At 32.1% G+C, this 131,960-nt stretch overlaps 4 protein-coding genes across 4 annotated transcripts; 2 read left to right on the forward strand and 2 right to left on the reverse strand.

Annotated features, from left to right (window-relative positions):
- The first annotated feature begins 211 nt into the window (after positions 1-211).
- Positions 212-3,676, forward strand: LOC129229627 (nuclear pore complex protein Nup133-like). Its single transcript, XM_054863981.1, has one exon. The coding sequence runs from the start codon at positions 270-272 to the stop codon at positions 3,621-3,623; it is 3,354 nt and encodes a 1,117-aa protein (XP_054719956.1). The 5' UTR covers positions 212-269; the 3' UTR covers positions 3,624-3,676.
- Positions 3,677-12,996: 9,320 nt separating this feature from the next.
- LOC129230063 (piRNA biogenesis protein EXD1-like) lies at positions 12,997-13,861 on the reverse strand. Its single transcript, XM_054864452.1, has one exon. It carries the CDS (start codon positions 13,842-13,844, stop codon positions 13,035-13,037), a length of 810 nt encoding a protein of 269 aa, XP_054720427.1. The 5' UTR covers positions 13,845-13,861; the 3' UTR covers positions 12,997-13,034.
- Positions 13,862-14,108: 247 nt separating this feature from the next.
- On the forward strand, positions 14,109-100,517 carry LOC129229328 (Golgi-specific brefeldin A-resistance guanine nucleotide exchange factor 1-like). The gene is made up of 34 exons (XM_054863620.1): positions 14,109-14,283; positions 16,291-16,410; positions 24,425-24,624; positions 27,855-28,082; positions 28,408-28,514; positions 37,262-37,651; positions 38,892-38,978; positions 41,755-41,899; positions 46,733-46,953; positions 49,230-49,328; positions 49,422-49,616; positions 49,930-50,080; positions 51,907-52,121; positions 53,937-54,139; positions 55,988-56,111; positions 57,005-57,130; positions 58,739-58,821; positions 59,798-59,861; positions 60,341-60,613; positions 62,889-63,065; positions 65,323-65,583; positions 67,415-67,530; positions 68,339-68,498; positions 73,426-73,663; positions 75,278-75,465; positions 77,077-77,296; positions 77,547-77,737; positions 78,115-78,247; positions 81,391-81,521; positions 81,615-81,716; positions 85,658-85,771; positions 90,426-90,663; positions 92,140-92,450; positions 99,486-100,517. Exons 3-34 carry the CDS (start codon positions 24,474-24,476, stop codon positions 99,516-99,518), a joined length of 5,475 nt encoding a protein of 1,824 aa, XP_054719595.1. The 5' UTR covers positions 14,109-14,283; positions 16,291-16,410; positions 24,425-24,473; the 3' UTR covers positions 99,519-100,517.
- An 11,126-nt stretch (positions 100,518-111,643) lies between these two features.
- LOC129230462 (nucleic acid dioxygenase ALKBH1-like) lies at positions 111,644-112,621 on the reverse strand. The gene has a single exon (XM_054864862.1). The coding sequence runs from the start codon at positions 112,562-112,564 to the stop codon at positions 111,644-111,646; it is 921 nt and encodes a 306-aa protein (XP_054720837.1). The 5' UTR covers positions 112,565-112,621.
- Positions 112,622-131,960: the final 19,339 nt, after the last annotated feature.

The raw sequence follows: 131,960 nt of genomic DNA on the forward strand, positions 1-131,960 counted from the left end.
TTGCCAAGCTGTATCTGGCTTATGTGTTACTTTATTTCAAAATTTGTGTGTTAAAGCGACACGTAATTTGAATCATGACCTCCATAGAAATTGAGACAAGCCTTGGTTAAATATAACTTATTTCTGTACCGAATTTAATGTTCAACTGGCAACAAGCCCACGGTTCGAATTTTTTGTTTACTTGTTGCGCGGGCGACGAGCGAAATTTGTGTTGGAACAATTTTGATATTGATCTATTTATATTGTTTTTCTTGATGATATCTTGAAACATGTTTTCTCCATTTTCTAAAACACCTAACTCCCTCAAAGGAGTAAGACATATAAAGCCAGTTTTCACACCGTCGCCAAAATCTATCGGCAATACTCCTAAGCATAAAAGTTGTTCTTTTATGAGTCGAGGCTTTAATGAATCTGTTATGCAAGGCATACCAAGTTATGAAATGGAATTTTATGGCTCACAATTACCAGTATTAGTAACAGAAGCAATGACTCTTGCTGAAAGACCGGCTGATATCAGTGTGAAACTTGAACCTTTTGGATTTGCCAGTTTAGTATGTGGCCGTCAACTTTTGATCTGGAAATATAAGATAGATAACCAAGAGAAAAACGTTGTGTATTGTAGAGAGCTGACACTTCCGCCAAGCGATCTTGCTCACAAAGCTGAGCTTGTTCATTTGTTTCAAACTGAAGATTCAAAGCTGCCATCTGCTCTCGCTGTTTCTCCCGAAGGACATGTGCGTTATTGGCCTAATATTAACCATGAAAGTTGCTCTGTAGATACAGTAATTGATCTTCAAGGTGAAGAATGTTATTCGTTAGTGTCGGTGTTTCCATTGGGATGTATATTATCAACCACCACGAGCACTCTAGTCTTGATAACTTCATCCTCTGGTGAAGGACAACCTAATTTAATATGCCGACCCTTAACCCTGCCACTTAGTGTTTTAGCTGGAATAGGCAGACGTGTGTCATCGTTCATCTTTGGTGTGGTTCCGACTCAAACTTCAGAGGCTAAGCAGTTAAACAGAGTCCTCTCTGTGAAGGGTGATGATGATGATTATTTTCTCTACGTGTTAAGCAGCAATGTGCTTCAAAAATGGCACATTTCCAAAAAAGATAAAAAAGACAATTTAGACCAACTTGTTTTTGAAATGGAACTTGATTGTGCATTGAAACAAAGCTATGGTGAAGATGTGTTCAAAAAGGACTCCAGCTCTCTTGGTGGCATGAAAACATGGTGTTTGGATATGCAAATATCTTCATCTGGGGTGATGATCTTGACCGCAGGAACTTTTTCTGGAACTGATTTAAATATTCATTATGCCTTAGGTAAATTAGAAACATCATCCGATCAAATTCCTGCAAAATTCTCAGCCTTCCATGTCCTAGATTACAGAGAGCAATATGAGGAGGAACATGAAGACAGGCATATGAATTTCAAATTTATTCTGCCTTCTCCAACCAGCCAGTGTGCATTCATTTTTAATTCTGAAAAAGTTCTCTGTGCTCAGCTTGGATCCAATGCAGAAACTGCAGAAATGAATGTTAGAACCACAGGAAGTTTTATTTTGGGTTCTGGAACATGTGACGGATTGCCTCTGTTCTTTATTACCGAATATGGAATCGTTTCATTTGCTTCCAGTCAGAAAGCGGTTGGTGATTCTAGGTTTCTTTCGTCCATGAAAGAAGTGTCTCCCCAGCAAAATGATGAACTTGAATCTCATGAAAGTTTGTCCAAGGATTTGAAAAAAGCTTTATATTGCTTCTGCGATGGAAGTATAGAAAATTGTGAAAAGATAATGAATGAATTACAGGCAAGGGCTTCTTATAAAGAAGGTGCAGATTTGGATGAAGCAGTTACAACCCTCAGTCTTGGCATCATTGACGATTATCCAATGCGTGATCCCCGTTGGTGTAAAACTGTTCCAGGAGGCTCTATTTCATCATCACTTATCATTACTTATCAATTAGATGATAAGTTAACTGCACATGATTACTTGTACAGTTTTCTAAAGACATATAAAATACTTGAAAAGCTTTCTGTGTCCAAAATTGATGATGCAATAATATCGACTCGGCTCCTATTTTGTGAACATACAGAGAAACTGATTGCTGCCAAAACCATGCGTCTTTATCTTGTTGATCATTTTGATGCAATTGAAAGTGCTATCCAGTTGGCATTGACTAAGCGAGGAATTGAATCAAATGATGATCTTACTGCTCAAGATGTGTTTTTTAGAGAGGTTTCGGCATTCCATTTTATATTTCCTTCATTTATTGAGTGGGAATCGGAAATACTCTCAGAAGATGAAAGTGTGCCAAAAATTTTGAATGTTGTTATGACCGTAAATAAAATTTTTGTTGGTGTATTTGAAGCTATTATAAATTATCGCATCAGTGCATGGGAACGATATACTGCTAATACTACTGATTATGACAGCCCGTTTTTGCCATGGACATCAAGAGAAGGCAACGCTGGAATTCGAAGTCAAATTAAAGAACAGCTGAACATCAATATCAATCATGTTTTGAGAATAACTGACAATGTCCAGATCCAAGGAATCCTATACCAACAGTATGTTGATATTCTGGACTTTTATCTGGATAGTTTTAAAAAGCAATTAGAAACATCAAAGAAGGAAAAGATGATGCCTGTACAGAAAGAATATGAGAAAGAACGAAGCCATTACATCAAATATTTATTGGTGCTTGGGCAATATGAAAGAGCTGCAGCCATTGCAGAAAAATATCTGGATTTTGATATGCTTATTCAAATATGTGAAGAAACTCAGAATTCAGATCGATTGCAAAGATATATGCTTCAGTTTGCTGAAAAGAAGTTTTCAGAGCATGTGTTTAAGTGGTATTTGAATAAAGGTCAAAGAGGCAAGATATTTAATAAAGATCTTGGGCAGAAAGAAGTTCTTGGTAATTTTCTCAAAGAACACGAAAGCTTAAAGTGGTTACATTTTGTCCAAGAGCGACAGTACGAAGCTGCTTCAGCAACACTGAAACAATTAGCATTAAAAGAGGTACAATTTCTTAATCGTAGAAAAACTTTACTGAGTCTAAGCAAATTGACTGCTATGGTAAGCAGTATTTCTCCTGAGCAGAAGAGAAACATAATTGAGGCTATCAATTTTGAACAGGACCTCATAACACATCAAGAAACTCTTCCTATCTCTACTGTTGAAGCGTTGGGTATTGATCCAAAGAACATGAGAGTGTTTCAGCCTGCAGAGCTTATTGAAATGTATATCGCAGATGAAAATCCATCAGCAAATGCATTCGATTTTAAAATTGCTCTTGATTTATTGCATTTTATGAAAAAACCTTTATCTGATCCAGACCTTAATAATTTAAGAATCCATATTTGGTCAAAAGCTATTCTTAAAGATAACTGGGAAGAACTGGACATAAACAATCCATTAGTTGCTATTAAAGACACTATTTTCTTCCAAGTTGTTGAAATAGCTTTTAATCAAGGTATTGAAATGCACGAGTTTATTCCTTCACTTGATGATTTACTTCAAGCTTCAGAACTGCAAAACCTAGTTGAAAATTCTAGTGTTAGATTTTTACTTCAAGCAGGATATGAACATATTTTTAAAATCATCGACTAAAATGCATCGTTTTACAGTTAATTATTATTTTGTAAAATTTTGAATAAATTTACTTATTCTTATTTCCTAAAAAAAGGTTTCAGTAATTATTGAGAAACTTCCAACATCTGTTCTTTAAGAATTTGCTGTCAGAGTGGAATATTTTTCATATTCAGATAATTCTAGTGTTAGATTTTCCTGCTTCACTTTCAAAGATAAAAACCATGATTATACAATTCATTGTGATCATCTTCCTTTTCAGAATAAAAATATCTAACCTCATTAATTAAGATTACATTTGAATTTTGCTGCAAGTACTATGTTTTACTTATGAAGAGATTTAAATACAAGTCTGCCAAATAATGAAACTAATGTTTCTGTTGTGATCTGTGTTTGTTTCCTATACTAATGTTCAGAGCTATTTAGTTTTAACTGTCCTGATTTAAACATTTTTTTTTAAAGAAATGATGCTGATTTTTTTTTTAAATTTATATTTCTTTCTTTCTTTGAAAAGATTTCATATTCATTGTATGTTGGAAAAGGCAAAATCCTGTCTATGCAGAAGTTACTGGCAAAACTTAAGATAAATTATAAATTAATCACTTAAACTTTTTAGTATCTACCGGGGTGATTGAGTTCTGGTTATAAAATAGACTTCTGGTATGTTAAAGCTGGAAATCCGACATTGTCCGTTGTGCTAAATTATCTCTCCACCCAGAGCCGTGCCTTTCCTATGTGCTAGTTCGTGCAGAGTTGATGACACCAGAGTCAAAAAGGCACCGAGATCTTCCGATCAAAAGTGCTGCAATTATAGGGAAAAAATCTCCAACAAAAAAGATAAAATTGAATTTTTCATTAGGTGGGAAAGAACTTATACTGCTCCATTGAAACAAGCAATCCGTCTCACTGCCTACATCTAAAAGGATAAATCATGACCTTGTTCTGTCTAAATATGCTTTTTAAAGAACAGTTCAACATATTATTGGTTAATTTCTAATGATTTGGGCTTCACAGCCTGTAAAATGTTTTGAAATTTTATTATTACAGGGTGGTAACAGATCAGGGAAAAGTCAGGGAACTTTATCACTCAGGGAATTTTGAAAAAATAACTAATTCAGGAAAAATTGATCAAATGAAGAAAAAAAAATTTTCCTTGCAAAATGAAGTACTTTGATTCCCTACGAATTTTCCGCCAATTATTTGTTTTAAAAAGTTAAAATTAATAAGGTGCGATTATATAATGCCACATATTTGTGCATCTTTTTTCCTCAAGGCCAAAGTATTCAATCTTAGGATGAGCTTCCTAAGATTGCTTCTGTGTCTGTAAACGTTGTTTATTTTACCGTACTTGAATTTTCCTTCCAAGCTATGTACAAGAAACAACCCTACAGGCAAAGAGGAAGCCCGTCATTAATGACTTTTCTCCCTTGCCTTTATTCATCGTCTTGAAGTAATTGGCATATTGTTATCATGATTTCAAGAAAAAATCTTAGTTTTTTAAAATTAATGCTGAAGAGTGTTCTTAAAAGTTATCACTTGGCTTTTTTAATTTAATTGCTAAAATTGAATTTTGACTGAAAATCATTTTTTTTTTTTTTTTTTGCCATGGTATTATTCACTGTCACTTCAGATTACACAAAGGGGGTTTTTTTTTCAGACTTTAAAATTCTTTTATTTTTAAACCATATATATATATATATATATATATATATATATATATATATATATATATATATATATATATATATATATATATATATATATATATATACATTTTGAAATTAATAATTGTTTTTGGATTTCAATGTTTGTTACTAAAGTAATCTAAGATTTTTTTTCCATAACTAATGAAATCATTTGAAATTGAGTTGTGTACATAAGTAAATATTTTTATTATTTTTTAATAGTTAAAATGCTGTATTCATTCATTAAAACCTAAGTTCTTGATTAGAGAATAGCTCAATGTGACTGGTTGTTGAAAGATTTCAACTTGTTTTACATAAATATGTCTATTCTGCCGGTTGCAAATAAAGGGCAGTAACTGCACATTTTTCTTTTTTTTTTTTGTATTTTCATCATCTATTGTACGTTATCTTTATTGTACATACTCGTTTATTTGGTTTCCGCTAAAAAGAGCCAAAAAAATGTCTAATTCCAACATTTTCCTATTGTTAGTACTGAGTCCACCACATTTCTTCAATTATCTTGAAAACTTATTTCTGTAGATACTGCCTTTTACCTGCACACGGCAGTATTATTTGCGTACGTAAAACTACATAACTGTCACTTGTTATTCTTGCAGCAACAATTATATTGCTTGAAAATTCAGTTGAAGATTATTTACATTTAAATTTTTTAGTTTTATCATGATTAGATATGTCTTTAAAAGTGGTTTTAATAATTTCTTAGAATTCTTATTTTAACTAGTTCCTGGAAGTAAAGTATCTGTTTTAGATTTCCTACAATATTTCTCTGTTGATAATTTAATATACTATTTTTACCAAAAAAAAAAAGAAGGAGCATCTTTTCAAAATATATTTTTAATTAACAGGTTTAACCTTTCTAGACACTGCATTTTATTTAATATGCAATGCTTTTCAGGCAGTGCAAAGAAAGGAAACCATTATAACATTGTAACGTAAATCAGGGAAATTTAGTGAACTTAATCAGGGGAAAGTCAGGGAACTTTTTTTTCCAGTTCCTATCACCACCCTGCATTAAATGAGCCAACTTCACGTTTTAAACCAAATTTTGTGTTCCAATGCTAGGAAAAAGGATGACCAATTATTTGCTTTTCACTCTGTTGTAAAATTTCACTTTACACACAAACCTAACTTTAAATTTTTCAATACCTTAAATTCAAATGTTTTTACACTTTAAAAAATATATTTTTCTCTAAAGAATATGAAAAATTGATATTATTGAGTGATGCAGCCAGTTTTGAACTTTGGCTCCCTCAATCCTGTATTCGAGGACTTGGGAGCTAAAAATTGCTACCTCTCTTTCAAAATTTAAATTATGTAGAAAAAAACTTGCAAGAAATGGTGCAATGCAGCAAATTTGTACAAAATGGGATGTTAGTACCAATAACAAATGAAAAGCAATAAAAACCAAGCCATAGTTTGAATATCTTGAAGAAAAGAGATTTTAGTTCTTTTCCTTCAATTTGCCTCTCCCTCCAATAATGTATGATAAAAAAAACTAAAAATATAATACTTAATGTACAAATTATTTTCTCTACAGTTATCCCCATTTTCCTGATCTTTTTTTAAGAATTGAAATTTGAGAAATAAATATTATGTTTTAAAAATAATATGTGCCATGTAATGTATTAATTACTACCCAATTATTTCAAACGTAATTAATAGGGGGAAAATTTCGTATTATATTTGAAACTGAAATTAACCATTTTTTGCTGACTTTTGCAATGTCATGGACTCTAGGGGCTGTTTTGATCACATCCGTTTTCTGCATGATTTTAAAAATTCTTTTTTTTTTTTTAGTTTCCTTTTTTTTGCTCTCTGACTACTCTCACCCCTGTGATGTATGGAATTTTAAAATATATTTCACTAATAATATGGCATTGCAGTTAATTGCCCCTCTCCCTGCATTTTGGGAACAATGTTATGCATTTGTGTATGTGTATGTATCAGAAGTTCTCAAATTTTTTCAACTTTGAAGAGTTTGAATTTTCTCACGGCACCCTAGTTCATCTCTAAAACAACTAATAAGTCGTTATTTTCAGGGTTTGTTTTCCCCACACCTGAGCCCAGTTCATGCAGGCACATATGTGCAGCATAGGATCATATACTCCTCCCAATACTCCGGTATTATATAAAAGGACAAGTGGTGATAAGAAGAACCATGGTCCTATCGTACTACAATACTTTTCTATGTTATCAAACCTTGGGGGAAAAATGACGGCACACAACAACATTTTTCTTTTTGAATTAGTCAACTACATAATTTAGGTTTCAAGAACAGAATGCAACTTTTTTTCCAATTTAGTTACATGGAATCATGTAGAAACAAAATTTACCCTAAAAGAAAATCGGTTGGTTTTGACATCACTCTTCTGCAACAAGTTTTGTTAGACTTTTGCACTGTTGTCTGGTAGTTAAAAATGGCTTGCTGATAACGCTTTATTATCAGTCAGGTTTTTTGATGACAATGAAAGAGGATTTAGTGAATTTTTGTTATACTATATCAAAAAATGGAAGATTTCCTATCTGATCTACCGTGCATTATTTAGCGCACTTGCCTTACATATATATTGATTCCACAGACACTTGTTGGAGAACCCCTGGTATATATAAAATGTGTCAAGTTCTTTGCCCCCTGGAAAATTTAGAAATGGTGTACCTAAAGCTATCTAATTATTTCCGATCAGTCCTTAAAATTTTTTGAGAATCATTAAAAAGTCCTTAATTTTCACTTTTAAAAATGAGTATGAACCCTGTTAATGCATACATTTGCATTTTTTATTCATAATGTGGAGCCGTGAAGACTTTTTCGATATGTCTATAGTACACAAGGTTGAGCATACGAGGAGGCGCAAGAACTATGCTGTTATTAATTACAAAAAAACTAATTCGAATTTTAGAAAATAAAACCCCAGGTGTACATACCCCAGGGCTCGAAGTAATTTCATTCAAAATTTCAAAGCTGTAGGTGCTATGGGGTCTCCTGAATGCAGGCCCGCCACAGACTTCCTTCCAGAATTTCTTTGAAACCTTACTTTTATCTATACTAATATTATAAAGAGAGAGGACAAATTTTTGTGTGTTTATATGTTCAAGGTAATCTCCGGAACTATTGCAACTATTTGAAAAATTCTTTCACAGTATGAAAGGTGCCTTCTAACTGAGTAACATAGGCTATAATTTGAAAAAAAATCCGATAAATAGTTCTTTTTTTATTCCAATTTAGGCCGAAATTTCACGAAAATTGCCTATTATTGGCTATTAAAGGGGTGAAAAATTACTTTCACATATTAATATTATATATCGTTGAAAAGAAATAAAACAGAAAAATTGTCAAGTTTACCTGCAGAGCATGCAGTGATCAAGTGCGTGTCAAGTCTTGCACTGAAAAGGAAAAATTATTTGGAGGAAGGGGAGCAAAAAAATAATTGCAGATTCATACATAATTCCATTTTTAAAAATTTTGATCCTTATCTTGTCCTAGTTTTTACCATACATTCTCTCTCCGTTAAGTTTGAATGCAATCAACTTATACAGTTGACCTATACATGCATATATGTACGGTAATAAAGACTAGAAATGAATAATTATTTTGGCTTCATCATTTTAATTCATTATAAAGTAAATAATTACATTAGAACTCCAATTACCCAAATCAATTGGGACTGGATCCAATTTGGAGTATTGGATTTTGTTTAAAAAAGAGTTGATACTGTTAATATTTGTTTTAAAAGAAAATAGCTATTAATCAATTAAATGAAAGGCAACTTTGTTAACATTTCAAGCCTTTTTACAAGGGTTGCACATTAGAAGCCAATGATAGGACTGCCCTATGAAATGGTGACTCATCATTCCAGTAATTTTCACTGCACCAACACTAGCTTTGCAGAGCAAATTAAAGTAAACAATAGCGCATGTAGACAAAATCATTATTTTGTAAATCGCAATACTTTTCCATCTTATCATTTTTTTCTGAAATTTTGAAAGCAATTTTGATAGTTGGAGTTCTATTGTAATTTATTAGGAAAAGAGGAGAATATATTGGGTTTAAGTTATCTACAAAAACTCTTGACAACTATTCTGAGCAGGGAAAGTTGAGGTGGGCTCTTTGAGTTTGGTCGCCGGGCCCCCTCCTCTCAGAACCTGACTAAAAATAAGACCCTAGGCTCACGTTAATTTGAGGCTCCTTGAAGACTATGCAGTGGTTGACTTACATGTTTAGGGCCCATTGTAATGAACTTTTAGGGCCCCTCATAATTGTGACAAAGTAAATTCGTTACGGGCAGAATGAATAAAAATTCCCTTTCAAGGAAGATTTTTTTTTTTTACAATTAAAAGGTCATAATCATTCATTATTATTTTAAAAATCAGGTATTTTTCATATAGTTTCAAGGCTATGCATAGTTCTTTAAGTAATTTAGGCCCCTGAGAAAGAAGGAGCCCCAGGTCCAGTGGGCCTGTGCCGTAATCAGGCCCTGTTCCGACTTAGCTGACAAGGCCTCTCATCGGCCCTGATTCTGGGATAATCCAACTGGTGTCAATGCAAGTGAGTAGGCAATAATATGCAGTTCATGATTTAAGATGCAACAAAAACAAAACAATAGAAGAAAAAAAAATCTTTCAAATTTTTAAAATTAATTTGAATTCTGAAATTTTGAATTCAAATTATGTTTTTCACAATCACAAGTTGCGATAGGACCCTACTCATTGGTTACTATCCCACTCACATGTTTCTAGAAATGGTTCCTGATGTCCTCCAAGCCTGCTCCTCTTATTGGGTGGTTACGTGTGCATAGTTGTGTATGTGTAGGCTTGTGTCTGTGTGTAGTGTATATGTATGATTGTGTGTGTAGGACATGGATGCCACCAACCAGAATTGGCTACTGAGGAGTTGTGCCGGGGCCGCACCTGCAGAGGACGGTCTGGTTGAAAAAGGAACTACAACGCCAAGGATGGTCAAATGAAAACAACTAACAATTGTGATTAATCAAATAAAATAATAGTTTAAAAAACTAAAAAAACACGCTTTCGTAGCAAAATGAACTAAAAAGTGAAAAATAATCTTTGGATGATAGTAGTTGACCAATCACTTAATTTTAATGTAATACAAAAAAGCGTGGGGTGCTGTCTATTTACATTTTTGCTTGGACAACAAATGGAAGAAATTCAAGACAACTGATAAGAAGCCCCCCACGCTTTTTTGTATTACATTAAAATTAAGTGATTGGTCAACTACTATCATCCAAAGATTATTTTTCACTTTTTAGTTCATTTTGCTACGAAAGCGTGTTCTTTTAGTTTTTTAAACTATTATTTTATTTTTCTGCTTTTTAGTCTTATGTTGGAGAATTATCAAGCGACGAAATTATTTATAAAACGAGTGCAAGGTAATATATCATAAAGTTAAGACAAGGGTCCCCCGATGGGAAGCTACTGTGAGTCATCGATGTATGTTTGCAGAAATCACATTTATATTACTTTGAAAATTTGAGATGCATTTGAATAAAAGTTTTGTTCAACAATGGTCTGATCAGCAATAAATTTCCAATTGTAGGCTCACCTAAATTTTGGCATGAAATTAGTTAAAAACAATTATATTTCATGTTCTAATTACCTTGGAACATTGGAACAAATTTTGTCTGATGCAGAAAAATTAAAGGTTTTTGTAGATATTTTTAAATAATTTTTGCGAGCATTTTTTGATGTATTTTTGTTAATTTTTCCTTTTTCACATTGTTGGATTTATGCCAAAATATTGATTAAAATTGGAGGAAACTAACAATTAAAAGGGTTAATTAATTAATTTGATTATAGAATATTGCATTGTCATCGGGTCTGAGATCGCGTGCCAAATTTCAAAAGAATCCAATCGCAGGAAGTGGGCGAAATTTGAGCTGCAAGATTCCATTACAAGATACATACATACATACAGGTGAAGCTAATAAAAGCGTGTTAAATATATACATATATATATATAAATCTCTATAGTTTGGTACAATAATTATCAACTGTAGACAAAAAAAAGCTAAAATATTTATGTAAAGCGCAGCTGATTTTAAAGAAACCGGAAAAATGCTCATTTTTAATTGATTGCTTGCTTGTTCATTGGATTTTATTGATTGGATGTGATCAATTGCACATTCAAAATAAATCTGAAAAACTGGCATTCTTGTATACCAAGTTTAGCACACTAGCTTCTTTTGTTAATGTTTTTTTTTTATTGTGTACTCAAATAAAAAATTTACTACAGTTGAACCTGGTTAACGTGAAATTTAGGGGACCATGATAATATTTAATTTTAACTGCATCACATGCTTTTTAATACATTATTAACAGGGTTGGCCAGAATGGACCCAATTGGGTTGGACCCAATGGGTTTTTTCGAAAAAACCCATTTAAAAAAACCCATTATTTAGCCCACTTTTGGGTTTTTTTAAATTTCCTGAGAAGTTTTTAAAAAATTAATTTATATACTTTCACAATTTAAACTTCTTTTTTATTTGTTCTTCACCACAGACAATGGACATAAAAAATGAATTTTTAACTTTAATAATAGTATTTCTTAACGGCATTAAAAAAATACTTCAAAGATTTTAAATAAATATATTTAACTTTTTTCTTTAACTGGTCTATAAATAACTCAAATTATCTTGACTAAGTCCTGTCATGTCTGATTTTCTCAATATTTGTAGATTGTACAGGAGAAACTACTCTTTACTCTAGCTAAAAGGCTTTCATGTGAATTATTTTCTGCAAACCTACACATCACAAATCTTGAATAAACAAAGTATATTTTTTAGAAATTAACAGGTTTTAAACGGTCGGACAGAAAACAAAATAGGATCTACAGTATTTTCATTATCTTTCGAAGAAGTTTAATATTTCTTATTCTGTACACAGAAATAGAAAAACAGGCAAAATAAAATTCAAAAAAATGTCTTGATTAAGCTTGAATTCAGTAAAAAGGGATTTAAACTACTTGAGGTTCTACAGTAGTTTTGCATAACAAAATGAAATACAATAAAGTAAAATGCAAAAAAAAAAAAAAAAAATGTAGTAATTGAAAACGAACAAACGAACAATAGATTTTATCACTCGAGAAGTAACTTTGCCCTAACTGTTGGTAATCACGGAAACTAAAAAATCTGAAACTTCACCATTCTTGGGTTTTGTCATCTTTTACACTTTTCTTCAGAAAATGCTGAATTTCCAGCTTTTTTACCCCAAGACAATTTTTGTGCTTTGGTCATATACTTACGCTACAATATGCTACAAGCACCCCACATTTTCCCTAAAAAAAACAAAAAAACCCACATTTCTTTTAAAAAAACCCAGCTTTAGTTGGGTTTTTTTGGGTTTTATTTTAAAAAACCCAAAAAACCCTGGGTCCATGGGCTTTTTTAAAAAAACCCGGGTTTTTGCCAACCCTGATTATTAAGTAATTAACTCATTGGACTGAGCAACTCTTTCATGTATAAAGCAATATTTCACGCTAACAGTTTCATTTGTATTGGTCAAACTTTAAATATTAGAGTTTAGAAGCAAACACTATAGAAGCAAAATGATTATATTTCAGCTTGCATGTATCCCTCAAGATCATGATGAAATGCTATAATTTACAGCAATAGTAAAAACTCGCAGCAGATATTAATCTTAAGATTTTATTTTAGTAAGGTGTATTCAAATAAATATATCACAGACAGTAATCACTTGTCTTTTGTTAATGAACTCATTCACTGCCAAGAATAAAGGTTTCAAACATTCCTAACAATTCTGGTGGAGGAGCATCATCATCAACTGCACGCAAAACAACTTCCTCCGCAGGTAATGGTGCAACTGCATTTAAGTACAATTGCACAGCAGATCTGTAAGGTCCATACATGAGGTTTGATAATTCTTGTCTTAGAAGTCTAAGATAAATCGTATTTTTAATGGAAAAGTTTTTTAAAGCTTCATCCAGAGGGCGCAAAGCAATGTACGCATCGTCAATGTCCTCTTCCTCGTATTTTTTTCGATTAAATAAAAACTCCTTGGACACATTTAAATAGTGCTCAATGCACTCATCTAATGTGCAAACATTGTCCGAAGTTTCAGTCTCAGTAGAGTTTAGACTTCGGACAATGTAGTCCGCAACTTGGGTGTCGAAAACATTTTCCATTTCTGTATCATACCGATGAAATAACGCATCTGACGCTTCTCTGCAGTCGTGAATTATTTTCTCAATAGTAACACTTTCAAGAATGTCTTTTATACCATTTTCAAAAGCTTCTTTTCCGAAATAACAAATATCAAAAATAAAGTTACAGGTTGATGTTGACATACAAATCAAATTAAAATCTTGGTAGCGCCCAATATTGTTTCCTTGAAATGACACACCGATTGAATTTTGCTTTTTAAGAATTTCTATGGATTTTTCAAAAACAGAATCAATGCTATCCAGAAAAACAACATTTCCACTCAATTTATCACTGTATTCACACGGTATAAAATCATATTTTACAGGATCATAATGCTCAAACATACTATCTGCTTGAAACATGTTGTCATTTGTTTACATCATCACCATCATCAAGATGATGAAAGCAATTTACTTCACTTCTTATTTATTATTTTCTGAAGTTTACCAACCATGGAAAAAACATAACACGGAATGAAAACTGGTGCTCCTTAAATGCTTATATTGACTTTTAAAGAAATAGATATGCTACTTTCAAACATTTGAACTTTTTGTATCGGTGAGAAATAGCGAAACTACGGAACCCTTTTAATTTAGTAAATAATGTTTGGCAACTCTTTTGAATAAGTCGTGTCGAGTTGAATGTTATGGTTTCAAGAGTGACAAGTCGTAACTTAAATTTTTCATAAATTTGTCTTTTAAAATGTATTTTAAGTCTGCTTGTATAACAAATATAGTTTCCTCCACTTCTGAAGAGTTAAATTTCTACTCATTGTTTTAGCGAAATCTTTAAAACTTTAAAGTAAGCTCACAGTCTGTTACTATCATACAAAAATCTTTAAATCTGCAGCAGTAAAAAGTAAACTTATAGCAATGTTTTTTTTTTTCTTTTCCTTTCCGATCTATGATAAGCTATCGCCTTTCCCGATACATAAGAAACAATTTATCAAGCAGTTTTCAAAAATTTATTTTTGCTAATTTAATTTATCAGATATGTTTGCTAATTTTTGTACTTGTCAATTTGAAATTCAAACGTTTATTCTACAACTTTTGAGATCACTTTTTTATCAAGAAAAATGCATGCCTGCTTCAAAATATATTGTCAGATTTTCAAAGAAAACTGATGAACAAATGCTTAATTGGAAAAGGGAAGGATGTTGTGGGGTACGGATGTGGACGGCAGAGTGAGCAATGTGTCTGTGGCGAGGTTTGATCCTTGGACCTCTGTGATGGTAACTCAGTACCTAACCTCTAACCCCTAAGGACGTCATGGCTCAGGCACATAACTCAGGAGCAAAGTTGAGTTATGTGCAGGCTGAATAACACCACCTAACCCCAACCAAGTGCAGAGTGGAGAAGTGAGAGAATGATATTTTAATCTTATAGATTATCGAGAAGCTCTGCATTTTGACTTGAGCAATGAGACTCCAGCTGCAGTTTTGTTGTTGCTGTTGTCCTGGGGCCTGTTGCTGCTCAAAGCCTCATGCAAATGCTTGCATTCTCAGTTGGGCGCATGAGAGGCAGGACCAGCGGTTGTGCGGTTGTATAGATGAGCAAACAAGGGAGAAGCTACTGCAATGAAGAATGAGGAATAACAAATGGGCCTTAAGCTAATTGCTTAAGGCCTATGGTCAGGGTTTGAAAATATCGGATATTTTGATATATATCCGATATTTTCAATCAACACAGTCTTCAAAATAGTAAATGCATCTTCAAATCACTCTTTATTTTCTTACATTATTATTACAATATGTAGACTTAAAATTAAAGTTTCTTATTATTTATATCTAGGGGAGACTGGGGATACTTGATCCCCACTTTAGTTTTCAATTTTTTTCTCTGCTGCAAATAATGAGTTTTTTTTTTTTTTTAAAGTACATGAGGAAAGATAATTTTCCCCTCTATCTAACAGTATTTTTTTTAGTTCGAACTAAACAGATAGTTTTGGTAAAATAATTTTTTTTCAATAACTTTATAAAGGAACAGACCATGTATCCCCATATCAAGGGATACATGATCCCTTCATGGGGAATACTTGATCCCACTGAGAAAATACATGAATTTTTCATTAGACTAGCTTTATTTATGGATTTTAGTTTCCTACATAATGTTTCTAAAGAATAACACAAGTTCTATTTTTTTTCAATGAATTATAATAAAGTGAACACAAAATAACATTGTTTTAAATTCTACTAGGACATTTGTAAAAAAAAAATGTACACAACTTAAATGAACTTATGATGCTTTTGATCAGTAACTTATTCTTTAATACAGTTGTGAACAATATATTTCATAAATATATTAATCACAACTGTATAAATAAATAAAAATAACATTTTTTTTAAAGCAGCATAATGAAACTCAAATTACAACAAATTAAAAATGAAAAAGGATGACAAGCACAAAAATCAACTTTTTTGCTTCTTGTCATGCAATAATAAAATTAAATTTTTTTATCAATTTAATAATTTTAAAACAGAGGGATGAAAAATGCAAGCATCAGCATACTTACAAAAAAGAATAGAAAGCCTAGCATATATTTTCAAAACCTGAAAAGTCAAATGCGAACAATTCGTTTGTTGTTCTGCTCAACCCATCTGGATGTGTGCAACTTGACACATTCATTCTGAAGAATGTTTGGATAGTTGGAAGTTGGAAGGAAAAAAATAATTTTGTTTAACTAAAAATAACATTTTTGACAGAATGACTTATAACATTTTTAGAATTAGAAAAAAATAGAATTCTATGTTACTAAATGCTACTTCACACAAGTACTTGGATTTACTCATGTAAAAATCTTTTGCTATAGCTCACAGAAAACCTCAAGATGCCTTCTCCAGATAATGGCATCTACATTATTGTGGGTGAGATGAATATGGTGATGACTGCTATGAAAAAGAACAGTCGTTGGTCCTCTCATACTCATCAGGTGAGTTACTTGATTTTGTTTCTTTCCTTCTTATATTTTTTTATTTAACAAATTTCACGTTTATCACTTGTTTTATAAGCTTCATATCCAAGACTTTTGTCTAAAGTCTGCTGTTCATTGATTTTTCTTGGTCCTGAAAAATGGTTTATATGGTTTAATAGTGAACTAGGGTTTGCTAAGCGGTCAAAATTTAACCATATTCATTACTGAATATTTGAGATAACTTTTATGAATTTTCCTGTTTCTAATATTTTTATTCTTATACATTCGTTTACTGTACATCTGGGAACACATAATTTTTACATGTACTCACAATATCAAACAGTAATAATTTATTCCAATTTTGCTTTCTGTATGTGGCACAGCATAGTTATTATGGTTTTTGCACCAAAAAAAGCCCTAATAGAATCAAAGCTTTGTGAATGTTGATGTCAAAATAAATGAAGAAAGGGCACATTTCGAATATTGGAAATTGATGTGGCTGTCAAATTCTTGGCGGGAATAATTTCCTTTTGGATACCATGTTGCCCTCTGATAACCCTTTATAAATTTCTTTTCTTTGTTTACGTATGCAAAGAAAAACATTTCTCGCACTGGCATTGGTGCTAAAAAAGTGACGCCAATGGATAATTATTGCCCATTTCCCAATTATTGAAATATCCTCGAATGCAATGAAATGACACCGCAAAACTTAGTAATATACGTAAAACTTCTGTGTAAAAAAAATTCTAAAAAAGTCGACAATCATTGATTAAGTTACCTTGACATTTGCTGTTAGAAGTGTAAAATTTCAAACAGACAAATGAAACAACTCCACTTCCTGCATTAAAAATTGTCCACTTAAAGACTCTGGACAGCGCAATAATAGTGCAAACTTAAAAACGTGTGTATTTGTGATTTGTTTATGGTTAATGACTGTGCATATAACTGATGTCACTCTTTTTTTCCACATATTTGAACCCCTCCCCTCTTTGTCACAAAGTTTCACGCTTCACCATACCCCTTCTCTCTTTGGCATATGTCTCGCTGTTTTTCATAAACATTCTTATATTAATAAAAACTTGCGATGTTACATCCTCCCCGTTGTATGTCTCTTTTGTCACTTCTTTGCTCCCTTTTGTCACCAACTGTTACAATTTCATAAACCCCACCTTGAAGCATGACTTCTTTCTTGGACAGCACCCTGCTTTGTGATAACCCAGTGCAAGTAGATATTTCCCTAGTATTTGTTTACATATGCAATGCTAAAACAATTCTTGCGCAGACGTTGGTGCCGAAAATTTGACGCCAATGGATAAAAATCGCTAATATCCCAGAAAAATTTAAAGCATCCTGAATGAAATGGTACTGCAAAATTCAATTAATACGTAAAACTTCTGTATAAACAATATTCTTTGTAAAAAGATCACTTAATCATGGATCATTCCGTGTCAGATCATCACACGGTTTAGGACGGACCGTCACAGAACTGTATGAAACTTGGTACATGAAGAGATTTAGCCCAGTTATGAATGAAAATGCTAAAAAAAAATTTCTTTCACCTCATTCAAAAGTTATTAAATATTAATTATTCAAATTTTCATCAAAAAATGCTACACTTTGAGACGGTTAAATCTCATTTTCTCAGAAACTATAACAGATACAAGCTTGAAATTGTTCTTGTTTTGAAGCTCTTTTAATGTGCTTTGATTTGATGTGCAACTTGATAAAATCAAAAAATAATAATTTTAAAATTTAATTTAATTAAATTTTAAAATTTTAATTTCTTAAAAATGGACAATTTTAAAATTCTGAAAAAATTCAAAAAATTACTTTGTGTTATCCTCTAGCATATTACCAAGTTTCATAATGGGATCTTAATGGGATCAGATGATACAGGGAGGACAAGTTTTACATATATCAAAGTTTCTGCATTTTGGACAAAATACCTTTCTGATGGATTACTCAAATATTATTCTAAGTTATTAAATTAGCACAGGAAACTATAAATGAACTGCTAATAGTAATGTAAAACCTTCTAATGTCTTACACCTACTTTAAAATTGAATGAAATTAAAATAATAATGGAAAAAAATAAATAAAACTCACACTAACTCTTTTTTTTTTTAAAAAAGAGAACGTCAGCATTGTCCTACATTTGTCGGAGTTTTTTACTTTCTAAGCTGCAAAATATTTGCAATATTGTTCTTTTCTTCAGCTGGTAGAGTATATGTCCTCCCTGTTGGCGTGATGGGATTTACTTTACAAATAATGTCCGAACAAGGTATCCATAGAATGTCTGGCACTGTTGGATATGAAAATGAAGGAGAAGGTCCTGGTGGGTAGAGGAAAGTGATTTTCACTTCATTATCTTCATTTTTGGACAAAACATAACTTAGCCACCATTTTTTATCATATATGGAAATGACATATCCATTGAGATCTTTCATCATTAAAGGAACACTTTCTCCAGTTGAGATGACAGAATATTCAGTGAATGATGGAGAAAAAGAAAATGCCTTGGCACTCACCTTTGTTCCACAGCTTGAGGGAATAAAGGCATGCAGCTTTTGGGTACCTGGTATTGGCACTGCTTGCTGGAAACGATGAGAGAGCTGTTCTGCGTTTTGAATATATTCATTTTGGCTGGCATAACTGAAGTACATGATCTTTGAAAGGTCATATTTTGCCCATTGGTACAGTTGCATAGGTGTCGTAATTTGGTTTTCATACGGCCTTTGAAGGCTTGCTCTTGCTGCTTCTCTTTTGAGTGTACCACCCACGCCATCACATGGGCCTTTACCGTGAGCAGTGGCAGAAAAATGCCACTCAGCCTCAATACCAAAATCTCTTTCATGGCAGCATAGATTAAAAAAAATTCTTTTTATTTTTGTATTGTGCAGCTGATCCATCGGAGAAATAAAAAATTTTGTCTAACCTTTTCTCCAATTTAGATTTTAAAAAATTTATTAGCTTTCGTTGAAATAGGTGAACAGCTACTGTGTTGTGCTCAAGACATTCTGAGATTATAATAAAGCTAAGGTGATGAATTTTGTTTTCATTTTTGAAGTATATAACAAAAGGGTGAATTGTGGCTTGATTTCTGTTCCAGTGAAATGATTGTGCTTCATTTTGCAAAACAAAGCTATAGTTTTCGGAAAAGTCGCAAACTACTGCCACCTCAAACTGAGACAAATTTTCTTTTGTATGGGTCATAAAAGAACTCTGCTGTTTAGCTATAAAGTCGTGACGAAGAAGAACTTTCAAATCATTACAAAAAATTTCAATGAACTCATTGGTGGGTTTTTGTGAAGTTTCCAGATTGCATCTGTCTACATAAATCCATTGGCGGAATGTTATCGTTTCAATCATATTTTCTTTTGTACCATCTTCCAATATTTTCTGTATCTCATCAATGCCAAGACAATTTGCACAATTCGAAAAATAACAGTCAATGGAAGCTGGGTTGCACACCATTTTTACAAGACAATCTGTATATTTTTTTATCTTTCCATTTGTGATCCAGCTCATTTTGGAATTTTCAATTTTTAATTTAACATTTTGATGAATGGTACACACACAAACTGCATGTGTACCACTTTGTCCTGCTAAAATTTAATTCTTGGGTCTTAATTCGGCAAATTTGGAGAATCCAACTTTGACATCGTGATACATTTCTTGAAAAAGTTTGTATGCTTCTTTTAGATTACAAAGCATTAATCTTTTAGACATTTTAACTTTATTGCCTTCACTGTCCTTCATTGAAATGCAATCTTTCATTCCTGGCATTGGCCTACTTATATCTTCACTTTCATAAAATTGTTTTATAATCTCAGCAGTTTCTATGGGCAAATTTTTCCCTGGATGTTGATTGGAAGTGGACAAAACCCCTTTTTGTTTTAAAAGCTTTTTAGCTTGGCGTGCATGGTAGTTCGATGTTTTGAATTTTTCAGAAATTTTTCTAATGCTCCAGTTATCTGGCAATAGAGTCAATATCATTGTCTTTTTTGCTCGACTGCTACAATTTTGATAAACTTGTATCAAATGATCAACCATTTCCTTATTTGGACTCTCTTTCTCACTATTGGAATCAGCATTTGGAAGAAGTTTTCTTTTCACCGCAGAGCTAATTTTTTTTTTTGCTTTCATATGAGAATATTTCTTATATCTTCTTTTTTTCTTGTTGACCGGGGATTCACCTAACTGAACAATAGAGTCATTTAATGATCTGAATGAGTCTTTAAGTAATGATCTGTCCAAGTAATTGTCACTCTCACTTTCCCTATCTAAGTTCTCACCTGGTGATTCATGACCAGTGGAGGCACAATTATCTACAGTTGACTCAGCGGTTTTCTTCAACCGCAAAAGCTCCTTTCTGCATCTGTCACATATTTTAGACTTTTCAGGCATTTCTGGTACAAATGAATACATCCATGGCATTGCAGATCTCAATCCTTTTCTTATGTGTGAGTGAGAATACTTTTTGAACGGATTGCAACAATTTGAATGATTCATGATAAAATTAAATACTTAGCAAATAATATAAATACGCTGAGTGTCAAAATTAGCTTAAAAATAGACTGTTTCAGTTCTGATATAAACCAACTGAAATAAAATAACTGAAAGTTAAAGAAATGAAGTTTGCACAGCAGAAGACAAGGCTTGAATGCTGACTGAAGATAGTTTCAACAGGAATTGTGTATTACAGAACAAGAAAGTATTATAAACACCAGAAAGAATCCCTCTCCCCCCCCCCCTTTTTTTTGTGGAAGGATCATTTTGCAATCCCAAATATACCCTCCCCTCTCCTAAAAATTTTCAGATCATCTTCATCCCTTCACACCCCCCCCCCCAATAAATAAATAAAAATGAACATTTTATGCTCTATTTGGCAAGCATTTCTAGAGGTTTAGTTTCCCTCTTCATGTGCTGGTTTTCTTTTCTAAAAAAAGACAACAAGAAGAAAAGAAAACACTATGACTTAAACAAAACAAAAAAACAGGATCTTGCAAAAAAAAAAAAATAGTTTCAGTTTTATTCCTTCCAAAAGTCTAGATGCCTTTTGATGCAAGGGCACTTTTCTTTTTGTTCAGTTCATATGTGTTACAAAAGAAGTTCATGTGAGTGTACTGCTTTTGATTATTTTTGGAAGGGGTTTTGGTAACTTAAGGTGCAAAATCCTTTCTTTCAAAAAAATATTGTTGCCCCCATGCCATAAAATTATGACAGGCTTTTATTAATTCATTTCTCCCTTTTCTTTAATATTAATAGTAACTATTATTTGCTTATTTATTTTGTGTACTCTAAAATTAATATTGCTACAAACAATTATTTTGGCAAATTTTACAAAAACAAAATTTGATTATAACCTCCCTCCCCCCTTTTTTTTGGAATTAGTAAGTTATCTTTTGAAACTAAGGAGGGGGGGGGGGTGCTTTTGAGATTTTATGATACTGCTGACTGAACTCCACAAGCAAAAACATGAAACATGTTGAAAAATTGGTCAATCCCAAACCAGTGACAGGTGGAGAAAAAAGCAGTGAGGCAGAACGAACCATTGGATCTCATTCTCAATAGCCACCCTCAGTCTGTTTCATTTTGTTAGCAAAGGGGGTGAAAAGGGTAGCTTACTGTTTCAGGTCTGAATTTGTAGTGGATTATTTTAAGTTTACATCCCCAGAGAAAATATTTTCTTTTTTTTTCCCTTTCTTCCTTTCCTTTTTTAAAATTTTATTTCTTTTTAATTTATTTTTCTCAATAAAATGAGATTTAGATGATTAATATTTTTATTAATGAGTTATTTTTCAGGAACAAATCGTACTAAGAAAAACTTCATTTCTAGTAGACAGTTCTGCATAAAAAAGTGAACATGTATGAAGCATATTTATTTATTTATTTATTTATTTTTTTTGCACATAAAATAACAACTATTCAGCACAATAACCCATATTTTGGCAGATATGTGAAACTTGTCCTCCCTGTATCAACTGATCCCATTAAGATTCCAATATGAAACTTGGTGAGATGTGAGAGGATAACACAAAGTAATTTTGTGATTTTTTTCAAAATTTTAAAATTGTCCGTTTTTGAGGAATTTAAATTTTAGAATTTATTTAAATTTAATTTTAAATTAAAAATTTTGAATTTTATTAAGTTGCATATCAAATTGAAGCAGATTAAAAGAGCTTTAAAACAAGACCAATATCAGGCTTGTATCTTTTATAGTTTCTGAGAAAACAAGGATTAACAGTCTCAAAGTGTAGCATTTTTTAACAAAAATTTTAATAATCAATAATTAATAACTGCTAAATGAGGAGAAAGAAAATTTTTTTTTTAGCGTTTTCATTCATAACTAGGTTAAATCTCTTGATGTACCAAGTTTCATCCAGATCTGTGACGGTGCGTCCTAAAATTGCTCCAAATTGTGTTGATTTGACGTGGAATGACTCTCATGCCAAATTATTCCATAATATTGAGTACCTAAGTAAGCGTGACATTTTACGTTAGAAATATAAAATTTCCATCTATCAAATGGACAAACTCTACTTGCAATAGCGTATAAATAAAATTAAGCATTAAAGTCACAAAAACAATCAAAAGGGAAAGATTTTAACTGTCTGAAATTGTCTACGAATCCTCAATCATAAAAACGAAATTCAAGAATTTCATTTCTTTACGCTCAAATGAGAAATGTCAACATATATTATCCAGCAATTTCTTCACGCTAACTAAGTCGCGTGAAAAATCAAATAAAAATGAATTTTCGCTAACTTATAATTGTTTCTAGCTTTTTTTCTAGTCATCTTAGCGAATTTCCTTTTTGAGCCGTAAAACAAGGGGTAAACGTTTCTAGAATTATTTTTCATGATCTTTCCAACCATACCAAACTCGAAGCACTAAAATGCATTTTTTGTGTAGAAAAAGCAGTTTAAAAAATGAGTTAAAACTTAACGTTTCACGCTTCTAACAATAAATTTCAACAATGGAAAAGAGAAAATTAAAATTTTTGAGTTTCGCTAACTAAAAAAAGCTTATAACTTTTTTCTAGTGGATTTAGGTTATTGGACCTTGGGTGCCCTGACAATTTCTTCATTAGGGGTATTTTTTGAAAACCTTTACAACCAAACCAAATTCGAAAAAATTGGACCATTCGTTCGTATAGAATGAGCCATTTAGTTTAAAAATGCGTTTTTTATTAATATCTTCATTAATTAGCGCTTGAATTCAAAATTTTGATTGATGACACTAAAACTCGGAAATAGCTAACGAACAAAAAAAGAATGAAGGAAGTCTGTTCACAAACAGAGGAGAAATCAGTACTGAAAGAAAATGGCTTGCCTATTAATATATAAAGATTTGAAATTGTTTAAGGTTAATTTTTTTAAAAAACAAATCAAGGGCTGTAATTTAGGGCAGAACTCCTGCCGGAATTTCTCATATTCTTGGAAAAAAAAAAACTCAGCATAGCAAATTAAAAAGAGCAATAAAATAAGCTTTTTTTAAAATTTATTTTTATTTTTATGATTTGAATTTATCATTATTATTATTGAAAAATGCATTTCCCAGTATTTTTCAACCAGAAAATCCGCAGAAAAAATGTTCAGCGGAAAAGAACCATCTATAATGACATCATCTCCATAAAAAGAACGTATGGAATAGAGAATTGTTTCTCTGTTGTCTCAAGAGAGGGAGCTTCTAATTCTTGAGAGATGTTCACCCAGGTGGTCATGTTGGGTAAAGAATTGAAAAATTGCAACTGCCTCATGGTGAGGCCAGAAAAGTATTTCAGATACCTCCAACTTTTTGAAGAAACTTCATATTTCTAAAAGAATTTTGCATTCCTGATTTTATATTGATTCATCTGTTATTATTTGCAAAAAAAAGGGGGGAGGGTAATTTAAAAATCATACATTGGGCAGGACCATGTAAGACTGTTCGGTATTCATTTCCTGTGCGAGTGAAGGAATTCAAACAGTGTAAATCAATTATCCTTTGCAGTGTGTAACTTTTTTCTTACAGTCTTTTTATCTTTTAGGAGGGAGGAACAAGACATTTTATTGAGAAATTTTACTGAACTGAAAGAAATGCTAAATCAAGTGAACACCATCAATGACATGGAACCAATCACGTATCTGTCTCCATTTCTGGATGTTATAAGGGCTGAAAACACAACTGGACCAGTAACTGGCCTTGGCTTGTCTGCAATTAGTAAATTTCTTTCGTATGGATTAATTGGTAATTTTCTTCTGTTATCTGTCTCTTTATGAACAGAATTTCTTATTAGTTGAAATTGGTGAGAAAAAATCTGTTATTCAGTGTCTTGGGGTTTGAAAATAGCATGATATTTTCCAAATTATTGAAAATATCCGATATTTTGATATCTATCGGATATTTTGGTACCGTAAAAGCGGGTGACTATGGTGGTTTTAATACCCTTCTGACTGTAAATACTCAACTTTCATTCAAAAAAAAAAAAAAAGTTGCATTATTATTATTGTAGTTTAGGACCTTGGGCTTTAGATTCCGACCCTGAAATAATTTGAGAATCTTCATCCACACCCCTCCAGAGCAATTTTTCTTTGTACTATTCTCACCCCCTCCTTACGGGTGAGAAGGGTGCAGCACATGTTTCAACGTTTTCATATAGGTTTTGGTGGTTTGTACCATACTCTACCTCTCATATATTTTAAAGGGAGAGATGTAGATGTAAGTTATTCTGAAAATTGAGCTTTGGAGAATCAAATACATCATAAAATCGAGATAAAACAAAGGCTTTATTTTCTTCATAATTTTTGAAGATGGATACCAAATCTTATCTTTTTCAGGCCAATGCCAAAACTTACCTCGCTTCAACATTGTTAAAATTTCAAACTCACTTGCATCTACATTGGTGATTTTTTCTGGGTACTTTTCCCCCTGATAACCCAACTCACCCTCCAAAATTTCGATTAATTACTGTACCACAATCACCCTCCAAATTATAAACTTTTCACATTTGTAACTGTTGCAACATCAAAATATTTTATTTTTGAATGAAAATTAGAGATAACTTTCTTTATGCAATATGAAAGCAAAAGGTACATACGAAATTGTGATTCCTTCTGCACTAAAAGTCCACCAGCATGAATTTCCGAGCTACCTACAAACACGTAGCACCAGTTGCTCACCACAAATAAATTTACTATCATCTGGCGGGCCGTTTTGACATTGATAACAACTCTCTCATTATCGGAGAAGGTTGCACAAAATAGTTCCTATTGAAACTGGACTAGCCCAGAGTGCATTACGAATGCTCATTACATCAAAACTGGGGTTTCTATCAATCTCGCCCTCCAAACCATTCTTACCCGCTTTACGTTATGCATCCGATGTTTTCAATCAGCGCAAACTAAAGTCAAAATAGTAAATGCATACTCAAATCATTCTTTATTTTGTAACACCCTTTGTAGACTTAAAATTAAGGTTTCTTTCGTTATCTTTATTTAATATTTCTTTTTACACTATTATCAATTTTAAAAGAGTTAATGTAGCATTAGCTGGTTTGCTCATTTTTCTTTTGTTAGCTACTTTTACACAGTGATATGATTTAAAAAAAAAAATATGCATTAGTCGGTGCACACTTATAAGACATTATCTTTTTTTCTGACCACCATTTAATGCTTAATTAGGTACTTTTAATCTGGATTAAAATTGTTGCATTACTAATAATTTTATGAATATAAAATACAACTAAAAAAAGGAATATTACATTATTTAATTATATTACTAATGTATTAATATATCATAAAAATATAGAACATAACTTTTTGGTTAATTTTAATAATAAATGAACAATATTACATTGATTGATGTACTTTTCATATTGAAAATACAGTAGTTGAGAAAATAAATATCTAAAATATCAAAATATCATGACATTTTCAAAATAAATATTGGATCTTTATCAAGATACTCCTGATATATATCGGTGAACCCTGGTTAAGGCATATGTTTTCATCATATTTCATAACACTGCATGTGAAATAAATTGTTTTTCAGTGAAATAAATTTATCACAAAAATAAAAATAAAAAGAGGAAATCGGAAAAAAGAACGAAAAAACAAAAATAAAAATTTGTGCATAGTAAACGAACTGATGAAACTAATTTATTTTTTCATATGTGTTAATTAATAAATAAAAGATAATAATTGAGGGGACATCTCAATAATTGGGGTGAAATCTCTTAGGTATCCATACTATCAGTCCCATAGCTGCAAGACTTTAGAAATTCAAAAGCACATTTTTTGTCATCCAATGATTTACCTAAATGTCATGATATATGACTTGTCTGCTACTTTAATATTTTTTTTCCTTCAATTAATTAAAGTAATTTAAAGAATTTAAAAATGATATTTAGACACAAAAATCAATACTGTAAGCCTCGATGTATCGGGTAATGGATTAACAAATACTCTGCTTATACGAGTAAAACCTTCCGGAAGTGAATATTTCCCCATAGAGGCAATGTTAAAGATCCCCCTTGGTCGAATAATTTCCCCAGATAATTGAATGATATTGGTGAGCTTTTATAAATATTTTGGCTGAGAAAGTTTTGAATAAACTGAAAATAAATTTAATAAGAACAGTTATTCATATAAAAATATAAAATAATATTTTCCGCCAACAAGGGGCAAGAAAAGCAGCATTCACATTCCATCCAAATATTTCCACTATTCTATCTAATTTCTTTTGTTGCCATGGCAAAAAGAAAAAAGAAACAATAAATAGCCATGTCAACAATTATGCTAAATGACACAAAGAAATGTAAACCATGCAAGTTGATAAATATTAAATATAAAACACAACAAAGAGGGTAAAAAATGGAGTTAGAAAAGTTTCCTCAAAAGGCCTTCAGCAAGCAATCCATTTTTATGGACTTTTCAAAAAATGGTGCAGAGACGAATGTTTTTATAACTCAATTTTTAAGTTTCTGTTTTGTAATTTTCATATGTTACGTTAAATGTGATTAATTGATGATTGTATATAATTATCAGTATTTATACACAATACACACCAATTATATTACACACCAATAATAAACTTGGTAAATGTGATAAATTATTCAATATTTAATAAATTTACTAGTTTATTTATACAATCCTTGACTCGTGATGGGGAATGTAAAAATTTAAATAAGTTTGTAGAGTAACGAGGGTTTAATTCCCCCCAAAAAATATTTTCAACCCAAAACATTACTTTTACAATTAGAACTAAGTTTGATATTGATCAAAGATACAAAAATATTTCAATAAAAAAAATTAATAAAATTGGTGTTGCTTTACTTTACTTTAATTAAGTATCTTAGAACAAACAAATTAGATGGTATCATAAATAATGTAATCAGTTGCATCACTACGGGGTCCTTTTATTCAGAAAATAGCTAGAATTTGTTAAATAAAACCTACACTTTTCTTCTTTTTTTCCAGATGCCAAACATTCAACTGCACCTTTGGCTGCTGAAAATATAGCTGATGCAGTAACGCATGCACGTTTCATGGGAACAGATTCTGCTTCAGATGAGGTTGTTTTGATGAAGATACTTCATGTTTTGAGGCTGCTGTTGCTCACTCCACTTGGTGTGCTCTTAACTAATGAATCTGTCTGTGAAATAATGCAGTCTTGTTTTCGAATTTGCTTTGAAACTAGATTAAGTGGTAATAACCTTTTTTTAATACTGTGTAATTGTTGAATTTACTCACAAAATTCTGTTTACAAGTATTTTACATACAAACAATGAGTAATTCATTAAATAATGTTTTACCTTAAAATTGTTCTTTTAAGTTTCGTTTTATGCTGAAACTCGTGTAAATATAAAATTTCTCTATTAATGCAGCAGTTGGTTGGGTTTTGTTTTTATATCCTTCAAGTTTGTTCTTATATTACTCTTATATTCTACTGCATATAATATAGTTTCAAGTCAACTGTAACTCACAATGAAAATCATTTTTCTTTTCCTAATTTTTCCAATTCTTTTTCTAGAACTTTTGAGAAGATCAGCTGAACATGCATTAATGGATATGGTGCAATTGTTGTTTTCATGTTTGCCACAATTTACTGAAGATTCTAGGTGTGCTTTCATGAAAAAAGTAAGGCTTATAAATGCAATTTGAAATTTTGATTTGACTGTTATAAAAATCTTCTTTTGATTTAATATTAGATGTTAAAAATTGTGTTTTAATGAATGAAAATTTAAATTTTCCATTACTGAAAAAATATATAAATAAGTAAATAACCTATTAATGAAACAAATATATCAATCTTTACTAATAATAAAGCTCAAATTTTGTCTGGATATCTGTCCAGATCTCTCTTGGAATATTTGTCCGAATCTCTGTCGGGATGTCTCTCTGCAACGCGCATAGAGCCTAAACCGTTCAGCTGATTTTCACGAAATTAGGCACAGAATTAGTGTGTAGTAAGGGGTGTGCACCTTGAAGAGATTATTCAAAAATTTGATTTTGTTCTTTTTCTATTCCAATTTTAAGAACATTATACCGATCAAATTATAACGTTGACAAGTAAATTACCAAATTACATAACATAGAACCGTAACATGGGCGAGAAAATTAACATAGCAAATTGGCGAGAAATTCATCATCCATTGTTTGTAATTAGTTGTTTTTTTTTTTTGAGATTTTTTCCAAGTTTATATCTTCTCCTCTTTCATTGATGTTATAGACAGGGTTCGTACGCCCTTGAAAAACCTTGAAAAGTGCTTGAAAAAAAAAGTTCATTTTCAAGTGCTTGAAAACCTTGAAAAAGTTTTAAAACCTTGAAAAAGTTTCTTAGTGCTTAAATTCTTTCAAAAATCAACGAATTGTGCTTAGAAGTTTTAAAAAAGTATTTCACCACTGCAATTTTCTGAACATGTGTTCAGTATGCAACATCGCGAAAAATTACTTCCGTTTGGGATTTCAATCCTTTTGCATCTTGTAAATATTTTGATGTTTTTTACAACCGAAAGATATTTTGACATTTGGTACCTTAGATTAGTTTATTTTTTGTTTAATTTCATTAATTAACAAAGAAATTAATTTGGAAACCATGACAACATTGAACTTACTCGGGTTTCGCGGAAAATTGCTGTTGTGTTTGAAATTTCAATCTTTTTGCATCCTGCAAATATTTAAATATTTTGGCTAATCAAATGTTAGTTTCGCATATGCTACCTTAGATTAGTATATTTTTTGTTTAATTTTAATAAAAAAACAAATAAATTTATTTCATGGGAAACATGCTACGTCGAACAAACTCAGACTTTGCGAAAAATTGCTTCTCGTGTTTGAAACTTCAATCTTTTTGCATCTTGCAAATATTTAAATATATTCACTAATCGGATGTTATTTTCATATTTGCTACCGTAGATTAGCATATTTTATGTTTAATTTCAGTAAAATATAAGTTTATTTTATGGGAAACATGACAACATTAAACTTAATTCGCGAAAATTTGCTTCCCTTGTTTGAGATTTCAATCCTTTTGCAATTTGTAAATATTTTATATTTTTGGCAATTAGTAGTTATTTTGACACTGCTACATCAGATTAGCTTATTTTATTTTAATAACTAAAGAGTTAAAGAATTTATTACCTTGGTCTTGTTTAATTATTTGCTTATTTATTTTTGCAATTTTGAATGATTATCTTTACCTAATTTTTGGTCATAACAGATTTTTTTTAAAAAAAATTTAAATTTCAGCAGTTGGGCACCTAACAAATTAACTTAAAGTTTGTATTTTAAATATAAAGTTGATTTATACAGTTTTATTTATAAGTACATCATTTTTTTATGTCTGCTAAAATAAATAAGGTGTATAACAGGGGTGGTTGTGTTATGATTATTCACTTGAAATCCAGTAGTGTTCGTTTTTATGCTTTTACCTCCCTATATCTCCAATTTTCCCCTTTTCCTCAAATGTTCAAAATTACTACTTTATAAGGGTTGTGGGTACTTGGAGCTTACTGAAAGAGGCTTTAATTGGCAAAGGGGTAGATAGCTTAAGAAGGGTCATTCATCTTCATTTGGATCGAATAAATTGACCAGTACCTGCCTAGCTGACCGCCGCACCCAGCCGTGCGGGGGGCCCGCTACGCGGACCCCCCGGGCGGTGGAACCTAAGGCCTACGGCTAAGAGGTGGGGTGCGTGCGGAGAAAAGTACCTGCCTAGCTAGGCCCAGTACCTGTTGCTGGTTATCAACAGGCACTGGGCATTGTATTTCTATGCAGAATATTTTGACTTAATAAACTATTTTATGAATTGTATGCATAGCAAAAGTTATTGTTGTACATATGTATATTCAAGTAATAGGGGTCTTAGTTTTAAAAATTATTCCCCCCCTCCCTCGCCCCATTTTGCTCTTTGAAACTTTCAGGTAATTTTTTATGAATTCACAAATCACAATTACGCCTGAATATTTTTGCCTTTCTAAATTTAAATTATAATTTCAACAATAACCCATTTTTTCCCAAAATAAAACTACTTTTGTCATAATATATGTCAACTTCTTATGAACCTTTTCAATTTCGAAATATGGCTCTATAAATCTGAACTTGCACATTTATTGTCTGTTGCAAGTTAATCAATGAAAGCTGAATAGGCTCAAGTTTGCATTCAGAGTATTTATCACTGCTTAAGCTGCTTTTGTATATTTTGAGGTGTAGAGACTGGACTGTGGACTTTCATAAACTTTTCTTACTTCCTAAATTTAAATTTACTCGAGGACAGTTGAAATGCCTTATTGGCTGAACAGCTAATAAATGCATACGAATAATTTATTTGCATACTTATAAATGATTTGCAAACCTAATATTTTTAGAACTTAATAGTGCAAACTGAAATAACTTTCTGGGTAGTGTTTTTGTCCTAACCGCCCTTATATTGTAATAAACCACTGTATAGATATTGGAAATAAATATTGAAACCGGGGGGGGGGGGTGACTTCAAAAACTCCTCTCTGGCAATTAGGACTCGACCGATGCATCGGCCTGGCCGATGCATCGGCGCCGATGGTTCAACAATTTAGCCATCGGCATCGGCGGCCGATGCTAACTTGCAGGAAACATCGGCCCATCGGCCTTAAAATACATCGAAAAGCCGATGGAATTGGCCGATGTTTTTGAAAGAAAAAGGACCTTTGCTGTTCTACTTTTCAATACAAAGTAAAGAGAGTTATTGTTTTCATATAAAATTGTTTACTTAAATTTCAGTATGAATTTCTATTTTAGTCACCCCTGAAAGAGTTTTTAATACTACATTCAGATACCAAACAAGTTAATTATTGCGTTGTTTCTTGCAGCTGGATGTACGTATATATCTCTCATAAGTCATAACTCTAAGATGGTAAGCTGTAGAAGGTTAAGTTTTCGTATGTGGGGTGTGCGTACGTGCCAATTGTGCACTTCCTTCTTGTTTTCGATCGGGTGTTCTGAAAAGCCGGTTTACTCACTTTTGTAGCTATTAATTACTTATTTCAATGCAAAACTAATCTAGCGTCTCAGACTGACAATCATTTGGTGATATATTGCCGAATTGGAGATTATGAAAACAAATATGAGATGGTGAAACCGGTTTTTGTGTCATTTTGGTAGATTCATGTTGAACCGACGGTAATTTTTAATTTTTCAATACTTGTAATATGAATCACAGTAATGCAGTCTTTTCTGTATCGCTTCGACGGAGTTACAAGTTTAGGGCCCGTCGAATACATTTTGGTGCCCTATTTCTCTATCGCAGAAGTTGTGAAACATTTATCATAAGCATTTTTGTAACTCCTATGGTGCCCCGATGGTTATGGGGCTTCTCGTGCAATTGCAATATTTGCTATATTTAAAATCCGCCACTGCACGTCAAAACAAACTCTGGTACAAGTTTTAAAATGTTTTTCTGCTCCATGTTTATGATTATTTTGAACTATATTTTTTACGACTATTTTTTGAATTTCCGAGAACACTTGCGTGCCCCTCCTCCCACTCCCTCAATTTCTGAAATTAAATTCTAGTTATACTTCTGAGCTCTTTAAATTAACACCATTCATAAAATTAGAGATTTTTTTTCAAACGTAATTTATTGTTTAGAAATAATTTAGAGCATTAATGTAAGAAATTAATTAAAGACGTTTTGAATGGTGACATAATTCGAAAATCAAAGGGACTTTTGAATTTTTTCTTCAGAAGTGCTGAAGTAGATTCAGAAATTCTTCCGATGCGTTGGTGGTAGCGGTTCTGTACTAAAAAAATGAGACCGAGGTTGGGACCGAAGTATGAGTTACTCAAAAATCAGAGGGTGACCCCTCCCCCCTTAACCCTCCCTCGTCGTTTCGAGCATTTCTTAAATATTTATAGCGATTATTTATTTTGGTCAAGAAATGCCATTTTGCGTACTTGTCATACTTGTTTCACCAATATTTCGTAATGCGCCATCTTTTTTGCATCATTAATAGTGATCGATGTTTTTTCTGTTGTAAGTAAATATTTTTATGTATTTATATAAAATCAATGAATCAGTTATTTTCGTTTTTATAGAAACGTTTCAAGGATTTTCTATTATGCAATTTTTTAAATTTCAGAAAATTATTCTTAAATTTAAAAATTTAATTTGAACGTGTTTGTAAAGCTTCATGAAAGATTAAACAATCACATTTTTCAATATTATGTGTGCAAACATCAGATCAAGTAGAATATTTATTCAGTTATTAACTTGGTGTAAATATTGAGTTTGTTTATTGTAGCTGCGTTTTAAAGAACATCGCTCTTTTTATGACTATTTCTTTTTTCAGCAAAATGTATGTCACTGTTATAGCTTTTATGAAAAATGCAAACTTTTCTTTTCATAAATTTTAAATAAGTGCAAAAATATTCCTATTATGATTTAATATTGTAATTTACCTGTTACCTTTTTTGTTTAATTTGATGACTAAAAAATGTCTACGTGCAATCTTTTCACTTTAATTGCGTAATTTGTTGACGGTTTCATAGTTTTATTCTTTTTTTGAATGATTAAACAACATAATTAAATGTTTTTTAACTATTTTAGTGTACCTAAATCCATACATTATTACAATATTACTGAAATCTTAGTTACATGTTCAATTTAAAAAAAAGAAAAAAAAAATCAATTGGTAAACAAACATTGGTAAAACAAAGAGGGTAAGCAGTCTCTTTGTTTTTCTTCCTTTTTTTTTTTTGGCTGTTCTTGCTCTTTCATCATACAGCAGCCAAAAAAAGAGAAGCATAACTACACCCTATACATATTGTACGTAGTACGATCCAAAAGTTCGGAGACAAGCTGTATAGAACCGTACCCAGAATAGTTCACATTACCGAAACACATCCACCTTTAAAAGGTCACCTTGAGGGACTATGTACTTCGGCTAGTGTTCATAAAACTTTTGGAATCACTCCTGGAAGCCATTTTTCGCTATCTTCTGTGATGCAGCTTTATCTTCACCTGACGGAAGAAAGCGGCGTCCATGCAAATGTTTTTTTGCTGTGAACAGGTAAAAGTCACACGGAGCTAACTTCAACGAAACGTTATTTTACTTGTTTGTCATATCAGAGTATTGACCAATCGAACCGTGCATCCTCAACATGAAAGTCGCCTTCTTCCCTACGATGAAGTTAAAAGCAGCAGCACAAGAGGCCTTACAGGAGGTTGCGTAAAATGTCTTCCAGGAGTGCTTCGAAAAGCTATACGAACGTTGGCAGAAGTGCATAGTCGTCCAAGGTGACTATTTTGTAGATAGATGTGCTTCGGTAATGTGAACTATGCAGGGTAAGGTTGTATACAATTTGTCCTGAACCTTTAGATCATACTACGTACGTATGTGTTTTCAACTTACTATTTCATAACGTTTTTGAGTGACGCAAGTTTACGCGCATGAAGACATCACAAGAGAATTTACGATAATTAACTGAGGAGGCGTTCAAAATGGATATTTCGGTCATCTATATGTTCTTAAATACATATGCATGTACAAATGTGCCGGAAAAACTTGTGAACTTTAAACCGTAAACTAGAAGTTTAGTTCAAAATCTGTTTTTTTTTGTTTTTTTTTGTGATTATACGATTCCTTATTCGTAGAAAGAAAGTAAAATGAAATGAATCAGCGATCCTTTAAATCCCTGATAATCTTATCAATTTATTTCTGTTTGAATTTTTTTTTTTTTTTTGCCATCGGCCGACGGCATTGGCCATCGGCAATCGGCCATTTGGAGGAAAACAATCGGCCATCGGCCATCGGCCGTCTTTGAACAATCGGCCAACAATCGGCATCGGCCCATCGGTCAAAAAATGCCATTGGTCGAGCCCTACTGGCAATGCCATTGAACTTGGGTATTTTAGTTTCTTCCCATAAAATTTAAAAGCACTTATGAAAGGTTTTTTTTAAAGTATTAATTTGCTGATTCTAGAAAATATACAAACCTCTGACTGCTGCAACCTTTGAAAAACCTCGAAATCAAACCTCTTGTTATCTGCTTCTCTTTATGACCAAACTTTTCAAACATTTTCAGAAAAACTTTCAACGCAGTAGATCTTTCATCAAAGCGTCTCTCGTTGTAGAAAAAGCAATTTTGTTTTCCTATACTTTTTTGTATTATTGCCTGTAAATGAAATCTGCGTACAATATTTTTAGTACAAATTTATGATATTGCCTTGAAAACAAAATTTTTTACCTTGAAAAGTACTTGAAAACTGCTTGAATTTTTTTCTGCCTAAAGGGTATGAACCCTGATAGATGCTTTTCACTTTCTGGAATTTCCCCACAAAATACAAAGCTTAATGTCTACAATTTGTTCGCAGCTTTTGTCATTTCTTTTTCTTTCTTCCTTTACCAACCTGTAATTGCTTTCAGTGGAAATATTTTAAATTTAAAAGCAGAAAATGTCTTAATATTAGTTTTCAAATAGTTAGTCCTCAGGATATGGAAAAAAAAACAACTTAATTTTAGAGTTTACATTGGAATGAACAGTTCAATTTGGATGTTGTAATTGACGTTGAAATAACATTGCATATATGGCACAGGGAACCGAGACTTCATTCATCGGTAGTTATAACGGAAGGGTTGCAGTAAAGAGCATTGACTGTATTACTTTTTTTTTTTTTTTATAACTAAATTATCTTCATTTAAAATATTTGTACTATTAAATATTTTCAAAGAACTAAAAAAGAAATAACCTTGCTGTTGGTTAAATTCTTTAATTTGTTTATTGTTAAATTTTCTTAATATTATGAGAATTTACTCATATGATCAATTTTAATCAGCATTACCATTTAAGCACACAACTGAAAGTGTACACTTTTGCTTACAAAGAAAATGTTTCTTTATGTACATCGCACAAATTTCTTGTATTATCTGGTGAAATGGTTGATCTTCGTTGTGATGTCATCTGCACAGTCAGGCTAAGCACAAAAGATGTAACTGCACTTTTTATCAAAATTGAATTACTGTCACGAGATAGTTCTTCATAACATATTTTAGCTACGTACAGTATTTTATGGTCATTTGTGAATGGGAAACATTAAAAAAATTTTTTTTGAAAAAGTGGAGTCTGACAATCAAATTATGGATACGTAAAACTTTTAAAAGCTGTTTCTCGTTTTGACCTCTGCTGCAGGTACGGCTTTTGAGCTTAGCACGGCAGTCACTTGGATTTTGAACTTCTTCTTTATGAAAGTTTGTCTTTAAGAAATAAAGAAAGACCTTTGTGCAGAGAAATAAATGGTAATTTAACAACATTTTAACACACAAAATTAGCAGATTACTGCATACATGTGCTTCAAAGCTACAGAGAACCCCTTTTTCTATGCATCATAGTGAGATTTTGGATGTAACAACATCTGATAACCACTTTTTACCGGATGTCTTTACATCAAAAGCTCACTATTTTTCATTGAAAAGAAGGGTAACTTCAAATCACATTTATGCAGTAATCTGCTAGTTTTGTGCTTTAAAACGCTGTTGATAACAATTTAAGTCTGTCTATGTTCTTTATTTTTTGTGTTAAGTTGTTATAATCTTTTAAACAATTTATTTATTTATTTATTTGTTTTTTTAAATAGACAAAAAAGAAAGGTATGCATTTCTTATAAAAAATTAAGAACTCTACATATGTTTTTAGAAATCTCATTTCTACTTTGTTTTGATATATTTAATTTTTTACTAGCTGTACCCGACGTGCATTGCTACGTCAACAAAAAAATACATAATTGTACTGACTTTCATGACAATCGGTTTTGAACGGGGCAGAAGTTGCTACTCTGCAGTGCCACCTGGTGGCGAGTGGCTTCAATGAGCATATTATGCACCTTCTCCGTGGAAAAATACATATATATATAGCAATTTTCATAATGATCGGTCCAGGTATCAAGTGAAGCCGTGACTATACTCAAATTTTGTACTCACGCAGTTTGCAAGATCAATCAATCGCTAAAAATATCAAATAGAAAAAGTTTTAAATCCCCCCCTTGCATGAAAAGCCATAAAACAATAAAGAAAGAATTTATTTGTTCAAACTGAAGAAAAATGGCAACAGCTAACTTCTTATCAATGAAATCTTTCATGCGAATTAATTTCTGCAGCCGATAATTTTATTCGTATTTATCCAATAGATTGTGACTTAAATTGGAATAAAAAAGGAACTATCGATCGGATTTTTTTCGAACTGGTCTATAAACATTCCCAGTACCAAAAATAACAAATGGTGAAAGTTTCAGCCAAATCTGCCGGGTAGTTTTTGAGTTCATGGATGACATACAGACAAACATTCATTTATATATATATAGATTTGAGCATTGTTTTTATGTGTCTATATGGGTATTAATTTATATTTTATAGCTGAAAATGAGATCAGGAGGTCTTGATACTGGACGAGGGAGTAGGAAAAGGTCTCCTAGATCTAAGAGAAGAAAACATATCCCTCCAGAAACTTTAGAAACTGAAGCCAAATCTTCAAGTAAACTATCACAAAACTCTGTTCCTGAGTCATTTCCTAAAGAATTGGACATATCTGGTGAAACAAGCCCAGTTTCCTTACAAAGTTGCCAAGAAGCTTTACTTTGTAACGAGCCTTTAGAAGAATGTACAAATGTTTCTGTGTTTGAAAGTTCTCTCAGTACACCTAATGAGGAGGTGAAAGAATGGGTTGATAGTCCTGTGCCACATTTAAGTTCAAATACTGATGAAACTGATCAAAATCAAGAAAAGTCAGAATCTTTTACAGTTCAAGTAAGAAAATGTAATTCATAACTTGTTTTGTACCTGTATCTAATTAGCATTTTGTACTAACATTTGTGTTCAATATCAAGCAGAGCAGGAGTATGTACAGACTACCATTTTAGGGGAGGTCGTGCTAAAGAATAGGGTTTCAATCTGCTTGGGTGTCAATAAAAAGCTCCAAATTGGCCAGGAATAAGCCATCTACTGTCTGACCACGGACTGTATGGAAAGGCAAACATCCGATTTAAAGGCAGAAAAAGACACATCTATTAGTTTTTAGGGATGCTAGCTTTTGCAGATGCATGTTAGCCTCCAAATTAAGCAGAGTCTTATTCCAATGAGTGGAACACACACATCAAATTTTTCTTTTCCCCCTCATTCAGATGTCTCAACTGATGTTTGCCAACTCCATGCAATCCATGATTGAACAGTAATGGGCTTAAGTATTACTACTTAGTTTCATCAGCAATGAAAGGATTATTATGAAAGGATTATTAATGAAAGGATAATTATTTCAAATGCAGCGAAGTAGGAGCAGAGCCCTCTAAGTTCGCTCTTATTTTGTGATAAATACTACATTTTGTTTGACACTATGGTCTTTTTCTATATTTCTTAATCAAAAATTTTTAAGTTTAGTCTATCATGTTTTTCCCCCCTCAAATAAAAGGTTAGACTGTCAACTTTTGTCAGTAATGCATCTGAATGTTTCCAATGAGTTTTTCTTCTTTGACTGAAACTGATGTTAAACTAACAATCCTTACAGCGTCCCCCCCCCCCCAAAATAGAACCAGTTATTGAGTTTCATTTTTATCCATACTTGCCTCAATAAGATTAAATAAATATGTAGATCACTAGATAAGTGACTGACAAAACAATTAGACACTATATTTACAAAAAGAAGAAAAAGAAAAATAGAATAGAGTGGCGAGTAAAATTTTTAGGCAGTTTCTTTTAAATATGTAATTTAAGACTAATTTATTTTAAGAAAATATTACTTTGAAACATGTCCAAGCTAAATTTATTTCACATTTTGAACATGGACTTCATTTAACTTCTTTCAGACTTATTTTTCAAAAAATTGTTCTAGTGCTAATTTGAATCATGTGGCACTTTTGTTGTTGTTGCTGTACGTTTGCACCTCTGTTAATGTCATTTTAAAATTGGATTTGAACCACATTTTTATTGATTGTGTTAACGGTTGAAATTATTATTCTTATGCATTGAATCTCATTTTAATGTTCTATTTTAGCCATATTCTGTTGACCTTGCATGTGTTCGAAGGGACAGCATTGGTAACAATGCATTGCCTGGTGAATCTCTTGAAACAGAAAATCAGGTTAGTCTCAGTTCATTAATTTTTAAGTGAATCATAAAATTTGTTTACCTGAAACAAAACCTGAGAGCAGAAGGAAATATATGATTACTGGTAAAATTTAGTATAGAGTTTTAAAACTTTTTACAAAGGTTGCCAGCAAGTTGTGAACACACACTTACAATGGAGTTTTGGAAAACAGTTTAGAAATAGACTGTAACTATAGTCGTAACCGTCTTTTACAACCAGTCTCATCAAAATCAGTTAGCTCATTAGCTTTAACTCGTAGTTTGCTCTTTCCAGTCAATGAGAAGGGGAAGACAAGGTAACATAGTGGAAAGACATTGACCTCTTATATTCAAGTTTACAAGTTCAAGCACAGCCCTAGTTGGTGGATTTTCAAGGAGCAAAATATCCACAGCAACCATGTCGTTTGATTATATAGCTTGTTAAATATCATTTGTGTGTGGATATGGCTTGGATGCTCTCAACTAAATTAAATTCATAGTGCAATTCACATCATTAGAGACCAGGTGCTTCTGTCTTTGTGGAAACTGGATGCCATAATTCTCAACTTTCAGCTTCCACCAATAGGTTCACATTAAAAAAGGGTTGCCAGTCCCTGTGGAATGCACTCTTTTACAAATGGTTAGAAGAAAGTAAACAGCTCTATTAGGGAGAAAAAAAACATGGCGTTAAAGTTTTTCAAAAACCCATATTTTTATCATCAGGATATCTTGCAACCTTTATTCTTCAATGTTTTGAAATTTGTCATTGAAGAATAAAAGCTCGATGATTTTAAACTCTTGATACTTAAGCATTAAAACAAAGAAAAAGAAAAAAAACCTTCTGATCTATGTAAAAAAAAAAAAACTATACTGTAACCAAGAGTGCCAACCTAGGGGGGGGGGGGGGGGTTCATGGTGCAGACTGGGCCATTGAAATTTTTTGAGGGATATTTTTCTGATTTGGGGAGATATCTCGTTATTTAGGGGGGGCAACCCTGCTGTAACTACAACATGGGGAACCATTGTCTGTCAGCAACATTTATAAGTAATTTTGGAATTTGTGCATAAGATCTTTTACTTAAAATACACCGCCAGCTCATTTATTCCATCCGAGGACTACAGTTTCATGCTTTTTAGCACTCATCAGCCCGGAATAGGAATCATATGAGCTGGAGGTGAAAAATCTCTTAAGGGAGCCAAGAGAGCCAAACAAACTGGTAGCTAATTCAGAATTAGCAAACCAAATGACCGACCACAGCAATGTGTGCGGTTCAACTCAAAGATTGATGGCAAAGCCAAGGTATTTTGTAGTAAGTTACCACCCTAAAGCCAGGGGTAAGGACAAACGCTCGGGACGCTTGGGAAAACCCTAAAGCCAGGGCTACAGCTTTAGGGAGGTAACTTACTACAAAATACCTTGGCTTTGCCATCAATCTTTGAGTTGAACCGCACCATTGCTGCGGTCGCTCATCTGGTTTGCTAATTCAGCATTTGCTACTAGTTTGTTTGACTCTCTTTGCTCCCTTAAGAGATTTTTCGCCTCCAGCTCATGTGATTCCTATTCCGCACTGATGAGGGCTAAAAAGCACGAAACTGCAGTCCTTGGATGGAATAACTGAGCTGGTGATATATTTTAAGTATTTCTGCCTTAGCCCTGTCTTTAGGGTGGTAACTTACTACAAAATACATAAGATCTTTTATTCCTTATTTAATAAACATCTCTGTTTCATTCTTGTATCAGTTACCATTTCTGAGTTATTTTATTTTAATATTACTCAGCTCTTTGTGAAATTCCCTGTATACTATACTTTAATTATGCTGTGGCAAGCTCAGCAAGTAAGTTAGTAAACTTCTCTGGTTCATTTTCCAGATGTGCAATTAAAAGTAAACATTTGGTTAGGGTTGAAACTTTTCCAAAGCTGTTCCAGGGTGCCAAATTTTTCAAATTTATTTTTCCCAGAATTTTGGTACAAAAAAACTTATATGTTATTTGTTGTAATTTGTTAGAGAAAATCAAAATGGCAGTTATTAAAAATGCAATTTGCTGCATGAAATAATGCATTATAAAATGTGTAATCAATTTTTATTCTCCTTCACTAGTTATCAAGAATATTTCTTTTTTAGAAAAAGAACCGAGAGTTTTTTTTTTTTCTTACTTAGTTGCAAAATGTGTAACTGTACGATGTTAATTATGACTGAGCTAAGAAGCTTTTATCCGACAAAATGACTGGTTTAAATTTGTCACACATCAAGTTGTAACATTTTGAAGAAAAATTTAAATATTTTGAATGTCCAACATTTTTTTTTCATTTCCCTTCATGATATTTTTCTGCAATCTCAAGGGCAAAACAATTAATGAGACATTGGAGAATTTTTTAGGTTAAATTAATAGTGTTTTTTCTTTTTTTTCTGTAGAACCTGCAGGATTTATCTTTAAAATCTATCGTAGTAACATGAAAATTAAATTATGAAACAATGATTGAAGAAAGTTGATTGTTTAATGTTGGGTCAAACATGGTTTTTATTTTTTTCTGACAGTTGTTGGTAAATGTTCATTTTGTGATTTTGATCTGTGGGAAGCTTTTTTCTCACTTGAGAAATTTTTCGTACTCTTTGAGTTCAAAATTGTTCAAAAGAAAAGGCTTGTAAGCATTTGATAAATAAAATGCTGAAGATTAGCCATATCAAAAATACAACCATTTGAACATGTTTGATTTGTTCATGTATTGTGTTCATTTATTAATTTATATCTTTCAGGTATAAAAATGCTAAAATTTATCTTTAATTTGAAGGTTAAAATTTCTGAGCATGATATTAGCAGTGAATCTGGTAGTGTAAATGCTGATGTTCCTGATGATGCATTAGCTGAACATACTGATACAGACTATGTAAGCCCTCGAGGTGTAAGATTCACCCCCCAAACGCAGCCAAAAGAAGGTATGTTTTGCTCATGGCTTCTATGTATAATCTTGTCATGTAATACATAGACTTATGTGTGTTTGTGTGATCTAAAAATTATCAGCCTATGCCCAAACAGGGGCAATATGCAATTTGCAATACGCTGTATGACAGTGCTTCATTACAATGACACAACACAATCTAATACGTAAAAAAAAGTGGTGTTTATAATGAACTTGACCATAATTAATAAGTTAAAAGAATAGACGGGAGAAAACAAAACAATGATAATGTTTTCATCCATGACCTTGTGAAAAAGTTATGATGTAATCCAGATGTAAGTCCAATTTTTATACAGTTGTTAAAAGTTTTCTCCGTAAGTAGGGAAATGTGGGGCAAAGTGGAATTTCTTAGTAGCTTATTTTTTTCAAAATGAACAATTTGGAAATTTGTTCCGAATTAGTTAATACAGGGGTAAACATATGTGCCAAAATAATCATAACAACAATAATAATAACAGCAATAAGGTCAAAACATAAGTAAATAACATATATACCGAAAGAAAGAAAAAAAATAATTAATATCTCTTTAAACTCACTTGTAACTTGTTGTTCACTTGTAACTTGAAGTAAAGTTTTTAAATTTAATCATTCTTTTTTGCTTTTTTTTAAAAAGCCTTTTTGAATTTGCTTTTGGTTACATGTATATATATATTGTTTACATGTATATATGAACATAAAAGCAAACAAATTTTAAAAATAGGTATCAAAGCACAATAACTTAAATGGGCACTAAAGCAGTTATGTATAAGTCACAGATGTTTCTGTGTGTGAAATATGTCAGTAAAGTTATATTGTCCGACGTGCCCAGGGCATATAAAAATTCTGATCAGTAATGAATCTTTTATTCCAGGGTGGCGACAAATCAGGGAGATCAGGGAAAAGTCAGGGAACTTAAATTGATCAGGGAAATATCAAGGAATTTCGAAAAAATATAAAAAATTCAGGGAAAATCGATCAAATGAAGACACATTTTTTTTTTTTTTTTTTTTGCATTGCAAAATTAAATACATTTGTTTCCTATGCATTTTCCACCAAATATTTGTTTTAAAAAAAAAGTAAAATTATTGAGGTGCGATTATACACTGACACATGTTTGTGCATTTTTTCCCCTTAAGGTCAAAGTACTGAATCTTGAGTTATTAACCACAGGATAAACTTCCTAAGCTTCTGTATCTGTAAAGTTGTTTATTTTACGTAGTTTGAATTTTTCTGCCAGGCGTTCCATGCTACACAAAATAAACAACCCTACAGGTAAAGAGGAAGCCGCAATTAAAGACTTTGCTCCATTGCCTTTACTCATTGTCTTGAAGTAGCTAGCGTCCTGTAATCACAATTTCAAGAAAAAAACTTTTTATTTTAAAAATTGATACTGCTAAGAGCTTAAAAGGTACTTTACTTGGCATTTTCTATTTAATTGCTAAAATTGAATGTTAAATGAAAATCAACTTTGTTTTTTGCCATGTCACTTTAAATTATACGAAGGGTTTTTTTTTTTTTTGTTTTTTGTTTTTTTTTTTCAGACATTAAAATTCTTTTATTTTAAAACCAAGTTATACACTATAAATTTTGAAATTAATTATTGCTTTTTACATTTTAATGTTGTTTGTTACAAAAGATTTTTTTTCGACTAATAATAAAATCATTTGAAGTTCAGTTGTGTACATAAGTGAATATTTTTACTATTTTTTAATAGTTAAAATGCTGTATTCCGTCATTAAAACCTAAGTTCTTGATTAGAGAATAGCTCAATATGACTGGTTGTTTAAAAGGTTCCAATCTGTTTTACATAAATATGTCCATTATTTACGTAAGTAAAACTGCATTTACTTCTATACTTTCACAATTACTTGTTATTCTTGCAGCAACAATTATGCTGCTTGAAAATTCAGTTCAAAATTATTTCAAAATAAAGTTTTTTAGTTTTATCACGATTAGACATGTCTTTAAGAGTGGTTTCAATAATTTATTAGTATTCTTATGTTAACAGGTTACTGGAAGTAAAGTATTTGCCTTAGATTTCCTGTAATATTTCTCCATAGATATTTTAATATACCATTTTTACTAAAAAAAAGCTTATTTTCAAAATATTTTTTAATTAACAGCTTAAAACATTTTAAACACTGCATTTTATTTAATATGCAGTGGTTTTCAGGTAGGGTAAAGGAAGAAAACCATTATCCATGGTAACGTAAATCAGGGAAATTCAGTGAACGTAATCAGGGAAATCAGGGAAAAGTCAGGAAACTTTTTTTTGCCATTCCTGTCGCCACCCTGTACTCTTACATGTCCGGTTGGGCATGCAATTGTTATAACTTTCTAATTAAGTTAACTGCATTTTAATGCAGATTTATTATGTATTATTTATTTAAACCTTTTTTATGTTTTATATTGAAATAATTCTTGATTCAGTTTAAATTAGTTTTTTATCTGATTAATGCTGTATGACAAATTCAAATATTTTTGTTATAATACAATTAAAAAAAATGAGCATGTAAAAATTTTTATTCAGGTATGTATTTTTTAGACAAACATGCTCGGCGGGGCATGTCAAATTTTAAAGATTTTCCAAGCCCTGAAATATACATAGTTGTTCCAAATTGATGCAAAATTAAAATTTTTGCTGCTGCAAGCTACTCCAAGTTAGCAATGTTACAGCTCCAGGTTGCTCCAAATTTGCCGTTTTACTGCTTGAGGCTGCTCCAAACTCACTATTTTCCTGCTCCCAAGATTGCTCCAAAAGCGAGTTTTGGTCGGCACATCTCTTACAAGGTTTTTTTTTGGAGCAATCACGACTGCTAATTGTTTTCATTTGACAGTCCGTGATGTTTGGTTCCTTTTTCAACCTCACCGTCCTCTGCAGGCGCGACTCCTTCCGGTAGCCACTTCTCCTGGTCAGTGGCGTCCATATCCTACACCCACGCACGCTCATACACACTCACTCACACACATACACATGCCAATGTGCATACACACAGGTCTATGCACACACACAAGCTTACACATACACAACTACACACAGGTAACCGCCCAAGAGGAGGGGCAGGCTTGGAGGGACAGGAGCCGTTTCTAGAAACAAGTGAGTGGGGTAGTAACCAATGAGTAGGGTCCTGTCGCAACTTGTGATTGCAAAAAACATAGTTTGAATTCAAAATTTCAGAATTCAAATAAATTTTAAAAATTTAAAAGATTTTTTTTAAAATCTAATCTATACATATAATAAAATAAGATGTTTGTGTGTGTGGCGCACTTCCCGGGAAAACGGTAAGGGCTAGAAAGATGAAATTTGGTATACAGTTGCAGTTTTTGCCAAAGATGTGCACCTCGGGCTTCGATTTTTGAAATTTTAATTAGAAAAAAAGTTATTTAATGTTTTATGTGTTTTTTTGCACTTTTTAGTACATTTTACCTCACAGACCCCGAACCAAACGTACCACACAAATATTTTTTGTACTATAGTGTAGGAAATTTAATTTCAAATATGATGAAGGAAAAAATTTTGAAAATAGAGCGGTTTTTATATTTTTTATGAATTTTTGAAAAAACCTTTAATTTGCATTCTTTCCTGGGTTTTATTTTTTTCTAATATCATCCTGGGAGAAGTATCAAAGCCTCATTTCTAAAATTTAAGTTGGTAATAGTAAAAACATTTCGCCCTCTTCAGAAGAAAAAAGTTCTTAAAAATACGCAATAGTTTTTTTTTTTTAAATTTTTTTAATGCTGAACACATCACGTCTTTCCACGCATCGGTCGAAAAAAAGCGTTCTTCAATCTTTCATGTCTCTGACGTCACTATTTGGATTTCGATTCGATATTTAGGATGGAATCTTAATCGCAAACAAATGTTAATCTTTTTTTTTACCTATATAGTTTACTTCTACATTTTATGAAGTGATGACCCCGTGTTTTTCCGACAGTGCTTGCTTTTTTTCTTTCTTTTTTTTTTGTTTTATTTAGGGATTGCATTTATTTCTTTTTCCATTCCCCCCCCCCCCCCCGCCCAAACTGGACGTTTTGCTGTATCTATATTAGCTACATTTCATAGTTGTGCGCATTTATTTCAATAAAAACAGCGAGATTTTTTTTCTGTGTCAAATGCTACTTTTTGCACACAACGGGGAATTTTGGGGATAACTTTTTTTTTTGCTCTACTTGAATAAAAAAAAGCGATTTTTTGAGTGATCTTTGTTTTTATTAGGAAATGGGCGGGGAGGTTAAAATAAATAGAGCTGGATAAGAAAATTAAGAGATAGATCGTAAGGGTAGATAGCCGCCGAAGGCGGCAATCTTGGCTTTGAAATGTGTATGGCACAAAAAAAGATAGAGATGGATTGATTAATACTGCTGTCAATTTTATTTAAACAACCGCCGCAGGCGGAAAACTTGAAGTAAAAAGGTAAATGACAAGTTAGCCAAACAGCCGCCGTAGGTGGCTGCCTGCATAGAATGGCGTAAGAAGGCGAACCAGCTGGTCGCCGCAGAACGGTAAGATCTAGAAATTATTCTATTCAAATTAATAATAGTATAGATATAGATTGATTGATACCGCCATGAAATTTATTTAAGCAGCCGCCGAAGGCGGCAACCTTGGTGTAAAAAGGCGGACCAGCTGGTCGCCGCAGGCGGCTAGTATTCAATATATGTACAGCTTGTACACTTGAAAAATTGCAACTAAAAGTTGAAAAGTGCCTTTTTTCTAAAATACTTTGTATTCTTTAATGAATAATATATTTCTGATTAAACGTTCTTTGTCTGTGAATGCTTTGTTATTGTTATCATTACTTTAATTAACATTTTTCTTTTCCTTATGAAGGTTCTGGACCTTTAGTGCCATATGGTCTGCCTTGTGTAAGGGAGCTATTTCGATATTTGGTGTGTTTAGTCAATCCTCATGATCGTCACAATTCAGAAACGATGATCCAAGTTGGTCTCAATCTAATAACTGTGGCGTTGGAAGCAGGAGCTGATAACCTTGGACGATTTGGGTCCTTCTTAGTTTTAATACGAGATGAGACATGTAGAAATTTATTTGCTGTAAGCTTGCTTTCCTTTTTTAAGTAGTGTCTTTTATTTCAACTGTTTCTAGTTTGCATTCATTTCTTGTGAAGGGGAAAATAGAATGACTAAGCAAATTCTAGACACAAACATATAAATAAATAAATAAATATGTATGAAGTGTTTGGTGTTGAAACTAGCTCAATCTGTTTCTGAAATTTTTACAGGAGTGAAAAGCCATTTAATGTATTACCCACATAATTTTCCAAAAGAAATTAGCTTTTGTTGTATTTATGTATGATTTCATTTATTATGCATAGTGTACGACTTTATTTATAGTTCTAATGTAGTTTTTTTTTTTTTTACTTATTTGTTTTATTTTTGAATTATTTTTTAATGCAGTTTTTTTATTATTATTATTTCTTTTTCTCTGAATTTAAAATATATCAAGATGTTTTCTAATAATGGTGAAAGATTACCAAGTTTATGTCATTCAATATTTTTAAATTTTTGTGACAAAAGTATTTAACTAATTAATTTTATTTTTGCATGACTTAGAGGTTATGGGTTTTCCATATTAATCCTGCATCAGCTGGCATGCGGAAAATAAGTGAGGTTGACCAGGGTTAAATTTTTTGGCATGTCATAAAACTCGGTGGGGTTTTTTTTGGTGATGGGGGGGGGGGGAGGTAACTGCAAATATTTGTTTGTTTAGTAATAATTGTAAAACATTTTAATTTTAAGACTACAAATGTTTGTATTGTTGTGGTATTTTCTTTCTTTTAATTATTCTCAATCAATTAGATTTTCCTTGTCAGAATAACAAAAAAAGCCATTGTTAATTAAAAAACTAATGAAATTAAACAAATTATTAATACTAGAGAGAGAATATATAGAAATTAAATTAATTTTTAAGTTAAAACATATATCTAAATAACAGAATTTTTTAAAAATATATTAAGCACTTTTCATAATGCTCTCAAAAGGACAAAATACCTTTTCTGAGTCAGAAAGAACAATTTAAGTATTCCTGTAGTTCTCAATTATTCCAAGAAAAATGACACCACAAATGAAGAAAAGTGCGACTCAAGTCACATCAGAGAATTTCTTATCATTATCTAGCTTTCAATCATAAACTTGAGTGTTGAACTATATGCATATTTTTCTGGGAAAGTTTGGTTTGAAATGAATTGAGCCGCACTTTTCTATGTTTGTGGTGTCATTTTCTTGTAATAATTGAAAATTACAGGAATATTTAAATTGTCATTTCTGACTCAGAAAGTTATTTTGTCCTTTTGAGTGCATTATGAAAAATGCTTAGTATTTTTTATAAAATCCTGTTATTTTATTCTTTTCAATGTAAATTAATTTCAGAAATAGAATAATGTTACCATCACAAAACTTCACCTTATTTTCACATATAAAATGCTTTATACTAAAAGAAAAAGAAAACCTATATATGTATCTAAAATTTAAAACAATTGGAACTAAAAATTAATCCTTGTTCCTCTCTAGGATTTATTTGTGTACTAATTTAATTGGAACCATTTAACTATTAAAGGTTCCACCAACAAATTTATGTTTCACAACCATACAAGTTACTCGTGATCCTAATATGTCTCTTTACTTAGCCCGGTTTTCAATTATTGGCATAAATGAAGATAAAAATCCTACGAGATCAATTGACAGTGAATACATTTCATGCTTGCTTCAAAGAAACCTCGACTCAAAATTTTATTATTTTTACTATTAACATTACTGTTGCAAGGCAACAAAATTTGTAACAATTGGTTTTATATTTAAAAATTCAATGGGGAAATTTCATAAATTAGCTGTTTTCCACCCTAACCAAAATAATTTTATTTTAGATTTTTAATTCTTCAGCATCATTTAGTGAAATCTCAAAGTCTCTAAGTGGTCTAGTTGCTGAGATATAAGCAAAAGCTGGCCTCAGATTTTTCCATGACAATCAGTGGAAGTCTAATAAAAGTGCTGAAAAATTAAATTAAGTATATTTTTCCAACCTCATTTTTTCTGGCATGACGTAAAGCACTTGGCAAGGATTTTTGAAAACCTGTTGAACCCCAAATTTTGTCGCATACAAGCTGATACAGGACAATACAGTAGCAATATTGCTGTTAATTGGTTTTATTGTTTGTAATTATTTGTAAATATATATGCTAGAAACAAACAAGAAACAAAATGCACAAATTTGCAAATTTGTGCATTTTATGCATTGTTACTTGTGATATTGTTTAGTGATATTTTTGTATAAATTAATGCTTGTTTATTTCTGATAATTTATTTTAATATAGCTCTTGTCTACTGAACGTCTAACTGTGTTTGCTGCTGCATTGCGAGTTTGTTTTCTCCTTTTTGAAGCTCTTCGAACTCATTTAAAATTTCAGTTAGAAGTAAGTTTTAAGATAAATTTTTTCTTAGTAACATTTTTGCAATTTTTGCTGAATTGGATATTTAATTTTTTTTTCTTTCTTTTTTTTATTTAGATGTTTCTGAAAACCTTATTAGAAATGATAACTGCAGATTCTTCTAAAATATCATATGAACAAAGAGAAATTTCCCTTGATTGTGTTGCACAACTATGGCGTATTCCAGGATTAGTAACAGAATTGTACATTAATTATGACTGTGATCTGTATTGTTCAAATCTCTTTGAAGATATTACAAAAATGCTGTCTAAGGTATTCTGATTTTCTTTTTATTAGAAAAAGCTTCTTTATAACATTTTATTTAAACAAATATTGGCCAGTTTGAGACCAGACCCTCTTTGTCGTAAGATCATGCCTCAATGTTCATGATGACATTATGACCATGCCATCAATGTTTAACTCTGTATACCATCCCAACTGTGTTTAGACTTGTTGCTAGTAGGGCAAAGATGGTGCAGATAAAATCATTTTATGTTACTATATATCTAAAATAATGTGATTTTTTGAATAAATTTGTTACACTAGTTTATCAAATTTGATCTTTACGATTGAAAACCCTTTTCAGAATGCCTATCCTGTATCAGGATTATATTCAGTTCATCTTTTATCTCTGGAAGCACTCCTAGCTGTAGTTGAAAATATTGAAAATCATTGCCAATGTAGGATGTTAAACCAGACTCAACTTTTTCAAGAAATAGACACATCAGTAGCTTCAGGTATGATATTGAAGTATCCTGCTCATTTCATTTTTAAGTAGCAATTTAACAGTAGTTATATATGTATATTAAGGTGGTCCAAAGGGGAAAAAAGTGTATTCTTCACAAGCCTGCCCTTGTCCTATATGATATTACAGAATTAAAGGGGAATAACTAAGTGAATTGTTCAATATTTAAACATTGCAAACATTTAGTATTTGAAAATGCTGATTTATCATGGAGAAGGTGGTGTTTTTGCTAAAATGCCAATATATTGGTGAAATGTAATTAAGTATAGAAATATTGCGGAAAAGGTATTTTAGTTTTACAAACTTCATAATGCATGCTTGAAACACTAATGTTACATACAGCATTTTCTTTGCTGAGATTTAATTAAGATCATTTGCCATCAGCATCACCTTCTTAGTAATTAAAAATATTTCTCAATGCAGCAGAAGAAAGTTCTCAAGACATTTCTTAATAATTTAATAAATGGTAATAGATTTATTTCAAAGGGTCTCATAAAGAGGTTACAAACGGGGAAGTTTTACAAGTTAGCGATAAAAGTTTAAACCTTTAATTGTTCTTGACCCTAGATGTACCACAATTTATGCACATTTTGATTTGGTAAATTGCTTTGTGGAACTAGGGTAGCAATAAAAAGAGAAATACTTTTAATTTATATATTTTTTTTCATATCATTTTGGACGATCCTAAAATATACCTTTCACTTTAGCTTCTAAAAGTGAAAAAAGGCAAGAAAACAGATGAATAACATGAAGCTAAGTTTAGTGCAACATCAGAAAGAAAACTCTGAATTCACTTTGATGGCTCTTTGGGAAAGTTTAGTTCCCACTTGCTATGAAGAAATAGCCTAAAGTAAATCCTTGCCCTTTCCCCTGATGATGCATCAGACATAGCTTCACATTTTTCATCTATTTTCTTATGTTTTCTTTTTTAATTTGCTGCTTAGTTGATATTTTTGTACTTATTTTGTTTCAGTAGCTTTGCTTTGACATTTTCTTTGCGACATTCCCTGTTGTTTCTTCTTTATGTAATTTGTATCCTTTATTCACTTGTATATAACTGATAAAAGTATATACGAGTCGATTAAGGATACAAATTTGTTTTTGCATATCTGTCTGCCTTTCCTTGCATCAATTAAAAGATATGTAAGTTTTTCTGTTTGTGTATTTCAATTTATATCTTGGTTTTGTACCTGCATCATTGAGTTATCTAACAAGTTGGAAAGCGATCTGAGTGGTCCATTTTTTTGAATTTTATTATTATTTTTTTTATCTCTCTCTCTCCAAGAAGAAATTTGATTCTCAGTTAATGATTCCAAGTTTTTTTTTTTTTTTTTCATCATTTATGTTTCATTCAGTAGTACAAAAGCCCTCTTGAACATGTTGCCGAACTATAAATATCTTTATTTTAAATGTTAAATGTCTTAACTTGAGAAGTGTTGTTCTGTGTTTAGTTGTTTAAGTAAGCAACCACTTACCTCACACAATTTCGCTATATTCAAGTTACACCAAAAAAAAAAAATGAAATAGAATATCACTTTATCTTTATGATCTATAAATGAAAGCCAATGTCTTCAAGGAAAATCAGTTTTAGTTTTAATTATTTTCTTGGTGGAATTGTGTCCTTTGTCAAACCATACACCCTTAAAGTAAATTCGATAGCTCATGTACTTCCAACTATGTTATTTAGCTCGGTGATCTGTACATGTATCTGTAGGAGGGGATAATTTTCTCTACCGTACCTTCTTTACACTTACCCCCAGAATTATGTAAATATACTAGCTTTTTTTGTTTTCACAAACTAAAAAAATGTTTTTGCAGAAGATATTTTGGATACCTCAAAACGTGGAGTTTTACAACAGGGTGCTTCTGGATATTTATTAGGACAAGAACTCATTTCTAGTCAAAATTCTGAAAGAACGTCTTTGATAAATAATCCAGAAAAACAGAGACCACTCATTTTGCCAAACAGAATGAAAATTTCCCTGGAAATTCCTAGTCATGAAATACTGATGGCTGTGAAACATAAAAAGAAAGTATGTATTCTCAGTTTCATTACTTTTTTAGTTTATGCATGAGAATCTGTACTTCTTGAGTGTTTTCAACCTTTATAATCAAAATATAAGTGTTTATGTGCTCAATAGTATAAAATTATTGTGTAGGGAAAAGGGAGCACGTGTGAACATGGTATGTTTTACTAAGCTGGCATGCTGGAAAAAAGTGAAGTTGACCAGCAAGCAGGAAAATTAGAATTTTCCAGCATCCTGGATAATTTGAGGTTCATTTTACGACAACAGCAAAAGTAAATATCCACTTTCAGACCCAAACACAAAACAAACCACAATAAGGAAAAATGTTTATTATTAATTACAAATAATAAATATATATGGATTTAGTTATACGTCATAGTTATTGACTCAAAGCAATGATGGTACTTGTAATTCAATCATGACTCCTTTTATAAATTATTTTAAATTCCTTTTTGAGAAGTAAGTTTGTTTTATTATTCATTGAATAGCTATTTTAATATATGTATATAGTTGTAAAATATTTTAATTTTATGACTTCAAACGTTTGTTCCATTTTAATTTCATTTTTTTAATAAAATGATTCAAACAATGAAATTTTTCTTATAAAATGATAAAAAGTATTGTTAATTTACATATTTTTTTGCTATTAAACCATTTGTTAATATTACTAAGATACTATCTTGAACTCTCATTATTTTTAAAGGAAAACGTATGTTTGTTATGTTAAACTAAATATATTTTTCAAACCTCGTTATTGTGGCACACTGGAAAGGAGCAGGGAAGGGTTATTGAAAACCTGGTAAACTGAGAGTGTTCCGGAATGCCAGAATTTGTGCCCCCCTTCTCCTATTACAGCTCTAGACTAGAATTTCTGAATGCAACTAGAGTCAAAAAAAAATGGTAGTCACTTTTACATTTTTGGCAGCCATTTTTTAAAAAGTATATCCGTAGCGCAAAAAGTGAATAACTTGCTGTTAGTAATATTAACATATTAACATCTAATTTAGGGACTATGATAATCTACAAAATCTTAATGGATATTTTTTAACATAAAAATGTAAACATACAATGCAAAATAATATTTGGCAATTTTTAAATATAATACAACTTTTGGCCAGAAAATTTCTTTACTTTTAGTCTTAAAATTTCTGTTGTCATCATTCATTTTTCAGCAGATGAGCCCACCATAAATTGATGGCTCTATAAACAATCTTGTTTTGAAATATCTAATTGTCTATTCCTATTAATCTCCATTGCGCTTTACTCTCAACCGTGCTTGTAAAGTGTCCCTCTTCATGGATACACTTTTCATTCCAATGATATCCTTCATGTTACTCCTGGCCCTTTCCATATCTTAACACTAGCAGGATGCATAACAAAGTGTCTAATAAAGTCTTAAGAGATAAATGCTGCAGGGATTCGCTCTCCAAAAATCTGTATTCTTAGTAAAATATGAACCAATAAGACTTTTCAGTTCTTCTCGTTCTGTATCCATAGCACTGGTACCGAGTCCAGACATTTACAAATGTTTCTCATATGAGAGTTCTCATACAGAGTAGATTCACTCTGTCCAAGTGGTATGAATACTTAGCCCTGGCTTAAGGGCAGTAACTTACTGCTTAAGTTGGTAATAGCTTGTGATATCTTGATCTCACAAATTCTATGCATAAAAAAAATATGTTACTTTCATAGTATATTGTACTGATTACACTTTTATAGAGTAAAATTTTATTCACTTTTTTTTTTGCATGTATGTAAATAACAGACCTATTCGTTAGGTGTATAATTTTTGATGAATTTATGCTTTAAAAACATTTTTAGATTCTTATTACTGGAACAGACCAATTTAATTCTCAACCCAGCAGAGGAATTTCTTTCCTTCAAGAACATGGCCTTTTAAAAAATCCTTTAGATCCTCAAGAAGTTGCTGTTTTTCTTCGTGATAATCCACAGTTGGATAAGAAAATGATTGGGGAATACGTCAGTAACAGAAAAAATTTAAAAGTTCTTGAAGCTTTTGTGAGGTACATATTATCAATTGTTATTTTTAAACTTTCATTTAATTTGTTCTCTTGATGTTGTTTTAGTTTAAATACTTATTATTTTGCATTCCTAAATCTTAACATGATTTTATTGCTCATTGTCACTATCAAAAGTTTCATTGGATATCACAATTTTATCCTTACTATAGATTTCTGTTGAATTTTTTCAAAAACTTATTTTTATTGATTTAAATGAATCAATACAATGCTTAACCCAGATGGGCCACCATTTAGGAAATAAGATTTTTGAAGGAGTTATATAAAAAATGTTTGAAATGTTTTAAAACTTTTTTTAGGAATTACATAAATAATTTTAAAATTTTGAATAACTTATATATTCCTGGCAACCAACCTAATATGTAAAGGCAAATTATTTTGAAGAAATGAGCCTTACATGCATCAGTAGCTGTAAATATATGAATATGTAAGCATTTTCAAAAACTTCATGTTAAGTATCATTTCTGTGTACGTATCTACCCCGGCAAGGAAAGTGACACAACTCAAAAAAAAAAAAAACAGCAATTTGGGGAATTAAGGTTTTATGCAAGAGGTAATTTGTAGTGATTTGGTCTCAGATGTAAAAAATATATGCAAAAAATTTATAATGTGATGTTTACTGGTTAGTTTTTGTCTAAATTATAAAACATGCTTAACCCGTTCGAGACGAGCGACCCATAATTGCATCGGCTGCTCGGCCCGTTTGAATCACGCTTATTTGGGTTACAGCGTGACCTACTCAAGGATCCAAACGACGCTCATGTGCAGCTTGGTTTCGGAACGAAATGTTCAAGTGAAAAGGGAAATGCGTACTCATTTTGAAGTGGCTGTTTCTATTCCATTTATAATGGGATTTCATGAGAGATTCTAGCGAGGGGTTTTACTTTTAGATTCATTTGTGTAGCCATGGTGAACGCGTTATCTTTCTGAGGAGGAATATCTAAATTTATGGCTGATCCATCTATGGATATTTTGGGTTACAGTGATACAACTATAAATTATTGGAGTTCTTCATACAGTAGTTACTTTCCATTATCATACGCTGAAAAATAAGGCAAGGAACTTAGACGGAGATGTGCCTTTTGCTCTAAGCGCAATAAAAGACATAACAATACTTATGAGTAAAATGCACATTGCTCCTTGCTTTGAAAAATTTCCTCCGGCTTTGAAATATTAATTGTTACAATATTCTTCAAGTATTTCCTAATATTAAGCACAAATATTTTTCCTCTTTTGTACAAAATATATTTTTTAGTTTTGGTACTTATAGTAAAAAACACTGTATTTTGTATTTTTATTGTTGAATATCAATTATTTTCAGCAAATTTTTTTGTTATGATTAAAATTATGATATATTTTATCATATATTAAAAAATGGTTTCATTTCTACTTTAAGTGTACATTTAATCCATGATTATGTAACACGTACTTTCCGAAATTGTGTATTAGGCTTAGCGGGAGAAATTGCTCCGGCCTGTATGCACAGTTCGCGTATAACAGCTGCAGTCCTAAGGAAGCGCTATCTTCTGCGGGCTGTGGTCCCGAACGAGTTTAAATTTGAAAATATTTCCTCTAAATTATGAAATTTTATGTGTCACTATTGATTCTATCGTTTTTATGCCACTGTACACCAGTTACATAAGCTTACTTTGTTCAAGTTTTGTGGCGAGAAAAAACATTAAATTTAGATTTTAAACCAATAGCTAGTACATTTCCCACGAGTTTTGAGTTGTGTCACTTTCATTGCAGTGGTACAATATGCAAATTTGCTATATATGCTTGAGAAATTGGGTTATGATTGCTGAAAATATTTCTCTTTCCTTTTTTTTTTAGATCTTTCAGTTTTGAAGGTCTTAGAATTGATGAAGCTTTAAGATTATATCTTGAAACTTTTAGACTGCCAGGAGAAGCACCTTTAATATCTTTAATTATGGAACATTTTGCTGAGCATTGGCATGTAAGTTTAAATAATTCCCTACTGAATAAAAAAAAAATCTATTGTAAATCAGTGTTCAGGAATTTGCAGTAATGTTTTCAACATAATATTTTGGATTAATGTGTATTTTTAATTAGTTATGCAGATGTTAACTAGGAATTGATATGTAAGTGGGATTAAAACTTATATATACTTATATATAATCAGATCATTAATAAGTTGTTGTAAGATCATATGTTGTTTTCATCACTTTTGTGTTGATTAGACATTCTTAAATATTTAATGATCAGAACCGTTTTTAGTGTGGGTTTTCAACTTGAGAACAATGACTTTGAACCCATATACATATACTAGTTTCAAGAGAAGATTATGAGATTACTTATGTTTTTGTCAGTACTGTCTAATTATGTGACAATAAACTCTAATGGAGTATGCTCTGAATATTCACTGCATCTTATTTGTCGAAAAAAAAAGGAAAAAAAGTTTAGATCCATGGTTGAGGGCTCTTTTAAATGTTACAAAGGAAGGAAAAACATTCAATGGGCAGCAGCAGCCCCCTATTTTTTTTTATTTTTGTTAAGAGAGAAAATAGCAAAACTACATGACACTGCAATTCACAGACTAACTTTTAATGGTTTGCTTTGTGAACCAAAAACGCTACTTGCTAAGCTTTTATATTTTGACTAGACTTTGTATGAGCTGATGTATAAAAATACTTCTATCTGAAAAAAGCAGTTTCAAATGTATATTTTAAAACAAGTATTGCAAGATATTGAGTTTTAAAAATGAGTAGAACTATTTTTGTAAAATTAGTTAGAATTAAATATTTTGACTGATAGTCAAGTATTGTTACTGTTGTATTATACTCTAATTTTTAGTTGTTTCACTTAATGTATTTTTTCCCCTTCTTTCAGAAAAGTAACAATGAGCCGTTCTTCAACAATGATGCTGCTTTCACTCTTGCTTATGCCATAATTATGCTGAATGTTGATCAACATAACCACAATGTCAAAAAGCAAAATATTCCAATGACTATAGAAGTAATCTTTTATAGTAAAACTATTATTGTATTTTATTTTGATTTCAAAAGTATTTTTTGCATTACATTTCCTTCAAAAAGTTGCTTATTTTTAGAAAGATGTGTATTGTTCTGGGTGCATGAGTATTTACCATAATTTAAAATTAAATCTAACTCCTGATTTCTCTTTTAATTAACAGTGTATTAGGTAGCTTTTTGTAAATTTAAAGCTCAATGTGCAAAACTATGATTAAACTGTAAACACGACCTCTGTTGTAATTTATTATTTTTAATGAGTTCCATTAGTTTATTTTTATTGATCTAAGTTGACTTTCTTTTTGCAAAATTTTTTCTATAAGTTTAGAAATGAGCAAATGCTGGAACTACTTGATAAATGATCTGGATCTTCTGAAAGGGCTTTCTGAGCTTTGTCCTAATCATAGCCTAATATTTAAAATTCTAATTGAAATTGGGGTCATTATGGAAACTTTTGAGCAGATCTTTTTTTCTTTATTCAGTTGATGTCTAGTATGCTTTCCCAATTATTGTTAAATAGTAATTTTGCTCGATTTCTTTTCATATATATATATATATATATATATATATATATATATATATATATATATATACAGTGAGATCCTGTTACAACCAATACCAATACAACCAAATATCCTTATCAATGAACTAAATTTTCGGACCCGATTTAATTTCCATTACACTGCTCGAATTCCATTGCAACTCAATTTTTGTTACAATGAATAAAATTTTGCGGGCCCTTGAAGTTCGTTGTGACAGAATTTCACTGTATATACATTTTAATGTTTGTTGATTGGAACATGTATTTGCTTCTACTGATTTAGAGCAGATTTATATGGTCTTCTCAAAACTTGATTTTTAATTTTTAATATAAAATGTGACATATGATTGAAGAGTAAAGGGGAGAAAAATATTTTTAAAAGTTTTTAAAGGAAAAAATTCTCTATTTGATATTCGTGTACCATGAACATTTTTATGAAGTCTCATGGAAGTGCATGCATCATTTTGAAGATTGTAATGCAGTTATTTCTCATTTCTGTGGCACGACTCTCTAGGGGGGAGTAGAATCATTTTAAGGGAGACTTGGAGTTATTACCAACCTGTTATTTAAAATACACATGCCAAAAAAGGAAAAAATTCAAATCTGTGTCATAAAATGAGAATCAGCAACATGCCATTCCAAAGACATTTTTAGAGTTTGCGTATTCACACTAAGAACAATTTCTTTTCAAGAACACTGCTGTTCAGAAATTTTGTGCGACATGTTAAATGTAATAAGAATATCAATGCTCAGATTAAATTATGATAAGAAATAGATATGCTTTAGTGCATAAAAATTATTTTATAAAAAATATGATATTGTTTTTCTAACCCATTAAAAAGTTCAGGATGACATTTTTAAAATTGAAATGTTTCTCTGAAGATTAAAGGGAGTCAAAACAATTTCGTTATGGAAAAGGTAGGTGCAGGTATAAAAAGTTTGGAAATTTCTGTCCTTATATGTTAGTTTACAAATATAAAAATAAATATTCAGAAAATTTTATTTGACTTTTTCATTTTTAAGAAAATTGACTACTTGCTTTAATTTGTCTAGGACTTCAAAAAAAATTTAAAAGGTGTGAATGGAGGAAATGACTTTGATGAAAATTTATTAGAAGAAATATATGTATCAATAAAGTAAGTATGAAAATCTGGTTTTGATCCATTGTATTGCTACAACGTGATGTGTTTAATAACTGTAGGATTATATTTTTCTGTAATATAATCCTTTATTCAAGATTAAGTATGACTTAGTTCTTTTGTTTTAAATTTTGAAAATATTTAAATTAGTATGCTTGAAAATTTATTTAAATATTTAAGAGACTTCTTAATTTATGGAAAAATTAAGTGGTATTGATTGAATAATGCATTTGCTTAAATCTAAAATTCATTTATGTATTCTGCATGAATCTCCCTATAAGAAGAATGACAGGTTGTCAAAGTAAAAAACAAATATAAATATATATATATATATATATATATATATATATATATATATATATATATATATATATATATATATATATATATATATATATATATATATATATATATATTTCATTGCTATTGAAAAATAAATTCAAATGTTATACTATGATACATAAAAAACACCCTACATAAGTTTGCACAATTTGAAAAAACACATTGTGTGCACACATACACTTTCAAAGACTTGTTAGCTGCTGTATTTCTCCCCGAAAAACATTATTGACTGCAAGAGTAATTTGCTTTTTTGCTTCAAGCTTTCAATATCCTAACTCTGCACTTCATTTTCACCATTTTTGCAATTGAAAGTATGCATCTGGGAGTTACTGGTATGAAAATAGAGGTTTTACTGGTTAAACAGGGATATGTTATATTTTTATATTATTGTTGATATGCAAGTAACTTATAGTTACTGGTTGAAGTAATTTTACTCTAATTGGTATTTTATTTGAGGTATGGTTAAATTATAATTGTTTTTTAAACATTCCTCTTAAAAGAAGGGATAAATATATTGAAAGATCCCCCACCCATCCTCCCCTGTAGTACTTAACTAAGATTCAATTTTTGTTTAAAAAAAAAAACTAGAAAAATGATATTCTTATGTGTTAAACTTTTGCAATTCTTTTAGAGGTGAAGAAATTGTTATGCCTGCTGAACAAACAGGAGTTGTGAGAGAAAATTATTTATGGAAGGTAATTTAAAAATTTATTTATGTGTATATATGTGTGTATGTATGATGTGTTACGGAAATTGGAGAATGTTGTTTTACCAGTGGCTTCATTGGTTTGCCAATGTGTATGGTCTGTGAATGTTGGTATTCACAATCGTTTGGCTTCAAATAATTGATTCAAAATCTCTGCTTTTACATTTAAGACCCCATTTATAACTTACAGTGTAGCATTTAGTGTTTTTGTGTTTAACGACTGTATAGTATCCATTTGTACTTAAACATCCCTTATCTTGTAAATTTAATTTTTTTGGGGTTTTGGCCATTGTTCAAAACTTCCATGGCTGATGAGTCTACTTTCATCCCTTTCTGTATTCATCTTTCTTTTTAATGTTTGCATTAATATTGTCTTTTTTTTTATCTCTCTATATTTGTTTGCAATTCTACAACTAACACATTGTCAAAATTTCATCCTTTTTTTTCTTTTTTTTTTTTTAAATTTAGGTATTGCTTCGTCGAGGGAATACTAAGGAAGGAAAATTCATCCATACACCTAATGGTCTATTTGATCATGACCTCTTTTCATTGGTTTGGGGACCAACAGTTGCTGCTTTATCTTTCATTTTTGACAAAAGTTCTGATACAGTTATAATTGAAAAAACTATCTCCGGATTTAAAAAATGTGCCATGATTGCTGCTCATTATGGAATGAGTGATGTTTTTGACAACTTAATAATTTCCTTGTGCAAGTTCAGTACACTTACAAACAGCTCTGAGGTAATCTTTTTTTTCCCTACCTCCAAGACCTTTTCTCTCTTTCATATATACATGTGTATCGATGCGTGTAAAGTTTTTTTATTGCAACTTATTTTGTGCTAAGCCTTTTTTTTACTATCACAAAAAATTTCACATAGCCCATTTCAGCTGAAATAAAAGCATTTTTAATAGTATAGTCAAACTCTCTTATAACAAGCCCTGATTTAATTATAACTGGTATTTAGTGAAAACATCAGAAAGGTTTGGTTGGTACTATGTTAAATCAATGGAGCATAACTCGTTTTTAACGCGCAAACCTCGCTCAAAGCGAGCAATATTTTGAGATTAAAAAGTTTTCTATAGACTTCCAACTCAGCTCATATTTTCTTGGAAAAGTCCCTTTAACATTCTGCAATAAGCAAAAAGTTAGTGATGAGTCATAAATCCTGAGAACAAGTGGTGTCGGCCCTTTGTTTGAGGAGTAGGGAAGCATTTGAAAATTATATGCATGTTAACTCCGCTGTTATCAGTTCCGAGGTATACTTCGAACTATACCGAGGATATTGTAGCTTAATTTCAAGCTAATGAAGTGAAAGAAAATAATGAAAGCGATGACGATAACGACAAGTATGAGGAATTTAAAGTGGGACAGCCCTCAACATAATACGTAATGAATTTATATGCAGGAGAATTTCTCTTTTTTCCAAGGGGGGGGGGGGGCAATGACAATGTTTTTTGGGCAACAAGTATTTCTCGAATAAAGTAACTCAAGAGGTGATAAGACGGTGGAGCAAAGTAACCAACTTCTTTACTACTGTTCATTAAATGAAAAAATACAAAGTAATTAGGTATGAGTTTTTATGATTTTTGGCACAAACTCATTTTTTACCAGCACTCGGTTAAAACGAGCAATTAATGTAGTCCCTTAGCTCTTGTTATAAGCAAGTGCGACTGTAATATATCATGTAATATAGCATGATGTGTGACAAAGAGAGGGGAGGAGGCAAGATGAAGTTTGACACTTTATTACAAAAAAGGGGGTTGTTTCAAAAAAAAAAAGTGTGACATTTATGGACAGTCTCTTAGAAAATGAGAGAAGGTATTGATGAGGAATGGAGAACATACTACTCCACTCTTCATCAATACTTTCAAGTCATGAAGCGCACTCAAAGCTTTTACTTACTTGTCATGAATTGCAGTTTTTTTTATTGTGTTTGAATTTTTGATATTCTAGCCTTTAAATTATTTCAATGGAGGAAGTTGTTAAAATGTTTGTATTTTGTGAAGGTTAACCATTGAAATAATTTTTCCCATACGGGCATGCATAACATTATTGTAATAACTAAATTTAATAAATTGTGTAATTACAGTTAATTGTACAGTTTCATTTTATAATTTTAACAATCAAACCTTTCTATCTTGAGTTTCACAGAAAGGAATAAAAATTCAAGAAACTGAGGTTTTGATAAATTTATAAAAAAGAGTGTTTATAACAAAATCAAAGTATTAACATAGTGGTCAGATTAGAATATTGCCTACATTACAGTTTTAAGTAATTCTCAAAAACTTCTATTCAATGTCTTTCAAGTGTATATCATGTTCGAAACCTTTAAATGTAAAGTTCAAAATATTTTACCATCTCCATACTATTAAAATCTGTTCGCGTCCATCAGAGATGTAATTCAGTTTAACGTAAGCACAGATTATAGTTGATAATGCATATATTTTCATCTTTTGTGCTAATTGAAAATACTCATAACTTGTATCATTGATAACTATGATTAACATTAATGAGATTTTTCCAAAAATATGCTCTACTGGTGTTTTGTAAACCTTGCATTACGCGCATTTATTTATTCCTTAACGCATTAGAAACTGATGTTAGAGTAATACTAAAACTCAACTTGACATCTCTTTCATTTTTTAGGTAGCCCATGCAACGCCGGGCACACAGCTAGTTGTAGTTATAACATATGTCAGCATTTTATTTCAAAAAAAAAAGAGCAAGATTTTGTTATTTAACTTAATTTTTAACAAGTATTTTAATCACTTACAGTGGAGCACCGTTTATATGTTTCTCTTTTATACGTTTTTATTGATTACACGTTTTTCGAATTGGTCCCTGCAGAGTCTAATACGCATTAACTTTTACATATTATATGTTTTTTCACTTATACGCTCTTTTCATATAGTCCTTTCAAAGACGTATAAACATTGCTTCACTGTTTTTCAATTTAGTTATGCATAGTGTCAACTTATTTGCCCATTGAAAACCATTGTTTCATTGATTTGTTAGACACCTAAAACTTTGCCGCTATCTTTTGGAAGTAACACAAAGGCTCAAATGGCTACAAAAGCAATGTTTCGGTTGGCTCATCATCATGGAGATATTTTGAGAGAAGGCTGGAAAAATATTTTAGATTGTGTCCTTCAACTTTACAAAGCATCATTGCTGCCAAAGGAATTAACTGAAGTAATCATTTTTCATTTTTTCCTCTATTCCTTTAACTTGAATCATAAGTTCATCAATGATGTATTTTTACTAGCTTTGGTTTTTGGCTTTCTTCAATGTGAGCATTGTGTTTTTTATGTAAAGTAATAGTGTATAGTCAACTTTAACTCTTTTTTGCTGTAGTTTTTGACCAATTTTCGATGTATATACAGGGATGTCAAAAAATGTTTGACCAAATTTTGATGCAGATTAGGAGGAATGAATATGAAAGCAATCACAGCTTAATGCTTGTCTAAGTTCACCATAATGTGTAGGAGGTTCTGTGTAGGACAGTTGAAAAAAAGGAGGAAGTTTTTTGCTATTCTAATTTTACACAGCAAACAGTGCTGTAATGTAAGCTTCCAATCATAACAGATGGAATAGCGTAACATAAAAACCAGCCATATCTTGCATACATAAATATAGCTGGAGTTTTTTTTATTTTTTTACTAGCTGTAAAAATGCTTATTGACATTTTATAGATTAGTGAAATATAGGAATACAGTAAGAATCATAATAGTGATTAATTCCATAAAAAAAACTAACTTTCAATGAATAAAACATAAAACGGAAAATGGCAATGAAGAAAGAGATGTGTACTATTGTGAAATTTAACTTTGAGAATGCTTGTTATTTTGAACTATTTTTTAAATCCCAATTGCTCTCTCTTTTCTTGTCTTCCCTCCCCCTACCCCTCCTTCACACAATTCTAAATTTTTATTTATAGTAAGAAGTTAGAAAATATGTGTGACTAAATATTTTTACGTATTTTTGATTTTCAATACAGAAAATACACTTGTAAGGGTGTTGAAAATGTCACTCCCTGTTTAATTCTAGTCCTACACAGTACACTCTAACTACCTCTAGACACATATCTGGACTGGTAATGCAAATGCTTTCATATTCTTCCCCACTAACCTCCTTCAACATTTAATCAAAAATTTTTCAATTGCCCTGATTGAACACTCATTTAAAAATTTATGGAGTAATTTTTGTCCTAATATTCTCATGCCTGTAGAACTGCTTTGAAATGCTTTTGCAGTTACTGATAATAAGCTTTATTTTTTGTTAATGCTTGTACATCTGCAAACTTTTTCATGCAGCAAGTAGCCACAGCACATGAAAAATTATTTGTTTATTTGAAAAAAAAAAACACTATTTAAAATTTTTATTTGCTGAAAGTGTTTTTGCTTCTCTCTAAGATCAGTATAAACGACAGAAGCTGGCTTAAAAGTAATGACACAAAAATTAATACTGAATATATTAATATGATTTACTGTATTATGAAATAAACACCTTTGCGTTTGAATCTTTTTTCCCATCCAGTCGCTGTTTGTAAAATCGAGCATGACACCATCAAAACTCTCTTTGCCACATGAAGGCATCAAGTATTTTCTATTTAATGTCTGCTTCACGAAAGCTTTTTAATTTCTGGCCCTGGCCTGTAATTTCCGGTATGAAGTGTAAGTTTTGTGCAGGTTGAAGAATAGTCTAAACATAGGTACCATTCTAGAAATTAACCACTTGAGAACATATGAGGGCATTATTATTATCATGCATTATAGAAGGCAAGCATTATCATGAAGTAGCTTGAATCCATTCAGCTTTAATAATAGGACTTTTGTGCTGCATATCACTGCACAATATCTGTAAGATTTGAGCATATTGTCAGTTTATAATACGTACTGCTTCAACCACATTTTGTGCTGTCAACTCTTTTGTAATTAAAGAACGTCAATATCATCAGCTCGCTCTCTCGCTACACAACATTTGTTTTATTTGTGGTTGAAGAGAAAGAATGCTACCATTTTGAACCTTGTCTGGTATTATGTCCCAAACTCAGCATTGTCGCATTCACAGTCCTTTCTCTTCTACGATCATTCAATGGAACTGTTGTTCATAGGGATGCAAAGGACACAACACATACTGAACAATTTTCTTTTCTTAATTTTTTATACTTATTATTTTTATAATGTTTAATTTCAGATAATGTATATTTTTCCAAGTGTTAAACTAAGGTTAACATTTATTACTGCACACAAGGTTTTTTCTTCTTCACTCTTTTTCTCTTATTTTTTGGTAAAAATTAGCTTTTTGTGAAATCTTTTTCTCAAACCTTTGTTTTAGAATAATCTACTGCATTCTTAGCTGATATATTTTGTACACACTGCCTATAAAATTTCACGAGAAATATATTTAGTACTCTTTTTGTTACTGTATTTTTTTTCTTTATTTTCAGGCTGAAGATTTTGTCAATCCAAAAGGTGTAGTATCTCTAATACGAGAAACTATTCCTACTATTCCAAGGGTTGAATCTGGACTGTTTAGTTCCTTCTACTCATACATCACATTAAATTCTGAATCTCCTCAAAAACAGCCTACACAGGAAGACGAAGCTGCCAAACAAATATCCTCAAAATGTATAAATGAGTGCCATTGTGAACAGTTGTTTACAGAAAGTAAATTTTTGAGAGTTGATTCACTTCAAGAGCTAGTAAAAGTGAGTGTTCAATATTTCATCATATATTTGTTACACAAGTTCAGGAAATTAAACTTCAAATCTTCAAGTGAGAGTAAACACTGCCCTTTAAGATTTATGTAGGGATGGGAACATATTTTTTTGGGAGAGAGAAGGCCACAGTAATATTTTATCCCAATAATATTTATTCCCCCATCAAAAAAGTTTTCATCCAGTGTCTTGTATTTTTTCCAAATCTTTATATAAATTCATTAAAATTGTTTTATTTTATTTCACTAAATTTAAGGTGTATTATATTCATTGATTTTTTTTTTTAAATCCACATGTGGTATTAATTCTATTTTTAACAGAATGTAACAAAAAGGAAAGTATTACTATTTATTTTTCTTTTTACGCAGATAGTAACGTGTTAAAAAAGTAAGTTAAACTACTTTTAAAAAATACTCTTAAAGTTTATATACCTTGGCTCAATTGGTAGGTTGTTTTGTTTAATTCATATTTTCATCAATTTCGGACTAATACATCCTCTATTAGTTCAGTTCAATGAGTTAATACTGTAATTCTATCAACTAATGAAACTATGCAGTAGTATATAACTAAAATCCTTGATGTATTTTTGAAACTTAAGAATTTTCTTATGTGTCTAATTGATAGATACGTTGAAATAGCATGCATCTTAGCAAAGTAATGAATGTTACCAAAAGAAACAATGAAATTTTGGCACAAATTAACCAACAAACATTACAAACAGCTGTTTCAATGTGTTGGTAATGTTCATAGTTTCTACAACCAAGTTCAAAACAGTGGTTAATTTCAGACTGAAATAATCTGGAAAAACAGATACACAATTCGGGGTATCTGTTTTTCCAGGATTAGTTTCTCTGAAACAGAAACAGGTCATCCTGAAATTTGTTATTATTAGAGTCTGAGATATATGCAAATGCATATGTGCATATGTAATTGCACGTTTGTCCCTCTTTTGATGTTAGCACATATAAAAACATAAAAAAGGCTACTGTGTTTCTACATGTTACTGAGGTTTTTACTTTGCTTTAAGATTTTTTTTATACTTAAAGGATATTTTTTAAGAAGTTAAAAGGATATTTTAAACTATATAAATGATGTTAATGAAAAAAGACAATTTCTAAAAAAAGAAAATCTTTCAAAAAATGTAACTTATTGCAATAAAGATAATGTGCATAGTATTTTCTGTATAAATAAGTACTTTAATACATATTCAGTAAATTACCGCCCATTAGCCAGGGTAAAGCAGAAATATGTGAAATACACCGCCAGCTCAGTCATTTCCAGCCGAGGACTGCAGTTTCATGCTTATTAGCACTCATCAGCCCGGCATAGGAAAGTGACTGAGATGGAGATGGAAAATCTCTTAAGGAAGCCAAGAGTGCAAAACAAACTGGTAGCTAATATAGAATTAGCAGACCTAGTCACTTTCCTATGCGGGGCTGATGAGTGCTAATAAGCACGAAACTGCAGTCCTCGGCTGGAAATGACTGAGCTGGCGGTGTATTTCACTTTAATACATATTTGTTGCCTTAGTGAAAAAAAAAAGAAACAATAGATAAGCTATTTTTTATTCATATTTGACAATTATTTTGACGTAAGGAAAAAATATTAGTGCATATTTTTAGATTTTAGTGTGTAGTTCCAGTATTTTTTTACATGTAAGTATGAATATTTTCATGATTTTTTGTGCATGTAATCTGAGCATTAGTTACTATATTATAAATGTATGTACTAGTACTAGTAGTGTTTGTTAAAAATTTTGTTCAATGTGTGTATTCAAAACATTCCTCAAGTATGGCTATTGTCAACATACCCTATTTTTCAGACTTTGATATTTGTATGCCATGCACCAGAATCTCCTGTTTCAATTGGGAGTTCCTATGAAGAAGATTCAACAGTATTCTTATTAGAACTTCTAATAAAAATAGTTCTTTTGAACAGGTATGTTAGATCTTTCTTTTTCTTTCAGTTTTTTACTGTTCTTTATTTTGTGTACGGCAGCTCTTATTAGAAGCTAAATCTAAACTTGCTAAATGGAAATACAGTGACCGCGGCCTATATGAATCATGGTTGCTCTGAAAGTTCCGCTCCAAAAGCGGCTAATTCAATAAAGCTAGATTTTGATCTGTTTTTGACGATTTGATTCATTAAATCAGTTGATTCAAGTAATCACTGATTCAATTAACAGGTGTCTACTGTACTACATAATTTAACAACAAATAAACAAAACAGTAACACACGAAGGAAGGAAACTAAAATAATAACAAGAATAAGTTTGTGAATTAATTTGATTTTGAATTTTTAGTTTATCATTTTAATTCATTAGCTTGTCCCTGTTAGATTTGACAAAATAATAACAGCTCCTCATTTTCTTTTCTCAAATGTGTTGTTATAGCCTATGCCATGGTTAGGGGGTTAGGCAGTTTCCTTCTTCAAAACATTTAGTTTGTTTATGTAAAATCAGTGAAAAATTAAAGTAAATTGATTTCAAAGCACCTTTTAAAAGATAATGTGTAGCTGCTTTTTTAAATAAAAGCAGTCATAAGTAATCCAAACCAACCTGTGTAAGTTTAACCAACATCTGTTAACCATGACAACTACCCTAAAATAGGTGCATTCCCTATTTGGTTTCATTACCAAATGTTCTATTTTTCTAGCTTTATTTCATTTGTGGTGCTGAAACAAAAAAAGCTAGCATGTATATATTTTGATAATCATTTTCATCACATTTTTAAATCTTAATATTTAGAGATAGGGTGATGAGCATCTGGACAATAATCAGAGACCATTTATTGAACCTTGTGATGGCTTCAGCTGCAAGCGACCACAACTTTCTGCTTGAACGCTCGGTTGTTGGCATTTTAAGAATAGCCATACGTTTGATTCGTAAAGAAGAAATGATACCCCAGGTTTGTTTTACATGCAGTAAACTTTAATAATCATTTTCTTTTATAGTATTAATTTATTTGCATTCAAAATTAGGTTGCATTTAAAAAATAATTTGATTGTCATACGGTTTTTTCATTGTTATTTTGTTTTAGATTGTTGATAAAGTTTTAAAGAAGTTGATAAGTAATTTGAATGAAAAATTTGGATGTAAAAATGAAAAAATCAGAAGTATATAATTTTGAATAAATTTCATGAGTTGCAAAAAGGTCAAAAGCATTATACACTCATGTCCATAAAGTAAGGATAATGAAGTGCAGGCAAAGAAAGAGGCAGAAGCCAAACAATTTGACTTATTTGTAAAGTCTATTTATTAAACAAAATGTAAAGAGCAAAAAAGATGCTGTATGTTTGACATAATTAATAAAAATTGCGAATTTTACTCCCTGGAGCAAATTTTGATAAAGAACCTATTTACAAAAAAACAGTATAACATTTGGGATGATGGTTAACATGGAGTATGTCTCCCAGACAATGCAATACAGGCTGTACAACGCCTAGGCATGCTGAGTATCAAATTATCAATGTGATCTTGGGAAATATCACACCACTCATCAAGAATTGCTCTCCAAACTTCCCGTAGACATGTGGGAGGGGGTTGACGGGTTGCAATTCGTCGGCCAAGCATGTCCCACACATGCTCTATTGGATTCAATTCTGGTGAGTATGCTGGGCAATCCATACGGATGATATCCTCTGATTGAACACATTCGTCTACAATGTTTGCATGGTGAAGACGGGCGTTGTCATCCATAAACAGAAATTCAGCACCCATGGAGCCCCGAAATATATGTGCATGTTGTTCCAGAATGACATCCCAATAGATGTGGCCTGTCATTGTTACACTCTGAATATACAGGTTAGTTCTGGAACCAAGAATAATTCCTCCCCAAACGAGCCATCCTGCACCACCGTAATGGTGTCATTCAATGGTGTTCTCTTGGTGGTAACGGGTACCTGGCGCTCTCCATATGAAAGCCCGGCGAGAGTCAGACTGCAAACTAAACCTGGACTCGTCAGAAAACATCACACAAGACCACTGTTGGGGTGTTCACAATGCATGTTCTCTTCTCCTGGCTAATTGAAAGCGACAGGGAGTTGGGGTAAGTGGAACACATCTGACAGGCCTACGAGCATATAAACCAATGTGCCCTAACTGTCTGTACACAGTCTGCCTTGAAACTGTCATACCAGTAGCTGAAGACAACTGACAAGACGGGGCTGATGCTGTGCTCTGTCTGTTTCTTTTGGCAGTAACTGCCAAATACCGGTCCTCATTCGGCGTTATAATTCGGGGGCACCTGTGCTGTAACGTCTGCTCACATTACCATCGTCTTGGAATTGTCACCAAAGCCAGGAGATAACACTCTGGGGGATTCCAAGTTTCTCGGATACTTTGAGCTGGGTACATCCATATTCCAGTCGTCCAATAATTCTACCACGTAAAAAATCATCCAAATGCTTCTTTTGTACCACAACTATGCAGTTATTGCACTGAAAAGCTTTTAAAGCCATTGTGAACATACTTGTTTGCCATCATTCCTTATATGCCCCTCTTTTACATTCTCGTCATTGTGATGTACTACCCGCGACATCTGGCGGTTTCCTGCAATTTGCATATTCTTCTTCAAGATGTGTGTGATAATTCTACAGGTGGAAATTTTATTTTAGAGTTCAATTTCTGTGTGATTTTGAATTATCCTTCATTTATGGACATGAGTGTACTTGCATTGTTTTGAAGAAAAAAATCAGTATATGTCAATGTATCTATAGAATTTCAAATGATTCAAACTGATAGAATCAAATTTATAGGTTTTATTTATTGAAGCTTTTTGCAATATATTGTGAAAGTCACATAAATGATTTTTTGTAGCAAAATAATACTTATCAAAAAAGGCGATTCAACAATTTGAAGCATATTTGAAAACTTCAGGGTGCAGCAGAAATGATTCCCATATTTCAAATGTAAATAACAAAGTAGTAGCAAAAACCTATTCAACTCTGATTAATTTTTGCATTTTTCAATAACTTTTCAACAATGTTTACTACTTCTGTATAATTATTACAATAATTACTCATCTTATTCTTAACATTTAAATATTTTAATATTTTTTGTAACAGTTCTTAAACACCACAAAGTTTATTTATATATTTATTAATTCTTTTATTGCTATTATTATATTTTATACTAGTGGTACCCGCACGGCTTTGCCTGTAATAGAAAATTAAAAGGCCTTTTGGTTCGCCTGTATATTTACAAATAACGTATGGTGAATTTTCTCGCCAATTGGCTTGTGCCCATGTTACCATTCCACGTTATGATAATTTCGTAATTAACTCATCCATCTTATGATAATTTTGTTCTTAAAACTGGAATAGAAAACAAACCACATCGAGTTTTCGAAAAATCTCTTCAAGGTGCACACCCCCATGCTACAAACTAACTTCGTGCCAAATTTCAAGAAAATCGGTCGAACGGTCTAGGCGCTATGCGCGTAACAGAGATCCTGACAGACAGAGAGTCTTTCAGCTTTATTATTAGTAAAGGAAAAAGATAAAGAAAAAAAAAGAAGGAAAGAAAAATTCACCTGTCTATGAACAAAATGCACGTTTTTCAACTGTCCACAAATGCAAGTTTTTTTTTCTGAGAAAAAGAGAAGAAATGAAATAATAATAATTTAAAAAAAAATTTAAAAAAAAAACAGCAACTGTCTGCGAATTATTTTGAAAAAGCTTTTGCTAGTTCGCTGGTCAAAAAAGGTTGAGAAATGCTGCACTAACATATTGGCTGTTGAGAGACATCATCGACTTGTAGCGGATTGTTTTCGGCGCAGCTGCAGCAACACTGGAAATTTTGTTTGTTGGTGCAGCTCGAAAAATGAAAGTGTACTTTGCCAGTGGACAATGAGGTTGAACGCAGTACAGACAGGCAGTAAAACAGCATACAGCATTGTAAATTCTATTCTTTGGCATCACTTAAAATTGTAAACCATACACCACTCAAAGCCACAACAGTGGAAAAAAAACCACGTCATTAGCACCAAAGAAACTTTGGTGGGAAATGTGGGAGTTATTTCTTCTCCACACCCAGTATTTGCTCTATTACCACTAACCCAATGCATCTATATGTATATGCAGAACTCAAACGGGGGGGGGTCTTGTTCTTCATTTTATGGGGACTCTCATTGTTTTTGGGTGGAGGGGGAGACATCTCTTAGAAAAACAGACACCCCTGTTTAAACAATATGAAATTTTCTCTAGATGAAGGAAGAAGGGTCCCTTGTCATTTCCTGACAAAGTTAGTACTTTAAATACGTAATAGATTTTTACTTATGAAATAAACTTATAACTAAGAAATAAATAAGTACCTTTGTGCGAAATTGTAACTGGTAACCAACAACGTTTTGACGCACAAAATTAGCAGATTACTGATTTAGATGAAAAGACATCCTGATGTCTTTTCATCCGAAAGCTTACTATTTGCATTGAAAAACAGGTTCCTTGAAACCTGAAAACATGCAGTAATCTGCTAATTTTGTGCGTCAAAACGTTGTTGATTACCAGTTATAAAACTTATAAGTATACTGAAGTACAAATTATCACGAACATTTCAAAGGTCTTAATGAAAAAAAAGGGACCTGATAGTGTAATGATACCACTCAATCCAAAATACTTCCCCTTGCTTGGTAGTAATAAGGCATGAGTTTAATGGCTTAAGAAAGGTTACATTAAATGAAAATAATATTTTTGTTCCTTTTCGTTTTGTGTTATAATATGCTCTTGTTGCTTATAATGAAAATTAAACTTGTTACTGAATTTGAAAAATGAAAGTTTTTTTTCTGTGAGTTTTTGGAATGTAGCCTTTTTTTACTTCCTTTTACCAAAAAGGAAGTATTGTATTCGCCAAAACATTTTCACCCAAAAATGGGCCTTAATTTCCATTTTGCTCACTCCCAAATGTAGGTTGAGTTTTTTTTTTTTCAACCCGAACACACGTGGATATGTGCCTAGGGATGTACAGACACCCATAATATCCATTTTGACAATCCTCAAGTTAATTATAGCAAGTTTTCTCGTGACGTCTATATGTACGTATGTATGTGCATATGTGTGTATGTATGTCGCATAACTCAAGAACAGAATGTCTTAGAAAGTTGAAATTTGGTACGTAGACTCCTAGTGGGGGTCTAGTTGTGCACCTTCCTTTTTGGTTGCATTCGGGTGTTTCTAAGGGGGTCTTTTGCCCCTTTTTAGGGGGAAATCATTGTTAATTTGATATAAACTCAAGTGGTGTTATAATTTGGCGGACACTTGGCGATATATAGTCTTTTGGTCGCCAAGTTTTGTCACCAACTTGGCAACAAATTTGGCGATTTTTTTTTTTTTTTAAATCTGGTTTTAATTTGGCTACTGTTGGTGATATTTAGAGAGTAAACTATTGAATCATATTAAAACTACCAATAATGAGAAAATGACATTTAATTGGAGTAAAAGGAAGTCATGTGATGCACACATCAGCTTGTTTTGCTTTGAATCATCTTAGAATCTCATATCACATGTTTCACACAACAGGGCATTTGTTCCCAGGAAACCATGAACTGCACTGAGGATTTAATATTCATTTTTGTTCACTTTCAGTATAATTTTTTCACATAAAAGTTTGAAATGCTCTTATTGTATCATAATCAGTAAAAATTTTGTGGAAAAATCACAATTTACTCTATTATTAAGATTGTCATGAGCCATTCTTGAAAAGAAAATCTGGGGTTAAACATGTTCTTTACTTGCTGTTTTTACTTTTGTTGAATTAGTTATTTGTTATGTGTTAATTTTTTTATGAGCATATGTGAAACGAATTACATTCTAAATACTTTAATTATTATATTTCAGGTTTTGCAATCATTGAAAGTTTTACTGTATTTAAAACCATCAGCATTATATCTAATATCCAAGCAAATTGCATATGCTTTGCATGAATTACTTAGAACAAATGCTGCAAATATTCATAGTCGTCATGATTGGACGTTGATATTTTTCCTTCTTGAACGAGTTGGCGCTGGTGCTAAACCTCCTAGGGAGTTTTCTAACTCAACAGCTACTGAATCTCCAGCTAAAGTCGCACATTCAGGTAATTTTTAATGCTTAACTTGTTGAACAGATTTTTTTGGGGGGGATTTAATATGAAAATAATTTAAAATTGATGCATTTTTACTTTTCAATGTATTGTTCAGTAATATTTATACAATCGGTAACCATGGCACATAATTTAGTCCTGGTTTCTGATTTCAAAAGCAATTTCTCTTATGTTCTACTTAGTCTGTATTCATCAAAAAGAAATCAATCTTTGAAAATATCATTAAAAGACTATTTTTAATAAAAAATCAAATCACACATGCACAAAAAAAAAAAAAAAAAAAAAAAAAAAAAATTGATATGCACTGCACTAAAATTTTACAAACTGGACAAGACTTGAACCTCTCCAAGAAACCCAAGACTCTTATCTCCAACGCACTTCCTAATTTCACCAAAGATAACTTTATCTATGAACATTTCTGAAGGATAACCACTTACCCACTCCTTCTTCCATAACTTAACCAAAAATTAGTCTTAATAACAGTTTTTGAGACTTCAGTTTCAAAATATTTCCAGCAGTAAGCTGGACATAGCTTGCAATTTTGCTTTTAGGAAGTTCTACAAACAAGCACCCGAGCCACAGGCATTTTTTTTTCAGGGGAGGGGGGGGGGGTTCTGAAACTTCAGTGACTTTGCCTTTCACTTCATGTCTTGGAGTTCCTCATAAGACTTGTAGCCCCTCCCAGGAAACAATTGTTGGTGCACCACTGCTTTCATTGGGCATTCATGACATCAACATAGAAAATGAAAAATTGATGGGGAAATTTTATTATGTGAAAACGTTTTTTCAAAACATAATTTTATAAGATGAGGAACTGAATTACATGATTGAAAATAATTACATAACGTTAAAATATCACAATTTTAATGTTGAAAAATACTGGCAAAGGAATGGGAAATGTTGTTCTCCTTCTTGTTGCAAACAAAGGTATTTGCACAGCATTTATACTTGCAGCTAAACACATTGGGATAAATTAGTCTAGTAGAAGATTAAAAGTTTTTCTTAGAAATCAAAGAAATGTAAGTAATGAAAAACTTTAGTATCAATTCCTATTGTTTAAATACTGGTTAAATACATTTTTTAACAGACTTAAGAATGACAGACATTTTTAAGAACACAGACTTAAAAATGTAAAATTTGATGCATACAAGATACTTACTTTATACTCAATGCAAGGAATAAATCTTTAAGTTGTGAATTGTGAAAAGTTTCAACCATGTTGTCACAATAATCTTCTGCTGCTCATCGTGACTTTGAGGTCACATAAAATTTCATCATATTTCCACATACCAGTGTTATTCTTTTGTTGACCAGTGTGACTTGAGTGAGGCAATACAGCTGCTTTACATTTTGGGCTGTTGGTACTCATACAAGTTCTTATTTCAGTCGCAAAATCGTAAATCTATTTTGAAAGTATAAAAAAAATTTAAACAAATATCCACCTAATATGTGTTAAATACATTTTTCTTTAACATCCTTTCATATAAATACTTTTCCTACAGGAAATAATTGGGCAGTAGAGGGTAGATAGTAAAGTAGAATTTAGTTAAAAGCTTAAAAGGAACTTATTTGCTAAAATTTTTTCAATTTATGCTATGTTTCTTCCAGGTGCACAGTCTGATAGTGAACTGAGTATTGGAAAGCATTCGATTGATAGTGCTGGGTCTGTCACTGAACGAGGGTATACGTCTGATAGTGGAGTTTATGATAGTCTTCCCGGAAGTCCCCAAATTCATAACCACCAACTCAATCTGCTTCTGAATGACAGTGTGGGTACTGATAATGATTGGACTCCTGTAAGTATGGTTGAAATTTCTGAATTCTTAAATATTTCTGCCTCTTGTGCGATTTCAGCAGAATGATTTTTTTTGCACATTGTTTTGGCGTCATTTCAAAAGTCATGTGCACAGAATTTCACTGGCAATATTTCTGAATGTTTTTCAGTTTATCCCATTTCTTTAAAATGATGGAGTCCTTAAGTCTTGGGCACTTTTCAAGTTCACCATAGTAAGCGTAAAGCAAGAAATTAAAACAACATAAAAAATTAAAAAGAATGAAAATTAACATCTTGCAAATGTGTACATCCTTCCTCCCCAAGCAATGTTCACAAATATCACTATTCTTTTCTATTTCTCTCGATCTCTCTCTCTTATTTTCTTATTTATTTTTTGTATTACATAGGAAAATTTTGATGACATTTAGTTCTACTATTTTTTTTAGAATAATAATTCTATCTAATAATAATGACATCTTATAATGCCATCTTTGTTCATCTGTGACTGACTAGCTCAGAGGCTGGCTGTGGCTAGGTTGACTAGGTAAAAATCAATGTCCTCTCATAGTCCTCTTGCCTTTGGAAAGAAGTAGAAGCATTCAACGAGGTTCATTTCAAAAGTAATGCACACAATTGGTTGACAATATTTCTTTTCCAATTCAGTACTGCTTCTTTAAAATGATGGGGTCTCAATGTCTCAGACACTTTTCAATTCTATCTGATAGTGCCGCCTCTGTTCATCTGATGACTGGATTTGATCTTGGCAGTAGAAAGGTCGATCAGATGAAAATCAAAATTCTTGCATAGTTTCTCTCAATTGTGTAAGAAAGTCTGTTCAGTAGTTAAGCAATACTCCATTCCACTCTTACATTTTTTCATCCTATCATTCTCAACTTCGATTTTCATTTGTTTCTTCTCTTCTCCAACAACTCTTAACTGCTCGGAACATTTGGAACTCCGTAGGAAGAGAGAGATGTGGTAGATTCTTTCCATGCCAGGGATCTAGCCATTTCTTCAGGGCAAATTTTCATCTGCCTCGTTTTAATAGACAGAAAATCTTGATAAACAGAAATGGTATAATAGCCGGAATTGAAAAACTTGCATGTCGCTGGGATTCTATTATTGAAAAGAAGAATTATTGCATTGAAGGCTTGTAAAGAGACATTTTTAACTAAATATACATATTGGTGTTTAAATGTTTAGTACAATACTTTTGAAATAACTCTTGCATGTTTATCTGCATGAACACTATAGTTAAAAAAATAGAATAAAATTTCTTTAGAGAACTTCAATTTCTGCAAAAATTCTGTACCTCATAGCCAGGCAAACTCAAGTCCGAAAATTGTGATTTTTCCCTTTATTAGTGCATTGTATATAGAATTTTATTCTGCATCGAACCATATGAACATAATTCTAAAAATCATTTGTAATAATTTATCAGTGTTAAAAGAGCGCAAGTTCAGTCCCTTGTATGCACCAAGCAATCATTTTTTCGCTCTCCTGTTAAGTAGTGATTATGTAACTTACGATAATCTGGCTCTGGGGCACAGAATTTTGAAATACTATTGTGTATATCTGTATTTTATTTTTGATTTATTTCTGTTTATTTTGTATTGTTTTTTGCTCTTATCAGGTGAATAAAAATGGTGAAATTGAGAGCATTCAACCCTTACCTGTGAATCAATATAACATTGTACTTCATCGAGAGCTGTTGGCCCATGATCCAATTGCATTTTTGAAGTCCTGTGAATCCTTGGCATTTTTAGTCAGAGATGCTGCTCACATTACTACCGAAAATTTTGAGAGCTGTGTTCACTGCATTAGAACCTTTGTTGAAGCCAGTGCTAATGGAGGTAAATTTTGCTTACTCATGAAATTTGATAAAGTATTGAAGAAGTTATGGCATTCTCACAAAAAAAAAAAAAAAAAAACACCTTTGTGTTGCATTATAGGGCATCAGGAAACATTTAATGGCAGTTAAAATGTCACATTGTAATTTTAGTTTTGAAGTGTCCATTCAAACAGCTATTTCCTTTGATGTAGAATAGATGAATTTATTTTCTTTTTTTGATAATGGTTGAATGTACTTTTGTTGTCCGTCAGGTAACTCATTTGATAGGAAATCAAAAGTCCGCCTTCACAAAGAAAAGAAAGTATCAAAAAGTGTTCCAAAAAGGAAAGAAGAAAGGAGACTATCTCGTCCTCAGTCATTAAGACTTGGAGAAGGTTATGAAGCTGATGATGAAGATAAATCTGATGAATTTGCTCCTGCTTATCAACAAGTTTCATTGCAGGTTAGTTATCTCAAGACTTATCTTTTATCTACCTTTTATTACTTCTTTTCCAATACTATCCCCATATTATAAATGAAAGTGATATTTATGTAGGTACTTGTGGCTTATAAAACTAGCTTTTTTTAAGTTTACATTTTTCTTTTTTTCCCTTCCTGCTAAGGTTTAAAAAATATTTTTCAAACCATTTCTTTTGCAATGTAATAGGTTTAAAGTGAAGCAATTCTTTAAGGAACATAATAAATGAATCGCTAACTCAGTCTATAGGGTTAAATTATTTGATTTTTTTTTTCTATTTGTTATTTTGATTGTTTTAGGGTATGTTTTTATCTATTTTAAATTCATTCATCTGAAGATATTTTTTCTGTTCTTTTTTGCAGCTTTTAGACTTGATGCATACTCTTCACACACGAGCAGCTTCAATTTGCAATGGTACGGAAAGTAGTAAAGATGTTGATGGAAATAAAGAGAAAACAAATTTGTGGAGTGATTGCTGGTGCCCACTTTTACAAGGTGTGTTTCACTCTAACGTAACTCATATCATAGCAGTTTAGCATGAGGGTATAGTGGAAAATAAAACAATTAAAAATGTACCATAAATATCTACTTTTTCTATTTTCAGTTGATTGATCTTGATTTGCCCTAAGAGACTGCATAAACTTAAAATAAACGATGAAATTTTTGTCGTTTGGTTTGCATTGATGAACCATTCATTCATCTTTTTTTATGCCCTGATGAAGGGGCTCTTGATAGCTCCGAAACAACTTTGCTGAGTTTTTAACTCTCTTTTAAATGCTTTTATTTGTACTATGCAGGTTATGACATTTTACTTACTCTACAGTACAAAGTTTTCGACTGCTTTTTTACAAGATTATCTATTGTCTGACCTCTAATGAGACGGAAAGGTGAACATCTGGTTTAGGGGTTAAACCCAAAGCATCTATTAGTTTATAGGGATGACAGTCTGTTGTTACAGATGTGTTAGTTTCTAAATTAAGCAGAGCCACATTTACATGGAACAAACCATGTCCCTCAAATATTTCCTTTACCTCCTTATGGAGGTAGAATCGTCTTAATTACCTGCTTGCAGATTCGAATGTCAAACAACGTCAGACAGTATTATGATATATTAAAAATGAAAAAAATACTTAATAGATTACAATTAATAAAAAAGGATAGTGTCTTAGAATTTAACTCTCAGAAATATATATCACTATACTTGCTTGTATAATTTGTTTTTACAAAAGCTTGTTAAAACATTTTCATAAAATTTGTTTTGTGAATGACCTTTTAAATGACCCATGTCCGTTGACTTTTCTTGTAGCAAATATTTTCCATATTATGATATAGCAGCCAGCCGGGAAAAGTAGACCTTCCTGAAATCTTTTTTCTAAAACGTCCTTTCTTCCTTCCCTAAACCAATTTTAAGGTTATGGAATGGTCTTTGCTTAGATTGCACATGATTGACGCGTGCCATCTTGTCATGGGAGTACTATAGCAATATTTTAGTTAGTAAATTTGATATTTCTGTCTTAGCAACATTTATTTTTCATTTTCAGTTCAGCATTGCAAAGTTTTCTTTTTATTGCAAAAAAAGCTCTATTTTTTGTAGTTACACGTTGTTATACTATAGACAAAGTATAACTAATCCTCATATATATAATTGGCAAATTCACTGATCAACTAACACTCGTGACATCACCAACAATGAAACTGGAGCCACGGCATGATGATTTGATAATATTTTTGGTAATGTTTGACATTCAGGGAAAGTCTTTATTTTGACAAGACTGATCTGGATCCGTTACCTTAACTGTTTTACTGGTAAGACTTGTTGTTGTTGCATTCCCCCATGGTCAGCAGAGCTAGACCAGGTCCATGAGTTTGTTTACCCTCAAGAAATCCAGCACCGTCACTAAGTCTTCAGTCAAATCCCTCCTGGAGAGCCCCAGGCACGGCAGTATATGATCAGGCGAGGCCTGTTCAACGGAACACTTGGAACAAGTCTGAAAGGTCTTCGACCCTTCCGAAAATTTTAAAGTTTTAAGATGTCCACTACAAAAATGAGCAAGAGTTGTTTGTTCTTGTCTGTCAAACCCAGGGGTCAGGCTGCCACCAGGTCGTGAACATCTGTACCAATGACTGGTAAGACTTATTTTAGGAGAATTAAGAAACAAAAAAGTGGTCAACAATGAATGTTATCTACTGGAGTTTAGGGTTCATCCACTGGAGTTGGGATTCAAATTTCATCGATCGAAATATCGCCAAACAGACAATTGCTTCGCTCAAAGAAGGAGCAATTCTCTCCCGTTATACCTTGACGGACGATTTTCTTGTTTTTGGTAAATGCAAAACCGCTGCACCCCCCTCCCCCCCAAAAAAAAAAAAATTAAAAGAAGTTTTTAAAAAATGTTATTGCTCAGAAACAAAAGGATTGAAAACAATGATTTATTCAACCACGGTGTATCAGGGTAGCATATTCACATTAGAAAAGCATATTAAAGGGATAGAATTAATTAAAAAAAATAACCGTACATACTAGCGGTTGGGTTGATCCCCCTACTTTATAGAAATTAGGGAAAAACCAGAAATGTGTTTAAACGATCCTCCATTTTTAGAGAAAAATTGTGGACATTTTGCCTGTTTTAGATAAAAGAAATTCTTGCTAAGATAGAAAATGAAAATGTATAGACATGTTTGCAATCCTAAATGTGCAATGTTCATTTTTGTGTAAGAAAATTTTGCGATTGTGACTTTTGTAAAGGGTTCTTTTTTCGAATACAGTTTTTGTTAAATAGTGCTTTTATTCTGCTATATCATCAATAAAGCACCGGTTTGTCATCAGGGGTTAATCCAGGCCGAAATTAGGTCCGCTTTGCAGCCCCTCCACAAATTTTGACATGGTAAAAGCGACCCCATTTACTATATGTAGCAGATACTCGTTAATTAAAATTTGTTTGAATGTATCACTATTTAAGATCTTTGATTAAATCTAAGAATTTCAAGCGCCTTATTTTATACATTATATTATTTGCTCTTATTATACTCGTTAGGCCCTTCTTAATAAAGCATGACGACTAAAAGTGCTTTGATATTACACTTTGCCAGGAAAAAAAGGCAAATTAGTAAAAATTTCTTTTTTACAAAAGTAAAGAAAGTTCACAAAAATATTTTACTTTTCACAAAATGCAAACCCTAGGAATAAATCCTGGATCAATCCCTGGTCATTTTTGCTTCCTTACATTATTCTTTTCTTGAATACGAGCTGCAATTTACTCAAAACTTTGTGAATGGTGGAAATTAGCATTTCCTGCATTTTTCACATTTTCGGGCTTTCACTGCAATTAAAGTTTTTAATTAGTGGTTTGATAATTTGTAATTGTGTCATTACTTATTTCTTTAACGCTTAGTTTAAAAAGTTGGGCTAAAACTGATGCAATGAAAAAGTAAACTTATTTTAAGTACCACATCAACAGAACGGTTGCTTCTGAAAATTTAAGTTTTTTAAATGCTTAATCCTCAAATTACTGTATTTGCATTAAAAGGAGGACTATTATTATTTTTTTAATGTTGTACACAAGAGATCAAACAATTTTTCATTCTCCAGGGTTGACTGCTGTTACATTTTAAAGAAAACTTTCTTTTTTCATTTCTAGGCATTGCTCGATTGTGTTGTGATTCCAGACGTGCAATAAGAACATCAGCTTTAACACTCTTGCCTCGAGCCCTTTTAGTTCATGATCTTCAAACACTAAGTCCGTTAGAGTGGGAATCATGTTTCAATAAGGTTTGTTTTATTGAAATTGAAGCAAAATGTGTAGAACTCACTTTAAAAAAAACACATGTGTAATTTAATAGTGCATTTTTATCATTACAACAGGTATTATTTCCTCTACTAGCTAAGCTCCTGGAGAATATCAGTCCAAATGATCCTCTAGGAATGGAAGAAACTCGTATGCGTGGTGCAACTTTATTGTGCAAAGTAAGTTATTTTTTGTAATTTTTAAAAGAATTATGCCTGTAAATTTTTTCTTCATATACATGATATACAGAGTGATCTTAAATTGAAACAATAGACTATAGGGAATAATAGAGCAAAACAAGTTTTTTATCCCAAACTATGTCTTATCTTCTTAGTCAGTGATGCCCTACTTGCGGCTCGCCAAGCTGTTTCATGTGCCCTGCTGTTATGTTCAATCAAGGACGGATATAGAAATAATTTTTGGAGGGGGCCCAAGAAATTGAAAAGCTCAACCCCTCTTGTAATTCAATTTTTCATAACAAAGTTTTCATGACCATTTTTCAAATGTTTTTTTTTTCTTTTTTTTTCTTTTTTTTTTTTTCAGGATCCCTTAAGGCCAATTAATATACTTTTAAATACAAAAATACTATGCACTTTTCTACTTTGAATGTGGAAATAAAATATCTGTAGCATTTCAAGACAATCAAACACTAAACGCCATATAATTTCACCGAGATGCTGTATAATGAGTGGTTTTCATTAGGGACATTTTTATAATAATTATGACATGAGGACAATGTTATTAAATAAACCCATACCTCATTTAAGTTTTTAAATGAATTTATATTTTAACTACAAAATATTATGGAAATCAGAAAATTATAGCTTTATAATATATAGATTTTGTTGAAGAATTATGAAGCTACTTCTTCGTGAAATTATTTCAAAGCAGTTGCTGATTTGTTCTTAAAAATTTAAACACTACATGCCGTTTCAATTAATATTATGGTTTTGCCAAGAAACTGTCATGTGATTTACTTCAATTTGCATTTTTTATAAGCTGAAAAAAAAGTTTTATTTTGCAAATAGCTACTTGGATTGAAATGACTTTTCTAGGCACATCCTAAAGCATTTTTTTAAAATATCAGTTACTGATTCCATCAAAGAAGAATTAATAGACGAATGGCAGTATTATGTTCCTTCGAGTTTGAGTTCAAAACCAGTCTGTTAAACTGCTGCTCTGGTCTCTGACTATTTGCCGCTCTGGTCTCAGAAATTTAAATAAGATTTGTGTATTTTCTGTTCCTTTTAAATAACTAAAATATTTTTATTTTCTTCTATATCTAATATATAGAAGAAAATATTGGATTCGTGCAAATTTTTGAATTTCGAAGGATTCGAACGTTTTGAGGTGTGCTGAGTCCATTTCGACTAGTTTTGGAAAATGTCTGTCTGTGTGTCTGTATGTGTGTGTGTGTCACGTCTGTGTGTGACCAGTTTATTGTGGCCGCTCTACAGCAAAAACTACCGCATGAAATTGAACGAAATTTGGTACACATATGTGCCCCTATGTGAACTTGTGCCCATTGGTTTTAGGCGCGAATTCCTCCAAGGGGGGTGGAGCAATGGGACGTTTTTTGAGTTACGTGTGCTTGCTATTCCTCAGGAAATAACTGTCGGAATCAAAAATATTTGGTCCATATGTTGCCATTAGCAGGAACAGGTGCTGATTCAATTTTGGTGTCAATAACTCAAATGGGGGTTGAGCTATAGAACGTTTTTTGTCGTCAATTGTGACTGCTGTATCTCAAGAAATAATGAACGGAATCAAACAAAAATTTATCGACAAGTAGCCCCTAGAGGGTATAAGTGCTGACTATTTTGGTGTCAATAGCTGAAAAGGGGGTCTCACAATCGAACGTTCTTTTTTTTTAATTGTGAGTGCCGTATCTCAAGAAGTAATGCTACCTTCTGGATGAAATTTGGAATAAATGTCAATCCATATGTAAACAGGCATTGGTTCAATTTTGGCACCAATTGCTCCATGGGGGGCTTTTTTTTTGTATGAATAAAAATAGCTTTATAAATGCAACAATAAGAAAAATAAATTGTAATAGACTGTCGTCTGCGTATTTCGCGTGATTTTAACTGTTGGAAAATAACCAGAAAATCGCGATGATTTGAAATTTTTAACTGTTGCCATCTTGCGTTTGTTAACAATTAAAATATTTATAATTAATTCAAGCAAGGCTTTTAAAATAACTTTCAATTTTCGCTCTTTGCTTTGCTTTTGTAATAATTCAGACATTGGGATGGTCGTCAAGTTTTTGCATGTGTAATTTTGTTTTTGTTGGGAATATTGCTTCCTCGTCAAGCATGGGGAGGGATCAGAAAAAAAAAAGAAAAATATAGAAGAAAGTTTCGTGATGGCCACAACATACTAGTTTCATGTTGTGCTAAGAAGTCAATTTAAAAAAAAAATGAAATAGTTAAATTAATTTTTCCTTTGGGGGGGGGGTACCTGCCCTTCCCCCCAAATCCACTACTGTGTTCAATGTTACTATCCAAATACAGTACAACTCCGATTTAACGATGACCAAAGGTCTAAAAAAGTCATTATTAAATTGAGGGGTATATACTTTCAATGCAGCTAAACCTGGACCAGTGAAATGTATCATTAAATTATGAAATCGCTAAAACGGGTATCGTTGAATTGAAGTTATACTGTTCTAGGTTCTGCAACATTCCAAAACGACTGATTATTTTCATTTGGTTTTAGAATGATTGTTTCAAATTTGGTACCTAACAAACAGAAGTTGATGACTAAAAACAGATGGAAACTTTGTATTAATAACGCAAAGCAAGTAGTAATAATAATTTGGTTCGCACTTTTCCTCCCCTTTTGGTGTTTTTCCTTGTTGTCAAGAAAAAAAATTTAATATTTTATATGGATTCTGGCCTGCAAAGCTCATTTTAATAACAGGTACATCCCTCACGTAAAAAAAGGTTAGGCACCACTATCCTAAGTAAAACAGAATGCTGATAGAAAGTATATCCGAACATTCATATAAAAGTGGAGGTTTCCACTCCACTTTTATATGAATGTTCGGAGTGTAATGCACCACTCCAAGTGGAGTGGTGCATTATTTGGCATAATTTTTGATGGATGAATATTTGAGTGAGACAAAAGTTTAGATCCACTTAACTAGTTTTTTCACATTCATAAAAAATGTTAAATAAATCTATTCTACGAGGGCAAATTGAAAAGTCTTTTTGCCAAAAACAGGTACATACAAGAATTTACAATTATACATAGCCTACTACGTAACTTTTATTATTTCTCCACATAGTCACCACACCGATTCAGACATTTGTCCTATCTCAGCACTAAATTAGAGATTCCCCTGTCATAGAATTCTTCCGGCTGCCTGTGGAACCACCGTCGGACTGCACTCTTGTCTTCTGTTCTGCCAGAAACTACTTCAGTGGACCGAAATCATAAAAATCACCAGGGGCAAGGTCTAGGCTGCAGGAGCATTTCCCTGTGAATTGCTATGGGCTTCCCTTGCTTTATACAAAACAAATAACACTATGCTGCTCGTAAGCTGTGGACATCTAAAGAACAATCATCATCTTAAGTAACTGATAGCAGCTCCGCTCATCAGAGTAAAAGACAGATACGGCTGGTATGGTTCAAGGAACGGTCACTCCTGGGAATGTATATGTTCACTTTGCATTCACAGCCATATTTTGGCTTTAAAAAAAAATAGGTGCAAAGACTTTTTGATTTGTCCTCATATTTTGCACCCTACTTTAAGAAACATAAATTTGAAGGATAATCTGCAAAGGACTGCAAATCAATGAGAAATACTTATTTTGCAATGGTTTGCTTTCTTATTGGTAATTATTGCCTTTCTTATTGTCAGTTATGAAGAAGCTTTTAGATGCCTTAAAACAGCTGTCTCCGTATTGAATTTCTGTTAATTTATACTGGCTTATTTACCTATTATATCTACCCTTATTTTTAAATGCATCTATTTGTACTATGATATGTATTGTGCAGAAGTTTATTTTGTGTTTTGATTACTTCAGCTTCTAACATATTTTAAGAATCAATATTATATACATGTATGTCTTTATTGACATTCAGGTTAATTATATGTGTCTTTTTACTTTTGCAGGTTTTTCTTCAACATCTTAGTCCTTTACTAACTTTACCAACATTTATGGCTTTGTGGCTGACTATTCTTGAATTCATGGACAAGTATATGCATGCTGATGGAAGTGATTTATTGGTAATAATTTCAGTTTAACCAATAAAATGAATTAAATGAATAACTGGTACCCCGCTCTGCACTGTAAAAACTTTGTTAAATAAGTTAACGATGCAAAGGAAGAAATACAATAATATGCTGACAACTTGCAGTAACAAGCATTTTAAAATCAATGTTTTCAAAAAATATGACTTGTTTATTTTTGACCAAACTTAAGTTTTTTTTTTCTTTGTTCTGAACATGTATTCATTTCCTAATTTTACTTTGAAGACAAATGTTTATTTTGTGTTACATCATCATTTAATTCAGGGATTTTCAACCATTGGTTTGGTGGACCAGAAGCAGTCTGAAAGAATTGACCAATACTGAAAGATTTTTACATAGCTATGATAAAAAATTATTTTAAATAGTACTAATAAATAGCAGTAATGAAATAAAAATTTTTGAAAATAATAAGAATAAAAAAAATGTATGCAATTTTTTTCAAGTTAATTTTGTGATTACTCTTAGTTTGCGAAAATAACATCAGTCTCTAAGAAACTTTGAAATTATCTTTACGTGAGCATACAAACACCACTGGCTTTTCACTTGGGTGTTATTCACAACAATCAGACACTGACTAGATACAGGCTCTTGTTTATAATGCTCATAATTTTCAGTGATTTTTCTCAAAGGCTAATTTTTTATGTATAGTAAATAATTATTAATTAATATGAACTTGCATAAGTAGAGCTCCCATGAGAGGTTTCTACCCCCTTACCGGTGCTGCAAGGGAGGCACTTCCACCCCCTGACTTTTCAAAATGAATAAATAAATTTTAAAAAGCAATTTTAATCTAATATTTTAATAGTAATATTATTTAATATATCAATGTAGTAATATATATGTGATCAGAGAAATATGTAAAAATTATAAATTAATAAATTTTAACAAAGACAAAAATGCATCTCAGTATTCGCTTTAAAATAAATAAAACAAAAATAGGTAAACTAAATGAACAAAAATAATTGATTAATTAAAAAACTAGTTATAAAAAAATATCCACTTACATGCTGGTGTACCCTTCTGCGTGTGAATTTGCCGGCGCCCATGGGGCCAGATTCAGAATTTTTACGCAGACAAAGAAAAAAAAAATCGCATTTTTTTTTATTTTCTTCAAATTATTGATGAGTTGGGACACTTTCTTTAAAACTACATGAGCAGTAATTTAAAACAAGCAATAATTTCTTTGTGATAATGGGAAGACATTTTTTGAATAAAAAATATAATCTCATAACAATATATGCACACACGTACATACAACACAAAACACAACAGTGGTGCAACTAGAAAATAATTTTTAAAAGAGGGAGCATAACAGGAAAAAAAATCTCATCAATTTGATTGATTTAATTTGCTCATCAAATCTCAATTTAGAAACTTGTAGTTTTTGTTGTTGTCGACGTGTGCCACTAGGCTAGCAATTTGGGGTGCACTGCTTCATTTTTCCAATTATACCGTAATTTGGTGTGAAGTCCGAGTTTTGCAGTACACACATGCCATAAGAAGCCATTTATAGGGTAGACAACCATTCACAGCACAACAACACATTCACGCAAAGAAAGGACAAGGACAGGAGAGAGAAAGTACGTCCATGCCCGAGCCGGGATTTGCACCCGGAACATTCCTGTCACAGTCAGACTTCTCTGACCACTAGACAAGGCAGGCGGTACTTGTAGTTATTAAAGCGCAATTTTAGACAGTCTTTGGTGATGTTAGGGGAAAGAACAGTACAAGTGGGACTCCTCGGAAATGTGTGGAAATTGGAGCCTTATAATGTGGTAATAGGCCATATTTATTGACATTTGTGTAAGGGATGCATCTCCAAGACTCTCAACGATCAAATCAATTTGTCCTCCCCCTCCAATTTTTCCGAATTACAGTTCCAAAAAATGCAATTGTAGACAAAGTTTGAAGATTTTTATGGGAAGGGGTTCTGGAGCTCTCTCCTAGAATATTTTTCAAAATTGAAGTCTTAAAATCGGCCAAAAGAAAAAAAAATCTTCTTACGATCCACAGATAATACTATGCAAAAAAAATAAATAAGTTTTGATTTGAAATACAATTTTAGCAACTAAATTAAAAACCCAAAGAAGTAATAACTTTTAAAGCATATTCAAAACTAATATAAAAAAAAATCTTAAAAATAATTATTTCCTCTCTAAATTGTTATTATAGTACTTTAATTACTTGAAGACAAAGAGTCAAGAAAGGAGCAAACAGTCTAATCTTCTGCAAATGAAGGCTTCTTTCTTTACTGTATGTTGTTAAATTTTATATAGCCTGAATCGTGTAAGAACATTCCAGCTTTGTAAAGTAAACAACATATAGATAGGAGAACGGTCTCATGCTGTAATAACGGCGAAACGTGCTACCAATATTGAGGTTCAATGCGTTGGTGTTGAGGGGGAAAACACACACAGATAATCCGCGGCAGCGTATAATCCGCACCTCATTAATTTAAAACTGTTTTAACAGATAATCTGCGGATATATCTAGACAAATACGATACAATTTTTTTTATAATTATTATTTCAAGCATATGCGCACAACAAAAAAAAGGGAAAATAAATAAAAAGTTATAAATTAAGGGTCTGAAAAAAGTGAGGAGGCCTGGGCCCCCTCTGGCCCCTCCATCGAGCCGCCACTGTACATATATATATATATATATACATACATACATATATATATATATATATATATATATATATATATATATATATATATATATATATATATATATATATATATATAAAATTAAGCAATCAGAATTTCAAATATTAAACAAATTATAAATAATAAGTGATGATAAAAAGGAAAAATGCAAACAGCTATTAAGTAGGAATAGATAAAGAGTGAATCCAGAGCTCATCAGCCGTGGAGGATTCATTAATTATGGTCAAAAGACCAAAATTTTTAACTATGAACTAGAAGAGAATGTTTAAGCTCCAGTACATGCAATATAGAGTAACAATGGGCAAAAGCACCACTTGCTAAGTTCATAGTTAAAAATTTTGGTCTTTTGACCATAATTAATGAATCCTCCACGGCTGATGAGCTCTGGATTCACTCTTTATCTATTCCTACTTAATAGCTGTTTTCATTTTTCCTTTTTATCATCACTATTATTTATAATTTGTTTAATATTTGAAATTCTGATTGCTTAATTTTATATTTACTTGGCTTTTTAGTTTTGCTGCGTTGCGCATCTATGGGCTCTTGGTGTGGTTGGTCTTTTCAATATTTTTCACTTTTATTATTATTATTATTATATATATATATATATATATATATATATATATATATACACTAGCTGACCCGCCAAACATTGTTCTGCCATATAAATATTTTCTAATGAATATTTTGGTTGTTAATTAAAAAATAACGAATGTATTTCAAGTTTGTGGGGATGAGATCTTTTTGACAGAAAGAGGAATGAAGTGCTGTAAATGATGATCACCGAAAAGAAATGTTTTTTTCCCTCTCAATCATTTATTTTCTCAGTACAATGCATTTCATTAACGTAATGAATAAACTTATTGTTTAATCTCTTAACAGTTAAACTTCATGCGAAAAAAATGATATATTTTTTATCCAAAAATATGAAATGAAATAAAAAAAATAAATATTTATTTGAAAGAGCAATTGAGTGTACAATATTTTTGTCAGTCCATTTTAAGCCAACACAAATAAGCTCGATGGTTTGCCGTTTTCCAATGTGAGAATATGCCATGTATAATTGTCCGTGGGAAGACCATGGTGGGCCCAAATCTAAGTCACAAACAGACATCAGTTGGCCTTGCGACTTATTGATTATCATTACGAATACATAACATATCTAACACACATTTAGACAAAATTTTTATATCATTCAAAATTTTAAATGCACTGCTTTGGGATTAAAAACAAATGCAGAAAAAAATGTCAAAATGATGCTACGCTGCGGCAAAAAGTTGGAAAACTTTCAATGATTTTAACAAAAAAATTTGCCATCTTCTTTATGTTTACAAATAAAATGTTTGTAATTAATTTAAGCAAGCTCTTACAATGATTTTCAACAATAGTTTTTACAATGATTTTCAACAATGGTTTTTACAAAGAATTTCAACAATGGTTTTGACAATTAATTTCAACAATGGTTTTGACAATGAATTTCAACAATGGTTTTGACAAATGAATTTCAACAATGGTTTTGACATTGAATTTCAACAATGGTTTTTACACGGATTTTCAAGAAAAAATTCTGGATAGGGACATTTTGATTACTTAGTGGTATAAAATATACTTTACGACCTATTCTCATACCTACCAAATACACATAAATTTTTTTATAAAAATCAGCCAATCTGTTTCAGAAGAGTTCAAACACTAACACACGACCTATTCTCATACCTACCAAATACACATAATTTTTTTTATAAAAATCAGCCAATCTGTTTCAGAAGAGTTCAAACACTAACACCATGATAGGAGATTTTTATATATTAGATAGATTTCAGGTCTATTTCTTATGAGTAGTTTTTTATAAATTTAGGATGACAAAGCCAAAGTAGTTTTAATGAGGAGAATGATATTTGCTACTAAATGTTTTGAACTAGCAAATAGAATTCTTATTTATTTTAATTTCTTGTTTTAGGCAGAAGCGATACCTGAGTCATTGAAAAATATGTTGCTTGTAATGGACACGGCTGGCGTTTTTGAATGCCCAGAAGATGGAAAGACTTCTGAAAAATGCCAAATGTGGCACATAACTTGGGATCGAATCAATAGTTTTCTTCCTGATTTAAAAGATGAACTATTTAAGCAATCAGTCTCCAAAGTCATCGAGCAACCACAACAAGTGCCTGAAGTCAAAGTTGTTGATGATTCTCATCGTAAGTTTATTTAAAAATCCATTCCTCATTGAAAGCATTAATTTCATTTTGTGTACATTCTATCCTCACAGCAAATAGCATTTAAATTGGGTTCCCAAATAATGGTGTATGTGTAGTTCCATGGTCATTTCTTTCTTCTGATTTCAACGTGATGAAAAAAGTTTTGAGCCTGGACAATTTATTCAAATGAAAAGCAAAATGATAAAATTTCAGAACTAAGAGCTCCTTCCTATTCAGGGCTGTCAGAGTGGTGTAGTAATTATGCGTTGACCTCTTACATTCAAAGGCGCAGAATCAAAACCAGCTCCAATCGGCATTTTCTCAAATTGCAGAAAACTGCCAGCGTCTGTGTTGTATGATTATGCAACATGCAAACAATCCTGTAAGTATTCATTTGGCTTTGAAAATTCTCAGCAAAATTAAATTCCTGGTGCAGTTTTGCAGTGAAGAGTTCCCAGGTGGCTCCATCTGTTGAGGAAACTGAGAGTCAAAAGCATTGTGGTAATGGCTAGCCGTTAAGAGAGGTATCATATGAAAGAATGAATGACAGCTCTTTTCGGGATGCACTAGATCTACAAATGGTGGTAAACGAATATAGCTTCACTATAAACATACAACAACAAACAGCATTCTTCTTTTAGAGGAACTGGAAAGTAATGCGGTTTTTTTTTTGAGCAAATAAATTTTCAACAAGTTTTTATGCAATTTCTTTCATTACCAGCCCTTGTTTTGTTATAAGATGTAAAAACATTTATTCCCTGATTGATAAAAATGGATTGGTTTTGGAGCAAAAAAATCTATTTTCTCTGTCGACAATCACTGAAATATACTCAGCTAACATTCCACCATCTGATTTCCCTCTTGATCGTTGTAGCACTTTCTAACTGTCAGAAACTTAAAAAGTCAGCTAATACCTAAAATGCCATCTCCTGATATTTTACTCCAAAATCGGTTGGTTTACATCTGAGGTTGAAAATTTACATTCTGGATGGCAAAAGGATGTTGATAATTGGGGTAATGACATCTGTAATTGAAAATAAAAACTTATCTGCTTGAAAAATTTAACATCACTTTCCGATCCTCCTGATATCATCACCTGCTGGAAAAGAAATTAATTAAAAGGTTTGGTCCATACCTGTCCAGATTTTTACGTTAATTAGAAAATCTGGTGCATACATTAAATATGCAACACCTTAAAAAGGAGAAAAATAAAAGTTTTCTGTCCATAAAATATGTTTGAATTATATTTTGTTATTCAGGAAAAATATTTATTTTATTTCTGACATTGATGTCTTAGGTTTATTTTGTAGCATTGTTTCCTTTTTAAGGATTGAAAATGTTGGTGTTTGTATTAGGTTGAAACCCAGAGTGTTATGTAATGGTGAAACCACTTTTTTAATGTTTAAATTGTTTATTTTAATTATTATTTACTATTCCATTTTTGTATATGCTGTTTACATTTAACTTGATTTTCAGAGCAACCTGATCTGGTTTGTGATCAAGTTCAAGAAACTGCTATTGTTAGTCCTGTATCTTCTAGTCCAGTAAGTTTATCAAAATCTAGTGATGTTGAAGAAGCAGAATTAAGCTCGACTCCTGTTTCTGTGATTCTCCACCCTCCAACTTCTCCAGTATTTTACAGCAGTGCCGTTTCTATGGCTGGATGTGCAACACTTCCTGTGGCAACACTAGCACAAACTGTGGCATCAAATCCTGTTGCTTTACCCCTACTTTTGGATCCAATGGTCATGACTCAAACAAATATGCCCATTTTTACTTCACACCAAGTAAGTATCAATAACGAAGACAGTCATAAGGTTCCTAAGTAGGGGAATGTGGGACAAAGTGAAATAGTTAAGATAACTTGCCTTTTACGAAATGTAAACTTAGAAATTTGTTTTGGAAATTACATAAAGAAAGAATAACCTCGAAGCATGTATTTTTTAATAAAACTTTCATTGAAATATTATATTTCATTTTTCACAGTAAATTTGTACATTCAAGAAAAGTGAAACCAAGTTTTATTCTAACGAAATATTTTCCATTTGATTATTAAAAACGTTTTTCATCAAATGAATTTTGCGAGGAAGGGACTCAAGACCTCCTCTCTCCCTAACATCACTGGAGATCGTCTAATGTTGCATTTTTCTGAGCTACAATTTTGAAAAATTTCCAAGGGTGAACACCAGGCCCCATTTTTTTTGTGCAAATATTTTACTTACATCTATATCTGTATACATATGTCTATCATTATAAACTTTTTTTTTAGATTTATATATGTATACACAAGGTTGCAGTTGGGGGGGGAGGGAGGGCTGTTCTCGGAAATATGTGTTGTGTTGTAAAAATAATGCTAATTCAATGTAAATTGGTTTTAAATCTTCTTAAAAAAATAAATGTCTGCTTTTTGAGTTAAACTTCTCACTACGTATACAACAAGCAATGTAGAAGCAACAAAATTTGCTTTTCCCGTGAATTCCATGTGCATGACTTAGTTTTTAAACCTTTAGTCATTATGTCAGCTGTCGGTAATGCATTTTTGGAAGTCTTTAGATTGACTGTTCATTTATTCTGTAAACCATGTTCCTCCTTGTTCAAACGAGAATAAGTTTTCCCCAAAAGTGTTGTTTGTAGCTCAAAAAATAGAAGGCAAAGAAAAACCTGTAAAGAAACTCCAATTTGGTGCAAAAAATTCGAAGTGTTTCCTAAACCTTGTTCAGAGATTTTCTTACTGCGCATAATTTTAAAGTAATATGTGTAAATTGAGTAGTGTGTAATTTATATTGTTTTTTGCTCATAAAAAAATAGAAATATTTTTTGAAGAGACTTAGTTAAGAAAATTTAGCAGTCGGAGGGCTAAAGCTGGCATATGTAATTTAAACTCCTGAGAAAAATTTGTCAACCATGATATCTACCCTATATAAAGGTACATTCCCTCTAAAAAAATTTCCCACTACAGCCCTGAATGTACATTAGTGTACTGGTATACATATATACAATATTTATTGGTATAAAGGAAAAGGAAGCTCATGTGAACATTTCTTTTTTCATTTCTTAATTTCTCAGAAAATATTTTCAATTTCTCGCAGAAAAAGGGTCTCCATGATTGAATAGTCTTTTCTTTGTGCCATGGAATTTTTTCAGATTTTTAAAAAAAATATTGCTATACTTTATTTTTTTTAAATGTTTTTAATTGTTCACATGTGTCCCTATAGGGGGGTAGATGTGAGCAAGCTTGGGGCACATGTGAACATGATTGAGAAATGCAGGACGAGACTCATATTTCAACAAAAAAATAGTTATAATGAAGCATATGCGTATATACTAATTACATTCAAAGGCTTGTAACCTATATTGTCTGTTTGAATTGCATAGTAGCTGTTATTAAGAAAATATTTTTTTCTAAATTATTGAACTCTGCTCACTGTCCAATTTTAAAGTTTCGTAGCATTTTCTAATCAATAGATCGACAAGAAAAAAATCTTATGACTATTAAACAATACAAAGAATATTTTATTATGTAAAGTATATTCTTGTCATATAGTATGTTTAAGCTTCATACAGAATATGATGATAAATTAAAATAATTTTCTAAACTTCTGTTTTTAGTTAAAGGAAAATATTTTATCTTTATATTTTGTGTAAATATTATATACCACTAAATTTTTATCTAAATATTTAGTAATTAACGAATTAGAAAAGTAAAAAAAAATTAATTAATTAGTAATTATGTAACAATAATTAACAATAAATTTCCAAACTGATTGCAGCAAAACAATAATTATAAATCTCTATATCTCTTTTAACACTTATTATAAGCCTACACTAATATTTGTATTTGCAGAGAGGCTATGGGAGCTGTTCACATGTGCCCCTACATGTTGCATTCACAAGTGCCCCAGCATGTACCTTAGAACTAATTTTCAAAAATAAACAATTTTTAATTTAATTACAAAATTTAAAAATTGGCATAAATTTATGTGAATGTTCATATAATGGTTTGCAATAATTAAATTTAGCTTATTAGTTATTTTAAAGTGTTTTTACACGAAGAAGACAGTGATAAAAGTACATCAGCATCTGCTGAAACAAAGAAGCTGTCACCACAGAAACATAAACTTGCTCCTTGCCTGAAAATTTGGTTAAATAGTAGGGCTGGTACTGGTATTACTTGAGAATTTTTTGAGATTTTTCGCTTGACGTTATCTTAGTAAAACATACCCTGATCACATGTGCCCCCTTTTCCCCTACATATTGCTTTTTTCCTCCTCCCAGCAGTGAAATTCAGTTTGTCTAACTATTATTTGAAATTACTTTAGTATATGTGATATGTTAAGTGATCATGTTTATCAAATGATTTGTCAAGTGCATTGCATTAATATCCAATGTGGCCATTCAACAAAGAAACTGGGAGTTGAATTGTCTACTAAAAATTTTTCTTCTACCTTCTTTTCCTAATATGAACTGTTTTATAAATCAAACTACTGAGTACTGATCAAAGTTTTCCCCAACTTCCTATAAGTTCAAAATATCAAGAATCTGCTGTACAGCAACTCTCGATTATCTGCTTTCACACTTTCAAAAAAAAAAATGTTTTTTTTTTTGGTGATGATTAGCTGAATGAAGATAAATGCACATATTTTGGCTTAAAAAGTGCAAAATCTATTTTTACTTTTTAAGCCCTTACTTTTTAAGCCTTTTCAAAATCTATTTTTACTTTATAAGTGCAAAATCTATTTTTACTTTTTACTCACCAAAAAAAAAAAAACATTTTTTTTTTGGTGATGATTAGCTGAATGAAGATGAAAGCATATATTTTGGCTTAAAAAGTGCAAAATCCATTTTTAGACATTTATATTTCTTTCTTCCCTTTTCCTTAAAATGACAGATAATCTTTCATGGTCATCAAAACCCAACTACTTGAAACCTGATTTCTGTCTGACCACGGATTGTATGGAAAGCATGGGTGCAAGACCTTCCGTCTCAGGACGGATTTCCGTCTTGGACAAAATTTCCGAGACGGAGGTCGGGTCGGAAATAAATTCGCTGACTTTCTTTAAGTTTTTACTTAAAAAAGAAAATTTGAGTGTTTGAAAAATATGCTTTAATATATTACTGGATTGTTCATAACCATGAATTTACATCGACATTCTCTCGGTTTTCCGCCATGGGCTTGTTTTCTTTGCAACGTGCTTTTGGAGGAGTGACTTTTCGACTCGCGCCGTTTGTCTTTTTTTAGGTATAGCTGTGTTATTTCAAACTCACTGCATTGCAGACCGAGGAGTTGCTCGCTATTCTTCCTGATTTTTCGAAATAATCGGCTCTAATTGAAAACTTAGCCTTTTCTTATGCTATTTTCGATCATCTTTTCGTTCTTTTTTCATTTGCGCGTGTTTTTTTTTTTTTTTTGCAAACTTTACACGCATTTATGAAAGCTATGTACGCTCTTAAAATGTCTTAAGAGTTGAATCTGAACCACCGAATGAGAGTGATTGCTGACTAGATGAAATGTTTTCGCCACATCAAAGGGCATCCGCATACCAGGTAAAACGGAAACTCAGGGATTTTTTATACTTTAATGAAATTGGGAATTTTGGAAATAATCGAGGAAAAATTTCAAGCTGGTTGGAAACACCGATGGGCAACCGTTCCTGCATTTTTGACAAAGACTTGAGGAATCACTAAATTTCAATGTCATTGAATCTAATACTCGCTAGAATAGAAATATGGGGAGGGTTAGAGAAAGGAAAGGAGAAAAATAAAGGCAGCACGAGTTTGTGAAAAAAACGCTGCTCTTGCAAAGAGGGTAAATCCGCAAATTGACCCACAATACTGAGATCTTAAAACGTTTATATTTTGGACAATCTGAGAAGAGGGGGGGGGGGGCTTCTCAAGGACTCCAGCATAAAATATCGAAAATTAATTGAAAACCATTTTTGAAGCTCGGAGTGGTTTGATATTTCTCCTCTGCAAAACTCTTAAAAATTTAAAAGTCAAAAAGTTTTAGGCTCTCTTTAATGATGTAAAAGTGGGGAGGGGGAAGTTTAAAAAAAAATCAAATTGGAGTCTTAAAAACACTAATTTAGGCAATCTTTGGTGAATTTATGATATAAGGTTTTGGTGTTCTAACATGAAAATGTTTTGTAGCTGATGTATTAAAACTATTTGAGGTTATACTTAAATGACTTAAGTGAAAGGGCATTTGGGACCCTCTCCCGGAAAGTGTTTGTAATTGAAGTCTTAGAACTTTTAGGCTGTCTTTGGCAATGTCAAGAGGGAGGAAGGGGGCTCTCTTTGGGGGAAATTCCGAAACTGGAGTCTTAAAAGCGCAACTTTAGACTGTCTTTGGGTTCGGGGTTCCTCTTCCCCAAAAAATATTCAAAGCTGAAGTATTCGAAACTCAGCTTTAGGTAATCTTAGGAAGACTGAAGAAGAGGGAATTGGAAGCCTTTATCTCAATAAATTTATAATTTAAATTCTTAAATCTTCGGTAATGAAAAGTGGAAACCGCAAATTGAAGTCAAATTTAGTGAACTTAGGGGAAAGAGTTTGGGGGGGGGGGAGTGTCTCTCTCCCCGAAAATTTCTCCGTGCTGAAGTATTGAAATGTTATTTTGGCTATTTTTGAGTGAGTTAAGAGTTAGGGAATTCAGGGGCCTTTCTCGAAACATTTTCAAAATTGAGATCTTAAAACTTTGGGTTGTCTATGGCGATGTGTGGAGGGGAGTTGCTTTCTCAATAGAAAAATAAATCTTAAACAAAAACTTACACTGCGTTTAGTAAACACAATGGAAGGGGGGGGGGGGTTATTCTGCACCCCAGCCCGAAATATTTCCATTTCTGAAATTTTTAGAGCTTTGTTTTGGGCTATGTTTGGATGACTTAAGGGGAAGGGTGTTGGAAGATTCTTTCAAAAAGTTTCCGAAATCAAAGTATTAAAACTTTTTAGGCGGTCAAAAGTCATGTTCATAGGTAAAGGGGGTACTATTCCTACAAAAAAAAATAGGAACTGAAGCCTTAAAAATTGAAATTTAGGACATTTGTAGTGAACTCAGAGGGAAAATATTTTGATGCTGAAATATTTAAAGCGCCACTTTAGGCTATATTTGAGTGCCTTAAGAGGGATGCGATTCGGGGACCCTGCCTAGGGTTAGGATTCAGTTCCCCTATTACTTTTTTTTAAATTAATGAATATTGGAAAGGGTACCTTGTTCAAAAAATATATCTACTTCACTGAAGCTTTTTTTTATTGCTAATTTCACCACCTGCTATCTTATAAAAGAATTCTTTTTCAAATGAAGACTGTGGGGGGAATGGTGCCAGTTCATTATCATTAGTCGCCCATACCCTTCCCACACCTTTCCTTCTTTTGTGCTTGTTGGCGCTACCTTGGGTAGACTTTCCGATCAGAATTGATTTATGTTGCAAAAGTGAAAATCTCATGTCCTAAGCGATTTTATTGCTACAATAAAAATGTTTACGATCGATAAAAAACTAATGGTGGGGAGCTGCGAACGCTTTTACCCGTAACATTATCCAACATCGTCTAAAATTGCTTTTTTTGAACTTCAATTTCGAAATATTGGCGAAGGAGGGTTCCTGAACTCCATCCCTTTAATAGTGCATTCAGAAGGGAGTACAAACGTTATGAAAGATGGAGTACAATTTCGTTTTTAAAGCTACAATTTCGGGGAGAGCCCAGAGTGCCTCCCCCCCCCCCCCTCTTTCCCTAATATTTTTTGAAGGTTGCCCAATATTTTGATTTTCGGACTATCAGTTTGAAATAATTGATATAAGAGTCCCTGAACCCCTCCTTTCCCGGAACTTTATCAAAATGGCCTACCATAGCGTTTTTTGGACTCAAATTTGGAAAAATGTCTGGGGGAGAGCCCCCAGACCCCCCCCCCCCTTATTGCCGGATATTAGGTTTTTTGGAATTATGATGCCAAAACGCTTAAATATTGCAATTTAAAAGATTAAATTTTAAATCAAACACAGATTCCAAAACTGGCATTATTAAAATCTACAACATTTATACACAAATTTTTACTTAAGCCCGCATGCGGGCGGGGGAGGGGGGGCTGAAAATATTTTCCGTCTTGAACACATCACCATACTTGCACCCATGATGGAAAGATAAACATCCGTTTTACAGCCGGAAATGGACGAATCTATTATTTTTTAGCGATGCCAGCTTTCGCAGAAGCAGAGTCTCATTCAAATGAGCGGAATACTGGCATTAAATTTTTACTTTTCCCCCTCACTCAGATAGATTCGTCTTATCTGGACGTTTGAAAATTCCATACAATCTGTAGTTGGACAGTACATCTACACTACTTAGTGCTTCAGATCTGCACTACTTACAGATTTTTTATCTATCCCAGTTACATGTGTAAACAAGTGACCAGACCAGTCTTGAAAAATTCCTCTCTCCTGTCCTGTGTGTTTTTGTGTATCCAAGCTTGATCTGTTACAATCATCTGCTTGCACGGTTGGCTCCCATATGTGTGTAATCTGTTTGCAATAATGAACGACCCTTTTAAAGCTTTACATGCATTTCTTACACATACTGTTTTTGTTTTAGCTATTGTTTAAATGTATGCGAGCATTATTGATCCTTTTAAGCTATTACTTTTTTTTTTTTTTTTTTTTGCTATTAAGCACTAGCATCGTTTTTACCTACCATGGCCACCCTATTCCCTACATAATTGGGAGTTTATTGAATAGCTTAAAATGTTGTCTGTGTCATGAAACTCAAGGTTTTATTCAAATATTCATTATCAATATAAATCACAATAAGTCTGAATAAATTTTCTTTTTTAGGCTCACAATGACAGTGTGAATTCTTCAAGATAGCCAATTCACATGGAATGCGACTAATAAAAAAGGGTTGATGTAATATTTTGTCAATTACCCTATTTAGGCATGTGCAAATACTGTTCAAAAGAAGTTCCAACAAAACATTGTCTAGAAATAAACATTATACAAAAGTTCCTGAAGAGGAAAAATATGTTAAAAGTATCTGCATTTATGTACATCAAAGGCAAAATTATATTCATTGATAATGAATCGAAGTAAATACTGTAGTTATATATTTTTATTTATATAATAGTTTATGACTCCTATTGTAAATTGTTACTTCAATTAATTATGTATATCTTGTTATATATTTAAATTAGTTTGTTATTTTTGTATGGTTTTATCGCACCATAATAGTTTAAGTTTTGAACATAAAGTTTTTATTTTTTTCATATCTATTTTTTGCAATCAAATAAAAGCTTTGTTTAAGTTACATATTTTCTTTAATTATTACTCAAGAAAACTAAATAATTATGTTTTGTCAGTCTAATAATTGTACTTAAACTGTTATTTATGGTTAGTGAATTGAATGAATTTCATGTTTAATCAGTACTGTTAAAAAGTTTTTATTTGTATAGGCCAGAAAGATACTTCTTTCAGTAAATGAAAGAATTTAAAAGTATTTTGAATTTTAAGCTCATTTTTCAATACATTGGAAACTATTTTCACACAGACTGAATGGGAATTATTTAAATCAATTTCAAGTAATGACATGTTCTGTCGATTTTAGATCATCAAAGTATTTTTAATAAAATTTGTAATAAAAATTTAAATTGAATAAGTTCAATCATTATTAATAAAAAAATGAAACAAAAATGTGTCTTTCAAAAATAGCAAGAAACCTTTTATCCCTTTTTTAAATTACATATTTGAAAAAAAATTTCACACAGAAAAAATATATTTTACTTGATGGAAATTATTTGTGGCATAGTGAAAGTATAAATGCTATCAAATTAAAAAAAAAAAAAAGATGTGAATAAAATGTATTTGGATTTTAGATTCCTCTGTCCTTTTTATAATACACACTCATATGTTTTTACAATAACTTTACTTTTTAGTAAGATATAGATGCTTGCTTGATATGAGGTAGTGAGAAGCAAAGGGATGTAAGTGGCCATTTTCAAGTTTTAAGTAAAACAAGTTTAAAAATAACATCCTAGGTAGGCTTTCATTGAATATTTTTTCTAAATCATGCTGTATAGCAGCACCTATCAGGGCTACTAGTAATATCTCTTGCCCCAAGACAAAAGAGAGGTTCCCCTTCAATTTGTACTAGTTATATCCAAATTTTTAATTTTACCACTTACATCCCTTTGCTTCTCACTGCCTCATATGGATCTTAAATATTATGTAAATTAAGATTTTACTTTAAAAATATATTAATTGCACTCAATAGTGTCACTATGGGGGGGGGGGGCAACCATCCCAGGTGATGCTCAAAGTAGATTTAAGAGTGTATAAAAAGTATAAATACTTTAATTCTAAAATTTTTGGTCGATATATCTTAAATTACATTTAATTTATAAATTTCAACAAAATAGAGCCCAATATTACAGGGAGGAAGCAACTACAATCGAGTCTACGGCAAATGTTACATAAAATGAATTCATGATTTATACTTCTGTTTTAATTCAAACTTTTGTTACACCATTAAATAAAAAAGTTGTTTTAAAATTGAGGCAGTGAGAAGCAAAGGGATGTAAGTGGACATTTTCAAGTTTTGAATAAAACGCGTTTAAAGATAAGATCCTAGGTAGGCCTTCATTGAATTTTTTCTAAATCATGCTATACATCAGCACCTACCAGGGCTACTAGTACCATCTCTTGCCCCAAGACAGAGGAGGGGTTCACCTACCATTTGTACTGGTTATTTCCAAATTTTCAATTTCGCCACTTACATCCCTTTGCTTCTCACTGCCTCAATTGCTGGACTTCAGGCTTTTCATAAAACATTTAAAAGATTTTTTTTATCAAGTGTCCCAACAAATTATGGTCCTAGGTGATACCCATTCTGGGAATGCCACTGGTTGCAGTAATTATAAAGTAAAATTCTTTGGGACCATTTCAAAAACAACGTTTAGTAAAAATGAAAACATTGTTGTAACAGGCATAACAAGCTACATTGTATTCAGTAAGTTACCAACCTATAGCCAGGGCTAAGGCAGAATACGTGTAAGCTACATTGTATTTCAAATCTTGATTTTATAAAAATGATTACTTTTCAAAAGTAAATGTTTGACAATCGATGCAAAAGTTTTGCAAAATTACTCTCAGAGTATAGTCTTAGATACAATACTGCAACAAATTGTATTTTTGGTAAACTAAAGAAGCTGAACATGATCCAAAATCACATTCCACATACTCTAGATTCTAACATAATCTGTAAAAGCTTGCAGCTCTGAAAACTAATAGATGTGTCCCTTTCTGCTTGTAGACCGGACGTTTGTGTTTCCATCTAATCGGTGATCATACTGTACCTCCGTCTGTTGGTCATCTGAGCTTCAATAGTTTCAATCTCTCAATTTTCGTTCTTGAATGGCCACGGCAATCTGCCGGTAGTAATGCCAAATGGAAGAATGGATGCCAATCCTGGGAAATGCACTTAGTTTACAAATGCTGAGGAGCTCCCCATTGGAGAAAAAAACTTTTCTAATGTAAGAAAAAAGTTTAAAAAATGAAGGATGAACTAAATTGGGTGGTTATTCAAAATATGGAACTGCTAATAAACTTTTTCAGCTTATTATTATCCTAATTTTCTTATTCTTTAAAGTTGACTGAACATATAACGAGAGCATATTTCGGCTGGCCCATATAGCACAATCCATTGGCAATAGTTTTTTAGTTCAAATCAGTATATTGGAAGAGTAAAATATTGATGTTATAGCTAATATGTGAGCTGCTGTTTATACTATAAGGGAGGGCAAAGAAAAGGATCCCCCTTTGATATATTTGCACTTTTTGTCAAATAAAATGTACAAGAAAAAAAATTACATGTGTTTGTAAAGATGTTTTTGCTAAAGTTAGGACATTAATTGTATAAAATAATTGCTATAAAACAGTAAAAAATATTGCAAACTATGCATGCAAAAAAAGCTTTGTTATATGGGTTTACAAAAAGGAATGATTAATAAAAGTTAATAGTTGTTTAGAAATACAAAAAGCCCACTGGCATGCAGAACAATACATGTAGCATGAATTTTTTGGGGGATTCCCTTTTAAGAGATTATTTTGTTTCATATATTGAGACTTAACAGAACAGAATATTGAAATTAGACAACAAAAGACACTCACTCTACGATCCCCATTATGCTTATCACTACACAAGGTTTAACCATTTAGATGAGCCCCGACATAGCTCTGATTTTTTTTATCTTGACCAGGAACTGAGCCATCTCTGATCCAGCACCTACAGAGGTATTGGTTTGGAATGGGGACTTGAACGACTTTGTGACTGTGAGAGAATTAACATGCACCAGTTGCCAAAAAATTTTGAAATTCTTCGTGTGTCACAAGATTTTCTCTCTCATTTTATTTCTTCAAAAGTTAAAAAGTCAATTATTTTTCCTAATGCTAACATTGGAGGTAGGTCATTCCAAGTTAAGCTAACTATTAAAAAAATTATTTCTTACATGGTCATCATTATTAAAAATACATTTATGTAAAACAGTTTAATAGTTGTGTGTTTAAAATTTTTTTTTTTAATTTTAGAGCAAATGTGCCACGCTAATTATTGTGCCCAGTAAAAATGTTGGGATGAACTTTATTAACTTAAGAAGTGGCGAGATGGATTTTAGCGTGAGTAAAAGTGGAGGAAGTATGGGCAATGTTTTTTGAAATGTGGAGAAGTCAACACAACTACTCGCACTTCTAGCAGTTCTTGTGTAGAATAAACAAATAAATGGTTGTGCATAAAATTCGACGAGCTCATAACTTCTTCAAAAATAACTGACCTTACCTAACTCATACCTTGGTCACAACCTTGATATGGTTTTTTAAATCCTCAGAACTCTTTTATGAAACCCCATATTTAATCTCTAACAAACAATTTTAGTTTTCCCCTATACAGTCGAGTCCCGACTTACGCGAGAGATGCGTTCCAAGACCCCTCGTGCAAGTCGAAATTTCGCGTTGTGGAAAAGGGTATGTGTAAACACTTTTATATGCATATCCAATAATTTCAGACAATTGTAAACTCCACCTCAAACTGTTAAAAACCGGTTCTTAACTATGCATTACTGTTTCTTACATAAAAACTGAATTTTTATTTGTATTTAAATTTGAAAAACCATTTCATTCAAAATGAAATACTTCTACGATGCACAAAATCAATGATCAATGGGAAAGAAAAAAATAAAATAAACCAGTATGGTATGTACAAGTATGTAGTAAGAAAAACAAATGCACTATAGGTTGACTGTACAGTGGCTCTAGTAATGATGTTTGTATCTTAAAGTGTAGATGATGATTTATGGTACATGATTAAACCGTATTTCTTATATATGTTTAAATACAGAATACAGTTGCTTCACTAGTTCTTTTATAATGCTTCCATCTATGGCAACACCCCTCTTCCTGGTCTCTTTGATTCTCAACACAAAAGCAGCTTCCATTTTCATAATTTTTGCATCTTGCTTAAATACTACTCGATGAACTTTTACGAATTTCCTTTTCTTGACTTTTGATTGTACATATGGAAGATTCACTCAGGCTTAATTGTCCTGCTACCTTCGACACATTTGATAGTTTTTCAAGCACATAATCTTTAGCTTTTCTTTAATCATCAGAAACTTTCTTTTTTTATTTATTTATTTATTTTTTTTATCTTCACAAGATGAAACAGCGCTCTTAGGTGTCATTATATTTCAACAACTTTCACATTTAGAATGAAAAAAAAAGGGAAATGAGTACTTATTTGTTTAAGCGATGTATCAGAGTAGTTAGTGTGGGAACTTCCGCTCTGAGTAATGCTAAAGAGATGAAGGTCCGTTCACGAAAAAAAAAAATTCGTAGCCAATAACAAAGCAGATAATTACACACCGCGATTCCCTTCCGAAAATTTTCATGTTGCAGGCGAGGAATTCGCGTTATGTCTAAAATTCATTACTGGTGGAAAAAATCACGTCATCCATTTCGGTAAGTCGGATTGCGTTGTAGCGGGAGTCGACTGTATTTGTTACACCTGCATGATTTTATGTTGAATTTTCAATTGCTATGCAAGTTCTCGTCTTAAAAAAAAAAATCGAACTCATTTTGAGTTACAAAACAATTTTTATATTGGTATAGAAAGACTTAAGTTAATTCAAAATGAACATTTTCCCATTAAAATCTTTTTAACATTAATATTTTATTAACATTCATCCCCTTCATCATAATTTAAAAGCACAGGAAGTTGAAAATCATGTAAGTTCTTGCTGATTAATTTAATATTTTCTAACCCGATATAGATGGTAAAGGAAGAAAATTTGTGAATTCAAAATTTGGACTAGTCATAGAAAATTGTTACTAGATTCTTAATTAAAGCTACACTGGCAATTTCTGTAAATTGTATATTCGTATTTTAAAATTTCTAAAATTCAAGTTTCAACTTTTTTCTTCTGGATTGCAGCAATGCTTCAGGTTATAATAGGTATATTATTTGGATAAAGATAGCTTTTTATGTATTTTAATGTATTAGAAAAAATTTCCTCAGAGTTGAATAGTTTTTATTTTATTTATTGTTTGTTTTCCACAGAGAGCCATGGCAGGCCCCTTGTCAGTTATGTTGCTACCCCCCCTTTCCTCCCCAAAAGAGGGGGAAAAGAAAAGGGAAAAAAGGGGAGGGGAGAAAAAAAATCAAAACTGCTTACCAGAAAACAATTAACTATATTAAGTTCCACAATAGCAAATACCAAGACAGTAAATTTTACTTAATCTTGACGTTTTCTCTTATTCAGAGATTTCCCCCCTTTTTCTTTCTTCCTTTCTTTTTTTGTGTCAATGTCTGCACCCCCCCCCCCCCCCCCCCAAAGCACGGGCCCCTAGTTCCCAACTAGGCTGACATGGCCTCTCTTCAGCCTGGTTTTCTATAATTCATGCTATCAGCAATATACACTACTGTGAAAAGGGTATAATTTTGAGATTTGAAAAACTTAGAAATTTTCATTAATTTCTGAACAAAATCAGTCAAGAAAACCATTTTATTTGCCAGCTTGCAACAATGTTTGAAATTCACTTACAGCTTTGCTTTTAACATTCCATCAAAGGTTTTAACATCATAAACTTCAGTAATTTTATGGTCTTTGGACACGCAAAATTCAGGAGTGAAATTATTAGTATCAGCATCAGCCCTTTGAAATAACATATATTATATTTCAAGCAAATAATCTTAAAATGACAGACACTTGTTTTAGAACCCCTTTTTCCATTTCCGGAAATCTTTTCCTTCACAAGTTTTTTTTTCATGCGTTGAAAAGGGATTTCTTGCAATCTTGAAGCACACAACTACAATTCTAAAGCTTTGTTTGGTTATGACTTATCTCACAAAGGTGTACATTTTATTTATTATCATATTTATTATATGTTAATGAATAAAATGAATAGCATACTCAATAGGTATTGCAAAGCAGTAGTCCTTTTATGTGTCTTGATTATTTTATTTGGATTTAATAGCAAAGAAGTTTTCACCATTTAGATATGAAAACATATAAAATTTACAAAGTAGTTTTCCTTTAAGAAAATAATGTATATAACTGAGATAGTAACTATGCATCCATAATGGATGTATAAAAAAGAGAAATTCTGAAAACCATGACACAGCTTATGCAACATTCACACTGCATCCGCACATCCGTCACCCATACTTTTCTCCCTAAAACCAGTTTTCGGCCGGCATTGCCATGACAGCAAGCCGTATTGTGCGCAGGGTTCATACTCAATTTCAGAAAGAAAATGAAGGAGTTTTGAAGGAGTAAAATGAGATTTTGGAGGAGTACTAACGGGCTGTCATCAAATGATGTCACTTTTTTCCAACAAATTTGACCCCTTCCCCTTTATCACAAAGTTAAACTTCATTTAACTCCTCCTCCTGTCACATGTCAATTTTTTTTATAAACATATTGTTAAAATAATTGTGTGATGTCACTTTTTGTCACCCTCTCTCTTCCCCTTGTCACAATTTCATGAGCCTGTCTCCTCCTCAAGGCATGACATCACTTGTGGATGATTCTTTTTATTTTACAATATCATAACTTTGATTTACTAAACAATTGTTTTTTTAACACTCACTTAATATAGTACATTTACTTATATTTTTAAATATTTAAATAGTAATTAGACAACCTGACTTTTGTTGCTGAGAGTGTGGAGGAGGGAAAAACAGTAATCATAAAATTTGGAAAAAAAAGCAATCGCCAACATGTTTTACTGAACTTATGATATGTCTTAGTCTTATAATAAAATTTTCACCTTCAAATTTTATGATTTAACTATGATCAATTTGTAGATCACATCTATATGAAAAAAATAAATGCGCGAAATTACTACATTAAAATCGCCCTTGTCATGACGTTAGTTGTCTATCAAAGTATTTTAAGTTACTGTCATAGAGGATATTATGTGGTCTTAAACTAAAAAAGAAGGAGTTTTGAAGGAGTGAAAACCAAAATGAAGGAGTTTGAAGGGCCCTTCAAAAAAAATTTCTAAATGAAGGAGTATTGGAGAAGTTTTGAAGGAGCGTACGAACCCTGTGTGCGGGACCCGTCGGCGTGCCTAGAAGCCAGATATCTGGCGGCTCTGACGTCCGTAGAGTTGGGAGTCGCACTTCATTGGTCTCGCTATTGGATGAGAGTATCAACATGTGCTTTACGCGCATTCGAATGTATGAATGCTTCCCCCTGTTCAGAAAACATAACCGCTTGACGTTGCGAACGTGATGTGCGGACGCTGTTTGAATGTTGCATGACATGGGTGTATTAAAACATACATGCTACTTTTATTAAATGCCAGGAGCAGGAGTATAAAACATACTTAGGAATATAGCTCAATAGGAATTTGGTTCAAATATTATTTCTATTATTCTGAAAAGACTTTTTCAATGTCTGCTTTTGTTTGGTACCAATTCTTTGATTAGTAAGAATCATTTTTATTTTTTGCATTCAAACTTTCTAGCATGAATTAGAATGAATTATTCTGAATTGTTAATTTATTCACTATTTTTTTAAACAGTAATATTATTTTTTAAATTAGAAAAGAAAAAAAAAAGTCTATGATGACTCAGACTATGTACATCATCAATTCTTTAAAATCTGCCAATCTGAAATCAGATTTTGTCTTAAATCTGCAAATGGTTTATGATGGGAATGAAACTTATAGTTAAGAATTTAATTCCTTTCTGCTATCAGGCTCTACGAGATCCTAGTGGGAATAGTACGATAGACCAGTGGTTGTGATGCTTGTGCTCTTTTTGAGCGCCCCTTTTCACTTCATTCATTCATAGTTAAGAATTTAGGGTAGAAATTTTGCAAAGCTTTTCAGAGCGTCACTTGCTCAGGTTTTGGTTTTAAGATTTCCTAGAAGGCAGACATTTTTTGCACAGCTTAAGAAATTGTGCTAATTTTCTCCCGGAGAAGAGGGTTGTTTAAAGTAACATGCTCTTACTTTTAAAGATTATTTTAAAATTAGCTATCAAAACATAAATAATACTTTATTCAAATATGGTAAGACCTTATAAATCCAAACAGCAAACAGTAAAGAAAATTTTAAACTAAGAATTCTTGTCATCATTACTTGATGCCTATTTTATTAATTGCATGTCTTCTAGACAGCAATTTCTGAACATTTGGGTCCAAATTTGTGACGTTGAATAATAGTGGTTTTCAATTTACAATATTGAACAAAACAATAGGCAACACAGATCAGCTTTGCAAGCCACATGTAACCCACAGAGTTATAGGAGAAAAATTAATTTTTTTAATGAGAATTAGTTCTTCCATTAACAGACAGAATTTAATTTGAGGTAAGCTCAGAATTTTTCAATTGTACTTGAATTTTTATACATTAGTCAGAATTTAGGTTATGTGTGCTATGAGCTTTTTATATTTCTTTATTGACGTGGACTGCTCGTCGATTAATGGCAGAAATGCCGCAGACGGATGTAGGATTAAAAATTTAAAAAAAAGGCTATTTATGTATTAAAATCAATTCTAAAGATATGGATCCCGCATTTCTTGTTAGAAGTTAAGCACTGATTAGTGATATACCAATCAATAATTGCTTCTCATCTGATTTTTTAAAACTAATTCTTTTTTCATAACAATATTGGTAGAAGGGAATTAGAAGTTTCTCACTTTGACTATTTTCAAGGAGGAAGTCTGAAATGTATATGAGAATTCTGCCATTGGGCTCTGAATTTTATCACAAAATTAACATTTAACTACAAAATTAAAACAAAATACAAATTCAGACCAGCACCAATTGCAAGCCCATAACTACAGTGGCAAAAAAACACAGATGGTCACCAGATAGGTCATGTTCTCAGACTGCAGACAATAAATCCAACAGCTCTCATTTAGACCCCTGACGGCAAGAGGAAGCGTGGGCATCCGCCAGAAGAAATTCCATACAGAAAAGAAATGTCTTAGGTTGACAAAAATAGAGGAGTGCCAAGGAGGCAACATTAAACCGAGCTGGATTTAATGCCAGGCTAGCGACTTCATCCGTCACTAGACTCGGCTGCAAACTTTCTTGACAATGGAGAAATAAGCAGAGTTCAAGCGAAGGAAGTACTCCCCTGCGTGGTCCAAATTTTGGGTGAAATTTGGCCTTTTGCTTTAAAAATTGAATTAGTTTCTTAAACCCACAAACATGAAACTTTTTTTCTCATCATTTCTGTAAATTGTTGAGTATTTTCATTCATAAGTGCGGTGCAGTACGGAGTTTTACATCCGTTTGAATCGAACTTGCCTACCAATAACAGCTCACTGATAGTTGGCGATTTCCTCTAATTTGCCAAAAAGGTAGCAAGAAAGTGGGACTTTTTATCTGTTAACTCGGTTTTCCTATCGTTCATTGTGACCTCATTGTCAAGAAACTTTGCAAGCAAGTATAGGCATTAAGATAATCAAGTCAATATACAAAATAAAAACAGGAATCGGCATTTTTAAACCATGGGCCAATAAAAATTTCTGGAAAAAATTTAAAAACAGTGCAAGGTGCTTTTTTTATCCTTAAAAAAATTCCTACAAAAAAATTCTAACACGCACTCAAGATCTGACCTTAATTCAATTTCAAGATTTTTGTTGCAATTTACCTACAATTCTTACACATGAATTATTATAATTAGTAGGGGGCCTCAGTAGCCGATTGGATTTGCTTACTGCCATACTTGGTGCAGGAGAGATGGATTCAATTCCTTTTCTCACCCCATAGGCATAGCGTGACCGAAGATTGGGGGGAGAGGGGCATCAGTGCTGTGGTTAAGAAGTGTTTCGCTACCCCCTGACCCTCCCACTTTATCAGAAATGGGATTACTAATTTCATTTCAGTGATGAAATAAAAAGCAACAAGGAAACCTTTGCAATCTTAAGAACATTGAATAGAAATAATAAGTGAACAAATAGAATAAAAGTTTCAAAAAGGGTTTTTCTTCTGTGAAATTTTTAAAGCAAATGAAAGAGAGATCCCAAATTTTATCCCTTTATTTTAAATGTCTTGTTACAGACAAAGCCCCAATGCATTAAAAACCGATTGCAAGAAATTTTACTTCTAGTTACTCAAGCAACAAATGGCATACTTTAAACTCTTATAACTTTTTTTGTAGTCATTTTTTGCTGTCCGCAGCTCTAGTCCTTGAGGATATTTTTGAAATGATAATTTTTTTATGAGCTTTCCAACGGTACAAAAAACAAAAAAATCGGACCAGTTCTTGGCATAGACGTATGTTCAAGTGGAGGTAAAATTGAGTTTTTAATTGATGTCTCCGTTAATTAGCGTCTTACATAAATGTAGCTAGAATATTCGTGATCCTCATAAAATTTCGAAATTTTAAATACTTGGTTCGACCTTGAACTCGAGCTCATTCTTGAGAATTTCGCATATTAGTACTCAACGTCCCATCCCATTTCACCCCCTTAAAATTGAAATTTCCAAAAATACTTTTTTTATCATGTGCTTACATTATAAAATTAAACTATATTCCAAATTTCAGTTTTCTAGCCTCAGTAGTTTTGGCTAGGCATTGAATGGCAGTTAGGACCCACAATTGCATTTTTTAAGTTGTTCATTTTCAAAAAATTTCTGGGAGGGGCCCCCCAATTTCTCCTCTCCTTAACACCTCTCCGAATATCATCTAAAACTGCGGTTTTAAAACAACAGTTTTTTAAAAAATTTCAAGAAAGCACCACAAAACTCTAACTTCCTAATGAGAGAAAAAAATATAAAACTGTCTGTTTCAATTTGAAAAATGACTGGGGAAAATGCCCCCTGCCTCCATCTTAGCAATCGTCTAGAGTGCATTTTTAAGACCATACAAATTAGAAAAAATATTTACTCTTTTGGATTTTTGTGCTAATCTCTTTATGATTCTTGGACAAAAGGTTAAGTATCCAACCCCCCCCCCCCCCCCCCAAGGCTATGCTTATGTCTCACCCTGTATGTAATCTCCTTTGAGCTGTAAATTCTGTTCAACTACTCACTATGTATCTATTGTATTTTCTGGCATATTGGACAAGAGTTCATAAACAGGTCCTGTAAGACCTAGCACACAAGCTCAAATATATATACTGTCAATGAATAATTTAATTTTTACTTTTGCACTTAATTTAATAAACCTTTGAGAAAAATCAGAATCATAAAAAAATAAGGGCAAAATCAAAGTGGAAAAAAAAAAGTAAAATATACATTTTCTGAATTCGAAACACCCTTTTAAAGGGGACAATCTCCAAGGACTCGCTAAATTTCCCCTCAGATTGGAGCTGGTCCGCCGAAGCAGAGAGGTTAAGAATTGCTCAAATAACGTAATTCATCACTGATATATAGATCTCTGATTTACAATCTTTATCTGGCTTAAAATCAAGGGCTAAGAGTAAAAATACACTACATTCTTTTTTCATTCAATTATAATTTTAAAAATACCAAGTCAAAAACTGTTATTCATTAACTTGTCGGACACTAATATTTATACGAGATTTTTTAATATATTCATTAAATGGTTCCCATGATTTGTCTTCATCAGAATTAAAAGGCAAAGAATTTCCATTCTCCTTGAAAATACATGGCACAGCATGATATACAAGTCTACTATCACCTCCCATTATCACAACATCACCACTTCTTAGAAAAAGTGGAAAAGGTTCGTCAGTTTTTAGTTTAGTTCCCATTAAAAGTATCGCTGTCAAACCAAAGCTAAAAGAAATCAGAGGAGCATCATGGTTCTTCTCTGAATGATCATCGTGAATCCCAAGTGTTGATTTCTTATTATAATAATTGATAATAGCAGCTTCAGGTTCAAAGTTTTCACAGCCCACACACGATGCAATGTGTTTGGTAAGTTCCTTCAGGCACGATGGAAACTCGGTGCGTTCAGACTCATCATATATTTTCGTATCCCAATTATGATGATAACCTAAAGTTGCCCAGCGGAGCTTGTGCACATTGGTTTGAGTTTTCCAACTTTCTTTATCATGAAGCGGGAAAATATCATCTATTTTCAGGTTGAGAGAATCTAAATTAGTACGTGAAGGGTTGCGAGGGTACACTTCCAAAGATTTCCGAATCCATTTCTGCTGCCCAGCCACATTGAACGGATTTTTTATGACAGTAAAACCTTTTAAAGACTTGAAGGAAAATATCTGCCACAAAAAATGATTTTTCAATCCTAATCTCTGACACGAAGGGCAATTTGGAACTTCCAAATTACTTTTTTGATTATTATTATTCGTACATTCGACCAAATGATGTTTTTTATCGCTTGAAATGTCTATAACATTGCAAAGTTTTGGAGGTGGGTTTTTACTCTTGTAATATCTAAACGTTTTTCTGAAAAGGTCGATTTCTTTATTTTCATGCATTGAAGTAAGAACAAGTTTTCACACGTAAAAATTAAATAAAAAACCGTAACATCATCCGAACAGACACGTCGGTCAATGCAGGAACGATCCTGGGTCCATGGTTACCATATTGGCGACTTCATCTATTTCGAGGCGAGTTCTTATCAACATGACGAACATGATGCCGAAAAAAAGTGCAATACCATAAGCAATACAATTGCAGTTTATTTTTCCTTTTTGGAAACACTTCCTGAAGGAGTATATTCTTTCCGATTTTAAGTGTACTTTTTTACATGTATTTGGTATTTTCAAGAATGGTATGGTAAACATCATTTAATGCAAATTAGTTTAAGAAAATAAACCGGTTCGTTCTGTATTCCCAAAGTTATATATTTTGAATTATAATAAAACAAACTGAATGACGTTACAGTTTTTCCGCATTTTTTATGAAATTCCATTTGCACCAGAAAAAATCTTTCCTAAATCAGAGATGCTCCTCCTAACCCTCAAAAACAATGACGTACCCTCCCCTCAAATGCATCCCCAAAATGAGATCCCCTAAAAAAAGCAAAGACAACTTTTAGCAAACCCTCCTCTCCCTAAAAATTTCAGTCACGCTGTGTGCTCTGAAGTCCCTCTCGTTGCACTTTATTTATCTATTTATTTAGAAGCTAAGCAGCTTCACATAGATAGAGGACTGCGTGCCAAGCGCCTTGCCTCCGGACACACACAGGAAAGATTTACAACAATGGAGAAGGAAATAACACTCAGGGCACAGGCGGGAATAGAACCCACGATCTCCGGCTTTGGAAGACAAAGCTTCTACCACAGAGCTACGGAGGCCCCCTCGTTGTACTAACTACCTTAATTGTGATAACATATTAATTGACCCACTTGAGCGCCCACCCAAGGGGGATCGTGGCACGAACTGTACCATAGAAATTTTAAAGGGTATCCTGAGTGCTGCTCCCGATTGGGGGGGAGGGGGTAACTACGAAAAACGTAGATGCAGAGGGGTGCCCACCTTGGGGAGGTCATGGCGAACTGCACCATCGAAACTGTTACGGGGGGGGGGTTGTATTTCGAGTGTTATTTTCCGTGTAATGGGGGTCTTATTTTGGAGGGGGTGCACCCTTGCTCTTAAGGGGAGGGGGGAAAACCCTAGATGCAGTAATTAAATGAATGCAGTATGAAAATACGAAGATTGCTAATGAACCACTAGTAAGTCCGTCGTCATTTAGGGCGTTCGGGGTATGGGCGCCCATAAGCAAAATTTTAAGGGGGGAGGAGGTCAGATATTTTCCCCATGGTTTAGCAAGATACTTTCCGCATAGAAACCGATTTCAGTACAGATTAGAGTCATTAAAATTTGACATTTTTAATAACTAATTCATTAATGGGTGGAGAAAATGTTTTTACTTTCTTGCTAGAAAAAAAAGCACTAAAAGCAAGGAAGTTCTAATTTTCAAGGTGGGGCTTGAGCCCCCCCCCCCCCTCATGTGGACGAAAGGGAGAAAGGTCGAAAGTCCCCCTTGCTTTGGAAAAATAATGCTTTTTATTAGTTATAAGTGGCAAGCGGGCGTGTTTTTCGGTGTTTCCCCGAGTCAATTCCCATTGAGTGTACCCCCCCCCCCCCCCTCCATGTCAAATTTCAAAATGAAGGACCACAGAAAAATATTTCTGGTTGTGCTGCCCCCTAATAGGGAATATGTTGGAATTTTTTCCCCCTTCCACTTCAAAGAAAACGCAAACCTACCTGGACTTAAGGCTACCCACCGATTTGTTACGTTAAACTATTATTAATTTATTGCAGCGAAAAGGTAAGGAGCAAGTTACTAACTACTTCATTAAGTTATTTACTTAGCCCAATTTATATAATATGTGCATATAAGTATACAAAGGGCAAATGTATGTTCAAACTAACAAACTAAAAAACTTCCTATCCTCTCCTACTCCATGATTAACAGACATTAAATTAACGTGACTAGGTGCGCACCCCCCCCCCCCTTAGTTTAAAATTCCCTACTCTTGATTTTCTCCTGCAATAGAAACTGAGTATTTTCCGCATCGTTCCCTTGGTTCTTTTTGAAATGACGAGCCTGTCAGGTGTTTGTACACTCAAAACAGCCTTCATTTAAAAAAAAAAAACTATTTATGACTTTTTAGTAATTAAAAAAAAAAAAGTTTAATACAGAAAAATGTTCATATAAGCAAACGGATTAAGGAGAAAAAAAAAAAAAAACGATAACACTTGCTTAAAATAGAAAAGAATTTTCCAAGTAATGTGTTTCATATGATATACATGATAGAATTCTGAATAGATTAAAATTTGACAAACTCTTAATAAAACTCGATGTGAAACATAAGGTTAAATAACAATTCTTAATAAAACTATGTAATATATAAGCTGAATAATTTTCTTGTAAATATACAGGCGTCTCGTATTCGTTCCGTGTAGTATCGAAATCGTGTTATACGACACTTTTTTAAACTTATTAACATATTTTTTACACTAATTAATCATGTACATAGTAAAAATAATGTAAATATGTATCGCGTTGTACCGAAACCGTGTTATATGAGACTTAGAAATAATGTAAATCAAAGCATGTCTATCGTGTTATATCGAAACCAAGTTTCATGAAAAACGAAGTAAAACATCGAAAAATCAAACATTTACAAAATGTATTAAAGAAAAAAGAAATTTCTTCTTTATTAAAGATAACTTTCGTGTTATATCAAAACTATGAAGTATTAAATTGAAGTTCCGTACCGTGTAATATCGAAACCGTGCTGTGCAAGTAGTGTTATACGAGGGACGAATGTACCACAGTAAATTTGTTAAAATCGAAGGTCAATTACATTGATTGTATTATAAAATAAAACCTGTTAAGTGTGAAGCATATGCAAAATATAATGCTGTGGTTTTATTTTAATTTAGAAGCAAAATTACCCACTTATAATTGTAATGTGTGTGTTAAAATGCTAACACTAAAAAAGAGAGCAAAAAGGAAATAATTCATTTATTTTAATGTAAGATATAGCTCACATTGTAAGACAATTATTAAAAAGCCTGCAATTACAGCATATAACCAAATCCAGAATAAAACATTCTTAAAAATTTGTTAGTGTGATAAATTGAGGAATGTCTCCACATGGTTTTCAGCACTTACATTCAACATGGTGCGAATATTTTTAATGCTCTTGCTCAAATGTTCTTGACATTGAAATATGAATATAGCTTAAAATTACTCCTCTGTTAATTTGAAAGAATGATATTTTTAAAAACCCCACGAAAATACATGCCGAAATGACTGTCATGCTAAACATGTTACCAAACTATGTATATTATTTTCACGATTACTACTAATATAGTGCTTTTGTAAAAAACAATCAAAGTACAAGAAAAATATATTTGACCCAAAGAAAGACAATCATTTTCTTTTTTAAGTATAGCTCTGAAATGTAATATTAAGTACATAATTGAAAGAACTATATATGTCATTGCTTTGATGGGATTTTTGAAACATATCAATAACATAAGCATATATACCACTACTAATATACACTTAAGTTTTGCTGATACCTTTTATTTAAAATGCAATGTTGATTCAATTCTCATTTTCTTTTGATTCCCCTCACTTGAATACTTTGCTTAATTCCAGCATGCCAAAGAACGTTTTGTAAATGTTTTCTTTTGACATTGATGAAACTTTTGCACCAGGAAAAACTCAGACTACTGAGCTAACTACAGAAATAGCTTAGAGAAGCGTATTCATTCTTGGTGTGATAAAAGCAAGAATTTGTTTTAAAATAGAATAATACAGTTTTTTTTTTAAAACCGGCTGTGTTACAATTCAAAGCAAAATAATTGTACCAGAAACCAGAAATAAAATGTATCTGCGATCGAGTAAAAATGTTCAAACCAAACTTTTTATCTCGAGGGAAAATTAGCTTTAAAAAATGTTAGCATTCATAAAGAGGGTTTTAGTCATAAATTAAGTGACAACATCCCTTTATATTAATTCCGTAAATGCTTTTTATTACATCAGCCACAGGAATCATATATTTACAGTCTACACTATACTATGAATGATGTTGAATGCACTTGAATTTTAACAAGTCGGTTTTAAAGCATAATTGCCAGCAAAATTAAGACTTCACAGCAGACTTTAATAAAGTAACTGTCATGCAAGGTCTAAATTAAACTAGTATTGTGCCTTAAGTTTCCATAAAATCATTCATCTTTTCGCCATTCAGGATCAAACAATTGACATCTTGGTAAACTAACATGGAGGAACCCTTCTGAAAAATAGATACAATAAGCAAAAAATGTATTTCATAATTCACAGTACAAATTTTACATTCAACTTTGGGCACAATGAAATAATTATTTTTATTACTTATCCCACAGAAAGTTTGTGCATCAGATGAACTTAATACTGATTTCTGACTGCAAAGCATAGACCCACATTTCAAAGATTCTAATGGTTGTTCTTGTTCATTGCAAGGTCCAGTTAAAGCATTATTACCAGCAAAATTAAGACTTTGCAGCAGACTTTAATAAAGTAACTGTCATGCAAAATCTAAATTCAACTAGTGTCGTGCTTTAAGTTTCCATGAAATCATTCATCTTCTTGCTATTCAGGATCAAACAATTGCCATCTTGGTAAACTAACATGGAGGAACCATTCTGAAAAATATACAATAAGCAAAAAATGTATTCATAATTCACAATACAAATTGAACATTCAACTTTGGGCACATTGAAATAATTATTTTTATACTTATCCCACAGGAAGTTTGTGCATCAGATGAACTTAATACTGATTTCTGACTGCAAATCATAGACCCAGCATTTCAAAGATTCTAATGGTTGTTCTTGTTCATTGAAAGGTCAGGTCCAGTTAAAGCATTATTACCAGCAAAATTAAGATTTTGCAGCAGACTTTAATAAAGTAACTGTCATGCAAAGTCTAAATTCAACTAGTGTCATGCTTTAAGTTTCCATCAAATCATCCATCTTCTCGTTATTCAGAATCAAACAATTGCCATCTTGGTAAACTAACATGGAGGAACCCTTCTGAAAAATATACAATAAGCAAAAAATGTATTCATAGTTCACAATACAAATTGAACATTCAACTTTGGGCACATTGGAATAATTATTTTTATACTTATCCCACAGGAAGTTTGAGCATCAGATGAACTTAATACTGATTTCTGACTGCAAAGCATTGACCCACCATTTCAAAGATTCTAATGGTTGTTCTTGTTCATTGAATGGTCCAGTTAAAGCATTATTACCAGCAAAATTAAGACTTTGCAGCAGACTTTAATAAAGTAACTGTCATGCAAAGTCTAAATTCAACTAGTGTTGTGCTTTAAGTTTCCTTGAAATCATCCATCTTCTCGCTATTCAGGATCAAACAATTGACATCTTGGTAAACTAACATGGAGGAACCCTTCTGAAAAATATACAATAAGCGAAAAATGTATTCATAATACAAATAGAACATTAAACTTTGGGCACACTGAAATAAAGCATTTTTATACACATGTCCGCAGGAATTTTGTGCATCAGATCAACTTGGAACTGATGACTGACCAGTGAAAAACCCACAATCTCAAAGATTTCAATCATTGCTCTAACAATGATTGCTCACTGAAAGGTGAACTTATACTTCAAGTTCTATTGACAAATGTACCAGGTGCCCTAGAATAGTGTTTCATGCTTAAATAATTTAGCTCTTAGCAAACTACAAAAATCTTTCATTTGTTGCTAGACAAAGTTAAAGTTCAGTAGAAATTAAAAATCTGGCATATAATTTTAAGTAATGAATTAAGCAGCTAAATAGTTTAATTATGTACGGATTAGGAAATAAGTATTTTACTCATGATAAACACCTATTTGTTACACATCTATAATGCTGGATAAGAATAATACCTAAAATGCATGAAATTTTGACAGTAAATTAAACAGTATACTGATTTCTGACACCAAGAATATGAAAATTAATAAATGTTCATTTTTGGAACACACGGGAAGGCTAATAGGGAGAATATTCAACAAGAAGACAAGATATGATGGTTGAAGGGAAGGGGACTTAACAGGAAGAACCTTTACAGAGTTAATTTTTGAAGGAAATATTTTGCCGGGAAATTGAACAGTTAAAGGGCTATTCCACGGAAAACGGTAATTTTTTCCTGCATGTGACGCTTCATATATTTCATAAAAAATAATAATTTAAAAGGGTAATGAACAAAATTTTGTTGCTTAAGACATCACAAACGCATGTGTGACTTCTTTAGCAAAACTTTCTTCAAAAATCATTTCTTTTTTATGAAATACAGAAACCGTCACGTGCGGGACAAAATGACCATTTCAATGGAATAGGCATAGACATTTTTTTTTCAATGGTTTAAATAATTATTTCTAAACTTATGAGATGTTTCCTTTACATTGGAACCATACCTTTCAAAATCTGCAGTTTGTTTCGTCATTGCTGTATTAAGCATTGCTGTATTAATAGAGCAAAAATATTAGATTATCCACAAGCAAGTTACCAGAGGTTGACTTTAGATGTCACGCACGTGACGCATGTAAATAAAATTTAATTTAAATAACAAAATTGTTTCAGAAGTATCTTTGTATCAAATTTAAAGATTAAAAAAATTGCTTACCCCCAGTTTCATTAAAATATTAAGAGATATAACGATATGTTAATGAAATTTAAGCGTATTTTTGTCCCACATGTGACGGAAGAATGGCCCTAAATAGTTTCAACTATGCAACAGGAAAAGAAAATAAATGTCAGAATGAAGTTATTTGATGCTCAACTACACAGGAGACAGAAAGAATCCTTACTTAAGACATGATATCTGAAAGAAAGTTAATTTTGGCAGGAAAATTAAATTTGCTGCTAAATATTCCTAATTGTTCAAGGAACAAAAATGCTTTACAGTACAATTTTCAATAGCGTTCATTAGAAACACATCTTTGCACGCTAATGGCTAACAGGAGGAATCTGTCCTTAAGAATAGATGACAGGATATAAATTTAATTCTGGCAGTAATTAAATTAATTATACATCAAAATGGTTTTACTAAATGAAGGAAATTAAACAATTTACTCACGATAACAGATTTCTAGTTGACGCAGATCTACGCACGCTAAAGGCTGACAGGAACAATTCTGACAAAAGTCAACACGTCTGAGAAAAATGATTGTTAATTTTGGATAATTAAGTAACTCAGTAGCTTTAATTATGCAAGGAAAAGGAAACATCTGAATGTTTCACAAAGGATAAACGTTTAATGATGTGAATACATGCACGCTTACAGGAAGAATCCTTAAGGACGTCTTAAAGAAATGTACGTTAATTTAGGCGGGAAATTAAAAGAAGCCTAATAGTTTCGATTATTCAAGGGGGGGGGGGGAAGCAAAAATCTCAAGCACACGAGAAACGTTTATTTAATGCACACTTATGCAAGCTAACGACTAACCAACAATTCCCATATTATATTAGATATCTGAAAGACGTCTAATTATGGCATAAATAAATATAAATTTTGTCCGGATAGAAAGTACAGATGCACAGAATGATAATCTAGAAAAAAAACCTAAGGCCTAGCCATAATAAATCTTAATACATGCTTTTAATTTCATGACCGTTGTACTGTCCAACTACAGATTGCATGGAATTTTCAAACGTCCAGATCAACGAATCTATGTGAATAAGGGGGAAAAGTAAAAATTTGATGCGCGTATTCCGCTCATTTGAATGAGACTCTGCTTCTGCAAAAGCTGACATCGGTAAAAAAATAATAAATTTATCCATTTCCGGCTGTAAAACGGTGTTTGTCATTCCATACAATCCGTAGTCAGACAGTAAGCATAAATAAAGGAACATGTTCTTTTTCAAAATAAAAAAAACAAAAAGATACAACTTACTATAGTCACATCCAAGAAAATGTTTCACTTACTTTCATGCATATTTAATTGTAAAAATCTCATCATAATAAATACATTAACACATTACTCATTACTACATTCTTCAAGCCATTTTTTAAACCAAGCACGAGGTACAGGAAGAATCCTTGTCGCCAAATCTTAGAATGATATCATTTAGCGCCAAAATATAGGGTTGCCTCCCGTTTATCTGTCAGGATCGTTCCTGCATTGACCGATTTCCATATTTGTTTTGATTCTGCCCTGGTTTTGTTTTGAGCATTTTGTTTTGACTCATGTGGAGTGAAATTATCACCCGGTCCACCCGACCAACTACTACGCAGAAATAAAGAAATCCCCTTATGCAGAAAGAAACAGGATACAATGCAGCCCTGATTCGCTTAAAATTTAAAGCAGTTCTCTGTAATTTTGTGCGAATCAACACTGATATTTCTTTTTACAAAATTACAAAATTCGTCGGGAACCATGCACGTTAGTTGCGTTCGACGAGCTCGACCGAGAGCGACCGGTTAATTAATCACGTGACAGCTAATGATCACGTGCTCCAATCAACCAATCAACTGCTTAGAATGGTAACCGCTGTGATAACCGGTGATCATAGAATGCTTCGGTTAGTAACCAGTTACTTACCGGTAGACCGGTGAGTTTCGTCGAACGCAACCAAAGATGTTAAAAACGGCAAGTTGGCAACAGTTGGAAACTATTGCTTCTTGTTTGACAACGAAAATACGTACTGGAAAATATGACTGGGCTGAAAGAGAAAACGTGGCGTGTGGAGTGTCAATTTTGGAAGTTGCGAGACATACGGTTTGTACGTGTGGAGTTTTTCATCCTGGATATTTTTTCTTTTATTATTCAAGACGGTAAGTCCCGTTTTATTTTTGATATGATATTGGGAAAATGAAAAATTCTTCGAAGAGAAAAGTAGAAAATGAGGAAGGCGTAAATAGCAGAGAAAAGGAAATAAAAAAAGATACTAACGTTTACGAACCTGCAATAAACATAGTAGAAAAAGCAAAAAATTGCATTTGAAAATGGTTGTGAGAGCATCAAACTTATAATCTCGGGAGTAACGGATAAGATTCCCACAAATAATACAAAAATATTCAACGAACAGCTGGACAAAATTGTTACCACAGAAGACACAATCAAACTTACAGGCAAGCAAAACCTAGTCATAAAACTACAAAAAACATAACAACGGTAAAGAATATCTTCAAAACAAAAAAAATAGGTGAAAAAGAAATAACCTCCAGAATTATAGACGAAACCCCTCACCTCAAAATACATAGTTAAAAATGTTGATACAGAAATTAAATTAGAAGAAATAGCAGAATATTTGGCAAAAGAATAGCGTACAAGTCGCCCAAATAATAAGGGTTAATAAGAAAGGATCTAAAGAACCAATCCCGGTCATATTAGTTAAAGAATTCGGAAAAACAGAGAGAAAAGAAATCAAAATAGGCAGAATATTATACAAAACTCGAAAATATATCGAACAGCCAAAAGTGTGTTTCAACTGCCTTAACTTAGGTCACCAAAAAAAAGACTGTAAGGGGAAAACGAAATGCCTTACATGTGGAGGCGACCATGAAAAATGTGACAACGAACCGAAATGCATAAGATGTGGAGATAAACACCTTTCAACAGACAAAAATTGCCCGATCATCAAAGAAAAAATCAAAAGAAACACTCAAGCAGCCCCTAATCCGGTTAATACAATTAAAACTTGGGCCAATATTGCAACATCGAAAGAACCAACAAACGAAAACAATAAAGCTGAAAATAAGAAAAATAATACACCAATCACCATAACGGATCTTAGCACAAAACTAGACAGAAAAGATAAAGAAATTAAGGAATTAAGAAGTGAAATCGAGAAACTAAAAATCTTAATTTCACTAATCAACCAAAACAAACAACATCCTTGCGAAAACTGTACTTTGAAAAAACTCGGAAATAGAACACTTAAAAATTGAATTATTCAAACTTAAACATTCCGTTGCGGGTGAACCACCACTACCGGATTTACCTTTCTCAAGTCACTTTGAGCAAGACGCCTATCACGAAAACGACATCAATATTTCTTAGGACCCTTTTTTCTCCCTTTTTCTCGTATATTTTTTATCATGTTCTGGTTTAATTTTCTCTTATGTTGGAATATTCGTGGACTTTTCGCCAACTTTGATTACATTAAATTCCTAATAGCCTGGACTAACCCATCCATTATCTGCCTTCAAGAAACCTGGTTACCAGATAATAAAATTCCCGGTCTAAGAGGTTATGTGGCCTACTATAAAGAAAAAGATTTTCCGCATAGAGGAGGTGGATTATGCACCTACGTCAAAAGTACCCTACCTTCATACAGTATTCCTAGCGTAATAAATGGCATGGAAACACTCAATATAAAAGTAGTCTTACACAAAAAAACCTATAGTATAATTAACTGTTACAGACCCCCTGGAGTCATTGGAGAGGACACAATAGAGGGATTAAACAGTTTAATAAACGACTCATCTCTCTTTGTTGGAGACTTCAATGGGAGAATTCAAAGCATAGGGGATCGACTCACATCTCCTAGTGGAAGAAAAATAGAAGATTGGACTCTCGACAATAACCTACTAGTTTTAAATGACGGTGTACCAACGAGACTAAACAAAGGGGTTGAAGACGGAATATTAGATCTTGCAATCATTGAAAGCAGTATGGTCAATAACTTCTCATGGATAAGGTTAGATGAACACGGCAGCAGCGATCACTTCCCTTTTTTAGTAAAATCAAATACAGGAAAAAGAGAAGATTCTTACACAACCAAATCCTACACAAACTGGGAAAAAGCCACAAAAGCAATGGAAGACAAATTTAAGTATGCTACCCCCTCCAACTCAATAGACGGTAATTATGGTTTTATCACCAATAATATTAGAGAAATTATAAAGCTCCATTCAGTTAACATACGCTTCAAGAAAAATAACAATAACTTATGGTGGAACATACGGTGCGCCAAATTAAAAAAAGACAGAGATAAAAAACGACACAAGGCGAAAAGAACTATGTTAATAGAAGACTGGATCGATTACAAAAAAGCAAATGCCATCCTCAAAAATAACATAAAAAAGACTAAAAGAGAATTTTGGGCAAAACAAAATTTTAATATTAACAACCCACAAGAACTCTACAGAAGTGTTAACAGAATTAAAAAGAATCTTGAACAAGAATCTATATCAAACAATTTAACAATAGAAAGTAACGGAAAGAAAATCACGGAAACAGACGAACAAGCTAACCTTTTCGTTAAAAATTTCTCAAATAGAGAAAGTAATAGCGAAGTCATTAACAAAATTAATATCGCCCCACAAGAAGGAGAATGCATTATATCAAATGAGATAACAGTTGAAGAAATAAAATATGCATTAAAAACGACAAAAGATAAAACCCCGGGCTCAGACCAAATAACCAATAAAATGCTAAAACACTTGCCAGACAGGGGAATAGAACAGATAAGAGATATATTCAATCAAAGCATACAAAGCGCTAAAATTCCAGAAGACTGGAAACTAACAAAGATAATTCCAATCAAAAAACCGGGGAAAAACCCAAACCAGGTTTCCAGCTACAGACCAATAGCCCTAACCCAGAATCTGAGCAAACTAATAGAAAAAATCATTTTAAACAGAATCAATAAAAGTATTTCAACCAACCTATTCCCCAACTACATCTATGGTTTCGTAAAAGAAAGGGGTACAGAAGACTATCTCTTCGACCTATACAACTTAATTAATTTTCTCAGAATGAAAAAAAGATTTATTTACGCCATTGCTCTTGATATCAAAGGTGCCTACGACAACGTCTGGACGCCAAAACTAATCCAAAAACTAATTCGCGCTAAAATCGATCACAAAATCATCAGGTGGGTTCAAAATTTTCTGTTTGACCGAAAAATTATTGTTCATTGGAACAAAAAAATCTCTGAAAGCATGACCATTAATCACGGAATAACACAAGGAGCTATCCTTTCACCTTTCTTATTTAACTGCTTTATGTCAGACATTGGTGATTACATCAGAAACGGAAGAATCTTCTGCTATGCAGACGATGTAACAATCATCATATCAGGGAAAAATAAAGAAGAAGCAGAGGAGAATCTAAAAGAAAATCTGTTGGCCCTAGAACAGTGGAGCAGAGAAAATAAAGTGATACTATCAGCAGAGAAAACAGTGTTGATAGACTTTTCCCCAAAAAAAGAAAAAAATGCTAATAACTTTCACTTACAGGGATCGAACATCAAATGGTCCACAAACCATAAAATTCTGGGCGTTATATTCCAAAACAATCTAAAATGGAACGAACATACAAGATACCTAAGTGGTAAAATGAGGAAAATGTTAAATGTCATAAATTGGCTAGGAAGCTTCCAATCTGGCACTAGCTATATTAACACACTCAGAGTTCTCAAACAAACCTTGATAGCCAAGGCTGATTACGGAAGCATAATAAGAGTTAAAGATACAAAATTAAATCAGAATCAGATTGAAGTAATCGAAAATAAAGCCATTCGCAAAGCTCTTGGAGTGAACACCTTTGCACCAAATAAATTAATAAGATATATTACTAAAACGGAAAATATCAAAAACAGAATTAAATGGAATTACATAAAATTCATCTGTAAACAAAAATTCAAAAAGAACAAAAATTACTCCTCCTCAACCAAAATAATCCTAAAGAATCAGCCGTATATGACAGAAATTATCACAGACCTAGAAAGAATTCAAAAGAAACGAAAATTCTTGAAAATTGGGCATGCAGGGAAACTATAAAAACGTATAACGATACGAATAATATTGATTTCGTTCTGAACGAAGAATTATTCCAAACCTCTACACTAGACTTCATCATAAAACAATCCTTTGAAGAATTTATAAGACAATACCCAAATTATCAAATCTGGGCTACGGATGGATCAAAATTAAATAACACAGCCTTTTCGGTACTAAACAAAAGTGAAAGGATCGAAAGAAAATTAAAAATTCCATCTTATTGCTCAGTATATACTGCGGAGCTTACTGCAATTTGGTATGCAGCTAAATTCCTAATCAAGCATGAGTCCCCAGCGATAATTTTATCTGACTCACTAAGTGCAATAACGGCACTAAAAGAAAAAAATAGAAACGAAGAAATACTAATTTACAATACAAGATACCATTTATTGGAAATAGCAAAGAAGACCGAGATTAAAATAATCTGGGTACCCGGGCACAAAGGGATACCGGATAACGAAATAGCCGATAACTTAGCAAAACAAGCTGAATCATGTCCCGAAACACCTATGATACCTATCAGTACCTGGAAAGACGTTCTTAACTATATTAAAAAAGAGAGGATCAAAGAAATGTTGAGAATTTGGGAGAACTCAAAATATTACAAAAGATTCAAAGATGTTGAAAAGTCAATAAACCAAAATTACAAATGGATAAAAAACCGAAAAGAAGAAACAAAACTAAATAGAATATTAACTGATTCCTATCTAACAAAAGAGAAGCTTTTCAAAATAAGGAAATCAAACTCCCCCCTTTGTGATACGTGCCAAAAGATCGAAACTTCTGATCATATCATTTGGAATTGTGATAAAAACAAGGACCAAAGAACAGTTATACTAAATCAATTATCTACTAATGGATTTAAATTTTCTGACATTTTTTGCCAAGAGGCCCTCAAAATCCCAAGCCATGGGAGGGGCATCCTGGCCTTGTTCTGAGATTGTCTTGTCTGGGAGCTCCTTTTATCCACGACTGAAGAGAAGCTCCTATTTTACATATTTTCCTTTCCTCCTGTTCTGAATTTTTACATAACCTGTTTCAAAATGAACTTATTTGGTTTTATATATTACTAATAGAGGAAAAAAAATTATATATAAATGCATTAACATATAAAAGTGTTTCCTTTTATCACTAAATGTTATGAAATTTTACTATTATATGTAATGGAGGCAAAGCGCTACGTACGCAGCCCTCATCATTTTATGTTATGGGTATTAAACCCACGAAGAAGAAGAAGAAATACGTACTGCGAAAAATTAAACGTTTTAAGTTGCTTTAAGTATCTTGATGTTTATTAAATTGACGATAGAGTAAGATTTTAGAATACTTAGCTTTCCTTTATTTTTTTGAACATTTAGTTTTTTTTCTTCCCATTCATTGCTTAATTCTGGGTGTGTTTATTTATGAATACGAATTATGACTGGTTGCACTTATAAGATTAAAAGTTTGGCATATGAATTTCATATCTGTGTTTCATATAATTAATTTGTTGAATAAAACTGCGATGAATATTCTTCACGAAATTTTATATTTTCGTCTTGAGTTGTGATGACAATTAGAGATGTTGCAGGGTTGATTTTAAGTTTCATTCTGTCTATCTTCAGTGTGGACATTACGTATAATTAGGAATTTGGTACCGTCCGTCAAATTTTTGGAGTGAATAGGTTTATTTCAGTAACCCTATGCGAATAGGTTTTTCGCTACTCTTTGTTACTGTCTGCAAAGGACATTTTCGTGGCGCAGAGGCATTGGTGCCAAAGGTTTGACGCAAATAAATAGAGATTGGCTTCCTCCCCATTATCAAAACTTTCCCTTTCGCTGAACAAGCGACATTTTTGAAAAATATAATTCATTCATTTTGAATGTTTGATAAATATATCAAGTTTGACTTTTTGAAGTCAAAAATAGTTTTGACGTGACAAGCGTCAAAAAGTGTATTAAACTGTCAAAAAAAGTAAGTTGATGTTGAGAATATTATTTTTCAGCATGTTTTTATCCTTGGAAAAAATGTAGGATTAATTGCCTTAGATAGCAGTAGTGCTTCAAAAGTGCATTTTTAAACTGTCTTGGTTAATAGGAATTAGCTTAATGTTTTATAAATTGCATTGTAACTTCTATGAAATAATTCACATAAATATAAAATTTGTTTTGCATTTACAGGTATCTCTCCAGAGAAAATTTGGGTCCGTTAACAGACCCTTCACAAAAATCCGTTCAACCAAAACAGACCTTTCACAAAATCCTGATCAACCAAAACAGACCATTCACAAATTTCTGATAAACAAAACGGATCTTTCCCAAATTGTTTATTGAAAGAGCAAATCAAAATAATGCATATTTCTGTGTATAAAACCAGATTAGTTTCGGAACCTTTTTAAAGTTGAATCAGAGGGATCAGCATATACAAAATCTGTTAATTTTGCAAAAAAAAAAGGCACTCTTGTGATGCTCCTGCAAGCAATAAATAACTTCAACTGTCAAATAAATACAATGCTTGTTGTTTGTTTCTTTGAAAGAAATTGACAACTAAAAGTCAGTTTGGTTTTAAATTATTTTACTAGTTTGTTTTATCATAGCTATTTTGTAGTGGTGTTGTTGTAAACTTCTTTGAAAAGGCGTGGTAAGCACTTTTCTCCCAGCTCTCTCTCATGATTTAATAAACAGTAATAATAACATACAGCAAAATGAACTTAGAACTGCAAACAGATAGTAGGGATGGAGAGGAAAAAATGTGATCGCTTCAGATAGGTTACCAACTTCAAACTTATCGGGGTGACTTGATTAGAAAATATTCTCCTCATTTTACCAGCTTGGCAATATTTGCGTTTTTACGTGTGATGTTTAACTGTTATTTTGGGAGAGAATTCTATTGGTTTGATTTTTCGGTGCTAACAAGGATGATTCACTTATAATAAACTCTTTTATTTACCGGTTTTTTTCTTTAGATGCCTACATTTTGAAAAATGCAATCTTTTTACATCCGATAACAAAATCATATTATTTTCTTTTTTCACGCTAACTTTGCTTTATTATAATGCAAATAAATGAAAAGTCTTTTTATTTTTGTCACAACGCCTATTTCAAGTTTTTAAAATGAAATTCTCTTTTCTTTCAAGAGTCAAAAATTTAAATGCTGAATCGAAGTTTTTTTTTTTTTAATGCTTTAACCAGGGGTCTGGCCAGAGGATATTTGGGTCCGTTAACGGACCCTTCACAAAAATCCGATCAACCAAAACGGACCTTTCACAAAATCCCTATCAAACAAAACGGACCTTTCACAAAATCCCGATCAAACAAAACGGACCCTTCACAAAATTCTGATAAACAAGACTGGATCTGTCACAAATTGTTTATTGAAAGAGCAAATTTGAAAGCAAAATAATGCATATTTCTGTGTATAAACCGATCATTTTTGGAACCTTTTTTCAAGTTAAATTAAAGGGATCAGCTTATACAAAATCGGCTAATTTTGAAAAAAAAAAAAAAAAAAAAATCGGCACTCTTGCGATGCTCCTGCAAGGGATAAATAATTGCTACTGCCAAATAAATATAATGGTTGTTTGTTTTATCACAGCTAATTAGCAGCGGTGTTGTTGTAAACTTTTCTGAAAAGGCATTGGTAAGCACTTTTCTCCGCATGATTTAATAAACAATAATAATATATATCTGCGAAATGAACTTAGAACTGCAAAGGGATAGTAAGGGTGAGGAAAAAATATGATCACTTCAGATAGGGTTACCAACTTCAAAACTATCACCACTTAGCGTCTGGCGTTGAACCTTTACAATGACTTGATTAGAAAATATTCTCATCATTTTGTCGGCTTGTCAATATTTGCGTTTTTACGGTGCGGTGCGATGTTTAATTGTTATTTTGGGAGAAAATTATATGGATTTTGATTTTTCGATGCTAACAAGGATGATTAACTCTAAATAAACTTTTAATTACCGTTTTTTTTTCCCTTAGATGTCTACATTTTGAAAAATGCAATCTTTTAACATCCGATATGAGAATCATATTTTGTTCTTTTTTCAAGCTAACTTCGCTTTATTAGGATTCAAATAAATGAAAAGTCTCTTTATCTCTGTTAGAACTCTCATTTCAAGTTTTTAAAGCAAAATTCCATTTTCTGTTATGAGTCAAAAATTAAAATGCTGAATAGATGGTTTATTTTATTTTATTATTATTTTTTTGGGGGGGGGGGGGAGTCAACTGTGTCCACAGATATTAATGATATGTTATCATAGGACTCTTAAAATGCAATTTTAAAATAATTTTATCAAAAATATTTCTTTTACAAGCCGTTTTTATACTTTTGATGCCTTCACTTTGAGAATTGCGATCTCTTTGCATCCGCTATGGGAATCCGATGTTTCGAATTTTTGATGATTATTACACTTTGTTAAGAGGTAAACAATTGAAATATCTTTTTATTTTTGTTAAAATCACGGAATTTATAAGTTTTAAACGAAATTCTGTGCTTTTTAAGAGTGTCTTGGGTCAAAAAGTTGAATGCTGAACCCTATTCTGAATTTTGTTTTATTTATTTATATTTTTGTTACAATTATTTTAAATATTGTACAGAAATATATCTAGTATAAAAATTTAACATAATGCAGAATGGTAGATAAATATTGATACTTGAAAGAGCGATGCCCCCCCCCCCCCCCCCCCGTCAAATATCAGAAAAAAAAAATCCAGAATGATTTTCTCGCCATAGAAGAGGAAAACACTCAACTTTAAGTTTAATTGATGCAGTTTGTGCCATCTCTAAATTCTAAAATTTCGTTTTAAACATTTTTTTTTTTTTTTTGCGAAATTTTTTGATTTTTCACAAAATTAATTCTTTTTTTCACAAAATTATTTGATTTTTCACAAAAAACGGACCCTGTGAAAAATCCTGGACAGACCCCTGTTAACTGTGTCCACAGATTTTTATGATATGTTTATTATAGGACTCTAAAATGCAATTCTAAAATGATTTTATTAAAAATATTTCTTTTACAAGCCATTTTTATACTTTTGTTGCCTTCACTTTGAGAAATCGGATTTTCCGAATTTTTGATGTTTTGTACGCTTTTTTAAGAGGTAAACAAATAAGATCTCTTTTTATTTTTGTTAAAATCACAGTTTATAAGTTTTAAACAAATTTCTGTGCTCTGTAAGAGCGTCTTGGGTCTAAAAGTTAAATGCTAAACCCCTGCCTGAATTTTATTTTTTTGTTACAATTATTTTAAATACTACACATATAACTTTTCTTGTAAAAATCTAACGTAATTTAGAATGGTAAGTATTGATACTTGAGGAGTTCCCATCTTCCAGAGAGTGATGCACGCCCCCCCCCCCACTCCCCCGAAATATTAGAAAAACACTCAAGAATGATATTCTTAATAGAAAAGAGGAAAATACTCATCATCAAGTTTTAATGATGTAGTTTGCTGCATCTCAAATTTCTAAAAATTCGTTTTTACTAATTTTTTTTTTTTTTTTTTTTTTTTTAATTATTCGATTTTTCACAAAAAACAAACCCTGTGAAAAATCCTGGACAAACCCCTGATTTACTTGTTTATTGAAATGACAATAAAGCAGTGTTTGGGGGTGTCAAGGTTTCCTGTCAAATCAATGCAGAAAAATAAAATAATTTTTTTCATCACCTCTGAAATTTGTTTAAAATTATAAATCCTTTTAAAACAGACCTCTATTTGAGACACAAAATTAGCTGTCATATTTGTAATTTGCTGTAAATGGGAGCTATTGCAGCATCCAAAAATTTAAGCATTAGTTTTTTTAAAGAATAGACTAATTTTAATGTCTTTTTTATTTTCATGAAATTTTCAATTTTATACTGTAGACACACTATAGTTTATCAAAAGGGGGGAGAGAGCAAAAAGAAAAAAAAAAAAAAAGACTAGTAAACTATTGCAATGCATGTAATGAAGAATTGAAATGAAATATGTGAATAAGTTGATATTTTGCAATGAAGTTTTGGGAGCATTAGAAAAAGAACAGTTCTCATTTATATAAATATAGATAATTCAGACTTGGATCTGTTTGTTAAATGTTTTTTCCAAAAAAAGTTGTGTAAATGTTTTATCATATTCTTGTATTAAACCACCTCCTTAAATTATTGTTTTTGAGGTCAAAAAATATTAAGGGGGTGAAGGCCATGCTAAAAATATAGTTTGGGTACGAAAAATTTCCCAAACTGTTTGGGTGTCAATCCAAAGCACCCAAATCAGCTAGGAATAAAGCTCCTAGTTTGATATAAACTTCATTATTGTTACTTAAACAAACAAGTAATAAATTAAAAAGGTTATAGAAAGCACCTATATTTTACTCATTAAGTATTTGACCCTCTGTGTATAGTAAATATATTTGCATGATATTCTACATCCATCCATCTTTTATGCAATTATTAAATGATCACATGTATGATCATATTGTTGATGGTTTTAAGGGGGGGGGCAAGGGTCGGATTTAAGGGGAAGGGCAGGCGGGGCTACTGCCCCGGGGCCCCACAATAAAATTTTTACAAAATATTCCTAACTTTCATGAGTCGGAAATATCGGATATATACATATATATCAAAATATTCGGATATATATCAAAGTATTGTTTCGAAAATAT

The sequence above is a fragment of the Uloborus diversus genome, chromosome 9 (genome assembly GCF_026930045.1).
Source record: "Uloborus diversus isolate 005 chromosome 9, Udiv.v.3.1, whole genome shotgun sequence".
Taxonomy (NCBI): domain Eukaryota; kingdom Metazoa; phylum Arthropoda; class Arachnida; order Araneae; family Uloboridae; genus Uloborus; species Uloborus diversus.

What these genes read in the sequence shown, in the direction of transcription:
- LOC129229627 (XM_054863981.1), top strand. Translation starts at nt 270, where the DNA reads ATGTTTTCTCCATTTTCTAAAACACCTAACTCCCTCAAAGGAGTAAGA.
- LOC129230063 (XM_054864452.1), bottom strand. Translation starts at nt 13,844, where the DNA reads ATGTTTCAAGCAGATAGTATGTTTGAGCATTATGATCCTGTAAAATAT.
- LOC129229328 (XM_054863620.1), top strand. Translation starts at nt 24,474, where the DNA reads ATGCTAAATCAAGTGAACACCATCAATGACATGGAACCAATCACGTAT. An exon ending in CACTTACAAACAGCTCTGAG is followed by an intron (nt 60,614 to 62,888) that starts GTAATCTTTTTT and finishes TTGATTTGTTAG; the next exon opens with ACACCTAAAACTTTGCCGCT. An exon ending in GTGCAACTTTATTGTGCAAA is followed by an intron (nt 81,717 to 85,657) that starts GTAAGTTATTTT and finishes TTACTTTTGCAG; the next exon opens with GTTTTTCTTCAACATCTTAG.
- LOC129230462 (XM_054864862.1), bottom strand. Translation starts at nt 112,564, where the DNA reads ATGCATGAAAATAAAGAAATCGACCTTTTCAGAAAAACGTTTAGATAT.